The sequence below is a fragment of the Zea mays genome, chromosome 3 (assembly GCF_902167145.1).
Source record: "Zea mays cultivar B73 chromosome 3, Zm-B73-REFERENCE-NAM-5.0, whole genome shotgun sequence".
Taxonomy (NCBI): Eukaryota; Viridiplantae; Streptophyta; class Magnoliopsida; order Poales; family Poaceae; genus Zea; species Zea mays.
The window spans coordinates 12,404,629-12,544,208 of record NC_050098.1 but is presented as its reverse complement, the minus strand read 5'-3'; the positions used below and the strand labels follow the sequence as shown (position 1 = coordinate 12,544,208).

At 47.1% G+C, this 139,580-nt stretch overlaps 7 protein-coding genes, 3 long non-coding RNA genes and 1 pseudogene across 22 annotated transcripts; 4 read left to right on the top strand and 7 right to left on the bottom strand.

The window, feature by feature from the left end:
* The first annotated feature begins 9,241 nt into the window (after positions 1-9,241).
* LOC103649698 (uncharacterized) lies at positions 9,242-9,657 on the top strand. Its single transcript, XR_563661.1, has 3 exons — positions 9,242-9,333; positions 9,435-9,527; positions 9,630-9,657. It is a non-coding gene; the product is annotated as an uncharacterized lncRNA (long non-coding RNA).
* An 8,296-nt stretch (positions 9,658-17,953) lies between these two features.
* On the bottom strand, positions 17,954-22,056 carry LOC100272723 (uncharacterized). The gene is made up of 3 exons (NM_001147176.1): positions 21,644-22,056; positions 20,114-20,392; positions 17,954-19,354 (listed from the first exon to the last, which is right to left on the bottom strand). The coding sequence occupies exons 1-3, from the start codon at positions 21,980-21,982 to the stop codon at positions 18,266-18,268; spliced, it is 1,707 nt and encodes a 568-aa protein (NP_001140648.1). The 5' UTR covers positions 21,983-22,056; the 3' UTR covers positions 17,954-18,265.
* Positions 22,057-23,795: 1,739 nt separating this feature from the next.
* LOC100281190 (uncharacterized) lies at positions 23,796-27,555 on the bottom strand. Its single transcript, NM_001367876.1, has 2 exons — positions 26,173-27,555; positions 23,796-25,069 (listed from the first exon to the last, which is right to left on the bottom strand). Exons 1-2 carry the CDS (start codon positions 27,415-27,417, stop codon positions 23,942-23,944), a joined length of 2,373 nt encoding a protein of 790 aa, NP_001354805.1. The 5' UTR covers positions 27,418-27,555; the 3' UTR covers positions 23,796-23,941.
* A 974-nt stretch (positions 27,556-28,529) lies between these two features.
* LOC100278291 (ADP,ATP carrier protein pseudogene) lies at positions 28,530-31,746 on the bottom strand (annotated as a pseudogene). The gene is made up of 7 exons (NR_157141.1): positions 31,448-31,746; positions 30,923-31,010; positions 30,348-30,390; positions 29,787-30,256; positions 29,369-29,722; positions 29,028-29,098; positions 28,530-28,926 (listed from the first exon to the last, which is right to left on the bottom strand). The product of NR_157141.1 is annotated as an ADP,ATP carrier protein pseudogene (transcript).
* An 8,013-nt stretch (positions 31,747-39,759) lies between these two features.
* Positions 39,760-54,626, top strand: LOC100383231 (uncharacterized). 12 transcript variants are annotated; one of them, XM_020549893.2, is made up of 11 exons: positions 39,760-39,913; positions 45,866-45,971; positions 46,055-46,118; positions 46,318-46,378; positions 46,471-46,562; positions 46,654-46,803; positions 47,081-47,335; positions 52,083-52,276; positions 53,085-53,312; positions 53,776-53,920; positions 54,047-54,626. In XM_020549893.2, the coding sequence occupies exons 1-10, from the start codon at positions 39,831-39,833 to the stop codon at positions 53,872-53,874; spliced, it is 1,332 nt and encodes a 443-aa protein (XP_020405482.1). In that variant the 5' UTR covers positions 39,760-39,830; the 3' UTR covers positions 53,875-53,920; positions 54,047-54,626. The 12 variants fall into 12 exon arrangements, 10 of the variants coding, with proteins under 10 accessions (XP_020405482.1, XP_020405478.1, XP_035821868.1 ...); XR_004856977.1 differs by having other exon boundaries at positions 39,780-39,913; positions 52,083-52,280; XM_020549889.2 differs by having other exon boundaries at positions 39,780-39,913; positions 52,071-52,276.
* A 2,767-nt stretch (positions 54,627-57,393) lies between these two features.
* Positions 57,394-62,386, bottom strand: LOC100281702 (uncharacterized). The gene is made up of 6 exons (NM_001371791.1): positions 61,843-62,386; positions 61,522-61,608; positions 61,139-61,381; positions 60,506-60,670; positions 58,520-58,573; positions 57,394-58,421 (listed from the first exon to the last, which is right to left on the bottom strand). Exons 1-6 carry the CDS (start codon positions 62,182-62,184, stop codon positions 57,894-57,896), a joined length of 1,419 nt encoding a protein of 472 aa, NP_001358720.1. The 5' UTR covers positions 62,185-62,386; the 3' UTR covers positions 57,394-57,893.
* An 11,919-nt stretch (positions 62,387-74,305) lies between these two features.
* Positions 74,306-76,818, bottom strand: LOC100276973 (uncharacterized). The gene is given in 8 exon segments (NM_001150656.1): positions 74,306-74,489; positions 74,604-74,655; positions 74,778-74,873; positions 75,150-75,196; positions 75,344-75,397; positions 75,492-75,614; positions 76,376-76,508; positions 76,595-76,818. Coding segments are annotated over 8 exon segments (627 nt in total). The 5' UTR covers positions 76,697-76,818; the 3' UTR covers positions 74,306-74,469.
* Positions 76,819-86,494: 9,676 nt separating this feature from the next.
* On the bottom strand, positions 86,495-89,687 carry LOC103654645 (uncharacterized). Its single transcript, XR_002268305.3, has 4 exons — positions 89,487-89,687; positions 87,915-89,298; positions 87,054-87,841; positions 86,495-86,969 (listed from the first exon to the last, which is right to left on the bottom strand). It is a non-coding gene; the product is annotated as an uncharacterized lncRNA (long non-coding RNA).
* Positions 89,688-90,003: 316 nt separating this feature from the next.
* LOC103649696 (pentatricopeptide repeat-containing protein At1g66345, mitochondrial) lies at positions 90,004-92,205 on the top strand. Its single transcript, XM_020550096.3, has one exon. It carries the CDS (start codon positions 90,090-90,092, stop codon positions 91,830-91,832), a length of 1,743 nt encoding a protein of 580 aa, XP_020405685.1. The 5' UTR covers positions 90,004-90,089; the 3' UTR covers positions 91,833-92,205.
* A 5,565-nt stretch (positions 92,206-97,770) lies between these two features.
* LOC109944922 (uncharacterized) lies at positions 97,771-100,963 on the bottom strand. The gene is made up of 4 exons (XR_002268303.3): positions 100,763-100,963; positions 99,191-100,574; positions 98,330-99,117; positions 97,771-98,245 (listed from the first exon to the last, which is right to left on the bottom strand). It is a non-coding gene; the product is annotated as an uncharacterized lncRNA (long non-coding RNA).
* A 431-nt stretch (positions 100,964-101,394) lies between these two features.
* On the top strand, positions 101,395-103,452 carry LOC100383260 (Pentatricopeptide repeat-containing protein mitochondrial). The gene has a single exon (NM_001175921.2). The coding sequence runs from the start codon at positions 101,549-101,551 to the stop codon at positions 103,106-103,108; it is 1,560 nt and encodes a 519-aa protein (NP_001169392.2). The 5' UTR covers positions 101,395-101,548; the 3' UTR covers positions 103,109-103,452.
* Positions 103,453-139,580: the final 36,128 nt, after the last annotated feature.

The window sequence follows — 139,580 nt, the reverse complement described above, 5'->3', positions numbered from 1 at the left end:
CCCTTATACATAAAAGCATAATTAGGGCCAGAGTGAGACTTCCTAGAATGAATTTTCTTAATCTTATTCTCAGGATACCCGGCAGGGTACAAAATGTAACCCTCGTTATCCTGAGGCATGGGAGCCTTGCCCTTAACAAAGTTAGACAAGTTCTTAGGTGGGGCATTAATTTTGACATTGTCTCCCCTTTGAAAGCCAATGCCGTCCTTAATGCCCGGGCGTCTCCCATTATAGAGCATGCTTCTAGCCAATTTAAATTTTTCATTTTCTAAGTCATGCTCTCTAATTTTAGCATTAAGTTGTGCTATGTGATCATTTTGTTTTTTAATTAAGGCAAGGTGGTCATGGATAGCATCAACATTAATATCTCTACATCTAGTGCAAATGGACACATGCTCAATAGTAGATGTAGAGGGTTTGCAAGACTTTAATTCAATAACCTTAGCATGCAACAAATCATTCTTAGTTCTAAGGTCAGAAATAGTAGTATTGCAAACATCAAAATCCTTAGCCTTAGCAATTAATTTCTCATTCTCATTTCTAAGGCTAGCGATGGAAGCATTCAATTCATCAATCCTAGCAAGCAAATCAACATCATCACTTCTAGGATCAATGCAAACATGAGAATCAACCTTAGCCAACAAATTAGCATTTTCATTTCTAAGGTTGTCTAAAATCTCATGGCAAGTGCTTAGCTCACTAGATAATTTTTCACATTTTTCTCTTTCTAGAGCATAAGCATTTTTAACCTTAACATGTTTCTTGTTTTCCTTGATTAGGAAGTCCTCTTGGGAGTCCAAGAGATCATCCTTTTCATGGATAGCACTAATTAGCTCATTTAATTTTTCTTTTTGTTCCATGTTAAGGTTGGCAAAAAGAATACGCAAGTTATCCTCCTTATTTTTATCATCCTCATCACTAGATGTTTCATATTTAGTGGAGGACTTTGATTTTACCTTCTTTTTGCCGTCCTTGGCCATGAGGCACTTGTGGCCGACGTTGGGGAAGAGAAGGCCTTTGGTGACGGCGATGTTGGCGGCGTCCTCGTCGTCGGAGGAGTCGCTTGAGCTTTCGTCGGAGTCCCACTCCCGACAAACATGGGCATCGCCGCCCTTCTTCTTGTAGTACTTCTTCTTCTCCTTCCTCTTGCTCTTCTTGTCGTTGTCCCTGTCACTATCACTTGATAATGGACATTTAGCAATAAAGTGACCGGGCTTACCACATTTGTAGCAAACCTTCTTGGAACGGGATTTGTAGTCCTTCCCCTTCCGTTGCTTGAGGATTTGCCGGAAGCTTTTGATGATTAGGGCCATCTCCTCGTTGTCGAGCTTGGAGGCGTCAATTGGTTGTCTACTTGGTGTAGACTCCTCCTTCTTCTCCTCCGTTGCCTTGAAGGCCACGGGTTGCGCCTCAGATGTGGAAGGCTCATCAAGCTCGTTGATCTTCTTGGAGCCCTTAATCATGCATTCAAAACTAACAAAATTCCCGATGACTTCCTCGGGGGTCATTTGTGTATATCTAGGATTGCCACGAATTAATTGTACTTGAGTAGGGTTAAGGAAAATAAGGGCTCTCAGAATAACCTTAACCACTTCGTGGTCATCCCATTTTGTGCTCCCGAGGTTGCGCACTTGGTTCACCAAGGTCTTGAGCCGGTTGTACATGTCTTGTGGCTCCTCCCCTTGGCGAAGACGGAAGCGACCGAGCTCCCCCTCGATCGTTTCTCGCTTGGTGATCTTGGTGAGTTCATCACCCTCATGCGCCGTCTTGAGTAGGTCCCAAATCTCCTTGGCGTTCTTCAACCCTTGTACTTTGTTGTATTCCTCCTTGCTTAAAGAGGCAAGGAGAATGGTTGTGGCTTGAGAGTTGAAGTGCTCGATTTGGGCCACTTCGTCCGTGTCGTAGTCCTCATCCCCTACGGATGGTACCTGTACACCATACTCAACAACATCCCATAATCTTTTGTGGAGAGAGGCTAGATGAAATCGCATCAAATTACTCCACATAGCATAATCTTCACCATTAAAAGTTGGTGGTTTGCCTAATGGGACGGAAAGTAAAGGTGTATGTTTAGGAACGCGAGGGTAGCGTAGGGGGATCTTACTATACTTCTTACGCTCTTGGCGTTTAGAAGTGACGGACGCCGCGTCGGAGCCGGAGGTGGAGGTCGATGAAGTGTCGGTCTCGTAGAAGACCACCTTCCTCATCCTTTTGTGCTTGTCCCCACTCCGATGCGGCTTGTGAGAAGATTTTTCCTTCTTCTCCTTATGGTGAGAAGAGGAAGATCTTTTCTCCTTCCGCTTGGAGGATTTCTTCTTCTTCTCTCTTCTCTTGGTGCGGGACTCTTCTGATGAAGATGAAGTGCTCCCTTTGCTTGTAGTGGGCTTGTCGTCGCCGGTCTCCATCTCCTTCTTGGCGTGATCTCCCGACATTACTTCGAGCGGTTAGGCTCTAATGAAGCACCGGGCTCTGATACCAATTGATAGTCGCCTAGAGGGGGGGTGAATAGGGCGAAACTGAAATTTACAAAAATAATCACAACTACAAGCCGGGGTTAGCGTTAGTAATAATAAATGAGTCCGCAAGAGAGGGCGCAAAACAAATCGCAAGCAAATAAGGAGAGTGACACGCGGATTTGTTTTACCGAGGTTCGGTTCTTGCAAACCTACTCCCCGTTGAGGAGGCCACAAAGGCCGGGTCTCTTTCAACCCTTCCCTCTCTCAAACGGTCCCTCGGACCGAGTGAGCTTTCCTTCTTCTCAATCAACCGGGAACAAAACTTCCCCGCAAGGGCCACCACACAATCGGTGCCTCTTGCCTTGGTTACAATTGAGTGTTGATCACAAGAGCAAAAGAGAAAGAAAGAGTGCGATCCAAGCGCAAGAGCTCAAATGAACACGGCAAATCACTCTCTCTAGTCACTAGGGTTTTGTGTGGAATTGGAGAGGATTTGATCTCTTTGAATGTGTCTAGAATTGAATGCCTAGCTCTTGTAAGTGGTTGAGAAGTGGAAAACTTGGATAGCAATGAATGTGGGGTGGTTGGGGTATTTATAGCCCCAACCACCAAATGTGGCCGTTGGTGGAGGCTGTCTGTTCGATGGCGCACCGGACAGTCCGGTGCACACCGGACAGTCCGGTGCCCCCTGCCACGTCATCGTTGCCGTTGGATTCTGACCGTTGGAGCTCTGACATGTGGCCCCGCCTGGATGTCCGGTGTACACCGGACATGAACTGTTCATTGTCCGGTGCGTCGGTATGGGCGCGCCTGCCGACTGCGCACGCAGAGCGCGCATTAAATGCGCTTGCAGGTGACCGTTGGCGCGGAAGTAGCCGTTGCTCCGTGGTTCACCGGACAGTCCGGTGCACACCGGACAGTTCGGTGAATTTTAGCGGAGCGGTTGCCGCGCGAACCCGAGGCTGGCGAGTTCCGGAGGCCGATCTTCCTTGGAGCACCGGACATGTCCGGTGCACACCGGACAGTCCGGTGAATTATAGCGCGCCGGCTTCCGAGAAATCCCGAGGGTGAAGAGTTTGAGTCTGGGTCCCCTGGTGCACCGGACAGGTACTGTTCACTGTCCGGTGGCACACCGGACAGTCCGGTGCGCCAGACCAGGGGTGCCCTCGGTTGCCCCTTTGCTCCTTTATTGAATCCAACACTTGATCTTTTTATTGGCTAGATGTGAACCTTTTGCACTTGTATAACTTATACACTAGAGCAAACTAGTCAGTCCAATATTTGTGTTGGGCAATTCAACCACCAAAATTATTTACGAACTAGGTGTAAGCCTAATTCCCTTTCAACTGGGCAGTTTAGAATCTGATTTTTGGGGTGTTGATGGAGGTGTACTCTGAACTTTGGACTTTGGACTGGGCAGAACTCTGAACTTTGGCTGGGCAGAGTTCTCAGATTGCTTGTGAGGACTGGGCAGAGTTCTCAGAACACCCAGCAATCTGAACTGGGCTTGAGAATTTATGACATCCTGCAGAAGGCTTGAGTTATATCTCATTACATGTTAGCAACATCGACTGGTTGTAGTTACATATTCATTAAAATAGATAACCAACAAATAAAAATGGTTTTGGCAGAGCTGGTTTTGTGGATTTGAATCTGAACTTTGAACTTTGGACTGAGCTATATATCTCAGAGAACTGAACTTTGAACAAATAGATAACCAACAAATCTGAGCTGGTTTTGTGGATTTGAATCTGAACTTTGAACAAATAGATAACCAACAAATCTGAGCTGGTTATATCTCAGAGAACTGAGCTAGTTTTGAATCTGAACTTTGAACTTTGGACTGGGCAACTTTGAACTTTGGACTGGGCAGAGTTTACAATCTGAACTGGGCAGCAATCTGAACTGGGCAGCAGAGTTTACTCTGAACTGAACAATCTGAAAATGCAGACTCTGAACTGGGCGCTCGGTTACATCCTGGACAGAGAACAGTTTATGCTTAAATATAACTGCGCTCTGTTACTAACGAACAAACGTGACTAGTCCAATGGTATCTCCTTGCTACTGTGAACCTTGGCGTCTTGTGTTCGAGCTTTGGGATAGGTAGAGTTTTTTTGTTTTGTTTACATTTTTCAATCATTTTTGAATTTTTCTTTTATTTTTTTACATGTATAGCACCAGTTTCTCCAAATCATTTCAACCTTTTTTTGGGGTGTTGATGGAGGTGTACCATGATGTTTTGTGCCGGTGCAATTTTTAGAACTACTTTAACTATTAATGTAAGTATTTGTTATTTTACTAAAGAATAAGTGCTAAAAAACCTTAGGTAGCTAGAAAAATCTAGAAACTTGCATGTACACTTCATTTTGGTGTACAATGTTGACAAAACAAATGCAATTTGTTCTGACAAAGTGGTGACATACATCCTACAAAAATGCATACAGCCCTCATATAAGGCTAATTACTAAGTGAGACATGTTCATGCTTGTGATGGATCTATACTACCACTTTCTCCAAATCATTTTAAACTTTAATGGCATGTTTATTGAACCAACCTATGATGTTGTGTGCAGTTATGCATTTTTCAGACCTAGTTTACTAATTACTGTAATTATTTGTTGTATTTCGTAAATATATTTGTTACAATACCATAACCTAGCTAGAAAAATCTAAAAACTTGCATGGACCATTCATTTTGGTGTACTATATTGATAAAATAGTTTCAACTCATTCGGACAAAGTGGTGACACACATCCTAAGAAAGGCACACATCTCTCATATAAGGCTAATTACTAAGTGAGAGATGTTCATGCTTGTGATGGATCTATACTACCACTTTCTCCAAACCATTTTAAACTTTAATGGCATGTTTATTGAACCAACCTATGATGTTGTGTGCAGTTATGCATTTTTCAGACCTAGTTTACTAATTACTGTAATTATTTGTTGTATTTCGTAAAGATATTTGTTACAATACCATAACCTAGCTAGAAAAATCTAAAAACTTGCATGGACCATTCATTTTGGTGTATGATGTTGACAAAATAGTTTCAACTCATTCGGACAAAGTGGTGACACACATCCTAAGAAAGACATACATCTCTCATATAAGGCTAATTACTAAGTGAGAGATGTTCATGCTTGTGATGGATCTATACTACCACTTTCTCCAAACCATTTTAAACTTTAATGGCATGTTTATTGAGCCAACCTATGATGTTGTGTGCAGTTATGCATTTTTCAGACCTAGTTTACTAATTACTGTAATTATTTGTTGTATTTCGTAAAGATATTTGTTACAATACCATAACCTAGCTAGAAAAATCTAAAAACTTGCATGGACCATTCATTTTGGTGTACAATGTTGACAAAATAGTTTCAACTCATTCGGACAAAGTGGTGACACACATCCTAAGAAAGGCATACATCTCTCATATAAGGCTAATTACTAAGTGAGAGATGTATAGTACCACTATGTCAAAAATATTTCAAAATATTATAACATGATCATAAACCAAACTAATGTGTCCATGAATAGATAATTGCAAAAAAACATAGAGATAAATAAAAAACAAAGAATTAATATAAAATGGTAGGCAAAACACAAAAAAGTCTCCTTGCAGGCGCTTGAACCTAGGAGCTCGGTCTTATAGTTAGCAGGTCAAACCATTGATCTATGCACGTGTTTTCAATATATACCCAGCGCTAGTATACTTAAACGCATTAGCCTCCGCATTGCCAAACACATTGGGCGCCAAAAACATTTTCGTCGTCGTCACTAAAACAGACTCCGCTCTCATCCTCTATCTCCCGCACTCCTCTTATTTCTCCCCCACTCTTCTTTCTCCCCCACTTCTCCAAACCTAATCGCCGCCGCCGGGACACGACGGCTGTCGACGACCTGCCCCCTCGACCAGGTACCTCACCGCCGCCGCTGGGACACATCCGCCGTCGACGACCTGCCCCCTCGACCAGGTACCTCACCGCCGCCCCCTTACCTCTCATCGCGTCGATGAGCTGCGTCGTCGCCGACTTCACTTGCCGCATCCCGCTCTATCTCATTGCCATCCGCATTTCTCTCGCCCCTTCCACATTGCTCTCGCTAACCCCTAAACCCTAACATCGCTGGATTTGGGTCATCGCAGACGACCTTGATGGTGAACAAAAGGAGGCACAGAAGTCAGAAAGGTCCAACCCCTAAACCCTAACCATCGCTAGATTTAGTTTAATTATTCATTCGTTGTTATCAGAGATATTGTAAATTGATTTATGTAATCATTGTGCACTGATACAGTTGTGTTTGGTTCCTTACATTGTGTTATATGCAGTCACATCCATGTTTTAGTAGAGAACTTATGTTTCTAGTACTGGTAGACAAGGTTCAAGAAAGCGCGATTAGGCGTGCGATTAGGCGCGGTTAAGCGCTGAGCAGAGGGTCAACGCATCGCTTACCTACTAAGCGGGCAATTAAGCGCTGGCCCTGCTTAATCGTGCCCATTCGGCATGTTTAAGGGAGAAGAGGAGGAACACCTCCGGGGTCAATCCAGCAGGCAGCAAATCGACGGATCGACGAGAGAGAGAGAGAGCGGACGGACCTACGATGGCTGCAGGCAGCAGATTGGTGAGAGAGAGGCAGAGCGGCTTCGCGGTAGAGGTGAAGATCGCACGAGGGAGGAGAGGCTTCGGGAGAGGGAGCCGGAGAGCATACGACACAGAGGAGGATAGGCTTCGGGAGAGGGAGGCGGAGAGCACAGGGCGGCGGCGTGGGGCGTGGAAGGAGGCAGCAGAGTAATAGGTCATCACGGGAGAGGGGTTTTGCGTTGAGCCTCCTGGCAGGTGGGCCTAGTGGGCTGCAGACTCATGAAGAGAGGAGGTGGGGGTTAAGGGCTGCTGCAGGGTGGCCCAATATCATGTATTTTTTCTCTTTTTAACAAAAATGATTAAGCACGATTAATCACGCTTAAGCATTTTCACCACCATACCGCTCGCTCAGCGCTTAGTGCTTTCTTGAACCTTGCTGGTAGAAAGAGATGAGAATATCTTCACTTTTTTGTTCATCAGCTTGTGTAAATCTACATCGCCTAATCAATGTACTAGCTAGTACTTTGAACATTGTTTAAGCCTGCATAAAGATTTCCACAACCAAACAGGGGAAAAACTACAGTTATAGTGCAACCACAATTATGAACTTGCACAATCATAACCAAGCTTCATAATGACTGAATCTACACATCTTATCTATTTGCTTTTAGTCAAATCCTTCCCTGCAAACAGTAGTACCTCTTAGCTTTTAGTAAAATCCTTTACATTATCTAATACACACAGTATGCTTGTTCTTATCTATCTTGCAAGTAGTTCAACATGAGATAACTGCTTATGAGAGAAGATGGGATAAACAAGTGGAGGAGAATATAAAGAAGATGCAAGATTTGGGTCTGAACATATATACTTCTGTTCTAAATAATTCTGTCTCACCATCTGCATCAACAAAGGGGAAACATGCAGCAAACAAGATAAATAATAGTTCAGATTCGGATTCATATGTCTCTTTGTATCTCCTTGACGATGATGATCAAGGAGATACTGATGATGACACTGAATATTATGAGCAGCCAAAACCCCTGGCAATGAAGGTGCTCCTTCTATCTTCAAAGTAGTGGATGCCAAATAGTTGCATTGCATTTCAATGTTTTTAATCTGGTGTTTAATATATGCTCATGCTTTTAGATTCATCTTCTTTATTTCATACCTCTTAATTAATATATGGTCTTGCTTTTAAATGCACATGACTATTTTTTGTGGACAGTATCCTAGAAGAGGTAGAAACACAACCCTTGCTTCAAAGAAGAAGATAGACCCCAACATGGCTCCAGGCATTAGGTTCAGCAAGAGAGTGAGGGCAGGTGCACAACCAGAGGAGCAATCTTCAAAAAGGCTTCACTCTACAGAGACAGATGGCCACAATGTACAGGAACCAACAGATGGAAATGATCACATACCAAACAGCCCTACTACACCTGGACTTGCTGATCATTTCAGCAGAGCTGCAGAGGAAGCCATGGCATCTGCTGCTCATGACAGTACAGGTGATGCTGAAGGCAACAGTCGTACTACACCTGGACTTGCTGATCATTTCAGCAGAGCTGAAGAGGAAGACATGGCATCTGCTGCTCATGACAGTACAGGTGATGCTCAAGCCAATGTAGCTAGAGATGAAGAAACTGAAGGCAAGTTCTATTTTTTCAGTCAAATAAGGCATCTCTTTTGCTGATTTGCATGAAACAAAACAATTTCATTATTCAATAAAAGTGAATTATATTTTGTAGCTCCTACACAGCGAGCACCAAGGAGACCCAGGGCAGCAACCAAGGGAAAACAACTGGACAGGATGACTAAAGTTATGCAAAGGAGACTGCCCATAGATGTTGAGGAAGGCAAAAAAAGGCCACATGAACCTGTTCAAGCTGCCAAGTTTGCATCAGAGGCTGGCATCATTATTCGGGAAACCATGCCTATCATAACTCGTTGGAAAGATTACAAGGACGACCAGAAATACTACAACAGCTTTGTGTCACAGCTAAATGTAAGTGCATTACTGATTCTATGGTTCACTTGTATACTGCTTAACCTGAATTGACTAACTATGGAATTGTCATATGCATAGGGGCGCTTGTCCGTTAACACTGAGGACAAGGCAACAAAGGAAGCTTGCACCGATATGCTACGCTCTGCGGTAAAAAACCAGCGTTATCGGCTCAAGCAGAAATACTTCAATGGTGTACCTACAAATGAGATTAGCACAACTTCTCCTGTATCTTACATGACTGATGAACAGTGGAGGGCATTAGTTGCAAAGTGGTCTGATCCAAAGAACATGGTATGGGTATCTTGTCATATATTGTTCTTTCACTATACGTTTGCAAAGGATCTTCACATATTGAACCTATGATCTAATCTGACATGTTCATTCTCTTGTAGGAAATAAGTGAAAAGAACAAGCAGAACCGCAGTCAAGTCAAGTTTCATCAGGCTACGGGTTCTCGCTGCTATGTGGCACACTTACATGCATATGTAAGTAATTATTACCTTGTACTACTACCTGCACTTTTGCACTCAACTTCTATTGCATTTGATCTGAGCAAACTTCGTTGTGATTGTTTATCCACGAAACAGAAGCAGAAGAGAAACCGAGAAGAACCCAACTTAGATCAGACTGAAGAACTAGATGCGGTGGACGCCTTCAAGACCTGTCATACCAGCTCCAAACGTGGCCTGAGTGATCCGGCAAGAGAAGCACTTGTAAGTTCATTTGTTTTCTTTATTTAGTGTAATTTTTATGAGATCATATGAGGGAGGCTGGTTGTGGGTCGATGGAACGAAGGGGAGTGAGATCGATGAGTGAGATCGCCTGTCCCATCCCAGGGGAGTTCAGATCATAGTCTATTTTGTCTGCCATTTGTCTGCCATCAAATTTCTGAAATGAAAGTAAATATCATAGTCTATTTTTTGTAGGACCCGTGCACTAGAAATGTATAGGTTTTAGAGTCTTTGTTAAGCAAATCTGCTATAATTTGTAACTGTTTTCACATTATTTTTCATAGTCTATTTATAGAGTCTTTCAAATGTATAGCTTTTAATTTGCCATCAAATGTATAGCTTTTAAGCAAATCTGCTATAATTTGCCATCAAATGTATAGCTTTTAGAGTCTATCAGTCTATTTTTCATAGTCTTTGTTAATGCCTTGTAGGACCCGTGCACTAGAAATGAAAGTCACTGTTTTCACATTATTGTCAGCATCTTGCTGTTGCTCATTAGCATTAACATGTAACTGTTTCTGTCCATGATATTTCAGTCTCATATGGAGGCTTTGAGGCTGAACCTGTTGCTGAAGGTGAGATGCCAGCATCCAGTGTGCACCTTGTGTCGAAGGTGCTGTCCCAGAGCAGCTCACACCAATTCCTGAAAAGCGTCGGCATCAAAACATCGGCAACCTCCAAGGCATCATCATCAAATCATAGTGAGCTTCGGGAACAACTTGCAGCTGAAGCGACGGCTGCTGTTCAAGGTGAACTCGACCAGCTCAGGAAGAAATGTGAAGAAGCTGAGGAACAACAGGCGAGGACACAAAGGGAGTTGGAGGAGTACAAGAAGATAACAGAGAAGAACAACAAGGAGATGGAGGAGACCAATGTGCTCATCAAGAAGCTCTTGTCCTTGCATGGTAACTCTTCTTCGACATGAGGGCTGCTAGTCAGAGCTGCTGTTTTTGGCCTGTTATTTGACATGAGGGTACCCAAAAACTCTAGTTGCTCGTGGGTGTCAACTTTTGATTATATGCTGTTATGTTTGTGCAAACTCAACTGAAATGTGAAGTCAAGTGGTGATGCTGTGAACTGAGTTTAGTGTTGTCCACTTAGTTTGTATGCGCACTGGAATACTAGTTGTATTCATCTATGGAATATGGAATTGTGTGCTCATTCCTCTGTTCTAGTATATTTTGCAATTTCCAATAAAATTATTCTCTGCACATCTGTGACCAAACTGGTGGCATATAATAAAACATATGCCACGTCAGCTGCCACTGTACTAGCCACGTCAACATTGACGTCAGCGCTGACGTCAGCTGCCACGTCACTAGCCACGTCAGCGCTGGCGTCATACGCATCAGCACCTTCCAAACGGCTGTTAATGACCAAACCAGGGCTCTATCTGTGACGATACCGTACCGTCACAGAAACCAAACGGCGTTAACAACGCCGTCAGTTTGCTCGGGCAGACGACGAATTATGACGGAAAAGTGCCTTCCTCTATGACCACAACTGATCGTCATAGAATGAATTCACTTCCATGACAACGCGGCTTTCGTCACAGAATGTATACACATCGATGACGAAACTGGGTAGTCCGTCACAACACAACAAATGTGACGCGACCCCTATGACCAAATCGAACTCGTCACAAATTTGTCACAAACCTTTATCTGTGACGATATATACACATGCAGTGACGCAATACGAACGTCATCGATGATAAGATCTCTACTAGTGAGTTTTCTGGCACCCAAACTAGCCCTTAGAGGGACAAACTTAGACACAATAGAGGCGAGGCCACTTCACCACAGCCACAACCACCTATTCGAAAGAGGGACAAGTTTGAGGCGGAGCAGGTGCAGGATGGCCCCTGACTATTGGTCCATCATAGAGCTACAATGGGCCAGATTCATCGGTTTGGGCATGTTCCTATTACTCAATGTCTACCAAAGTAGAGGGACCTAAGAGCTAGAGTTATTTTCAGTAATACCATACTAGAGTCTTATAGAGCTCACTTACTCAAGAGGATAGCACTAATGGACTACAAGACCATCAACTTCTGCATCTTGATTGAGTTAGTTGGTCCAGAGATAGAGGAAAACTTGTCATATATACTAGGACTTGCTCGACTGTTTATTGGTTCTGCTCTGTACATGGATTAGTGGGTCAGATTTTTCTTTGCCACCGTCTGGATTGACATCGACCATGAGTGGTTTCAGTTTGTTTTGAGGCTCAGATTACATGTTATACTAGAGATATCCAAGAGCTATTTAGATTTCTAGTGTCGCAGACATGTATACAAAGTCTTTACTTTGGGATATCCGACCCACAAATGCCCTCACCACACTGATGTGCCTTCTACTGGAGATGTTGCACCTTTGTTTAGGCTATTTTTGGTGAAGGATCCCATCAAGCTACAACAGACTTCAAGCCAGTTTCATGGGTCCTCCATGTAGTTATGAGGAGGGCACTACTATCGAGGATGGGATACAATGGGCACTCACTAACATATAGCAATTGCTTATCGGTGCCCTCATCTCCCATATATAGTTTTATAGAGTTGACTTTATGATCTGCGAGATTAAGAACATAGTGTTGGATAGTATCAAGGCAAGCCATCAACTTATGTTTGCTCTCTCCTTGATAGTTTGTTTCCATGTTTGGTGTAATGTTATTTGTATCCATTATTTGCTTATTTGTATGTATTGCTATGAGTAGAAGTGAGGTTACGAGGAACATGGAGCCCAACTTTCAGAGAAGCATCTGATCAACATATTATCACAAGAAAAATGCAAGTTGTGTCTTTGATCATATTTTTTGACCTAATAATATTTATGATTCTTTTAATCACCATGGCACAGTTAGGTTAACTTGATGTGACCTAATAGGTTACCTAGTTTTGTTTACCCTACACCTTGCATATAAATGAATTATTGGTAGTCTTGCTATTGCTCTACCTAGTTTTGAGATTTATATTATATATGAATCATGATCATGCCTTATTACCACGGTTGTCTGTTTAATTGTCAATGAATTATTTATTGTTCATGATAAGATCATTAAGATTATTTTATTAATTGGAACATGGTGAACCACCCGAGAAAATAATGCTACCACAAGAGTGGAATGTGATACCCTTGGCCAATTAATTATAAAAACTAGTGAGAGATTACCTTACTCGAATGGGGCAAGCGGGGAGAAGTCACTGCATACTATAGGGATGTTCTCGAGTCAAACTGTCTATGATAGCCTTCTGACGGGGGATTCCTATGCTCCCTTCTTACTGAAATCATAGCGGGCTTTTTTAAGCTAGTGCAACTTTGTAAAGGCCTCGTAGTGGATCCCTAGCCATTCAACTTGGAAACGTCTAAGGGCCTTCCAAACCCTGGCAAGACGGGAAACACGTCTTGTGGGTAAAGACGTGCAACCTCTTCAAAGGATAAAATTGGTATATCAGTCATGCTTACGGTCAAGAGCGGCTTAAACCCTCACAAGAATAATTTATGGAATTAAACTTAGCATGTCATGCATTGTGGGATTTCAATATTGATCAAGTATTTAATTGGGTTGGTATTTACTTATACTTAGTAGTTGTTAATAAAAATTTGACTAACATAATTAAAAGAAATGTTCAGCCTTAACCACATTCTTTGGTAAGTCTTACACTATAATTTTCCCCACACTTGTTGAGAAATGTTCGTATGAAAGCTCACTCTTACTATAATCACACCAGATTAAGAACAGGTACCGATGGAGCAAGATCATGAAGATGAGTTTGGAGATGTCTAGGTCGTCGTCTCCCAGTTACCTATGGTTGTGGAGGATCGTTGTCGTCATATGGTGTAATATATTTTGCTATTTTTGTATATAACTTCTATTATATAATAAAGATGTGACAATGATTTATGTACCCTAAGTCATCACATGTGTGAGACTTGATCCCAGCATACATTTGAGATGCTTATGGATTTGTTCTTAAATTTGGGTGTGACAGACGTGTTAGGTTGGTTCTAGTGGTGGGCTTATATCTATCGTCACATTAGCAATCGATTGACCTATATCAATCATTGTCAACTCTTATCTACCGTAACACCCCAATGTATAGCATTTATCATGAGTCTATCTAAAAGGGAAATGTGCCCTTGGATCATTTCTATTATGTTTTGGTGATTAGATGGCCAACACATAGAGTTATGACTTTATTGAGCTAAGGCTTAAAGAGATGCAAATGCAAAAGCAAGGTATGATTCTAGCCTTAGTAAATTGTTTTTGGTACTAACATTATTCTACTAAGTGCTAGGAACCTTCTCAAAGTAAAAGAAATCGAATTGGAGAAGTTTAGCTAAGGTAAGTCAGACTTGCACTAGCCTGTGGTGCACCGGACTGTCCGGTGCCTAGGCTGGCGCCCCGGTGAACAGGCCACTCTCGGGAAAATGCTAAGGGCTCTGCGGCTATAATTCACCGGACTGTCCGGTGTGCCAGCCGCGCGTCTGGCGAACGGTCGACCGCGCGATCAGTGGGCGACACATGGCTCAGCCAACGGTCAGAAGGTCGCACCGAACAGTCCAGTGTGCCACAAGTGCCGGTGGCTACAACGGTCGGCTCGCCAGAAAAGGAAGGGAATCACGCACTGTTCACTGTCCGGTGAGCCCACGGACAGAAGGCAACCAGTGCCTTCCAAATGGAGCTCAAACGACTCTTAGCTGTCTTGGGGCCATAAAAGGGACCCCTGGGTGCATGGAGCACACAACCAAGCACTCATTGAACATCCAACAACGCCGAGACATCGAATTCACGCCTTTGCTTTCGTTGATTGAGATTGGGGCACTTGTGTTGGGTTGTAACTCCATTGTGTTGTCTTTGTGCTCCTCTCTCTCTCTCTCTCGTTTTGTGTGCGTTAGTCGCTGCAAGTTTGTCTCGTGTGTGTGGTTTCATTCCCTCTCTTACTATTGTGGTTTAATTGTAATCAATCTTGTAAGGGTGAAAGACTCCAACTTGTGGAGATTCCTCACAAAGGGAATACTTGAGAAAAGGAAGAAAGTCGTGGTACTTAAGTTTGATCTTTGGATCACTTGAGAAGGATTAAGTGCAATCCTTGACTGAAGGAGGTCACCACAACGTGGAGTAGACATTGGTCGAACCACGGGATAAAATCATCTTGTCTCTTGTGCATCTTTCTATTGTGATTGCTTTCTTCCATAGAGTTCTCACTTGCTCACTTGCTCTATTGTTCCTAAGTTCAATACATATTCTAAAGAAACAATCAAGTCAAGAGTTGTCTTCTCTCTATTCATATCACCTTAGTTTTAATCTCACTAACATTTATTATATACCAAGTTTGTGTTGTTTAGACTTGATTTTCACAGGATCACCTATTCACCCCCCTCTAGGTGCTCTCACTATCCACCATATAAAATTTAATTCTACAGACTTTTACTTGATATGAAACACTAGGCTTTATTAAAATTTAAACACATCTGATTAAATAATTAAGTTAATGAAATTACATAATTCATAACTATAATTAAAAGTTACATAACTCAAGTATAATAATATAATTAAAATTACATAACTTAAACATAAAAAGAAAGGTAAATAATTCATAAATAAAATATGATTTATAGACTAAATTTTAGAATTTTTACTTTAAATGGTTAAAAACAACTAACCGGTGTGGTACACGTGTGGGCCAATCAAAACACGTCACATCATAAAAGTTAGTAGGGTTCGACTTTAACGTGGTTGGTATCAACCAATTCGGTCGGTCGCTAGATCCATCAAACTACCGACTATCGGTCCAACTGACCTGCATTGGAACCAAGATAGGCGATACCAACCAGAGCACAGTGGTCGGTTTGTTGCTAGCATCAGCCTTAGGGGTTAGGGCGTTGGTGTGTGTTGCCTTGGTCTTTGGACTGCTGACTACGGGATGGGGTCGGGGAGATAAGGTGCAGGTGTAGGTATACCTACACCCATAAAAACAAGCTATTCATCAAGTTATCCATATTCACTCGCGAGTATGGAATCTTACGCATACCCAAACACAAGCAGATAATGTTATTCGTCAGGTAACCTATAATCGCTTGGAAAGTCTTAATTCTAACATGTTAATAAATTATAGTGTCAAACAAATACATAAAAATAAGTTCAACTTTAAATATAACAAATTATATGATTACATAAACTTGATAGTTAAACAAACAAAAGCTAGAGAAAGATTTCCTTTTAGTTAAGATGAGCTTTATTAGATAATAATAGTGGTATGATGCGGATATATTTTACCTACGGGTATGGGTAGTACTTACTCGTACTCATACCCATCTATCCAATAGGTAGAGGTTTGTGCCATTAACATGGACACGGATAAAGTATTCGAGTTTTGGATACTTCGGTTATTCCGGTTTGGTTTGAACAGAAAACTGAATTTGATAAATACATAACTCAACCAACAACTGAAAACTAAATAAATCGATAATGCTCGGTTGAGTTCTGTTTGCGGCAAGGTTTACAAAACTGGTCAAAACTGGCAGTAAACCGTCCGGTTTGTCGGAACCGTCGGTGGGCGGTACCGCTTAACCACCGGTTTTTTAAAAATCACTCTAAGTTTTTTAAAAAAGAAAAATTTTATAAAAATGAAAACCACCGGTAAACTGTCCTATTCTCGATAAACCACCATTTTTTTACCGAGAAACCGGATTTAATGCCAAGATTGATCCAGTTAGGCATTTAGTGGCGAGTTTAGCCATATTAGTCTTGTTTACTATTATATGCTATATGTGAAGATGATTTACTGTTAGATGTTATTTTTTTGCCTAGTTTAAGTGCTAGTTTAATGCCTAGACATTGTTAGTGTTTAACTGTTTATATGTAGCGTGTTTTATATTTAATTACATGTTTTATGTCAACTATGTATTGTTCTTGTAAGAGACATGTCGGATATAGTTTGAGAGCATATAGAAAAGGTTGGCATGAGTTTCTAGTGTAATTATTGTAGAAAAACGAAGAGCGAATGGGGTGGTACCCGTTTGAAGGAGCATCTCGCACATAGAAGTGCACGTATTCCATATGCATGCACATATAACTACAATTAGACTAGTGTGTTATTTTTGCTTTGTCGATAAGTATTTATTTGTCTTTCATGTTTTTCTCGCTAATGTATCACATACCTTTTGTATAAGATTATGTATACGGAATGGGCCTATATACCGATCCTTCCACGCATGCCTGAGTACTACCACTGTGACTCGAGCTGAATACGTGAATATTGTAAAACATGTTAAGCTATGTGTCGTGTGAGACCTATAAAAGAACTTGTATTTGAGTATTGCCAAGTTCGATGGTTGTTTATTACATGAGAATTGAAATTTGTGGTTGCATATGTATGTTGCATGTCATTTTGGTGAACAATTGATTAATTAATATTCATTGTGCAACGTGAATAAAGAAAAATACAAATACACCGTGTCATTTTTTTCATTTTTCTATAGTAAACATAAAAAATAAGTTATTTTAGGCGGAAAAAAACGTCAGTTTTGACTGGTTTATTAGCGGTTTTTTATCGTTAAACCGGTAAAAAGTGTTTAATTTGGATTGATCAAGTCGGTCGGTTTTATAGGTAAAATAGCCGGCTTATTTCGCCAGTGAAACGGTTCGGTGAACTCTGGTTTGCGGTGCAAGAGTGTAGCCTGACCGACATCGATGGAGCTTCTCTTATGCTCGTTCGTGGCCTCAAAGGTCGGACACGTGGCCACTTAAATACACAGAGACAGGACCGAGACTGACCCCCTCCCCCTCTGGCTGCTGCCATTCGTTCTGGATTCTGCTGCGTGCCACTCACTGTTAGGGATGACAGATGGTGGATACATAGAGGAGTTCAAGGATTTTATTTCAGCTGAAACGTTAAATACAGCTCATAATATAAACTACAGTATGTGTAAAAGTTTAAATCTGTTTGGTTAAAGAAAACTGAACTGAACACCCCCTTTATGTCTCCCCGTCAAAACAACTATAAAAACATATTTATATTTCCACCTATTTATAGAACTAACATAAGCCGAAAGCACTCCGCTCCACCCAATTAAAATAACATAAGCCGAAAATAGATTCAAGGTGCTATGAAAATTATACGACACGAAAACTTGTTTGGTTGGGCTTGGTTGACGTTCCGTTTTTCTGTAGCGCAGCCTAAAAAACACAGTAAAGGCTTCTTATTAACATATCACAAGAAACCACGGTATATGTTTTAAAATATCATCAGCACCACATATACATCAAATGAATAACGTATTCAGATTGCAATAATACTATAGTTCACTGACAGGCACACTGGGCTGTTTCCATTTCAGGTGGAGCAACCATGACCGGCAATCAGGATGAGCGGCTGTTCGGTCATCAGAGTTCTCCAGGTTTACAAAGTTGCAGACAGAAAATCGGTTCAGCTGACACTTCCCAAGTCTCCATACTATACACATACTGTTGAAATGGCACTACTGCTCAACTTATCTGCCGTTCATCAGCTTGTCGAGAACCACGTTCAGGTCCACATTCTGCCCATTTTCCGTCAGCCTCCGCACGGTTGCTCTCACCTGCTCTCTCGAGAATCCCATCGTGGCAACCTTCTCAACTACATCGTCAAGTGGCACTCTATTGCCTGAAGCACCGCTGGTGCTGGAGGAGCTTACCGGCACTGCTTGTGGTAGTATCTGAGCCGTGGGGAGCCTGCCACTGCCATAGCCGCCACTTCCCCCAGAGGATTGAGCAAAAGGTGTAGACGGCTTCATTCCAGCATTGCCGCGGTGGGAAGGAGATCCAGCGTAACCATATGAGTCAGAGAAACCACTCCCACCCTGTGGTCCATAGCCACCAGAACCGTATGATGATGGCGGCCCAGGGTTAGCCCGGCCTGCGGGAGGTTCATACATGGTAGGGTTTTGTTGTCCATAGTAAGGAGGAGCAGGTCCACTAGGCGGTTGCATATAAGGTGAAGGAGGACGTGCATTAGGTGCATAGCTCTGAGGCGGTGGGTAAGGCATAGTTTCCTCTGGTTGCTGGGGTGCAGGAGGCACATGTGGAGTTGGAGGGTTAACGTTTGAAGGCTGAGATGGCTGTGAATATTGAGGGAACTGGGATGGGGATTGGTATTGCTGAGGTGCAGGAGGGGCCTGAGGCTGTGGAACTGGCGGAGCTTGATACTGCTGGTGCATGGTTTCGGTCGGCTGAGAAGATGGAGCATAGTAAGCATCCCTTGGTAAAGCCGGAACTGAGGGAACCGGTGCAACAGAAGGCACAGATGGTACCTGTGAATGTTGTAAATGACTTGGAAACTGTGATGGTGGTTGGCTTTGAAGCGTTGGAAGTGGTGCATTTGGAGCAGGAAGGGCAGGAAGTGCAGGTGGTTGCAAAGGGGTTAAGACTTGCTGTGGCTGAATGGCTGCTTGTGGAGGAGGCACCGGCTGAGAGCCAGCATGTCCAGACCCACTATTTTCTGATGAGTGGGCATCAGTTTTGGTTGTCTGGAGCTTTGCAAGGTGGAGTTGCGCCTCGACAATTTCCTGCTTGTCTCGTAAAATCTGCACACCTGCTTGGACCTGCAAGTTATGAAGCACTCAGTTTGGTGCATTTTTCTTTTACAACAATCGTATATTCATAGGACTAGTATACAGGATAATATATCCCATGAGTGTCCTTAGCCATGCAACAATACTTAAACAAGTAAGAAGAAAAGCAATGGTAGAGAAGGTTCGCATGTTAATGAGATCTAACATGAGGAAGCAACCTAATCATCTTATTTGTGTATGACTGCATCCATGTTCTAAGCTAAGCCCCTAAAATACAAACAGATAAATATGCAGTTACATACTGAGAGAGAGAAACCAGTAAATATGATTAATTTGCATCTAGCAAGTCAACTTCAAAAAAATAACTCTAATAAGTACAGCATGAAAAATCTGTTGAACAACAAAGACCAACAGTGGGTGAGCACATCCAGGTCTATGTACTACCAAAAATGAACAAGAGACTGAGAACATCTACCAAAATAGCAAATCAAACATATATGAACTATCTTGTTTTATCCTATGTGCTGCTACAATCAATAAATGATGATATAACATTTTGTGGCAAGCCGGCAATAAACATGAAACGTTGTAAATCCTCCATTTGAATGGAAAACATTATCTATAAAATATGGTATGAATAAAAACAGTAAGTCAGTAACATGAAATAGGTCTATAAAATGTGGTCACTCAGAAGTGCATAAATGTTTGCTACTGCATTACAGAGTCTTTTCCACCACATATGGAGCAAAGACTAGCAAACTAAAGAAGGGAGAGTCACATGTAACCTACCTCTCTGAGCATGTTCTCAAGGTGCCTGAGTTTTCCATCAGTGCTACCATTATAGTTACCAATTGTTAACTTCAACTCATCAACAGAGTTTTCTAGTTGGTGTGTTCTGCCCTCCATCTGTGAAAGCCTTGAGCTTACACCTTCCAGTGCATGCAAAAGGTTATCAGAGTACTTCTTCATGGTTCGATCAATATCTGCGATAGTAACTGTAGGGAAGTTACTCCTGTCTTCCTCATGACTAACTTTCTTCAGCACATGTGGCTCCAATATACCAGCACTCTATTCAGAACAAGGAAGATTGTAAGTATATAATAAAGGAGATGCTATTGATGTGATGATGTCATCACTTTGAAGTTTTGAACCCTCAATGATGAACAGTTAAGTTGGTCTTTCAAAGAAACACAGTGCACACACATGCTTCAATTATATAAATAGATCCTCACTTTACAAGCCAACAAACCTGAAACGGATGTCTGTTTTGCACATATCAATAGATAGCTGATACTCACAAAGTTAAATCACAGTAGTAACTAATTAAGCATTATACAATGCAATCAAACTTGGCTGACAGAGGGGTGAAGAGTATAGCTAACTATGTAAATGAACTTGGCTGAAAAAAGAGTGAAGAGTATAGGTAACTTGTTAGATGGGAGAAAAGGTGAAACATATACAGCTCGGGTAGGCTCAGTTCAAATAGGGAACAGTGGGTGATGCTATCAGCTGTCCGTGTACAATATCTTATAGTGGTCTATCCACAAAAATGTGTAGTTTCTGGCAGAAACAAACTCTGAGCACAATTTGGCAGCGCTGATTTACCAGACAATCAATATAAGAACATTTGAATTCCCATATGGGTCTGTAGATTCTTTATCTAACAGGCTAGCACAGAGTCATCGACACATTAGTGTGTAGCAAAAGATAAACATTCTAGTGGCCTACTCCGGACATTAAAGTGGTCCTAGTGGCTGTGGAAACACCTGTGTCTTTGATGGGGCTACTCTGAACATCTCTAGGAGTATCCAAGACAAACAGTCTCTTGCAACCTAGGTTACCACCTATGGTTGGTGGTTTTTTGTACAGGTCTATTTTGCCCTTTTATCTTCTTAATTTAGTTATGCGCAGTACTCCTGGACATTCGAGGAAAAAAAGATAAACATTCAAACAATACTTCACAAGAGTCTTTTGGTGTGGGCTGCATGCAATAAAGCTTATCAGTTGACTATGCTCATTCAATTGAAACCAGCTACAAAAAATGGCCCGTCTTCTCTGCCCATCCATCCCATTTCGATTACGAACACATCAACATATGGGAGAAAACAGTAACTAACTGAAATTTGCAAATCTCAACAGTGATTACGAGTTAAAAGTTCTCTGACTAAACTAGTCGCATGATGAAGTGATGACCTACAAGGATAAAAAAAAAAGTTCGGAGACGCATTCGACTCAGAAAATAGGCAGAGGCGCAGAGCACTACGAGATTGGGACTCGGCAGATCTAGCGGGAGTACCACCACAGGGTGGAAGGTCATACCTTGAGGTTGTATGAGGCGGCGGCGGAGGCAGAGGCAGAGGCGGAGGGTGCCTTGGAGTCGAGCGATCCCCACGAGGCCTGAGACACGGGGGCGGCGGCGGTGGCGCCGCCGGTGCGGATCGGCTGGAAATCGTAGCTGGGTAGCATGTCGTCTGATGTGCCGTTGACGCTGCTACTGCTACGCCGGCGACGGAGACGGTCCTCGCCGTCCTCCTGGGGGATCGGGATCATCAGATCGCTGAGATCCACACCCCCACCGCCCCCCGCGCCGCCGCCGGACGGGGAGGCGGAGGCGGCGAGGCCGAGGATCTGCTTGTCCATGAACTGCGACGCGTTCATCTCCTCGCCGTGTCGGTTGGTGGAGATGTTGGTGCGGATGGAGCTGGAGATGGTGGTGAGGTGAGGAGGGGAAGGGAGCGGAAGAGTAATCCGGATGGGGACAAGCAAGCGAGGCGAGACGGGACGGGACGGCGAGTCGGTTCGCGTTGCTCCGGGCCTCCAGCTCTGCAATTCGCATATTGCTTGGGCCTAGTTTGGGCTAACACCTGGGCTCTCATTTTTACTGGTCCAGACTTTACCAGGTCGGGTTCCCCTTCTCCTGCCTCTATCCATTCTTTTCTTTTCTTGTTGTTTTGCTAGGTAATGGAGAAAAGTTCTCGCTTCTCCCTTTTTTCAGTGCAAGAAAAATAATTACAAATGATTGCCTCATATCTATGTACATTTGGGTCGGTCCGAAGCACGAAAAAAAAAACACAGCCCAGACACAGCATGACCCGAAATATTTTAGGTCGAGGTCGCGGCCCATGGGTGGGCACGAGCACGGCCCATTTAAGGCAGGCACGAAATAACTCATATAAAGACACGAAAAGGCTCATATATTTATTAAAACCACACTTCATTTCACACTTTCTTGTATTTGATAAAGAACACAAATCTAGAGATAATGCTAGCTAGATGTTTTTTGTAGCTTTGAATTAGAGTATGTGATGTAATTTTACTTTTGTTATGAACATTAGATAATAAACTGAACTTACGAATTTTGTATAGAGCTGATTATACTCGTTTTCCTTCTAATAAAATGATTTGTAAACGAGGTAGTCATTACATAGCTCTGGTAACTTTAATACAAATGTTAAGTTTGCTTTTGTTCAAATTTATTTGTCTTATCTTTTATTTGTTTTATTAAATTTGTTTTGAATTTAGGGCTCTGATGTGAATTCCGGACCCTGACGTGAATTTCGGGCAAAAAACTGAATTTCGGACCAGAAATTGAATTTCGTGCCGCCCGAAATGAGCCCGGCACGTTTAAGCAATTACGTGTCGGGCCGAGGGCTAGGTCTGTGGGCCGGCCCAGATCGACCCGAAATTCAAACAATACAGGCTTTTTCGGGCTTGGATCGGGCCGGGCTGGACGGCCCGAATGTACACTTATATATCTCACTATACTTTCACCATTTTATGGCGAAAAACAAATCATAATAAAAAGGAGTTTAACATTATTGAGCAAAATTAAGATAGAAGCTACGGAGGAGAGGGAGTAGATTGTTTGAAATATATGGTGGATATTTGAAATATATGCAAGTTATTTCAAGTTTTGTTTTCGCTAATTTTGAGACTACAATTTTGATGTGCGGTTTTGACACCTAATTTGCAGCCTTTTAAGATTTACACCCCTACACAATGACATTGTGAATTATTGACATGCAGGTTAATCTTGATAGGCTTGCGAATTGGATGTTAATTTTCAATTTTTCTCATTTGCCAGTGTTGCTACTTCGCGCTAGGAACCAGAAGTTTCAGGAATTCCTCCTGTTTTGCCATCTTATATCCGCAGAAGTTTTGATGCTAACGCATATACGGGTACTACCCTCTACACCACGTATATATATTAAGACTAGTTTGGAAAGAGAATTAGAAAAGAAATTAGTTTATTTCCACGTCAATTTCTTTCAATTCCCAAAAGAATTTGAGTTCCAAACTAATCCTAATAGTTTGTTTGGCAAGGACACGAGAGGGATTTGAGAGACTAAAATTCTTTGATGTTAATTTTAAATAGCAAAGGATTTTATCCCCTCATTTGCTCCCAAAAGAGTGTTCACGCAGAGTGCTCGAATAGGAGTAATCAGAAAACTAGAAGGAAAGCACTCATTAATTCACACAATAGAAATAATTCTTAAAAAACGAAGAGCAGACAAACAAAAGTAAACTGATAGAGCTGTAAAACTTGGTAAGCTCTAAACATTAGATTATTGCGTCCTGAGCAGGCCAGCAGGGAGCAGAGTCATCGGCCCGTCCGGCTCAGTAGACGTACTGGACGCGACACAGCTTCGACGACGACCCCGACCACGGCACGTCGACGGTGACCACGCCGTCCTTGTACGTGAACTCGGCCTCGTCGCCGTTCACCTTGCAGAGCCTGGGCGTCGCCGACGAGTACGCCACCAGCTCCCCTGCGCCCTTCACGAACACCTCTGCCGTGACGCCGCTAGCATCTTTCTTGGCCTCGAACGCCTGCACGGCGCCGGCGGTGTTGAGCATGTTGGCGAGTCCGATGGGCGCGAACTTGATGGCCCGCTCGTGCGAGATGACGCGCACGGGGGCGACGACGAAGAGCTCGTAGGTGAAGGGCTGCAGCGTGAGGTCGACGCCCTCGTCGGGGCGCAGCAGCTGCAGCGTCCTGGCCTCGACCGCGTACACGGCGAACTGGGAGACGCCCTTGACGCTGACGCCTGGTCCCGCTTTGCCGCTCTTCCATTCGACGTCGGACGGCGAGGCGCGCGCGGCCAGGGGCACGGAGAACTCCGAGAAGCACTTGTTCCGCCGCGCCTCGGGGCTCCACCCGCCGCCCTGGCAGTTGAAGGCGCCGACGACGCCGGCGAAGCGGTTCACGTTCCAGATCTTGAGCACGGTCCGGCCGTCGTGGAGCGGGTCGGCGAAGAGGCAGTCGCGCGTGGGCAGCGCGTGGCCCTCGCACCGGAGGACGGTGCCGTCGGGGAGCGCCAGGCGGCGGAGCAGCGCGAAGTCGTGCTGCCCCACCGAGTCGCTGACGTAGATGGGCCCGCCGGAGATGGCGCGGGACGCGGCGTGGAAGGCGGCGCAGGGGTGCGTGGACTGGAACATGTCCCAGTCCGGGTGGATGAAGTTGCCCATCCACAGCGAGTTGTAGGCGCAGTGCACCATGTGGCACCCCTGCAGCCAGAAGGTGCCGTTGGGGTCGCCGGAGGGGTCCGTGCACCAGAAGTCGTCGCCCACGCGGCCCAGCGCCACCGCCTCCGTGCCCAGCAGCATGAAGTCGTTGCAGTGCTCCATGCTCGCGATCACGCCGTTGCCGCCGAAGTGCCGCCGCACCGACGCCGTCAGCCCGGCGAAGTAGGCCTTGGCCAGCTCGACACGGCCGCCGTACTCCTCGCACAGCATCTCCAGCAACTGCTCCGCCAAGCACACACATGCTACCGTCGTTAATGTTTTACTGAAGAAGAACTCCGTCAAAATCACTTTTTTCTAATGAAACCCCTTATTTAAGCCCGAATAAATGACCCATTTGCAAATCTCTCCCTTGGTTTAGGTACAGTAACGTCAGGTATGAGAAAAACGATTATACTAGTAACTACTGCTGATGGCGTCCGAAACTGTCTACTGTCAATTGGATTATCACGTCGATTCGCGTACGGTTTTAACATCATGCACAATTAATCAGTAAGAAGAAACTGACTACTGTCAATAGTATCAATTCCATGGACAATTTCAAATGCAGTTTTCAATGTCATGTTGTCAGTCAGTTGGATTACCACCGACGATTTCAAATGCAGTTTTCATGTACTAAACCGGCTGCATGAAAACGAAATAACCAATCATCTCTATCACGTCCTATTCAGAAATTGTAGCCCAGGACGCGGCAGCACAAGCACCACAAGCTTAAAAAAACGCAAGCACCACACATGTTACTACAATATTTGAGAATATTATAATATTTTTCTAAAACCGTGAAAATACTTCAATCCTAAAAAAACCCTGAATAAAATACCAAGTGGCGTGAGAAAAGCCAAAACTTGGCAAAGAAAAAGGTTATAACCAAATAGTGGGTTAAAAAGATTTGGTTAATCAATGAATTTCTCCATCACATTAGTATAAACTAATTAGTAATTTGTAAAGTTAAAACAATTTGTATGGCACGCAATAATATACTAGTAAGGACATTACCAGAACTCGAATGGACAGGAGCACAGGGCCCACAAAGACAAAATGAGGCATAGATTTATCCGAATACTTTTTAAAAAAAAATTGTACTGTCAGTACTACAGGCTACAGCGTGTGTGTCCCATTCGGCCACTCGTTGGATTCTGGCCTGCCGGACAGGGCACATCCGGATTCCGGAGACCTCTCGAATGCGCCCAGTCACGTGCACTGATTAAATTAAATGGAAATCGCGCAATCTAGTTAGACTAAAAGGAAGGTTTCTTAGGATAATCTTCTGCTAATCTAGTTAGCATAAATTGACAAAAAAAATGAATAGGCAAGAGATGACTTACGTGAATGACGTCGACCTTGACGCCGTCGATGCCGGAGGCCTGGAGGTGGGAGTGCAAACCATCGTAGAGCTCGTGCGCGCGCTTGGGGTCGACGAGGCCGACACCGTTGTTGACGATCTTGTCGACGGCGAGGTCCTCCATGGTGCGCTGCAGGCCGGGGGAGAGCTTGGGCGCCACCACCTTGGCGGGCGGCAGGCCGGGCGCGCCGGGGCGGAGGCCGCCCCAGTACCCGCACAGCGCGTGCCACACGTACACCTGCTCCACGGTGGGGAACGCCGCCTTCATCTCCCGCACGAACGCGCCCATCCCGCCCTGCTTGTACTCCCTGAACTTGTGGTTCTCCTGGAACTTGATGAGGCGGCAGGGCATCTGCTCGCCGGCGGAGGTGCGGTTCATGCCCTCCTCGCCGCTGTTCGGGTCGTCCTCGTCGTGGCAGATGGACTGCCAGCCGTCGTCGATGAGCACCAGCCCCGGCGGGCAGCCGCCCTCCGCCAGGCGGCGCACGCCCTCCCACACGCCCTCCGGGTGCACCTTGAGGTAGAAGGCGTCCCACGTGCACCACCCGAACTTGTCCACGATCGGCGGCGGCGTCTTCTCCTCCATGGTCCGGAACGTGCCCAGGTGCGCACGGACCACCCTGACGGCGTCCGCGACGAGCTCGAACGGGTCGTCGCCCGCGTGCAGGTACAGCGAGCTCCGGAACGCGGCGCCGCGCACCGCCGACGACCCGCTCTCCACGCACAGGTCCACGTAGTCTTCCACCTTCCCGGCCTCGAGGCAGGCCCGGAACGAGCCCTCGATGATGGGGAGCAGCAGCACGTAGGGTCGGCCGCCGCCGCCGGGCTCGCCGGCGGAGCGGTCGAGCACCATCATCTGCGTCTCGTTCTCCACGTCCCTGCCGCTGTCCCCCACCCAGTGCGTCGTCCACCACACCTTGAAACGGAAGATGCTCATGAACCGAATGTCACGGAGCTTTCCGACGGGCACCACGTGCCGGCTCTCGGCCGCCGCCGCGTCGAAGCCGAGGAAGCTGCCGCCGCCCGCTGCGGGGACGTCCGCGGCGGGCACGAGCGTCGACGCCGGGGTGAGACGGATGTTGGCCGGCACGTCCAGCAGGACCGGGTGCCCGTCCACGGCCAGGTCCTTGCCCTTAAGGGTGAACCGCGACGGCTTGAGTCCCTCCACCGGGGCCACCTCGTCGCCGAGGAGGCCAGCAGGCGTCTTCTTGCTGAGGTTGGGAGCCATGGCGAGGGCACTGGCTGTGGCCTTGGCTTGTGGTTGTGGCGGGCCTCTGGAGAACTAGAGCCTACAGTGCTCTAGAGAATTGCGTTGGCCTAGTGTTTGGTTTGCCTGGTGCTAAAGGTTGGTGTTTTGTTTTGCGGAAACCTTGGCTGCCTCTTGGCACTCCTTTTATAGAGGTTTCGTGTGAGGAGTCCAGAGGCGACCGACCTATTGCGTGTGGCGAAGCTTCGGCCCCTAATTAATCCGTGCCTTTTTTTTATTCACGCTATTGTTTGGGAAACATTTGAAGGAATAGGTGTTTCCGTGTGCCACGTGGCCTTGCTCCATATACTCACTCCGTCAAAATGAACCGGTACCAATTCTGACTATATATATAATTATATTAATATTTGTGAAATATAATAAATGTATTACACTAAATATAGAATGTTTTTCGTAATAAATATATTTTAAATAAAAAGTATTTTGTTTATAAACTTGATTAAACTGATGATTCTTTAACATTTGGAGAAACGAGAATTATATTATTTCCCGAGGAAGCAGCATATCTTCTGGAAATGAAAATTTGTGCCATCAATAGCAGATACCATTGCCATGTGATGGCCAGAGATTTTGTTTCCGCTCCTCCTGATCCACGCCCACGGTAAATGGCAGCTAAAAATCTGATTTGAGACCTTGTTGTGTAAATTTGGCGAGATCCACATATCATGGGTATTAGCTAATGCAAGATGCCGCTCCATAACTTTGTTTTTACATTTATACATTAACTAGGTATGTGCCCGTGCTTCGCTACGTAAGTTAAAAATTAGTCCACTTATTTGGTGCTGGTTTAAGGACTGTAGCAGCTGCAAATGCTACAATATTTACTTTTTATATAACGTGACGTAGCAGCAAGAGAAACAAACACACATTTAAAATACTCTTATGCGCTCACTCCATCAGCTGGAGCCTGGAGGGAATAGGAGCTCCGTCGCCGATGATTAGGGATTTTAGCCATGGGACCGTAGCATAATTTATGAATACCCTTAGTCATTGGTAATCGATTGTTCCTTTACCTGTGTACAACCTAGAACCGTTGAAGCAAATGGCGTTTATTTACTGCTAATAATTACAAATGACCAAACGAACATAATATTGCGAGGAAAAATCTCTGTACAAAGAACAAATGCATATTGCTATCCATAATAGACCCCAAAAAATATTGGTAACAGGACAGTTGAAGATCACGCTAGTAAATTTTAGTAGTCCAGTTTTTTGTTGCTCTTACCAAAAGTTGGTCTCTATGATGTCTAGTTCTTATTCTGATTGGTGGAATCTGAAGAAGTGAAAACTCACTCCTTTTGTCTTTGGATATTTTCCCTCCAATTGTGTTTGTCTCCATTTCGATTACCATCAAAGTGGGAATGAGTACACCAGTTGTTGTCTGCATCATGATCCGGACACCTTCAGCAAAGTGGTTGTGCTGATGAAGTTACACCACATTGTTCCCCTTGAAGAAATCTACCTTCTGGTCTGAAATTCACCGCATACCAATGTACAGTAAGCAGATATAATTGGTCAACCACATGTCACTACGTCAGATCAAAAGTGATAAATGGTAGATACACATATACCTCACAGACAGGGTTGTGTGCAGGTTCAATGTACGTTAGGTAAATACCTGGCATGGAAATGGATTGGAGGCCTGGAAAAAAGCAAGATTATTATATACCTCCAGAATACGAAAGACCAATTATATTGCTCTAGAAGCACCATGAGCAATTATATATCTGAAAAAAGAATGGGGCACAATACATTATGGGATTCCAATCCATAAATGTGCACAACTTGGATTGCACCGTAGTCTCGGTTCGATTTCTCCCCATGAATTCGAACACTTTCTGTTCTTGGGCTCAAGGCGTCGGCAGCTCGCCAGATCATAGAGACTGGAGAAGCTAAGGTGGGGGGCACTTACTGACTCATGGAGACCGGAGACGAGAGCGTTGTCGCTTCTCCAGCGGAGGCTGTGCGCGCGGGGGTCAGGGGGGCATCGTCGCGTCGTGCTGGCGAGCAGGCAGAACCGGAGGAGATGGGGGAGCGTTGTGCCTTCCCACCGCTGTGATATTAGGCGGCGACGACCATCTCCGGATGGCGAGGAAGCAGCGACGAGGAGAAAGATCTCTGCTGCACCTTGTTCTTGACGGGTGGATCGACATCAGCATGTCGTGACTAAGAACGACTCAGTGACGAGGCGTGAGGCATGTAGCGGTGGGGGACTCATGGATGTGTGCCCATGCGTTTCAGTTAACCAGAAATCATTATGAAGTTCCTGGTTTGTTAGCATATTATTTTGAGTAAGGGGGAAAAAGGAAGCATGATAAACAACTACTGACCTTTTTCTTCTTACGATAAGACTTTGGCAATGAAGGATCATTCAAAACAAACTTGCTCACTCCCCAATAGATGCAAGTTCAAGAAGTACCACTATGCTCATCATTCCAGGACCCAATGTCTTGCGCAAATTTGAGAAATACTTCATTGTACGGCCAGAAAAGATAATGGCAACATTAGCCCCAAGGCCAAATAACAGGTATAATTTCTTTGCTTCATCAACTGGGGTAATCTAGAAAAAACATGAACCAGATCAAGCTGGAGCCTGAAGGTTCAACATTTGATAAGAATTTCACTCAAATGAAAATATAATGATCCAGTTTTAGACACCATAATGCCATATAGAGACATAGAGCTACTGCAAGGTACATATTTCAGTTAACCAGAAATCCAATGATAGCCCAAAAACCAGAAATCCAATTGAGGTAATGGTAGTTTTCCCTTTGTCTTGATTGATGGTGGCTATGTGTTCCTGGAGAAAAAGAAAAATAAAACTGATTTTTGTTATATACTTACTTTGTTTACTGAATATGACTTGTATAAAGAGGAGGAAGAATTATTACTTTTGTAGTTTCTTCATCAGTATCAGACTGGAGATCTTGTTGCCTGCAGATGAAAAGTAATTGTTCGTTCAACACGTTTTGATTGGATACATGGGTGTGTTTTGTAGTGAAGTGCAATTAATAATTAGTTCATCACGTTTTGATTGGATACTGACAATTAATATTTATAATGGACATTTGTAGTTGATTACAAACTTTAAATCAATAATACATCTATTTTCATGAGTTATTCGTAAAAATATTTGCCACCCACCCCTAACCAAACTAAAACCAATACTACATTTATTTTCATCAATTACTTGAGGGCATATGCAATTACAATTCCCACTAACAGTCCATATCGTAGTTGTGCACTATGGCTCAACTGTTCTGCTTCGTATCTTTCAACCTATAAGCTTATATATATTAAAAGTAGTGATACAAAGAAAGGAAAAATAGAACAACTAACCACTAACCAACAATGGTGATTCCATAGAAGGGGAAAATACAACTGGAGATAGATCATGTTCTATGGTTCAGAATAATGACCAAGGAGGCATAACAAAATATAAGTAGCATTCACAGATATTTCCTACATGCATTCTTTCATAGATCATATAACAGTCCGCTGCAAAGTTCCTTCAATGTGAGGCAGTCAAAAAGACGATGAAGTGGTTGAACAGCCTGCAAAATTACATGTATGCATTGTTAATTTCCTATAACATTGTACAATACAATCTAAATATACTGCAGTAGTATTTGCAGCGAGCAAGCAATGGTAGCCTTGAAATCTCTTGAGCAATTTGTTCAATCGACCTGCACGATCGATCGGCCATTCATGTTTCTCATACTCGTCAATTGAAATCCCCCACGCGTCTAGTCGCATGGTTCGCAACCACGTATATGTGTTGAGCAGAACAAGACCAGACGGTGGATGATGATACAGACGAATTTATTACGGAAAAAGGATGTGCACGCGTCTAGCTGCATGTTCGCAACGGTGCATCCAAGCGAAGCGGACGACAGTGATGCTGACGATCGGCAAAAACGGCGACGACACCGTCGAAGGGGATACACAGGAACATAAAGAATGGGAAATTGCACACGAAGTGAAGACGGACCTCAGGCGTTCTTAAAATGTCGCCGACGGCCGAGGAAGAACGGCGGCGGCGCCGTCGGAGAGGCTACAGAGGAAGGGAAACATTGGGGAAATCACATGGAGAGGCTACACGCAACTGCGTGGGAGTGGCAGCGGTAGATCTCGGGGGTGCTCGCGGAGCCGTCCTCCTCCTCGTTGCCATCATCAACATCGGTGCTGCCGAGCGAGGACATGGTGGTCTATGCTGCAGCGGCAGATGTCTCCGGGACGGAGGTGCTTGCCGCCCGCAAGGACCCCGAAGGCGTGCCAGGGGAGCGGGAGACGGCGGCGCCGAGGACGGGGGACGGAGTGGCGGTGCGGAGGACGGAGGCAGGGTCAGGACCGGGCGCGGATCGGCCGCGAGATTAGCGGATGGGGGTGGGGAAGGGCGAGGGCGGAGCGTGGATCCCGTGGCGCCGGGATGGGGCGGTCGCGGATCTCGCGAGGGGGAGGGTTACGGTGCCGCTGCTTCGGATCAGCGGCGATCTCAGGCGGGATTTGCGCGAGCGCAGAGGGTCGCTCGCGGACACTGACGGGGGCGGGGGCACGTATTGCGGACTTGCGGGAGCAGGCGGGGGCACGGTGGACGCCCTCGTTATGCTCTTAAGGAATAGTAAAGATTAGTTTGAGATATACTAGGTGCAGGATCTTGTCCCTATAAAGAAAAGGCGATGCTAGTGTTGGAATGCCATTTTGTTGTTTTGCGTCGCACATCATGCCGGTCGACGGGAGGCGAATGGTGGACGTGTGCCATAAAAGGAAACGCTATCACTTCTAAAATATTTTTTTTGTTTCTTTCTTCAAATGCAGATTTCCACAGCAGACATCAGCTTGGAGACTGGCCGGGTCCATGTCCATTGGCAGCTGATCATCTGCAGCTTGCAGCTGCAGGTGTTCGACTAATAGAACTATAATCTATAGAGATAAAATACTATAGAAGCTACCGCTATAATCAGATTAAAACCGTAGCAAGCCGCAGCGAACAAATCGATGAGAACTGTGAATAGTCAGCAGCGGAAACAGTCATGTGCGACACGTGGTGGATTTAGAGGCGCGATGTTGCAGACCTCATGTCCTCTCATAGAGCTAAAATGAGGGGTGAAAACAAAATGGACGGATACCGGTGGATAATAAGTTATTTTGTATTTTTAATCAGATTAAGGGATTAAATACATATAGTTAGAAACGTTTCAAATACAGATACGTGGACCAGATATTTATTCGGATGGATAAATGACAGATGCACATATTATTTTGCCGAATATATGCGGATAATGGATACTTGTCAAATAATGCATAAATTGCTTATTATTCACTAGATTCAATTCCCGCGTAAGACAGTTATACTATGAGCATTGCATAGACCATAGATCAATATAACAATATAGCAATAAGTTAAAATCATACAATAGTCCAACACAATAGTTTGAATGTAATGACAAAATTCGAACCACACAATAGTCTAATAAAACGCAGGATAGTTTTTAAATGACATAGGATAGTCTAATACAACATAAGATAGTCCAACACATGTGATATATAGTGTGTTGATAAGCTATGGAGTATTGGAGTTACACATGTGATGTATAGTCTGTTACTTTGATATAGATTTGGTCATTATTTCAATAATTTCAATGCAAATATGTGTTCAAACAAAAAATTTGATGTACTACAAAGTTGTATCTTTTCGAGTTATATGATTTTCAAATAAGCTTTATCTTAATCTGAGTTTATACGTAAAAGTTATGATTTTATAAAAATATCGTACAAGAAAGAAAGAAAAACAAATACCTGAAACCTGGGTCTCTGTATCAGTATCCGACCCGAATATCCGAGTATTTACCGGGTAGTTCTCACTCTGAATCTGACCCTGAATCCGAAGTTGTATTATTCGGGTACTACCCGTATCTATCAAGAATATAAAAATATCTGCATCTATATAAGAATGGATATTTGTGCTATTTGTATTTGGTGCCTGATAGGTATACCTAACCCGTTTTCACCCCTGGTTAAAACGACATCAACTTGGAGCATGTATAAACAGTTTTTTCTGAAGAGATTTTATAGGAATTTGGATTCCTGCATAATATAGTTGTCACGAGAATATAAATACCGTAGGGCTTGCGTGTGGAGGAAGATGAAGAGGTCTACACGGTTTAGGCTTATAAAACGATAGACTCCTCCCATCGTGACAATTATGCATTTACATTGATTTGGACGATTTTCATATAGACAATCCTCAGAAGAGGGCTAAGAGACAAAGTGTTTGCGTGCGAGAAGCCAAAACAAACAGAGCTCATATTCCACATCAAGACTCCTTTAAGTGCAATGTAATATACAAAAGATTTATCCTCTATAGACTATAATCTTGTTTTGTAAGGACTTATCTAAATATAGGTCATAGACCTCAACATTCATCCAACAAGTTTAATGTTTAATGGATATGACAACCCTTAGCCGGTTCACTTCTAAGTTAAGAGAGTGGGCACTCCCACTATTCATGATCCTTCTAAATGTCAAGGCATTTGAATTGACCTGCGAGACAGAGCAATCCCTACACAGAGCGTTAAAAAAATGTCTCACTGATCCCTCTATAATAGTTACCCTAGAGCAAAGCGACCCCTCCTATATATATTGCCACAATCCTCAATGTAATAAGCATGGTCCTCGTTGTAAAGCGCTCGAAGCCTTTTTCTGAGCCAAGTACCTATTGTCTGCACTCGAGGGTCCTTGAGTCATCCGAGGCCCATTCAAGGGCCTCCGGCCAAGGAGTCTTAGGTACGGGGAGCTGCTGGGCTGCCAAGCAAGTCCCCAAAAATAAGTGTTGGGGAGCCTAGTGACATGAATGATAGGCCCATGACCCTAGAATTTATAGGTCTTGACATTCCTCCCTCGAATGCACAATGCCCTTTCATACAAAATCTAGTGTCTTGTGAACTTTTTAGTAAAATCATTCGTAACGCAAACTTTAGGTACCCCCAAGGTACAGAGACACAATACTAGTAAGCTTATACAATACTTTTAGGCACACCCACTATCGGTAGTTACATCCTTCACTCTAAAGGACATGTTGCATAACCATCACACAATTGGACACGTTGCCAAATGGGCTACCAAGCTGGTGGAGTTTGATGTTCAGTTCATTCTTAGGCACTCGTAACTTCATGGTGGAGTGGACCCTATATGACGCGAAAGAGTCTCTAGTCGAGTTGGTTAGCTGATCTGAGTAGCACTCCTCAGGTCCTGAGTTTGATTTCTCGTGGGAGCGATTTTTAGGTTGTGGTTAACAAAAACCCTCGTCTGTCCAACACCAAAGCACAGATATAAGGCTCGGTCCTAGTCGCAGGGTGAGGCAGAGGTTCGACACTTTTATCGACCTGCGTGAGAAGGTCTTCTTAGTATAATGTCCGGGGGTTGTCTTACCCTTGCAGGCCGAGTGGACCCTATATGACACACCAACCCCAAAGCTAGGGCACTCTAGATATATCTAAGCTGACATCAGAGAAGAAACATTGGACATGTTTCGACAGCTGTCGTTGCTATAAAAGTGTGGCGCAGGATTTCTCTTGGTCTCTCCATAGGATAACAAATTCATTATGTGTGTAGGCTCCTGTTTTGGGTCACCAACAACATGGCCAAGTATGAAGCTTCTATAACCAATATGTAGATCGATATGGCACTCGGGTCCGCCATCTATTAGTAAAAAGATGCTTTCTCGATCAGTGATTAACCAAGTGTGGAGGCTTTGCACACGCTACAACCTCTAGTTGGTAGCATATGCCCTCAAAGTTAAAATGTTAAATCTCTCGTTCGATATTGTATAGTATAAACAACAACAGGCAGATATATGATTTGTGGGTAGGGATGTCCCTATGAATTGTGGGTCCATGGCCAAAATTTAGACAAACAAGGACTTGTTCGGTTATTTAAATTTCATGTGAATTGAAATGAATTTTGACTTGTTGTGAATTTAAATCGTCTCAATACCATCCAATCTACAACCGCCAGTGATAGAGGCAAGTAGAAATAATTTTTTGTACATGTGGATAACTGACAACCGTCAGTGGAAGGGTCAAGAAAACCGTCAGTGAAAAACTTTTTTAGGAAACATAGAAAGGGTTTAAAATAGTTAAAAATTATTTCTTTTATAGGGGAGTCCACCTATCTCCATGGAAGTTGCAAGTCACGACATTTTTCGTGGCTATGCGGTAGTGGGAAATGAACCAACAACCGTACCCTTGCATGTAGCCCACTCTACCACTCCGCCTATCACTTACTTTGTGTATTATTGCACTTTTTGAGGGTTTAAACGAATTCAAATGAAAAGGTTGTCAACTACAAAGTTTTATAACTCTTGAAGTTCTACAACTTTTATTTTTGTATTTTTCCCATCCGAGTTCATTTGCAAAATTTATATTTTAAGATGTAGTTTTTGAAAGCCAAGATGATTTCAAATAAAAAAAGTTACCAACAAATTTCATAACTTTTAGATATCTATAATGTTTATGTTGGTGGTTTTTTCATACGATGTCATTTGGAAGGAAAAAAACTAAAAAAAATCAGGATAGAAATAATTCCTAGTGACAGTTTCCTAAGAAATCGCCACTAGAAATAGCACCGATACTTGATAAATAAAATCGTCCGTAAAAATTAAACCTCGTCATAGTCTTTGAGCTATTTTGTACTGGTGACATGTGTCAACTGCACAGAAATCTCTCCAATTGCTTGAAGGTTTCAGATCTCATCTGAGTGTTTGGTCGAAATAATCTCATTTTGAGACGAAGAGATGTCCGCCTCCTTGGAGCGCTGCAAATTTCTCTTTCGAGAATCGAGAAGCTTTAGGCTTATTTATTATTCTTGACGGGAAGAAAAAATAAAGATGTCTTCCACTCATTCCGTTGTGGCTACAGTAGCTCGTGTAGTCTACCTCATGTTTTCCCTTTCCGTTCCTGTTTCATGTTTCCTCCTTGCTAGCTTGTAACTTTGTACTGTAAAAACCTTTGTAACAACCCTGTTTCCTCGATCCCTACTGACCTAGTTATATATATATATATATATATATATATATATATATATATATATATATATATATATATATATATATATATATATATATATATATATATATATATATATAAGGCACATTGTATACTTTATAAGAGCTATAAAAGACCGGCCGGGTTTTAACCAATGTAAGTAAAACGTGTTACTTTTATGATTTAGATCCAACGTACTACTCAATTATCACAAGTTTTTAGTTATACATACATAATGTAATATATAAATAGTTGTTAAAGTGTAGTTTAGGAGTTTTGTGTAGTACATATATATAAAAAAATGGCCGATGTAGTGTAGAGATGGCAATGGGTACCCGCTACCCGAAACTCGGTGGGTTTTTGCTCTATTAGGGTATGGGTTTGGGTCAATTTCTGTACTCATGGGTTTGTTAATGGGTTCAAATGGAAACCCAACGGGTACGTGGGCATGAGTTTGTTCTTCCACTACTCATACCCGCAGACCCATGGGTTTTTAAAACCCGCCTTAAAATCAACATTCCTTATAAATATATCTCATAATATTATTAATTGAATATGTTCTAACTGAAATAAACTTCATGTAACAAATTTTAGGCTAAAATTAGTTATCACTTGTTCCTTTTATGCTAGCTTATTAATGTATTGATTGTCATTTATATGATGAATTATTTTTTATGTTGATGTTAGTGGGTATGGGAAACCCGTTGGGTACCCGAAACCCGCATGGGTATAAGTTTGGGCAAAATTTCATACTCGTCATGGGTATGAGTTTTTTAGCGGGCGTATTTTTTCTTCGCGGATATGAGTTTGAGGTAATACCCAGCGGGTTTTTACCATTGCCATCTCTAAGTGTAGCCACGCCGGCCGGGGAGCTTTCCAGCGACCCACATGCATCGTGGCAAGGAGCGGAGCGGCCGGCCCGCAGGGGCAGCAAGCAAGCCAGCAAGTCGATCGGTAGGTGACGCGTCGCAGATTTGTAGACAACTAACACAACCACACGGCGCACGGCCGAGACTTGACACGCACGGCACGGTCGACTTGAGCTGCCCACATATCGGCACGGCAGGGGTATAACAGGGAAGCTTGGTGGGTCGTCGTCGTCGGTCGGTGCAAGTCACATTTGGGAGACACGAACGAACGAAGAGGTGACGGAGATACAGATTACAGGCACGTAGCCTCTGCGACAGTTGGGCCAACCAGCATCGTCATGTAGTAGTGTACGTGCAGGTGCAGCTAGCGTTTGCCGACAAAATAAAAAAAAAAAAACGTACGTACTTACCTGTTCATGCATTGATGCATGTCACCGACCTCCCTCTTTCTCCCAATGCAAGTCTGCCAACGCATGCGGTGCTGATCCGGCGCCCCTCGTGGTGGTCGGTGATCGACGTGAGCGGCCGGCGACGTGTGGCATGCCTCGTGGACGAGACGAAGGAAGCGGCGCACTCGGCAGGACGCGTCTGGTGTGGGCGTCCGATCAGGCGCTTGTTGGCAAGCGAGCGTGACGATCGGCGCCACTTGCCACGCCGAGCTGTGTCGTCCGGTGACTCCGGTCCCGGGAGCTAACGAACGACCAACGGCCGAGAGAGCGCGTCCGGTACGGTAGGTGGGCGCTGGGCGGCGCGGCTGGACGCGCCGCTGCTGGCCGGTGCTAGGTGGCGACGACCGGTAGAGCCGGATCCGTTGAGCGTGACATATGCAGTGTGCATGCGTGGCACACCCTCACACGCCCTGAAAACAGGAACCGAGACACGGCACCTGCACAGTGGCCAGTGGGGTCTGGGGAGGGGGGCAAAATCGTCGTTCAGGATAAAGCTACGACTCGGATGCCGATTAGGAAGCAATAACGACCGTCGACTGTTCCCTTTGTTGAAATCGGAGTAGCTGTTCGCCTGATCAGGTAATCGTACTACTATAATCAATTGCTTAAAGAAACCGAGGGCACGGAAAGAATTGACCGGTGCGCGCGACGTGCAGTATAGTGATCGCGAAGGCCATGACATGTACTACTAGTAGTATAGTACGCGCCCATACGATGACCCGTCGTTCGCTTGGGCGGTGGCACCGACAGGCGACAGCGACACGTAGCGCGGGTCGGAGTCTCGCTCAACTCCCAACTGTTCCTGCGCCGTGCATGCATGCCACCGTACACACTACCCGTCACTTTCCTGGAATTGAAAGGGCAAACGCGCATTTTTTTTTTCTGGTCTAGTTAAAACGCTACAGCACACAATAATAGCTAGTCACACTTCACCGGCTGCTCCTCCGATCCACAAGTCTCTGCTCTTTTATTGAGAAGAAGAGGGACACCCATTTTTTGTAGAAAAAAAGGTCACACCATTATTATTGGAAACTAACTCAGCTTGCTTGTTGAGAGAGAGAGAGAGAGAGAGAGAATCCGTTCAATATCCATTTTGTTTTGATTATTCCAAATAGCACAAGTAAAACCTGTAAAGATGAACATGCGAAGACATTTTGAGGACTTGGATTTTTTTTTATTATCCAGACACTCCATAAATCCATATTTGGGCATCCATTCCGGAGACCTACCTAGGTGTATTTGGTTTCCAACGGAGGAGAGCAGAGTGGTTTCTGGAGTCTATATATGATAAATATTTAGGATGCTCTCGCTTCACCAAAATGACGGGATGGGAGCGCTCGGCCGCTCACGCGTACTGGAGCACTCTCCTCATGGGGGTTTGAGTTGAGTGGGTGCAGCTAGCAGCTTCCGGCCCACGAGTCCGCATCTCGATTCTTTTCTCCTTTTCCCCCTTTCGCGTAGATTCCTGTACACGCACGAAGCATCTGGATTCCGCAAGCAGCAGCTGCAACTGCAAACCGTCATCGCGTTCCGCCTTCCGTTGCATTGCACACCAGTAGAACAGGACGCGCACTACACTCGAATAAGAATGTACTGTAAAAAATCCTGCAGGATTTCAAGCATCCGCCGTATCTAGTACAGAGCATGCTGTACTCGATGGAGTATTTCCAAAGAAACTGACCCCTTTAATTTTGCAGCTTAATAAATGCACCTAAAAAATTGTTTTGTCTCTCAGAATTCTAGCAGAAAATTACAGAAGTTTGTACAGAATCGACCCCGGGCATTACCAACATCCAACCAACTAGTGAGGTGAAAAAAGGCCTGCCTAACAACTGGGCCTTTTTTTTTTGATGAGGCCGACGACCACCTAGGCCCTCACGCCACGAGAAACCCCGAGCCCCCGACGATTTTCCGGCCCATTATAGGCCGCTACGACGGATCTCAATAAAAAAAAAACCGCCCATAGCGCGCAGGACAGGCCGTACGGCGTACGGTGTCGGCGGACGGCCGCGATGGGCGGGGGCGACGACGCGGCGGCGGGCGTTGGAGACGGGTTCGCGTGGGATGCCGACTCCCAGCTCTACTACCACGCCAGGTAGCTGCTTCCTTTCTCGCTACGTGCTCTAGCGTCCCGGCCGCTGATTGGGCGCCGCAGACGGCCGGTTCCTGTGGCTGCCTGGCTGGGATTTCCAGCGACCCTTCTCCGCTTTTCTGTTGTCCTCACGGTCCGAGCTCGCATAGCTGATGCATGACCATCATCATTTTGGCAGAAAGCTGGTAGAAAAACTCTTGATGAACTAATGAAACGAAGCTTTGCCGCTTGCGTGCGGGCCTGTTATTTATTTATTTATTTTTGTTCAATTGATTGACGGTTGGTTCTTTCTGTATTTGTTATTTTCACTTGAATATATGCTTCTATCTGTATCCATCTAAGGCTCATCTGTCTCAGTTGTGGATATCATTTGTGCTGCTATTGGCTCCAAAACACTGGCTCCTATGGCCTATGCGCTATATGTTAGCCTTGAACACCTGTACATGCTTACTGGAGAAATCTGTGAGATATAATGGATGTTGGGCTCTGTGTATCGAGCAGTTTGACAATCATATGGGTTACTGTACTGACCCTTGGCCACCGGCGCACCCCAAACGCCGAGACGTGAGACAGCAGAAGAACCGGAAGGGAATCACGGTGGGGAAATAGAAACTGACGCAAGGTGTGATTCTGTTTTTCCTTCTGTTATTTCTCTGATCCCCTGATTCTGTTACAGACACGGCTTATAAGCCACTATGACAGCTAATGACAGCTAATGACAGCTAATGACTATGGCCCACCATATGGCCTAAAAGTAGTTAATCATCCAACAAAGCTACTCAGACCTTCGAAGTCGTCACACTCGCCCCCTCTTCAGTTGGTACTTGACCCCAAGTACTTAATTCAGGAAAGAGCTGAATAAGCACATTCCAATCCTCCCAGGAAGTAGCTTCATCCTTCTTGTTAGTCCACTGGATCTGCACTTGAGGAACAGCCTGATTCCCTTTACGGACCAAACGACGATCCAAAATACGAACTGGTTTCAGAACGCCCTGATCTAAAGACAGAGTAGTGGGCAACTCAGAAAACACTGGACAATGATTTGGGGTGAAACTCTTGAGCTGAGACACATGAAAGACAGGATGGATCTTAGAATCCGGGGGTAAATCCAACTTGTAAGCCACCTGCCCAATACGCTGCAACACCTTATAAGGCCCAAAGTAACGAAAAGCCAGCTTCGGACAGGAACGAAAAACCACAGAATGTTGCACATATGGCTGCAGTTTAAGCAGCACCAATTCACCAACTTGAAACTCCCTCTCAGTACGGGAACGATCAGCCTTCTGTTTCATACGATTCTGGGCTCGAGCCAACTGCACCTTAAGCAATTCCAGATGTCGTTCGCGAGACAACAGCAGATCCTGGACAGCCATATCAATCGCAGGCACAACCCCATTCCTACCAGATTCAGGTAACAAAAGACTAGGAGCAGCAGCCACAGGGGGATCATAGCCATAGACGACTTTAAAAGGAGAGCAACCCAGAGAGGTGTGATGTGTAGTATTGTACCAAAATTCAGCCAAAGGTAACCACATCTTCCACTTAGTAGGAGAATCATGAGTAGCACATCTGAGATACATCTCAAGACATTGATTGACACGTTCAGTTTGACCATCACTCTGTGGGTGGTAGGCAGTAGACAATAAGAGCTTGGTCTGCATCAGAGTAAACAACTGCTTCCAGAAAGTGCTAGTGAACACTTTATCGCGATCTGAGACAATCGATTTAGGCAATCCATGTAACTTGCAGATGTTGTCAAACACAACTTGAGCCACTTGACCAGCTGTAAATGGGTGCTTGAGAGGGAAAAAATGGGCATATTTGGATAGCCTATCCACCACCACTAAAATAACAGAATAGCCATCCGATTTAGGTAACCCTTCTATAAAATCCATAGAGATATCTTGCCAAATACCAGTGGGAATAGGTAAAGGTTGAAGAAGACCAGCAGGGTGGACATGCTCAGATTTGGCTTTCTGACAAATGCAGCACTGTTTCACAAAGTCCTCCACATCCCTCTTAAGACCTTGCCAATAAAATGCTTTCTTCACCCTTTGATATGTAGCCATGATACCAGAATGACCTCCCAAAGCACTATCATGTAAAACAGAAATAAGTTTGGTCCTGAGAGCTGAATTGTGACCCACCCAAAGCTGATTCCCTTTTTTTATCAGACCTTGGTGTATGGAAAAACCTTCTTCATTAGGACTACTGACAGCCAACTGAGCCAAAAGTTGTTGGGCCACCGGGTCTGTCATATAAGAATTAAGGATTTCTTGCAACCACATTGGTTGAACTTCAGACACAGTCTGCAAAGACAGGACAGATCCCATCCTGGATAATGCATCAGCAGCTAAGTTCTCCCTTCCTTTTCGATATACAATTCTGAACTGCAAACCCATGAGTTTAGACATAGCCTTCCTCTGGAGATCAGATTGCAGTTGCTGACTTTCCAGATAACACAAACTTTGATGATCAGTAAGAATAACAAACTCTTGGTACTGCAAATAAGATCTCCATCTTTCTACTGCCATAATCAAGGCCAGAAACTCTTTGTCATAGATGGACAAATGTTTGTTCTTCTCAGATAAAGCCTTGCTCAAGTATGCTAGAGGCTGTCCTTTTTGCATAAGCACTGCACCCAACCCAACATCACTAGCATCAGTCTCAACTGTAAAAACTTCAGCGAAATTAGGCAATGCAAGGACAGGGGTACTGGCCATGGCCTGTTTCAGAGCAGTAAAAGCCACAGTCGCAGCCTCACTCCAAAGGAATTGTTTCTTCTTCAACAAAGTAGTCAAAGGCTTGGCAATGAGACCATAATGTTTAACAAAACGTCGATAATAACCAGTAAGTCCCAAAAAAGCTCGAAGTTCAGTCACAGTAGAAGGAGTAGGCCACTTTAACATGACTTCAGTCTTGCTAGGATCGGTAGAGACTCCTTCCACAGAAATAATATGGCCCAGATACATGAGTTTCTGCTGTGCAAACTGGCACTTAGACTGCTTCAAATAAAACTGATGTTGCCTGAGGGTGTCTAACACCAGTTGCAAATGTTGCAAATGCAAGTCGAAGGTAGGGCTGTAGATGAGTATATCATCAATAAAAACCAAGGCAAATTTACGCAGAAAAGGAGTCAAAATAGAATTCATTGCGCACTGAAAAGTGGCAGGGGCATTGGTCAATCCAAATGGCATTACTTTAAACTGAAAATGACCACTGTGTGTTTTAAAAGCTGTTTTAAATTCCTCGCCCTCCTTCATGCGAACTTGATGATAACCCGCCCTCAAGTCCAGACTTGTAAAATATTCGGTGCCATGCAATTCATCTAAGATTTCATCCACCACTGGCATAGGAAATCGATTCTTCACTGTAAGCTCATTAAGCTTGCGATAATCCACACAGAAACGCCATGACCCATCCTTTTTCTGCACAAGCAACACCGGAGAGGCAAATGGACTGACACTAGGTTCAATCAAACCGGCTGTCAGCAATTCTTCCACCTGACGTTCTATTTCAGTCTTATGAAATGGAGAATAACGATAAGGTCTTGAATTCACTGGAACAGCACCAGGAATGAGGGGAATGGCATGATCGAATACTCTCGCTGGTGGTAAAGTTTTAGGATCATCAAAAACATCCTTATACTGAAGAAGAAGATTATGAACTGCTAGACTGGTAGCAGCAGACTGAGAAGAAGAGGTGCCATCCGGATAGAAATCCAACAAAGCCAAAGCCCACACCTCATTGCCAGAAAACCACTTGCTCAACTGGACCACCGACAATTCAGTCACCGTCTGCTGGACCGTAGGTAACAGACCTTGCAACTGCACCCAGGAGCCTTGATAAGAAAATCCCAGAGACTTTTGATTCCAATTACAAGTAATGGGACTGTTTTGTTTCAACCAATCACACCCTAAAATAGCATCATAAGGCCCCAAATCCAATACCCTCATGTCAGTGGTGAAAGTGTGTCCACCACACCACCACTCAACTGCCTTCACCATAGTAGTGCTCACCAGTTCTTGCCCACTAGCAGTCTTGACTCGAATAGTGGAAACAGGTTGAGGAAACAACCCTGCTTGTTGGACAAACGTGGAATTGATGAAAGTTGCTGAACTGCCTGAATCGACCAACAATAGAAACACCTGATTTTTAACCAAAGCACGCAAGCGAATGCTATCCACTCCTTCCGTCCCAGAAACTGCATGAACCGACAAACTGCACAAGTCCACCACAGAGTGATCCTCCTGATCCAACTGCTGTAAAACTTCATCTGATAATTCCAAAGCCATGTCATCCACAGTCAAAACATTAAGCACCGCCGGTACTCGTTTTCCACATTTAGCAGCATGTCCAGCATCAAACTTGTCACCACAAGTAAAACATAAACCATGAGCCCGGCGATAATCCCGCAATTGTCGTTCCTTGGACAACCCCACACCTTCCTGAGAGTCAGCCGGTAGCCCTGGAATACCTCTTTTCCCCCCAACAGTGGACTGAAACTTAGGCCGACTCTTGTCCAAAACATCCTGCTGTAAGGTGGCCAACAGAACAGCACGATTCACCGTAGTTGGTACTTGACAACGCACAGGACCTTGAATCTCGCGCTTCAAGCCTTTAACAAACTGAGCGACAAAGAAAATCTCATCCAGCTGAGGATTATGGACAGCAGTACTGTAACGCAAATCATCAAATACTGAAACATATTCCTCAAGAGAGCCAGTCTGTCTCAAATTCAACAGATCATCCATAGCTTTAGGATATTCATACAATCCAAATTGATCCAACACAGCAGAAGAAAAGTGCTCCCAATTCCCCAAAGCATGATGAAGTTTAAAGACCTGAAGCCACTTGGCTGCCTTCCCTTCCATATGCATGGAAGCAGCCATTACCCAGATAGAGCGGGATACCTGATACATCTGAAAATAATCATGGCACTTGTCCAGCCAAATCGAAGGAGATTCACCACCAAACTTGGGAAAGGAAAACTTCATGAACGGAGGAGGTGCCTCGCCAAATTCCTGATGCCCATCCGGTTCATGACGGCCACCGCGCTCCCCATGCCGACGACGATGACCACCACGATCGTGTGGAGCACGATGTCCCCCAGGAGGAACATCACGCCTCAGATCAGAAGCAAACACAGGTGAATTCGAAGGCGACGCAGGAGATCCATCCCCAAACTGTTCCATGCCAGCCGCCATCTGCTCCAATGTCAACGAAGCCACCCGCTTGCCTGTCTCGGCAATCTGGCGTGCCATCTCATCACGAGCGCGCGCCGCTTGCTCAGCCACCGAATTCGCCAACGACTGTTGTCCCGCCAACTGCTGTTGAGCGCGCTCCACCGATTCGATCCTCTGCACGATTGTATCCAGGGTGCTCAACACTTGATCCCACTTCACTGCTCCAGCCTTCTCAGCAGCCGCCATCGCCTCCAGCACAAATGAGGTCTGGACCGATGGACGCGGTGGTGGAGCCGTGATGATGATCAGTCCACAGTCGACGCAGCGCACAACAAGTCGACGTTGGAGAAGCACGTGAGAAGAAGAAGCGCGGCCGAAGAAAACTGAATCTGATACCATGACGTTTGGGGTGCGCCGGTGGCCAAGGGTCAGTACAGTTACACTTTAAGATATCATCATAACCTCATGCATGTCCATTTAAGATGCAATTATCCTTCTCTCTGCGCGCTCCTCGAGGTATATAGATGTTTGATGAAATCGATGTGAAGTGATGCTCACTTTGTTCTTACTTGTGTGGCTGTTGACTTCGTGCAGATTACTGTTCAACCCAACATATCTAAAATACTATAATAATTAAAGATATGGTCAGGCTCTCGTTGCAGCATATTTTCCTCCTAACTAATCCTATCCATTTGGTTTCAATTTTGACCCGTACCATTGTTCCGTTTCAAATACGCTTCTGACATTTGCTTGAATTTATCATTTTCAGTACTGCTTTTTACCATGACCCTGTTGCTGGATGGTACTACAGCAGCAGAGATAGCCAATATTACGTCTACAAAAATGGAAATTACATGCCATTGACAACAGATCTGGTAATTAGGACTTGCTAGCCCCTCCAATTTCCTCGGCTTGCTGTTATCTCATGTCCCTTTTGCAATGTTACATCCATAAACAGGAAAATGAACCCACAGCCAATCATCCATATGATGAGGCCAACCAAGATGTCTTGGAACACTCTTGTATGTGTCTTAACTCAGATTATCTGCATTTTGAGGGCATATTGAATTACTGCATCTAGTTTCTCATTCTGGTTGTGTCTATTTCTCGTAATATGAACATTTGTTTCTTTAAATTCAGACACCAGTGACTAACAACAATGAAATTTTGCAATAAAGGGTAAAAGTGAAGAATAACATGGTCTGTTTCCATGTTTAACAGCAGGCTTGGAAACAACTATACTTGACAATGAGAATGAAATACCAGGACCTCCATCAGAATGGTTCTTTCTTAAACCAATTACCTCGCTTATAGTCTATTACTAATTAGTAATTTTACGTGTTCATTCTTGGATTTTTTTTTGTTTTCCCATAGGATGGAGGAAACACTGATAAACTTGTATTTGTCAGGCTACTCAAACAATGAAGTCAATGCTGAAAGTTCACTAGTAATCGCACATTCAAATGGTTAGTATGTGCTTATTAGCTTATACCTTACTTTCTTATGTCAAAAGGTGCTGAACTTTATACAATCAGCCTAATGAATTTAAATCACCAGAGGAAGACAGAATTGAAACAACCGGGAACAAACTAGATAGCTTGACCTCGGACAGTGCTTCAGCCTCTCTGCATGATGCTACATCACAGCAAACTGAAGTTGAAACAGAAACAAAGAATTCCGCTTATGTGTATGAATCTTTGGGGGAAGGTGAGGTCGTGAGGAACCCTTCTATTAATGCCTTGATTTTCTCAATTCATAACAAAAATAACAGTAGTAGAAACAATAGCAATAATAAAGCTTTTTAATCCCAAGCAAGTTGGGTATGTTAATACTTGTGCTCTATCATCTGAAAACTGAGTACCATGAGGCCCATAACAAATGTGAAGCAGTAACAGATATCAGCATCTTGATTATCTTGTCTTTTTATTCCATGTTAATCGTGCCAAGTCTGACTAGTATTTGGTTTTATTTAATGTTTCCCCAGAGGAAGAGAAATGGCACGCTCAGTATGGTCAGGTCGAGAGGTCAAATGATGATCAACATTTACCTCCAACAATTGATATATGGGATTGGGATGTGGTCCAAGACCATGTTAACAAAGGTCAGCCCGTGGTTAGGCTTGTGGGATGTTTATCTAGGGGTTCAAATAAGCTTCATCCTTCTCTTCCTACTCGTGGTGGCCTTGTAAGGACTGCTCCTGTGCGTGAAGTTCATCTTGACCTCGTGCAAGTTTCAACAGGTAATATTGGCTATGGCTAGGTTCTATGAAGACTGAGCATGTGCCATTTGGGAGAAAAAGTAGGTTTTACTTCCTAGTATGCAAGTCTTATTTTGTTGAAACTGATGTCAATTGTCCTTCTGCTACACATATCATCATTTAGGTTATGTCTGTAGTCTGTACTTGTGTCTGTATCTGGCCTCATATATAACATCCTTGTTAGATGTCTATACATGTGTCCTTGTTGTATTCAATCCGATAGAGTTCTTGTTCTACATGGTTTCTATCCTATATCGGTGTATATATTTGGGCTTAGTGCCCTCATATTGAATATAGTGCAATTCATTATATGGTATTAGAGCCAATTTTTAGGGTTAGGGTTCTTCACTTCTCTACAAATTTTTTCTCATGTGTCGCATTTGCACGTGTTACGTGTTAGAATAAAAATGAATTGCCCACCTCTCTCCATCAATTTAAACTTTAGGTTGAATTGTTTCGTGCATGCAACTTAATATGGTAGCAAAGCTAGAGGTCTCGAGTTCGAATAATGCGTAGCACAATTAAATGAAATAATTGTTGCTCACTCCTATTCCATGTCTCAGGCGTGAGAGAGCCTCGACGTGTGTGTGTGTGGGGGGGGGGAGTGTTAGAATACAAGTGAATTGTCCATCTCTCTCTATCAGCTTAACCTTTTAGCTTGAACTGGTTAGTGCATGCAACTTAAAATTGTAGTCTCACACAAGGATGCCTGACGCTCTGCTCCTGCCTGAGGTCGAGTTCCGTTCACGCTTGTTGTCCATGTGCTATTGTGTTCCGCCCGCGCCTGCATCACCCCTTCTAGATCCGGTTTCGATCGAATCTAGGTTTGCATATATAATTTTAACCGTTTTTGTTAGGTTTCGGTAAACAAAGCTGTTGCTCGTGCTGATTTTCTTTTGCGCTCTTGTCGCCCGCCGCTGCTCCACTCTGCACTCATCGTTGACTGCTGCTATGGCCCTGTATTTGGCCTCTTCGTCTGGTGTTGTTCCAGTTCTATGGTGCCTTTTAATGCCACCAATTACCATGACTGGGTTTCACACATGCGTCTGCACATGCATGATTTGCGCCTTTGGATGTTCCTCACTGGTGATCTGGTGTGTCCTACTTGTCCTACTGCTCCTACATCTCCTGTGATTCCAGAGAAGGCTACTGATGAGGAGTTGCTTGCAAACTATGATGATTAGATGTCCTCTTATCACCCTCAATTCAGTGCTTACATGACTTGGTTGGATGAGGGTGTGCGTGTGGGTGCTATTCTTGCCTCTAGTATGGAGGACTGCCTCGTTGCTGATGTTGTTGAGTTGTTTGCACATCAGCTGTGAGCTTTTATGCGTGATCGTTATGGGCCTACTAGTCACTCTATCTATCTTGCTGCTTTTTGTCAGAAATAACTCTTACGATAGGGAGTGTCGGTGTTTAGAGTCCGACCGCACACCCAGGGTTACCCCTTGCGGTGCTTTTGGGTAGGACGGTGCTGTCGACTGTAGCTCAATGGTTCGTGCTAGATGCACGAGAGAAGGACAATCAATTTTCAACAGGTTCGGGCCGCTTGGAGAGGCGTAATACCCTACTTCCTGGTGTGGATCTTTATGTGGTGGGTTACAAGTGAAGTCTCCTGAATGGAGAAAAGCTAATGAGATAGGTAGATGGTCGATGGAAATGATGGGGTACCCCCTGGGCCTTATATACTCGACCGTGGGGCACTCCATGTGTATACGAGGATCACATGTCTCCTAAATAATAGTGAACCGACTTCCTACAATCTTGCCGACTTATCCCTAACCCACCTCGATATTCAAGGGTGCCATACGCGGGAAAGTCGGGCGGTTGCTGCGGATAGCGCACGAGTCTGACGGGTTGCCTGGGCCTGAGTCTGCTTCTTTCTCGGGTCGGCCCACTCCGCCAGTAGTTCTAGCCCAGCCCATGAAGGGATGGCTTTGCGAGGTAATTGGCCCAAGGCCCCACGCAAGGCCTTCTTGCCTTCTAGTGGACCCGGGGGATATCTGTCCCCCACAGGGAGATTCTACAATTGATGAGTACCCTCAAATGTCTGCTATTTGGTGTCAGCTTGGTACTCTTGGTCCCTAGTTGTCACCAGATATTTACTAGTCTTGCCAGGGTCAAAAGGCTGCACGTGAGCTTCGATGTACCTATGCCTTATTGACCTAGATTCGTAAAAGTATGAGCCTCTTCGCGATTAGTTGCTTGCTCGTCACCCTTGTGTATTTTTTTACGGATTTTGTAATGAGGAGACTCTTCCGCGTGCTGCTGGCTTGTTACAGTCTTCTTAAGTCTTGGCTACACGTTCTTCGTCTTCTCGATCGCCTGCTACTCCAGCGACGATGTCGTCTTTAGTTGCGTCTCCTTTTGTGCATGGGGGAGTGGTGTTATTCATTCTGCTTATTGTGATCAGTGATGAGCATGTGGAAGCCTACTGTTTCATGAAGAAGCAGCCTCAGGCTTGCCATTCTTCATAGGGTACTAGTGGTCCTAGTGCTAGAGGATCTCAGGGGAGTAGAGTTTGACTACGACTATGGAGGCCCAATTGCTCATCCTACTTTATATAGAAAATGCTCAATCTGCGGGGGTAAGACAACCTCGTGTATTGTATTAATAAGAAGACCTTACACAGGTCGATAAAACCCCGAACCCCTGCCCCCATACACAGCGACACCGTAGCCCATGTGAGAACGATCGCGACCGGGATCAAACCTTAAACCTGTGCTTTGGCGTGGGACAAACGAGGTGATTTCTTAACCCCAACTTGAAATTAGCGAGGACTCGAACTTAGAACTTGAGGAGCCCTATTTAGACCACCTAATCAACTTAGCTAGAAGCCCCTTCGCCTTGTGACTATATAGGTTACTTTGCCTACAATGTTTTTTTTGAGAATTTTGGTGTTTCAATTTCTACGCTGACTCTTCTTTTGTCTGACAGTACATGTGCTACGAGTATTGTTTTGATTCGGTCAAGCATGAGCTTAGTAACCAGGTTCCCGGATCGAGGAACGGGAACATGGTACGCGGAACGCTACAAAAACTAGGATTTAACACTATTGGAACGAGATTGTTCCAACGTTCCCGGAACGAGGAACGTGGCCAAGTTCCCAGTTCCCGGTTACTAAGAGCATGAGCTTACTAAGCATATAAGTGTTGATGCCTATTACACTCGTGCACAAGTTCAAGATGATATGATTGATCTTCGGTATGTGCCTTTAGAGCTTCAGTTGGCTGATTCTTTACGAAGGCGCATACCAGAGCTCAACTTAGGTTTTATCTTTCCAAACCCAATGTGTTTGATCCACATTGAGTTTGAGGGGGGTGTTAGATGTCTATGCATGTGTCCTTGTATTCGGCCTCATCATAGTTGTTAAAGCAGTAAGGCGAGTGACCCCCTTTTTAACTTTTAAGCGATAAGCGTAAGGCGAGGCAACACCTTAAATATATTTAAAAATAGGAAAAATATTAATATTTGACAAAGTATTTAGTAGTTTAGCACAATACTAATAATAAAGAGAAAAGGATAAATATAAGGAAAAGACTAGCCCAATCAGCCCAAACCAGCCCAACTAGCCTATTAGGTCAAGCCCATTTCTTCACTCTCCCCCTCTCCCTCTATCTCCCAGTCCCAGTCGACTCCCTCCCGCTCCTAGCCGCCTCTCTCACCCCTCTCTCCCTCTCTCACCGATGGAGACGCCGTGCGTGCCCGCGCCGCCACGTTGCCAGCCTCCGGTAACCTCTCTTCCACACGCCTTAGGTCCGCGAGTAGGACGCCTTATGTCGCCGACGCGCCTTACCGCCTACATGAGGCCTTAACAACTATGGGTCTCATAAATAGATCCGTATTAGATGTCTATACATATGTCGTTGTTGTATTCGATCTCATCTATAGAGTCCCTATTCAATATGGCCTCTGTCCTACACACACACCCACACGCACGCGCACACATATACGTGGCCAATGGGTCGTTCCGATTTAATCGGGCCAAGACACGACACTGATAAATAGCGGGTCGTGTCGTGCCCGTCCGTGGGCCAAAGTCTGAGCCCAAGCACAACCCGACTAGTTTTAAAGGCCGTGCCGAGCTATCGTGTCGTGTGCCCGTGTCGGGCGGTACAAGGCCCGCCTTGTAACAGAGCTCGAAAATAACTTATTTTTTCCTATTTTTGTTGCTTATTTTCTCCATTTTTTGTAACAGAACTCAAAAATAGCTTGAAAGTGGGGGTCGAGTTGGTCATATTTATATATATAGTGGGCTATATTAGGACAAGGTTGGGCCACAAACGAGTCGTGCTGGGTCGTGCTCGGCTTGATGGGCTATCCGTGCCTAACATCATGCTAAATGGACCGACAGTAAATGGGTCGTGCTCGTGCCGCCTGATGGGCTTGTACCTAAGCCCAAGCACGGTCCATGACGGGCCTTGTGCCGACCCGGCACGGTTACTGTCGTGTCGTGCCCGTGCCGTGCCAAAATGGTCGTGCCTCGTGCCGGCCCATATAGCCCGGCCCATCTGGTCATCTATACGCACACATATAAAAATGCTATTCGTCACCCTAGGTGATAATCACCCATCTTGGAATGACTTAACAAATTTAATTTATTCGTGATCTTTGCAAGCAGAATAGACTAGTGGGAAATCCCCTTTTCCCCTGAACCTTAGAAAAACTATACTTTTAAGAGTTATAATTACTTTGTTGCTTACAAGTACTCACTCAGTCTTATTGTCAGGGAAGCTGTACAGGCTAAGGAACCCTAGCAGAAAGTACTTAGCCACTTTATCCGCATATGACTCCTCCAACCCAACAAAGGATTGGGGGTTTCCTGATATTAATTTGAATAAGCAATCCACTGCAAAGTGCCAATCTGAAGTTCTTGCTGATAAATCTTGTGGCGGAGGAAGTGTCTCAGCTGCTAATACCATGGCAAGTTAAGCTGAAATGATTTTGCATTACGATTTGCTAAAGGAAGTACTGTTAAACTGTTAGCAGATGTTTACTTGCCAGACAATAAATTCATCATTGAACTTTATGTATCATCTGTGTTTGAATCAAAATCCAATTATGCAATGTATTGTTTATGGTGTCTCATGATGAATTGATATAATCTAAATAATAGTTGAAGGCCCAGACACAACCTCAAGGTGGGTTATCTTCACAAGAAATTTCCCTATGAATTGAAATGATACTATTAGGTTTCTCAACTTTTGTCCTGCAACACTTCCTGTTGATGTCTCGGTGAAGTAGCATAGAGCATGCAGTCTGATTCAGTTTTGCAATCACTGTGTAGGCAGTATTAGTTTGAAAATATGCACACAGCTAGCATCTTAAGGCACTCTGTTGGAGCTATATTTGCGCCTTTTTTATGCACATGGCTATAAAACCCAAACTGCCTTTTGTGTTGGGCATATGTAGTTGTGCCTTATTGATCTTTTTGGCTATAAAGCCCAAATTTCCTTTATAGGTACCCAGTTGATTATAAGTTACCTGACAAGTGCTTTCCATACTATTTGGTATCAGAAGTCAACACGTCAATATACTTCTTAATGTTGCATCTAAATGCACATGAATGATGTTAGATTGTTCCATGTTATTTTCAGAAAAAAAAGTAATGAAACATTTGTCGATTTATTCCACTGTATGTCTAATTCTCCCATAAATGGTAAAAGATTAAAAATCAGTGTTAGTGCCTCTGCTATCAGCTGTAGTTTTGAGATCTATATTATATTGCCAGGAGCCGAACACAAAAGTTTACAGGGACAGAGCTGCTGAGAGAAGGATCCTACATCGTGGCTTAGGGGTTGGGCCTGGACAGAAGCAGAGTAACACCAACAATTTCGATGAATACGAGGAATCAATCGAGGACATGGATTCAATGGGAGTTGCGTCAGCTGATTTGAATTTCCAATCCAGCGGTTTGCTTTCGGCTAAGAGAATAATGGAGAACATGGGCTGGAAGCAGGCATGTGTTTGCCACTTTCTTTATCGTTTATGCTGTTTTTTTTTTTTGCATTCTATAACCCTGGTGAATGATATCCTAGGCATACGCAGGATAGTGAGGATATTTATTTGTAGTTTTTGTTTCATGCTAATTTTGCCTAAACACCTAGTGTCTAATATTTTGTATTATGGAAAAGGTCTGTCTAATCTCAATTCATATTGAGATCTGATAGATACATCTGAGCACAAGGGCTAACTATATTGCATGCAGTGGATTTTTATGACTTTGTAACAGGGAATTTTCATGGTGCTAATTTATTTATAATTACTAAACAAGTGGCAATAAAAAATTAAGAACCAATCTTTTGGTGAGCAATTATTCTAATTGACCATTTGTTTTCATAAATACATGATCTTTTATCAGGTTATGGTCTTCTAAATAGGTGCAGGAGTTCCCATTGATTTATTTTATCTCAAATTTTTAGGGAGAAGCCCTTGGAAAAAGCAGAAAGGGCATTGTAGAACCTATACAGCCTTCCATCAACAAACATGGTGCCGGTTTGGGATGGAGGCAAACCCGCTAAGATGTTCCTTTGAAGATTCCAGTCTTTGTATTTGTATCCTCTGAAGGTAAGTTCCAATTGTATCGAATAAACCGGAGGGAACTGAATTGAACTTGATTCTAAATTTTGCTGCTTCTCTCACACAGTTTTAAAAAGTTGCAACTTGTACTTAAATGTGGTCTATGTGTATTAGCCTGTCAGATTTGGTGTTCTTAATTCAAGTGCAACTACAACGGAAGAATTGAGGCAACTGACTTGTGCTTGCTGCTTAAATCTGGCGTTTTTTTGGACAGCAGTATATTCACAGGCTTTCCCTTCTCATTTTTCTTCTCATGGGCACGAGAGTAATCAGCTGGGGCTTTGTTCTTGTTCTTGTCACCACCTTGTCTGCTCCTCTTCTTATAGATGGGCTTTTTTATCTTGTATGAGCTAGCATTTACTTCGATGCTTTGCCATTTGGATGAGCATTGAAGTTTGTCTTCACAACCTCATCTTGTGCCTCAGCGACTTGCATGACATCGATCAGTTCGTTGTATGGATTGTAAGCATCTTGTAAGTAGTTGCGAGTACTTTAGATAGCGCTCGGGTGGAAAGTAGATAAGTCTTTTTCCTATCTTTTCCTGATCTGTGATAACTTTATCACAAAGTGACAAGTTGGTACAAATTTGATGTAAGGTTGAATTATATTCATCCACGGTTTTGTAACCAACAAACATAAGGCATGCCTAATCTTGTTATGCTTTGGGTTAGATCATGTACTTAAACTTCTCGAACCAGTTTTTCAATGTGGCCCAGAGGCCGCTTGCCTTCTTTTCTGCCATGCATTCATTTTTTAGTGTTGGCAAGAGATGGTGCTATAAAAAATAAATGTGTGTTTGGTCATTTTGCTCATCGATGGTCATTTCATCTTTTGGCAATTTTGAGTTTTCGCTCTTACGTACTGTCTAAACATCCGATGCTCATTTGAAGTAATTTTGGTCAAGCGGGCTAATTATTGAAACTCATGGTTCACAATGTCAGCCATCTAAAAAAATCCTAAACGATAGAACTAAAATAGGGATTAAACCGTTTTAAAGAGACTAAATCATATAAATTCTACTTTTTACCCCTCTTTTATTTTAGTTATACTAATGGCGGAAGAATGCTAAGAGTTATTTTGGTCCTCTTATAATTTATTTAATAGGTTTTGAATATTTTTAATCTCTAAAAATAAAAGAGTAGGGACTAAACTTTAGTCTTCTAACTAAACTTTATGTAATCCATTTTTAGAGTATAAAATATTGCATGAGAAAGTTAAAACAACGTAAAGATGGGTTCTGAACGTTTAATATGCTATGGGTATTTCCTGCAAAAATTTTTTTTTTGTATTTTCTCACGATATGTTTGTAATCAGGGAGCAGCGGCGAGCCGGCGAGGGCAGCCCAACGCGTACCTTTGTGCGCGGCGGCCCGGCACGCGCCCATGGCCTCGTTGAGGCCCTAATCACCAGATACATAGATAAACAGAGCGGAATATTATTAGACTGTGATCAACGGTTCCCCTTAAATTTCTCTCCCTATATCCTACTCATGTGTCACGTCAGTGTTCCCTTCACCCTATATCTCCACCCTATACAGCGGTTTCCCCTAAATCCTTCCCCTATACCCCACTATAATTATAAAATACCATTTTTCATACCTATTCACCATCTATCATCAATTTTTCCCAACTAATAAATACTTCTGTGCACAGAAACTGAGCCAAAGGGGCAAGTGCACACAGCCCTTGATCTAGTGTATTGATGTTGCCTCCTCTACCACTGTATGGCGAAGAGAAGCAGTTAGCGTGCACCGTTGAATGTGGTAGGGGGACTCTATATCCTCTAAAATGTGAACAGTTATGGGGGAGAGTGAAGCGGTGAAGAGAGTCTTAGACTGTGTTCAACGGTTCCCCCTAAATTTCTCTCCCTATATCTCACTCACGTGTCACGTCAGCGTTCTATTTCCCCCTATTTTTTATCTCCCGCAGCGGTCCCCCTAAATACTCCCCCTATACCCCACTATAACATAAAATATTGTTTTACCTACTTATACATCATCTTTATCAATATATTTTGTACTGAAAACACACTGTTGCGCACGATGCTCGAGGGTAGGGGGCCGACTCGCTCCCCCCACATCTGGCGAGTCACTGTAGCATGCGCTACCACTGTAGCTGCTTTAGCGGTCACCGTTGCATGACATAGCGTGGTACTGTGGCCGCTAAATCAAGGGGAGGGGGAGGTCGCGGGAACCATTGAAAGCAGTCTTAGGCTGAGTCCAGTGCACAGCCTCCCTTTCGCCCCTGCCACGTCAGCTCTCGCCTCCACTCTCGCCTCTGCTGCTCCAGTGCACAGGCTGCAGCAGGCTACAGCCTCAGGCTATAGCCACATCAGCTTTTCTATTTCAGAATTAAGTAATTCACGCGGATTTATTTCAACGCTCAGAAAACACACAACATAATATTTTTATTGAATTAAAAATTACAAATTGCGTAATAATTAAAAAAAAATTACATGACGATTTAAAAATACATAATAATTAATAGAAAATTACATAAATCTAATGATTATTATGTCCCCATACATGTTCAACCAAATCATTTAGTAGTTGTGTACACATCGATATCGCCCGGGTAGGGATATATATAGAGGGATACCTGCGATAATACTCAAAAAAAGTTGTCGCCTCATGCGATACCTGCGTCGAAAGTAATTTGGAGGATACACACAGTCATCGGCGAAGTAGTCTTGATGAAGCCGATCATGGGCAGACTCACGATCACGATTGATGTAGCGTCGACGACGCTTGGGCCTGCTCGACGACTCTTCATTGAGGTTGAGCATAGCCTCCTCCATGGCTGCTTGCAATGCATTGCACGTTGCCCCTTCGGCTCCTTCACTTGAGTTTGTGCTCGAGGAAGACATGACGTGAAGATGAGTAGAAAAGGCGAGTTTGGAAGAGAGAAATGAGATGAAATGGTGTGTGAAATGAGCTCCACCCGGGTAGGGATATATATAGAGGGATTGGGGATGAAATTTGTAATTTTTTGCAATTTTTTTCGAATTTTTTGGACTCCAAACGGTCAAAAACGACTAGTTGCAACGGCTAGCACACGTGGACCAATCAGATCGCGACACGTGGATCAGTCAGATCGCGCCACGTCGCTCTCGCCCCGCCAGTGCCTCGCCTCCCTCTCGCCTCCCTCTCGCCCGCCTCTCGCCCGGGCGGGCGCTCCAGCGCGGGCGAGAGCGAGGCGATATCGCCCGCTCTCGCCGGGCGCCAGCGCCATCGCCCGGCGCCGGCCTCTCGCCCGCCTATCGCCCGCGCGCGGGCGGCAGCGGCCTCTTCTCGCCCGCGCTGCCGCCCGCACTGGCACCAGCCTTAGGGTTGGATGAGCTCGTCATTCGGGCAGTTGTTCTTCCCGGACAACAGCAAAACACAGTAGAAGCCTCACACGGGTGTTGTGAATAGGATAGAACGGATCGGATATGTTCGAAATCAGTAGCAAATGCAAAGGAATAGTTATTAAACACAGTGTGGATGCATGGTTCGTACTATATATACGCATGTTGATCAAAATACTCTGTGGATTTCTTCATGTATACAGAACTCAAGACAAAAAAAAATCAGACCGATGCAAACGAAAGAAGCCTCACATACATCAAATCGAAACCTTTTGCCTGTGCTACTACCGGCCCGGCCGGCGGCGCGCGTGTACGCAGCTGGGCTGGGCGACTAAAAACTCATTACTCATTAGCATGCGCAGTAACCAAACGAGGGACTATGGCTAAGCTATAACGACTAGCACCGCTCCTATATATATAGGATCCATGTCCGGTTGATGAGCGGCGACGACGATCCCACTAGAGATCAATCCTCCGGCACGGCCGCATACTGTGATCCGTCTCTGAATCTCTGTAGTAGTATATATATATATATGTATCTGTGCACGTATCTGCTTCTTCGTTCATTCAGTTCATGCCATCGCCATGCATGCATGGTCGCCGGCCGGATCATGTATCACGGGCAGTGCACGTTCCTGCCAGGCCCTCCGTAGTAGAAGTAGTTTCCCCAGGCGCGGTTGTAGCCGCCCTGGATGTCGTAGCAGGCCGGGTGGTCGGCGACGAGGCGGAGCGCGGCGGCGGGGACGAGGCTGTTGTCGCCGTCCACCACCTGCACGTTGCGGAAGTAGGCGGCGCGGTTGGAGCCCTCGCGGGGGAAGTGCCCACTCCCCATCTGCGTGGGCGTGTGCGACCCCGACGGCCGCGAGTTCACCACCTCGCCGCCGAACTGCACCATGTTGGCGTGCCCGCCCAGGTGCGTGAACAGGAACGACGGCCAGTACCCCACCAGCTGACCCGTCGACCCCAGCTGCAGCCACCAGTTCCCCCGGTGTGGGTCCTTCCATATGAGCAGGCTGATGTCGAACTGCCGGCCGTTGTAGACCGAGGTCGGCGAGATAGCGGCTCCAATGGCGATCCGGTTGTTCGTCTGGACGAAGCCGGAGCAGTGCAGGTTGTAGCACCCGGTCTCCTGGTATGCGTCGGTCTGCCAGGCAAAGACACGATGATGCCGCCGCAGCATCCGTCAGCTCAGCTGTGCCTGTACATGTGCTCTGCCTAATAAGAGTAGATTTCAGGAATTACCGTCCAATATGTGAAGAACCTGGGGCTGCTATCTCCGTACAGTTCAGGGCTCACCTGAGTAAACAATGCAGGCAGAAGTTAGCACCACTGCCTCCCGAAAGAATCTGTTTGACTGACACAAGCATGCTGTATTACGGGAATTAATACGGGTCAATGGGCGCACATTTCCAATCGGGGTCACAGTGATGGAATCTAATTAATGAGCACCAGTTCTACACCACACCACCTCCGGCCGGGAGCCCAAGCGGTTTGCTGTAGATCTTAAACTAAATTCCACGTCAAACCACCAACACACATGCATGTGGCTTAAAGATGAGTATATTTACGTCTAAACAATCCCTCAATTAGTGTTCTACCAAGTCAGCGTACAGCCACATGTATGCATGCATATGCGTGCTGCGGAGAATGGATCCAGCTATCGTTCCATGTCTTAGAGCTCTCAGTTGTCAGCTCAAAAATACATGTACTACTTTTGGTGGTAACTAGAAGCAAGGTCAAAATAGTCTATGGGGGGTGTTTGGCATGACCATGGACAGAGGCGGACCCAGAACAAAATAAGAGTGGGAGCATACTTGTAAAGATGGGCACCAAAATACTAGAGCAATAATATCTAAACGAGTAGGGGTTTCATGGTAAAAATATAGACTCTATTACTTGTAAATGATACATACGGGAACGACTGCTATGCAAACAATCATTCTTTGCAAGCGTGCAAGCAAACCATCTGATCCATTAGATTACGATCCAACCGTAGGTCATATTTAACACTTAAACCCTTCCACCACCAGCTTAATAATCTTTATAAAAAAACTCCTAACAAACCATGGATGTATATGTGGTTGGATCGTAATCTATACAAGAAGAGGAGCTGATCAAAGAGTCAAACGCTCTAATTCCAGAGTTGCAACTCTAGAGTTTTGTGAGCTGCGTGCAGTGGAAATTTTTAGAATACATCGAGCTAGAAAAAACTTAGGAGAGACTGAATTAAACCGCTACATAAATCACTCACAATAGACATATATAATAATGTAAAATAGTATTATACTAAAACATCGAAGTAGTATTATATTAAAACATCGAATGAACAATAAAAACCATACGTAATAAGATTATATTATGTAAATTTTAAATTTTAGAAGGGACTCTAGTAGGGCTCCATGGATTTAGGAGATGTAGCAGGGGCTTGAGCGCTGTATCCGTGCTTGTGCTTCTTATGCTTCTTAGCGATTTATCAGAGCTACTCTAAAAGTGAAGCAGAGCCATGTTAAATACACCCATCTATCTACCTGTAGGATCCTTGAGATCCTAAGTTCTAGGCTTCTAGCACAAGACTAGTTGTCACTCCTCACCTAGATACCATGCCGCCCAGAAGTTCTGGTGAAAAGCAAGCACGCGCGCAAGCAAAGAGGCCTGCAAAGTTCATTCACGCACATCTTCATGCCAGAGGCACCCACATTTACTGGTGTCACCAACCGGGCAGCCCGAACAGCTGCTGCTGCGACTGCGAGCGAGTCAGGTTCCCATTACTCGCAAGACAGACGCGCGCAGGGCCTTTGCTATAGCTGGAGTAGCTTAGCTCTCTCACTCGTTCGTTCGCTCTGGTACGTGAAGACAATCCGGACGCAGCAATGGCCCCTGGCCCGTCTAAAAATCAATGAACACCGACAGCAGCTGCCTCGTCGGCACTAATTTCTTCCCTCGACCATGCAATGCATACACGTACTACTACTATCTACTGCCAGGTTTAAAAGTTTGGAGAAATACTGAAAGCTGGTCGAAGAAACACAATGTTCATGCACACACGTACCGACGTACGTACATGGATTTGCTGGTACGTAAACGTAGGTAGCTATGCACATGGCGCATCTGTACTTGGAAGAAGGTGTTAAAAAAAAAGTGACGTTGAGTTAAGTACATGATGAATGAAATGAATGCATATGCACATACTACGGCGCGCGGCAGAAATGGCGGTTGCGGTTTGGTTACCTGCCATCCGGCCTCGACGGTGTTGAGGTCGTTGCCGAAGGAGCCGGAGATGACCCAGATCTGGGAGAGGCTGAACTCCGCCGCCGACGCCACCTTGGCGGACCACACGTTCAGGCTGGCCTTGGCGCCGTAGAACTGGTCCCCCGTCACGTACCCCACCGCGTGCTGCGCCCGTCCGTCCGATCCGCCATGCAAAGCAGCAAGCAAAATCTTGTCAGGGTCAGGGCCGATCGATCGGTAGCTAGAGTACGTGGTATATAGTGTGCGTCGTTGTGCGTAGCTAGACCTAGACGTTGCCTCCACACTGTTCTGCCATGGCAAAAGCAATTACACTGTTGCCATTGCCATGGCGCTGCACCATCCAGTACAATCAATGTACTGTGCACCAGCTGGTTTTGGAGGAGCAGGGAGCGAGCGTGGTCGACAAAGCCTGAGGCAGGCATGCACTGCGCACCATTTGGTTGCGTAGTAAAATCGCCGCAGTTACTCCCCACCAGTCACCACGTACTAATTAATCCCTGCGTGCTCTCCTCCCCCAACTAATCCAGCTTTAATGGAGCAGCAGTAGTGCAGTACTAATGGCGAGCGAGGCGAAGGCGAGAAGAAGGTTAGTGGCTGATGAGAGAGACTGACCTCGTGGCCGCTGCTGGTCGAGTCGCGGCGGGCGTGGTGGCTGGCCCGGGCCTTCATCCCGAACCGCCGGGCGGAGCTGGCGCGCAGCACGTCGCGCGCCGTCGTCCGCCGTATCGGCACCGTCCCCTCCGGGCACCGCTTGCCGCCGTCGCTCCACGCCTGCGGGAACACGTCGTCGTCCTCCTCCTCCTCGGCAGCGCCGCCGACGCGCTTCGGCGGCATGGGCCTCTCCACGGGCTCGTCCTGGGGCACGGCAGCGACACGCATGCATGCCGTTTAGTACTAGTAAGTACAGGAGAGGACTCCGAAATGGCGACGATGACGGGTGAGCTAGCAGGTAGTAGAAGTAGAGCAACTGAGCAAGAGCTGCATGCGTGCCTCACCTCGGGCTTCTGGCCTCTGAGCACGGGGTGGTCGAAGGCCGGCTGGAGGTGCGACGGCACGCAGCGGATGACGTCTCCGTCGGGGCTCTGCACACACACGCACGGGTCACGACACGGCGGCCCGAGATCCGATCATTCCTTCCTCCCGCAGGCCGCAGCTCGACGAATAAACGACAGAGAGGTGGATTCGCTTGCGTGCGTGCGTGCGTGCTTGGCGGCCGGAGCCGGCAGCTAGCGCGCGCACACGGGGACAAATGGAGTAGGTAGTAGGTTGGTAGGGAATGGAGTACTATACAAGACGGCCGGGAAGGGAAATATAACCTGGATTGTCATGTTGGAGTCCCTGTCCATCCTGGCCATGCGAGCCATGACCCTCCTGTACGCCTCCTCGCGCTCGTCCCCCGCGGCACGGAAGAGCGTCTGCTGCGCATGCGCATGCGCCCGCGCGGCGGCGGCGGCGTGCTTCCTGCCGCCGCCGCCACCGCCGCCGTGCGCCGCGGAGACCAGGGCGGGCTGGCACGAGGCGACGACGAGGAGGAGCAGCAGGAAGCAGGGGACAAGGGAGGCGACGGTTGGGAGGGCTCGTCGGGCGGGCGCCTGCTTCCTGCCGCGGATACGGCAACTGCAACTGCAGCTGCTACAAGGAGGAGGAGCGGCAGCCATGGACGGACCGACGACCTCGGATTGTTAATGCTTCGTAGCAGGAGCACGAGGAGGAGGGAGCGGCGGCGGCGGCGTCGTCGCGGTCGGCGCCCGTTGTCTGTATCCCACTCCCACTCCCACCACCTCTTCTTCCTCCTCTGGAGCTGTCGGCACGCTCGCGCATTGGCGTAGTAGTGCCTGCTTGTCCTCTTCTTCCCTCCCCAGGAGCGAGCAGGGGAACAGAGGCCTCAGGACGCTCGCTATAAATACAGCCGCGTAGCGTGGGGGATGGTCGGATGATGGAGGTGGAGGTGGAGCTGTCTCCGACTCCGAGGTCAAGACTATCTTCTCTCCGTGCTGTGTGCGTGCTATAGACGTACCTATAGTTGGTTGGTAGGCTGTGGGGAGGGAGCAGGGGGAAGAAATGCCGAATTGATGACGATGGATTCAAACGCGGAAAACTGGGTTCACTCTCTCTGCCGCTTGCTTGGCTGTTTGAGCGACCTCACAGGCACAGGCACAGCTGAGCTGAGACTGTCCGAAGCTGAGCTGAGCTGGATTCGAATGGAATAAAATTCATAAATATTTATTTATATACCAGTTTAAAACATCAAGTATAATCTAATTATAAAACTAATCAATTCATGTTTCTTCCATGTGATGTAACAGTAAATATTTGCTAGTTATAAATTAATTAGGCTTAAAAGATTTGTCTTGTCGTTTAGTTTTTAATTTCATAATGAGACTACATTTAGTTTAATACTTATAATAGAGATTGAAATATCCGATATAATATAATACGGGCTAAACTTTAAATTTTAAATCTAAGAAGCAAACTTAGTCATTAATGGCCAACGGCGGCTCGGCTCTGACACTATTCAGCACGATGCTATATATCCGTGCAGTGTCGGGTTCCGTCGAGCCGCCGTGCTTTATATGGTCTCACTCGCCGCCACCTAGCTAGAGTCTTGGCGCCTCCGTCCGTGCTGAGCACGGCACGCCGCCACACCCTCGCCGAGGCCGCCGTGCACGAGGCAGCCGGCAGGCTCCCCGCGCACATGGCGCCGCGCCGCCATGCGATGCGAGAGAGGGTTATGTGGTGTGCGTACTTGGTCATTTCGTTCCGTTTTATGTCCAGCCAGCCAGCTGTCTCCCCCTGCACTTTCCGGGGCTCCGCTTATGATAGCGAGAGAGCACAGAAGGGAGGAGCTGGGTTACTGTGTGTGGGTGCCACCACTTCGTCGTCATCAAAAGGAGGGCCGGGAGGCGGGGGCGGGGATGGGCCTGCCGGTGAGCTGAGGAGAGGAGAGGAGACAGTGGGGCTGGCCTGGAGCAACCAGAAGCAGTCGCACAATTCTGCTTCATCATGGCGCGAGCGAATATAAAAAAGAGAGAGGGAGAGAGAGAAAGGAACCAGATGAGTGAGAAAGAGAGTGCGCAACTGGCAGCTGCATTGCATTTGCATTGCACCGAGGGAGGGAGAGAGAGAAGGTGGCCGCGGCTGTGGCTGCCTTTTTCCTTTGCGTTTGCTTTGCTTTCGGTGCAGAAATAGGACGGCAGGGCGTGGTGGCGGGCGGGCATGTGTCACTTGTCAGGGAAGAGAATTTTTTTAAAGCCACGCACACGGCAGTGGATCGGAGCTCCTTCGCTCGTTCGATCGACGCGACGACCATGTGGTGCTCGCGCAGCATGTGCAGTGGCACTGACTGGCATCAGCTTCTCCTCCGATCCCTGTTGGCCTAGCTCGCGCCCTCTCTCCTGGGCCCTGGCTCTCCGGTCCGCGCTCTATTTGACAGACAGTTCACACTCGAGATCGCACCTGAATGTCTCGTCGACCTCCCTCCTGGATGGCCGTATGAGAATGAGGATGAGATCCATGCTTGGCTCGCCACGTACGTCACTCGCGTGCTTTATTTCCTGCATGCACAAATCGAAAGGGATCCATCGATCTTCCTGTCGCTGTATCGACCAGCCTTTTTCTTTAGTTTTGGTCAGACCAACAGTGCCAACTTGCCAAGCACTGAATCCCAAAAAAAAATCGCTACTGTAAAATTCGATACAGAAATGTTCTCTTAAACATACATACAAATTAACTTTGTACGCCATCATCAAAACACACAAACTAAACTAGAGTAAACATTAAATTAATCCGCACCACACCCAAGTTACGTACCCTGCTACACGCTAGCTCACCATCGTTTCAGATAAAGCTAAATTATCGATCCCTTGAACTTGCATATAAAATTTGCTACAACGGCGACTACTATATATTCCTACGTACTGTGTATCAAGAAATCCTAAGAATCACCAGCGCGTATATATATGCCAGGCTCTTAACTAGGTAGAATGAAGCAGCTTAGACAACAACGCTATCCTGCCTGCAAGGCGCAGCTAGTACGATATATATGCACATGCATGCATTCTCTTTCCATGGGCATACTTTACAGTCGTCGACCAGTAGTCGTCCCACCCCCCGGCCGGCCTGGTCCTGTTGCTTCACTCACTTCCCATGCCTCTCACTCTCACAAGTCACAACGCAACCAAGAGACCATCGATCTGCAGTACTACTACCATGGCCTACGTTTTACGATGATCCTCCGTTGAATGAGCATGACCGATCTCACTACTGCATGCACGCCACGCAAAGATCAGAGGCTGGCCGGTGCTGCGTTATGCACACTACAGCACTAGTATGAGTTGAAGCGGGCGGCTGCGCAGGGGTCAGGCCCACTGCAACTGGGCTATAGTGTAGAGCAAGCGCCATATAGGCAGCTGTCAAGCTTGCCTTGAGTTCTCTTCAGTATACTTATCTATCTCTCCCTGTCTCCCTCAGGCCCCAGAGCCCTTCGTTCATGCATGTCGCTGCTTGCTATGCTAGTTGCTAGCAATATATGCCGAGCAGGAAAGCATCATCGAGCATCCTAATCTTTTGGCATCTCTCTTGCACCTACCAAACAACAACACCCCCACACAACACACGGCGCCACTGCAGCAGCGCATTGCAGCGCGTTCGTTCATAAAGGTGCGTGGCCTGGTTGAGCTAGCTAGGGCCACAGCCCACAGGCCACAGCCGCAGGAGTGGTGTGAGGGGCCACCGGCGTGGTGCCTTTTGCGCCGCACACATGGCCGGCCGGGCCACACTACTCCACAGAGGTGTGGGGGAAAGAGTAAGATAGTACTAGTAGTATCTCAGTCGACAGCCATCGCCCATCGGCTATGGCGCCGTGGCCGCTGTGGGGCTCTCTCTCTCTCTCTCTGCCTGCTCCAGCTGATGCGGATGCTTTGCTTGCCCGCACTGCGAGCTAGCTGCACACAAGGGATGCATGGTCATGGGAAATTGGGAAATGCATGGGATGGAATGAGATCTCGGGGGAAGGGAACCGATCGATTGTTTCGGCACCAGCACCAGCAGTGCCATCCTACTGTCCTCCATTCCATTCCATTCCATGTTCTTCTTTTAAGGGAGACTGCGACACTGCTTTTCATGAGCCTCAGATGCGGGCACACTTTGATGGCGCATCATCGGCAAGCATGCATGCTCGCTCGCTCTTCGCCTTTTTCTCTGATGGAGGGACGGCATGCGTGTCCCCTCGACCCTCGCTATCCTATCCTGCTTGTTGCCGTCGACCCTGGTTTAAGTGTAACCTAGCTGACTGCTGGTAGTAATCGTCGCTGACTAGCTAGGACTGCGAAAATTGATCATTTTTTGTTCACCTTTTAGCTTCACTTCTCTCTCTCTCTCTCTCCCTTTATGGAGTATCAGAGTATATATATGTTTATGTTTGACTGCAAGTGCAAACGTTTGCATAATTGAGGCTTTGTCAGTGGAGAGGCTGCGGGCTGCGGCCAGATCAGATGATATGAAGGTGGTAGATAGGCGCATATATAGCACGGCTCCTCGGTATGGCGTAGTACCAGCTGAGTGGAGCGGCAACTAGCTAGGTGGGCAGCACATGCACATTCTCTAGTCGCTGCTGCAACGATGGGAGCAGGGATATATTATATATATATATATATATATATATATATAATATATCCCTGAACGGGGGTGAAGTGTGTAATTATCTGCAGACTGGTAGTTCAAGTTTTCAGTAATGATCCAATGGCAGCACAGCCGACGGGCGACGGCGACTGCATTTGTTGTTCCACGGCCTGTGCTGTGCAAGATCGGGGAGTTAAACCGGAGTATCTCGTCGCAGTCCAGTACATCGTCTAGCTGTCCTTGTGTTCACTCCGACGCCTGCTTACATAAATCTCTACGAGGACCACGAAAGGAAGGTGAATGCGCAAGAGTAGGGATGCCAATCGGGCGAGTAGTACACGAATATATAGTTCATGAATCTATATCCGTGAGACAAAACGCAACCCATATCTGTACCCATAAACGTTCGTGGGTATGGATCTGTATCCATATCCGTACCCGCCGGGTATCCGCTATCCAGTGGATACCCGTTACCCGCCCGCCCACTACAATTTTAGCATTACACACCAAACAACAATTTTATTACATTTCAAAATAATTATCATTCTAATAGCATTAAATGATAATTTCAGCACCAAACAACATGTTATGGATAAAAATTGAAAACAAAGAATTTATGATAATATATAAATCCGGATAGCCCACATGTTAGATATTCATTGGGTAATGGGTATGGATACTGGATATCCATACCCGCGAAAAAAATATCCGCGGATATCTTATTATATCCATAACCGTACCCACAGATATCAAATTACACCATACCCATATCCAATGGATAATTATCCGCAGTTATTTACCCATGCCCGTACCCATTGCCATCTCTACGCAAGATTAGAGATGGCCAAACGGGCCGCCCGGTCCGGCCCGGGCCCGGTGAAGCCTGGTCCGTTTTGGGCCCGGTTCGTCAGATACGGTTAGAAAACCGGGCCGGGCCGTATAAGCACACGAGCCCGATTTCCTGTCCGAGCCCGGCCCGTAGCGGGCCTAAACGGGCCGGGCCGGCCCATTTAGCATGAAAAAAGTGAGCTAAACGGGACGGTAAGCACATTTTAGTGTAAAAAAACGGGTTTAACAGGTTTAGGGGTAAACGGGCCGTGCCGGGCTAGTCCACCGTGCCTACTTTTTTATACGAGCCCCGGCCCGCTTATTCGTGCTGGGCCAGTCCGGGCCCACATAGAACCGGACCGTGCCGGGCTCGGACTGGGCCCAAACAACAGGTTTCGTGCCGGAATCGCGTGACTCGTGCTTATTGGCCATCTATAAGCAAGAGCAGCCTGCCACAGCTATCCACTTTCCACTCATGTCATGGCTGCCCTGCCCTGCCGCCCAGAGGCGGCGGCCCGGGAGAAAACAAAAGCGAGAAAAGAAGCACAGCGAAGGCTCGACGGCCGGGCAGTGAGGGATCCTAGTAGTACTGAGCAGTCTCTCTTATCTCTGTAGTAAGACCAACTCCAGCAGCACTCCGCATGCGTCTCCGTATCCCTATTTTGCGGAGTCTAGCACACTATTCATCAGTCCAGCAGGCTCCGCATCCGGCTCCGTAAAACGCACGGCCTGTACCCTGACTCCCCATTTCCACGCTTTCTCTCTCCTCTCCGCAGCTCTCTGCGTGCGCGCGCGGCTGCTCGCGGGCCCTAGGTGTCATAGACTGCATGCGGAGTGGGATGGAGAGTGTTGCTGGAAACGGAGACGGATACGGAGAGGAGAGAGAAACTGTTGGCCGCGCGTTTTAGGGATACTGAGAAGGAGTCTGCTGGAGTTGGTCTAAGTATGACTGTATCATACACCCATGGCTAGCCTATAGGCACTTCAATCAATGTGACTGTCGGTGGGCAAGGGCAACCCGATCCGATCCGTTCCGTTCCGTTCGTCAGGCTCTCCTGCTAACTCTGTCGCCGCCGTACGTTGCCCATACTCTCGTTGCTAATGAACCATCGATCGATCCTAGCTGAGCTGTCGCAGACCAGCTTCGCCATGCACAGCGGCTGAACAGCGACGTCTCACCCGATCGGAGAGGACAGGAAACTATCGGCATGGCAAACCAGGCGAAGAGCTAGCTAGCAGCAGGCGCGGCAGGTATAGATGGCCAACCGGGCCGCACGGCACGGCACTGGCACTAGCACGGCCAGGCACGGCACGTCAGGGCACGGCACGGCTAGGCACGGTAGAAGATCCGTGCCGTGCCTGTTAGTGCCAGCGTGCTGGGTCCTCGGCCCAGGCACGGCACTACCAGTGCTTAACCGTGCCGTGCCGTGCCAACAGGCACGCCAGCACGCCAGTGCTAGTGCCAGCACGGGCACTACGTGTAGAAATACACGCAGCAGCATTCAAACAGCATAAGTGAATAACATATTTCATAGTTAATAACAGATTCAAACAGCATTCAAACAGCATTCACAAAGAGAGTAAGAGACTAATCAAACAAAAATTATATGAGCTGAAGTGCAATGGCTGCCTCGTTAAAAACCTGTCTAGGTAAAACTCACCCTTGTGAGAAACCCTAGACAGGAAAAAAGAGTACAGCCCAGCTCATTAAAATGTTTTTCAAATGTTTACAGTCGAGTCCAGTCCAGTGTCCAGGTGCATAATATTACAGTCCCATTACAGAAATGGTCACAAAGAGAGTAAGACTAATCAAGATAAAGATTTTCAAATGTTTCTTCAAGCTCTTTGTCATCCACCATGTGTTGCATCCTTGCTTCAGCATCCTCCCAATCTTTAATGCATGTCAACATCTCAACCACATCAGACTTCAATCTCCTCCTCCGCTCGTCGATGATCCTGCCAGTTAAACTAAAAGTGGATTCTGAAGAGATGGTAGACAAAGGAACAGTTAAAATATCTTTAGCCATAATTGACAGTACTGGATAAGTGAGTTTGTGCTGATGCCACGAGTGCAAGATGTTGAAATCATCAGTTAACTGGTTGACAGTGTCACAATCTAAGTAAGAAATGAGTTCAGAAGCAGTAGAAGCTGAAGAGCTTGCAGCATGCAGTAGAGCAGTTGCAGAGGTATCTCTAGCAATGTTTAGAGTAGAAGAAAAAGAATGCATACCAACAGAAGTACCCACATCATCAGCATCATCATAAATTTCATCCCAAGCTAGGAGAGGGAGACGAGAGCTAGGAGAGAGGAGAGGGAGACCGGAGCTAGGAGAGAGGAGAGTACCAGTGCCAGTGCCAGTGCCGCCGTACCGGACCCCGGAGTCCCGGTTCCTCAACGGAGTAAGCCGGAGCACCGGGATCTACGCAGAAGCGCAGATCACACCGGAGGCCGGAGGGGGAGAAGAAGATAGGAGAGGGAGACCAGAGCTAGAAGAGAGGAGAGTACCAGTGCCAGTGCCAGTGCCGCCGTACCGGACCCCGGAGTCCCCAGTCCCGGTTCCTCAACGGAGTAAGCCGGAGCACCGGGATCTCCGCAGAAGCGCAGATCACACCGGAGGCCGGAGGGGGAGAAGAAGACAGGAGAGAGTAGAGAGGAGAGGGAGAACGGAGCACCGGGATCTCCGCACAAGCGCAGATCGCGCCGGTTCTAAAATGCGCGTGTAAACTGTAAACCCTAATAAGCCGGAGCACCAGAATCTCCGCAGATCACACCGGAGGAGGAGAAGAAGACAGCAGATCCGAGCGGGGGTTATGGATCTGAGTTACCCGGTTCACAAATGCGCAGATCCGAGCGGGGGAGAGCCGGAGAGGATCTCCGACGGCGACGAGCGACGATTGATCCGAGCGGAGGCGCCGAGGCGGAGAGCCGGAGACCGGAGGCGGAGATGGAGACCGGAGCGCTTAGCGGAGGCGGAGGGAACGAGGGAGAGGAGAGCTCGCCGGTCGCCGCCGAATCGCCCGCGGCTGAGAGAGAGCGCGTTAGGGTTTGAGCGAGAGCGAGAGTGAGTGAGGAGTGACGCCCGCGGCCGCGGCTGGGGCGGGTTAGGCCTTAGGGTTGTTTACAGCGCTTGCTTTTGGGCCGTGCCGACGCCGTGCCGGCCCAGTTAGCCGTGCCGTGCCTGGGCCGACCCTACGGGCCCAAGTGGTGGCCCAGGCACGGCACTATGTACGGGCCGTGCCCGGCACTGGCACTAAAAGGACCGTGTCGTGCCGTGCCAGTGCCGTGCTTTTTAGTGCCGTGTCAGTGCCGGCCCATCGTGTTAGTGCCATTTGGCCAACTATAGCGGCAGGTCAGGTGCATGAAGCTGCTCCGGGGAGGACCAGACATGCGCGTGCGGTCTGTCTGGCGGCCATGCGGCAGTCGAGCACTGCAACAGAGAAGCTACGGACCGGACGGAGCGTTTCGCTTTCAGAGGCAGACAACAAGACAACCCAGCTTCTTTCTTTGCATGGAAGGAGTTTGAGGTCGAGGCTGGCGCTGGCCCAAGTCTGCAGATCCAGCCGCTTCGGTGGCTGTCAGTCTGATGAGTGATTGTGACAAATTTGCCGGTGTCGACGCCGCCATGTACTGCATCTCGCTACCGACTGCACATAAGCATATGCAGGGCTCGTACCTGGTACACGCTACGATGGAGCCGGGGCGGCGCGGGGCCGTGTACACCATACACCGTACACGCAGCACTAAGACTATCCGCAACGGTTGACTCTAAATTTTCCCCCCTATATCACTTTTTACATCACATTATAAACATTCCATCCCCTATTTTTTCATCTCCCGCAGCGGTTCCCTTTAAATTCTCCCCTATACCCCACAACAACTATAAAATATCATTTTCTATACCTATTTTTCATCCACTATCAATTTTTTTCCAACTATTAAACTCATATGTGTTATAAAGCGCGCATGGAAGGAGGAGAACAGTGCCCCCTCAATCTGACGTAGTGCGCTATTTTACTCTTGTATTGTGCATGGTAGAGAAGGCTGTAGAGTCATACGATGCACCATTTTATCGGCTCCTGTAGCCACTAAAGCCGACGGAGGGGGCGCGCAGCGGAAGCGCTACGGGCAGGATCAGGGGTGCACGCATCTGCAGTGGATCAAGTGGGGGACATCATCATCATCGCCGTCAGCGTTAACATTCGTTGGGCTGCATCATCGTTCGTGGCCGCCCCTCCCACCGGGCCACCCACAGCCCACAGCAGACAGCACTAATCGTGTCCTTTCCTGTAAAAGCGACCGACGGTCAAATCCGCAAATTCTGAATTTCTTATTTTTACAGGAACGCGGGCCAGGGCCACAGCACTAATCATTTTTTCCCCCACTCTCGACCTGTTCGTTTTCTTCTCTTATTTTTTCCTCTCCGGAAAAGATGGGCAGACCTTTATCATAATGATAGTATGATACACACACGACGCTGCACATAAGCATTTTTTTTCGTACAAGGTTAAAACGGAACCACTAGGGATAGAGACGGAGCTTGAGTGGTTGACCAAGAATTTTGTAACTGCGCTGCAAACAATCATAAACAGTGCCATATTTACTACAATATTTACTTAAATACTTATAGTACACAATATAATTGACAGAAGGACCATATATGGTCACACTAACTAAGCTCCGCCTCTGTCTTTGAGTCTCAACAACAAGTTATAAATCATGTCAAGCTCTTTAATTTTAAGTTTATATTTATATGACTCATATGAAAAAAAAGTTATGACTATTGATACTACCTCCGTTTCTTTTTAGTTGTCGCTAGATAGTTTAATTTTGCACTATCCAGCGACAACTAAAACGAAACGGAGGGAGTATAAGACAAAAGGAGACCACATGATATGCGTCTAGGGGTGAATATCACCAGTATCACGTGGCGTTTGCAAATCTCCAACCGTCGGAATTTGCTGAAGATATTTCGTCTAGTAGGGGTCAGAGCTCAAATATCACCACCGTAGAGTTTCGCCTCGCCCGACCCTTTGACCCCAGCCATGAGGGGTCAGGGCTCGAATATCACCACCGCAGAGTTTCCCCTCGCCGACCCCCATAAGCCGAGGTGTCCAATATTTCATCCAACCATCTAGGCGCAGGATCCTCGGGTTCCTACTGCTTAACGTGGGAACATGCAAATCAGACCCAAACACAGTGTGAGGCTCGAGAGCAGGTAGGTATGCCAGAGCATGTACATTATCCACTATGGTGTGGAGGAGAATAATGACTCAACTACTATGTAACTGGAAAGTCAACAAAGGACACCAGACAATCCGCTGCAGCACATGACAAAGTGTAATGGTAGGATCCAAGTGGCCCATGTATGGCTAGTGCTGGGAACATGGGCCGGGCTTTTCGGGCCAGCACGAGCACGGCCCGGCACGAAATAATATGGGCCGGGCCTCAATTTCCGGCCCGTCGGGCCCCCAACACGGCACGCATAGATGGGCCGGACTTGGGCCGGCACGGCCCAATTAAGCCCAATTTATTTAATTTCTTTAATTTAGTAAGATATCGACCTTATATTGTTGTTATATTTGGAGTTTACATGGTAAAAAAAATGTTAGAATTGTTTAATATCTTTAATTTAGTAAGCTATGAACTTTATATGTTTGTAATATTTTAATTTTATGTGGTCAAATATACGGGTCGGGCTTGGGCCGGCACGGCCCAAAGAAGGTACGACGTGGTTTAGGGCCGAGCTGGGCCACTGTTTTACACTTTGGGCTGGCACGGCACGACCCAAAAATCTTTTAGGCTTTGCTGGCCCGAACCCGTTTGGCACGAAGCACGATGGGCTTGGGCCGGGCCGGCCCGGCCCGGCCCAATTCCCAGCACTATGTATGGCTACAATATCCTAATGAAGGGAGGAGCCATCATCCACGGCGTCCCTCGACGGACAGAACTCCTAGAGCACAACAAACTACACGACAACACTCAACTTCTATTTGCTTCGCCCAATCCACAGACATGTATGGTCGACTTCAGCAGATTATCCAAAGTTTACTCATATACACTGTTTTTGCACTATAAAGTGCACTATTCACATAGTAGAGTTTAAATATAGGTATACAAATGAGTAAGCTGCTGAAGATAGTCTAACGTGTCTTTCTCGCATCTTAGCATGTAAAAGGAAGGGTTTACCAACAGCTGAGGGCAGGATCAATGGTATGCACACACCGCTAGCATAGCCAATATAACAAAACTCTAGAGCACTTGTAATCGTTCACACGTGAGAGATTTAGAAGCTCGATCCCTATCTCTCTTATTTGTAACCCCTACTATAAACCAATGTAAGGTAACACAAGCAGCTCAACTAGACATAGGAACATTCTGTCTGAATCAGTATAAATTATTGTGTCCTTTTTACACGTCATCCACTCTGAAACACGCAAAGCACAATATTTACTGGTCAGTGATTCCAAAACACCGACAATTAACATGCTGAACAGTGGACAGTGTCGTCTCTCAGGTACCTTAAAAATATCAATGTTTTCATAACACTTCTATTTTGAGAATTTACTTTTGGATAATTATTTTTTGTCTTTACATTATTAAAATTGCTAATCTAGAATATGATTGAAATTTATGGTGCAAAACTCGATGCTAAGTATGTAATAGATAGCTCGTTAGACATAAGTAGGGATGACAATGGGTAAGATACCCAATAGACACATAAAGTTATATCTATACTCACTAGAGAAAAAAGCATACATGTAAGTATAAAATTACACCATACTCATACCCAGCACGGGTAGTGGGTACCCATAATCACTAACATTATACTGAACATGATCATTTGAATTAAAAAAATACTAAAATACAAGATGTTAAAACCTCATACTTCATTAATATTTTATATGAAACACCTTAATTAAGACCCATATATCATATGTTAGTGGATTTCCTATCAGTTACGAGTATGAGGCAGACATACTCATACTCACCATACTCGATAGGTACAACAAATGATCCAATAAAATACCAATGAGTTTTAAATTTTTTGCCATACCGGGAACCTAATAGCCTAATAGGGTTTTTAATCATCAGGTATTAGGTACCCATTGCCATCCTAAACATAAGATATAAAAAATAGGCTATTCGAAAGATTTATATGTTCAAAAGATATTTAGAGTAAACTAATTCACCATCTTAATCCTTTTAATATATTTTTATGTCAAACTTAAAATTGGTTAATTATTTAAAAGACAAGATGTGCACTCTGTTTTGACGAGGAAGCACACTCCATATTAGTGGCTGTCTGAAGTCATGCGTAGTAATGCAAGTTAGCAACGTCGTCTTTCACTGTTCTGATATTCCTGAGTTTCTAACAAAGCACGTGACCATCGTGACTAGAAATACCAGAATAAAGATTGCTCTCTAATAATTTTGCTGGGTGAAGTCACAAGTGAAAAGGAGAGGAAAAAAGGAGAAAAAATATGCTCATCCATAATTAATCGTAGAAGTCTTCCTCTGCCAAAGAAAACAATATTTTTTTCAGAAAGTATATAAACGTGCATGCTTTTGATTTTGACAAAGAAAACGTTAAAAAAAGTCATACGAATAGAAGTTCAAATGGAAACTTACGTGCTTCATCCTCTTGGTTCCAGTCATCATCATCGTCATCAAACTCGATATTCTACAGGGTAAAGGTCGAGGCACCAGAGTGAGATACATATAATAATCACTTAAGCTAAAAACAGATCCCTTTTACTACATCACAGAAACCCGAGAAAACAAATTCAGTTCAGTGGTATGTACTTGATTATAGTCATCGTCTGAATTTTCCTCCTCCTCTTGTACTTCCTCTTCTTGCTCATCCTCGTCATCACCTTCCTTCTCCACCTTGCTTCCATCCTACAACCAAAGAGAAGTTAATATGGTAGAAGATGATAAGAGCCTACAAAAAACAGTAGAAGATGATAAGAGCCTACAAAAAACAGTAGAAGAATATAGCCGCACGCTTCTGGTATTAACATTTCGGCACAAGCTCGATAGTATGGTGATGAGAAACATAGCTCAAACTTTAAACCAACAATAATATGAGCTAAATTCAAACATGCTCACCGGGTTAACCCTATATACAAACCTAAACTAGAATTTCAAAATACAAGGGCAAGGTGAGGCTCTTGCCTTGTGCTTTTGTTCAAGCTTCTCAAATGCTTCAAATGCCTGCTCATCTGTCAAACACAAAAGTACAATCTAAGTAAAAAGGTTGAAGTACAGCTAAGTAACAACTAGCAGTAGCAAGTGTTCCCTTCAGTTCTTCGTGCTACCCAACAGGAATAGAGTCGTGAAAAGCAGATAATTTTATAAAGAAGTAAAACCTGACTCCTTATCCCACCGGAGTTTCTTGTTGGTTGCTTGCCCTCTTCTAGATCCTAAAAGGAACAAAATATAATGGTAGTTATGCGGAAAACATAGAGTTGAAAACAAATAATACTGCATACAAATGAGTTCAAGAGTCAAGACTACCTTGCACCAGTTCAGAAGGGAAATTTGAAGGAGCTAGTTTGAGATATGACGCAAGACCTTCACGTTTGCTTTGTGTCTTACGTTTCCTATCAGAAAATCTTTCAATCTCTTTGTCTTCATTCTCTGACAACATATGAAATCATAAGATAATTAAGGTAACAACACAAATTATATCAAAATAAAGCTAGAAAATACCATTGCAAAAAAAAGTACGACAAAAAAAAAGAATGCTTAAAGATGATACAGTAAAAATTGATTAACAGAACAAAGTCACGGCACTAGTAATGAACAAAGTTGCTTTTTATGATTTTGTAAAATCGTTTCTACAAGTTTCTCATTCTATAACAATATAATCCAAAGAGTACCAGCTAGTACAGTAAGATAACAAAACTGGCAATGCATATGAACCTTTTGAAACAATGGATAAAAAACCAAATAAAAGGACGCTCAATAATATAGGAATTCTTTTCAACAGATAGCAGTACAAAATTACTTTCCATACAACACTGTTTGTAGTTAATTATTTGATCATTTACTTACTCGAACAAAACATAACGTGCTTTCACCAAAGACTGAATTGACTGATCTATGAACAATTTTCGAGAGTTGTTGCCTACTGCATAGGTAAACCAAGTTTGACAACTTCACGGCAATTTATTTGAGGCTTCCTCCAAATTTATGGACCAACTAATTGAAAAAACTAAGTTGATGCCTGCAGATGATTCACAGGGTTGATTGCCTACCCAACAGGTTTAAAGAAAATCTTGACTTCCGAGCAAGCAAGCAAGCAGAACCGAAGATGAGGAGCACTACGCCACTATACCATTACGAAGAATCAGCATGATGAACAAAAAGAGAAGCCGTGATAAGTTCAGCCCTAGTACTTTTCTTGGGAGCATCCTCCTCCAGGTAGTAGCAGGAACTCCTCCAGAACTCCTCGAGTTTCAAGGTGGACACAATCAGCGCTTTCTCCTCGTTGCTCGCCTTGGCGCACTTCATCTCAGGCAGAGCGATGTCCTGCTCATTATGCAAGCACATCAGTTCTACTTATACCGCACCACGCAATGCAGCGTCGGGGCGGAGCCAGTGGAGCAGAGACTTACCGGAAAGTCCTCGTGTGGCACGTGCTTGGCCGGGTGGTCGTACCCGAAGCCCCCACCTCTCCCTCGCCCTCGGCCCCCTCTTCCACGACCTCGGAACGACATCGGGAAGCAACGCCGCGAGGCAGTAGATGGAGGTCGAAGGGGCGGGCGGGAACGCGCGTGGCGATAGGTGAGAGGACGGCGCGGCGCCGGCGGTGAGGTATGAGGGACGCGCAGCGGCCCGCAAATGAATCGAAACGGCCGGCGGCGGCGGTCACCCGGCCGGTGCTTCTGCTTCACCCGCAGTCGGCAATCGAGATGCACCGTTGGGCTGGTAACCCAACAAAGGACCAAAGTTTACAAGTGGGCCCAGAAAATCCAAGAACTAGCTAGACGGTTCGGTACACCCGACCCTGATCTCTCTTTACGAACGATAACGAGACGTAAGCCCAACGCGGCCCAACAACCTCTCGGCCACCGGCTCCGCCTCCGCCCCGTCTCCGGCCCAACTTTGCCCCTTCTGATCCGCGCACGGGGAGAAATTTGTGATTTTGCCACTCTCAATTTTGGTTGTCTGTTATTATATCATCCCATATCAAAACATTCACAGGGACTGGTCCTTTATTCTGTTTAATCGGTCAAGGACTTCAATCCCTAACTCTTAAAATCAGTTTATTCATGTTGACTGGTTCTTTAATCTGGTTTATTTATATTGTACAGACTTATCCCTAGCTAGCTGTTGATAACTAGTTTTAATTCAGACCTGTAGAGCCTTTTCTGTTAAACATTGATATACAAAACTAGATGCTAATGTTCTTGATTTTTGATTTTTTTTTCTGGGTTTCCCTAATGAATGGTGTTTCTTTTTCTAAATGGTTTCGCAGAGCAACCATCAAAAGCCATAGGTGGACCGCCCCCAGGATCTTTGAAAGTGAGCTTAGTTCATTTTGGCCTTTGGTCAGGGAACTTCAGCTGCCAGTTGGATTGATTTTTCTGAATATGTCTGGGTTACACAGCCCGTTACGTCTCGCCCTAAATATTTTGCATCTCATCTACTACTTGAGACCAAGCCGTTATTCAATATTTTTGTTTCTTGAGGAGGTTAGTCAAATGTCTATGTTATGTTATGAGTAAAAATGTTTGCAATGACCAATTTATGTTGCTCAACAAGGTATGATGTTTCAGATTTCATCATGCCATGCAAAAGTTGACTCACAGGAGGCCAGCCAATTTTTCTTTCTTCTAAACTAATGTACTGTTAATTATTTCAGCTTCATCATAGGGAGATGCGCTATGTTGTGTTGAAGGAGGAGATGAGTTTCGTGCCTATTTGTTTTTTCTCCTTTAGCTCTTAGGGTTGTAGTGGATGCTTGCTATTTAAATTGGACTAGTGTATCTTGCGCGCCCTACGCGCGATGTAAAATTTAGTATGAAACACAAAGAAAATATTTGGTAAGTAAAAGTATGCACATAAAAAGTTTTTTATGTGATTAATAATGCAATATATAGGGTTGTAGAAGTTTGTGAAAAGATGAATAAATATGTGGAAAATTTATAGGTACACATTTACACCGAAACAAAAATAATGCACAATTTCATATCTAAGCTTTTGAGGGAGAAGTTTAGGAAATTAATGCATTCTAAATTTAAAATGACTACACAAAGAAATAGACGTATTTCTAAAAGGTTGAAGTACATACCTATCTTACAGTGAGGTTCTTTTTTCTTTGAGAGCGAATATGATGGTCATTGGAGTAATGGAATAGTTATTGACAGAGAGGAAAGAGAAACAGTAGTTGTGTAATTCCTCGCAGTGAAGAAAAAACAATAATATAAGTGTCTGCTCTAAAAATGAAGAGAAAACTGCACAACCTAACCCAGTTTATATGAAACTATAACTCTTCAATATGTCGCTTCGATCCTTAGATATCCTTTAAGTTGGGAACAAATAGTTTTGAAGAAGTTAGTGGTAATTAGCTATTGTATGAAAAGATGATATTTTCATTAGTCACTCCATTAGCTGCATACTAAAATTCCATTCTAAGTAATAAAAATATAGAGCACTACGTGGCAAAAACAAACGGCGCAAATTGTTAATCGTATATAGGAATGTGGCCATGTGTACACAAATGATCGATAAAAATGAATAATCAAAATATAAGAGTAGATGTGTACACAAATGATCGATAAAATGAATAGTCAAAATATAAGAGTAGATGAATATATATGTGAAAAAATGTATAGGTACACATATTTGCACCGAAACAAAAAAAAGAACATTTCATTTAAAACATATCTAATGTTTATGACAAGGAATTATAAAACTAATGCAATTTTAATAAACAAAAGACTACATAAAGAAAGAGACGTAATTCTAGAAGGTTCAAATACATACCTATCTTCCAGCAAGGTGCTTTTTCTTCCAGAGTGAATAGTATGGTCATTCCTTGCACCCAGATCAGGTCTAAGTAAGTGATAATTACCTCGTGAGTCAAGAACAGGTCTAAGTAAGTGATAATTACCTCGTTAGGAAAATCTTTAAGGACCGGATAAATTATTCCTTGTGCCCAGATCAAATTCTGCCTGAATGTCTTATAAAAAAAACTTAGAACATAAATTTAGCCCTTTTTACGCAGTCGTAGTAATAATGCAATAAATTTGTAAACTCATGTATCAATAGATGTTGACCTCGACGTGCCTTGGCTGCATCGGCTAATCTTAGGAAACTTACACATTAAACAATGAGATACAAGGAAATTTACGTAACCAGCGGCAATCGAAAATTATATTTGGTTAAAGCAGGGAAAATGAAGACAAAGATCTATGGACAAGATACAAAATGAGAAGCATTTTGAGTAACACCGAGGATGTAGAAATCGTGAAGGAATAGAATCGAATCTAGATTTTACAAAGGTGAAACGGGTTACTATTTTCGTTGTACAACAACTAGGCGACAAAGTTGATATGTCCCAAAAAAGAGTTCCTGCAACAATCTATGAGCACGAAAAATGTTTTGTGGGCGAAATGAAGCGCAAGCAATACACACATCCTAAAATGGAGGAAACAAATCATGGATTAGACCGAGAAGCCAAAATCAGAGAAAAGCTTAAACCCTAAAATTTTTGGGGCAAATTGAGGAGTAGAGACGTTCATTCAATGCACAAAGTAAAACATTGTCCTTTCGAACCGTAATGGAGCACACAAACCAGAAACCCTAAACTTTGGGAGCAATGACTGAAAAAGAGATGCTTAGTTAATGAGCTAAGTAAAACAGTGGCCTTTTCGAACCTCAATGTATTAAAAAAAGCATGAGGTTCTCAGGTACAAGAAAATCTCGGTAAAAGGATGCCGAGCATGATTGAAAGCACAAATCTAGAAACAGACAGATGTCCACCGAATCGAAACGGACGACGAATGATAAAAATCCTATATGAGCAAACAACCGGAGCCGAGGAGGAAGCCGACCGAGAGGAAACTTCTATACGGAGGCGGAGTCAACGAGGAACCTAATGCCGATGAAACAAATGAACGCATAGAGGAAGGGATAAGCAAAACCTATTTCTCACTAAAACAAACGGAGCCGAGTAGGAACCCAACAGCAGATGAGGCGCCTGTGTTGATCCAGAAAGGAGCAAAAGGAAGAAAGCAATGTAAAGTGCCACAATTGGGAGAACAAGCGAGAAGCCAGAGAAGTGGCCGGCGGATTTCTCTGGAAAGCAGCTACCATTCTTTTTTGCCAGACCTTTTTTTTTTACCAAACAACGAGCTGCTGCAGCAGGAGCAACAGGAGCCCTTGCTTTGTAATCCAACGGTGCACAATTTATTGATGACGTGGATAGCCTCACATATGCCGTTTTGAACCGGCTTTGTTACAAGGAAATTTACAGTAGCCTCACATCGGTCTCATCTCATTCAGATTCTGAAATGCTTTCAATATGGTAGAGACTTTCACTCGCATAACCTTTTTTACTGTTCACATGATTCTGGAATGTTCCGTGAGCCCCCAAGGTCAAAGAAGCTTGACATCTTTTTATTTTGTTTCGAACCAATTAAGGGACTGTTTGTATATTAGGAGCTAAAACAAAAGTGGCTCACTAGAGTTTAGTCACTTAGGAGTTAAAGATCCAAAGAACTAAAAGTGATTAAATTGAAACATATTTTATCATTTTAGTCACTTTTAGTTTTTCCTGTTTGGATCTTTGGCTCCTAAGACTGTTTCCAGCAGCTATCATATTTCATTTCGCATTTTAAATTTTACTCTGGAAACAGTGTAATCTACAGTACAAATCTCTATTTTACACGATCCGTTGCGGATAGACTAAGTGACTAAACTTTAGTCACTTTTATTTTAGCTCCTGGGATCCAAACAGCCCATAATAAAATCATCATATCATGTTTGTCAAGGTCGCTATCTGTATGGATGTGCTTCTATCCTATAACCTTTTGAAAAAAATGATTTTGATTGGCGATCCTACCATTAGGATTTTGAGTTCCTAACTTATGCAAAAAAAAAAAAATACTAAGGATTAAAAAAAAGATCACATTCCTGACAGCTTCGTGTCTGTTTTAGATTATTTATTAGTATCCTAGATCCCCAACCAATGGTATGCTGACCTTGGTTAAACAAAGTTTGGGCCTTTGGAGATTCAGTGTTTTATTCTCATCAGTTATGGGCGCTATTTTATTTTCTTGGTCAAAGTTTCCCCAGCTCTGTAAGCATTTATGGTAGTTTCTTACTGTATTTTAGGCATAAGACGATCTCCAACCACTCCCACCATATTTCTCCCCCTATCTGTACTTCCTATTATATTTTACTACATCACCCTGAAAGATACTTCCCCCACATACATGACGTCTCCAATAATTCACCCTATCCAGTTCCCTCTATATAATATAACTCAGTTATTTAACCTTTTTCATTAGTTTTTGAAGTTTTAAAAAATCATAGATTATTTGTACTACTATAAATACATATTATTATCATATTACATAACCTAGAAAGGATTAATAACGCAAAGAAATGTCGTAATTAACCACGGTTAGAGCTCCCCCCATATGTGGCCATGTGGAGGAGTTTCCTCTCTCTTCTCCCATGTGGAGAGAGCTTAGCTTTTGGGGGGAGCTGTTTTGGGGGGGGGGGGGGGTGGATTTCACCTCAAAGCCTTCCCTATGTGGGGTGGGGGGCATTGGAGGAGGCCTAAATATTGAAACCTTGAAGGACTTATTAGTGCCTCATGAAGAGTCGCAAAGTTCTGGTGTCCTTTTTTTCAAACAGCACATGCGAGTTGTGCCATTTCATTAAGAAGAGAATAAAAACAACGGAGGAGAGGCAGACTGGCAGAGCCTGCTCCCCCAAGAACCAATTACAGGACTCTTAGCGCCACACACTAAAAACAGACGACAACTGCCCAAGAAACACCTAAACAGCGACTGACACTCTTCAGAAACTACTAAAAGGTGTTGCGGAGCCTTAGCACCAGCCCAACACCACAACAAACACTCTTCAGAAACTACAGATAAAACTCTTTGAACCAGGGACTGGCACTCTCAAAGACACAAGCATTCCTATTCTTCCACAACTCCCAGGCAACGAGAATGAATGAATTCTGTCCTGTTCTTATCTCTTTTGAAGCAGCCTTGATTGTTTTGCACCACCAGCTAGAAAAACGAGAATCCTCTAGCATTGGTGCAAGGGGAAGCAAGCCCAATACATGAAAGAGAGCTATCAAACCTGCCTTGCAAAAACACAAGCAACCAAGGTATGCTGTATTGTTTCATCAGCTTGGTCAGATAGGGGACAAACAGATGGGTGAGGAAGTCCTCTTTTTGCAAGGCGGTCAGCTGTTCAACAGTGCCTCCCTTAATTGCCAACCAAATAAAGAATTTGCAACGGAGAGGGGCCCAGATTTCCAAACCTGCTTCCAATGTGCAAAAATGATGGTCCCAGTAAAAAACGACTAGTAGGCTGATTTGCTTGAATAAGAACCATACCCTGTAAGCCACCACTGATGATGATCGAGGATGTCCTGATAGAGGTTAAAATCATCAACCAAGTCCAAGATTTGCAGGTACTCTACTAGAACCTGCACTGTTAGAGCCCCCTTGAACATTGATGTCCGACACCCATCTTCTATTATGCCAAGCTTGAACCACCGTTCGTTGTTCCACCGCTCTTAGGAATTTTCTGAATGAGGTTGGGAGCATATTCAGCTAATGTCTTTCCATGGAACCAACTATCTGACCGGAACTTGGTGGAAGCACCATTGCCCACTGTGGTCTGCACAGCAGCTTTAAATAAGACCTGAGCATTGCGTGGAACCTGAACTTGAAGTCTAGCCCAATGACATTCCTCATCAATCTTCTGTGCCCACAGCCACTTTATACAAAGAAAAGTCTTAATGTCTGGGAGATTATTTATGTTACCTCCGCGTATCATGTATCTTTCCTTTTCTTTTTTAAATTGGATTAGATATTTTGAATGATTTCCCCCTTGTTTTTGGTATTTTGTATTGAGATCATTTTCCTGTTTAGTGCTTATAAGCTGACATACTGTTTTTGTGCAAAAATCATTGCAAGTGATATATCAACGAGCAGACCCTATAGTCCGACATAACCATTAGACTATGTTTGCTGTTCTTTCCATGCGTTCGTCCCGGGGCTGTCTTACCTCCTATAGGTCGAGATTTCTTCTTCCTTTATTTCCATGCGGTCCACTGCAGCACACTTGTGAAATGGGAACTCAAAGTTATCTTTTATTCAGTTAGAGGTAGGTGTAGTAATTGACTCTAAATTTTACACTATAAAAATCAGATCATATTAGGATCAGTCTCTGTTCCTATTCATTTTTGAACTAAAGTTAATTAAGAACTCAAACGAATTGTAAAGAAACATACCACCCTAGTTAGAGGTAGTACTTGAATACTTGATTGAGTTCTACTTACATTATAGTGAGTCCATTTTTTTTGACGTTTGCTTGAATTATGACTTAAAAATTGCAAATATGGATTTGATTGAAGTAAGTATCTATTATACCAATAGTGACACACATCAATATTCAGAATTCTATTTTCTTTCCTCTTTTACTATGCTCCTTTATGTTCTTAGTTATTTGATTTGGTTCAAATATTCAGAATTCTATTTTCTTTAAGGCCTAGTATTTTTTTCTGCAGTACATGCGTACAAGAAACGTTAAACCTGAAGATTGCAAGTTCTTTTTACCTCGAACCGTTGAATTAGTAGACCGGAAAGTGGTGCATCTCATTGCAATGCTGGGCAGGTGGATCTACCGTGTGTCGTTCTGGTGGGAAGAGCTGGTGTAGAGTATATTTTAGTTCTGAAGAGCAGGTTAACCATCTGGTGCTCAATAGCAAATATTTCGAATTATTTCTGACTGACGGTAGGTACTTAGAAAATTGACGTTTCAGCAGGTGGCCTAATAAATCAGTTTGGTACTAAGGCTGTCTCCGGCAACGTCCTTTATATCCATCTTCTATATCCGTCTTTTATAGTTTCATCTAAGCCTTTGTTCGGTTATTCCAATTCCATGTGGATGGGAGTGTATTGGAATGTATTGGGATAGATTTTGACTTGCTATAGATTTAAACCGACTCAATACCACTCGATCCATATGTATTAACGGTGAAACGAACAAGCCCTAAAAATTTCATCCTTTATATCTCCTTCCTCTCCAACAACGTCTTCTAAATCACGTCTTTTATACGCAAATACATATATTAGAAATATTTTTTATTTTTTATACATACTTATTTTTCATACTCTTAAATGTATTGCATGTATTTTAATTTTGCTAAACAGGTTATTTAAAGTATTCAAATGGATAGAAGACCGTTTAGAGAAACTCTATATATAGAGAATACAACAGCATCCTCTAAATTTAGTGGCTCGTTTAGAGGATTGCTGGAGAGTGTAGAGAACCGTTTTGTCCTCTATATTTAGAGTATAGGAGGCTTTAGGGGCTCTTGCTGGAGCCAGCCTAAACGTACCGAAGAGATGAAAAACCTTACAAGGCCCATAATTTGATTTTGGTGATTAATAAAGACATGATGGAGAACGATATTAAAATTATCTAGGCCATAGTTTGATTTGGTAATTAATAAAAATGTAGATAAGTTGGGTCACAATAATGAGTTTGTGTGGTATTTATGTACTTATCTATACCATTATATAATCCGTCTGTTTAAATTTTATAAAACTCATGACCAAATTATCTCCATACTTATAACATCCACTAAATCTACCAAATAAATAACAGACTTAAAACACCACCTAAACCAACGGTTCATATTGGTGGATAATCCTATCTTCCTTGCTTAAATCCAATAGATAATATTATTTAGATCATCTCTTTCCTTCTCTTATGACCTCACTGCCTCTAGCCTCCCCTCCCTCCTCACTTGCACTGTCTCGCGTCACTGCCGTCGAGCTCTACTCTCCTCGGAAACCGGAATCGTAGAGTTAGCACGAGCTATATACTATTTTTTAAAATTGATGGTTGGTTTTTAAAGGAATTTCCGAATCTTAGAGTTAGGTATTTAGGTGATATGACCTTTTTTGGTTGTAGTGTAAAGGGGTTATAAAATGGGTAGCTTAACTTAACTAAGTCTAATTAGGTGTGGTGATGCATACTTATGAAAACTAGTGCTAGATAAATCCATGAGAGCCAATGAGAAGTTTTAAACAAAATTCAGCTTGAAAAACAATCAAAACAAGTGAGTTGGTGGTGCTGTATTAGCATTGTATATATTCAATGTGCACTAGGTATAGGACATCACACGGGAGAATGCCTTGTTATGTTTGAGCGCAATACTAATGTGTTCAATGTGCATTAGACAGAGCATTTAGAGAGCTTGTAGGAGTGGCCTCAACACTTGTCGTATTTACCTGACATGTTTAGTGTATCAATGGGCAAGGCACTCTCAAAGAGGATATGAACTGTGTGAGGGCCGAATACTGACCGATACACCATCTTGCATTGCAGTGAACAAGGCTGAGAGATAACTAGTTTTATGATGAACTCGTTTATTTTTTTAATTGTTAGGGATAAAGATTTTGATAAAAATAATGGTATGTGTTACCTGTGTTAGTGTCATTATCTACAATTAGTTTTATCTGGTGAGGCAGCACGACAAAGCACACAAAGCTACATGCAATGAATCCCTCTATCACATCAACTACTGCAGTTAAGCTGGTTACAATATCTATTTTCGAACCAAAACAATACTAGGAGAGGGCTGCTAGCTCATCTGAAGAAAACGTTGCAAACGGTTAGGAGACTTACGTTGAGAAGGCCAAGCTGCGAGCTGATGTTGAGGATCCTGCTGGTCGCCGACGGCTGCCGGACAGAACAGCGGCAGGAGCGCTTCGGTGAGCATCTTGGCCCCGTAGAAGTTGGTCCTAAGGCAATGGCGTGGGAGATCTCTGGTGAGCTTGGCAATTGCGGAGGAGAGGAGAGGGAGGGATCTCTGGCGAGTGGCGAGGGAGAGAAGGAGGGAGCGAGCTCGGCAATGGCGGGGGAGAGCGAGCTCAGCAAGCCGAAGCCGTGGAGTAACAGATGCAATAATCACAGTCTAGTGTGAGCGAGTGCCAAACAAGCGACGAACGTGTGATTTGGTTTTAAATTGGCGAAGCCATGACTTCAGGTATCATTTCAGCGAATTCTATGGGCGTGTTTGGTTCGGCTTTTTTCTGAATAGCTTTTCTGAAAAGCTGGCTGTGGGGAAAAGCTGGCTGTTGAGAAAAGCTGGTGGTTAGAATTTAGGTATTTGGTTCGCCAGCTGCGCAGAAAAGCTGTTCGTTAGAATCTACGTGTTTGGATAATCAGAATCTCATATTGCAGATTCTGTTCGAACAAACGATAAACTTGAACCCAGAACTAACAAAAGGTCATTACACAATAATTAGTGGAGTTGATTACATCATAAGTATCGTTACATTGACATAGTTAACTACGACACTAATGCATTAGCAATTGCATCTTGAAAATCACTCATGTCTAACTCATCAGATGTGCTACTACTACTCTCACCTGAAGGTACATCATGACTGAGGGTATTAGGTCCTAGTTCATCAAAGTCTCTATCGTGTAGAGCACTATCTCTAATGAAGTTATGCAATGTCATACAAGCAATAATTATCTTGGATTGTTTGGTAAGCGAAAAAGAAGGGAGACTTAATAGCACTCTCCACTTCATTTTAAGCACCCCAAACGATCGCTCTATAACATTGCGTAGCGAAGAGTGTGCATAGTTGAATACTTCTTTGCTCCCAATAGGTTGTCTCGCATTTTGCCATTCCGAAATGTGGTACTTCTGACCCTTATAAGGTGCAAGGTACCCCTTTCTATTTGGATAGCCTGAATCGACAAGATAGTATTTACCTGCACAAACATGAAATACAAAAGTTAAATACTTAAGACATATACTAATACCGTATGATAAAAAAATACAACAAATTTATATACCTTCCGGTGGATGGGGGAACCTGTCCGCATAAGTTATCAAAGTATCTTGTAATACTCTAGTGTCATGTACGGATCCTGGCCATCCTGTGACAACAAATGTAAACCTCATATCGAAGTCACAAACGGCCATTACATTCTGCGATGCGTAACCGTGCCGGCCAATATATTTGGCTTGCTCTGAGGCCGGGACTGACGCCAGAAAGTGACTACCATCAATTGCTCCTATGCAATCCTTGAAGTGTGGCCAAAATCTCGCCTCGCGCAAACGAGGATGAGTCTCGATGAAATTTGGGTCTTTGGGCTTGATTATGTCAGATGACATCTTATACAGTGCATTAAGGACTTCACTATACTTGCGACTAATTGTTTCCAAGGAGTGACCAAACTTATTCCTTATCATCGATAACTTGTTGCAACTGCGCAATAACCTCAACACGAACTGGGTCCGTGTCAGCAGAGGTAATGGACTTGTTAGTGGTCATTGAACGCGACTCAAAAGCCTCCACTAGGCGTTTCATGTACTCTTCCCTCGAATCTTTTTTCTTCTTTGGTTTAGGAGAATCATGCCGCATCTTACGCTTCCCAGTCGCATTTGTGCATGGGTCAGGTGTGCTGTTTTCACCCCCACCTAAAGTGGCTTCCAAATGATCATCAGATGATGAATTAGCATCCTCAACGCTAGGAACAAGGGTTCTTTCATTTATGCAGACAATGGGTCCAAACATAACCTTTAGCTCGTCCTCGTTCTCTAGGGGGACTGTTTTGAACATAATACAACCTGGCATTGCCTGCAGCAACATGGTAGTTCCTAGTTTCAGAAGGCCAATACTATTGTTAGTCTACTAAAAAATATCTACTTACTTCATTTTGCTTAGCCCACCACTCATCTGGCGCACTGATTGAACCAGTATGAGGGTCTCGACCAAGACCTGTAGCCCTTTCATTAAGAGTTTTCCACTGTGTGAACATTCTCTTTAAGGAGTCCCACCTATTCTTCATTTGATCCCTGGTGTAAGTGCGACCAGTGCGTTCCTTAAACTTCCTTATGAGGTTAGCATACCCTTCTGCATTAAGAAAGTGTTGTGGCCTGTTCCGGACATTGACCTCTTCTACACAAATTTCTATGTAAGTTTTTGTTGCTCTACTATCCCACTTTGCAATCACTTTGCCAGACTTGTCCATCTAGTGCAAAACAAGTGTAGAGTTTTGAAAATACGTAGTGGTCTCGAGTTAAGAAGAAAACAAAAACAACACTGAACTGACCATAATAACATAAGGTAGTACCATAAGTTGTAAAATTCGGATTTCCTAAATTACACAAAGACAACGTTAATTAAACAGGTACTGGACACAAAATGACAGGGAAGACATTTACACCAGCCCATTAAGCAAAAGCCTGATCATATCCCTGTTTCACTAAGACCTTACTACAAGTTGAACGAAGTTCTAACTTAAACCTCATTGTCACTAAAGGAAGGCATCTGATCGGAGTCATATTCAATTCCCCAAAACCTTTCGAAGTGCTCGGCAAAGTCCCAGTCTGGACTAAGGTTGTCTTCACCGGGGGGTGGTGAGGACAACTCTGAGGGTTCGTAGTTGCTCTCAGGCTGGTGGGTTACGTTGTTGACCTTGTCCAAATACTCTTGGAAAACCAGAGAATCTTGCTCCATCATGCAAGCAATGTCCTCCAATGCTACACGAAGTTTGGTAGCGTCAAAGGAGGTCAACCCGCGTCCTGGACGGATTGTTTCCCGAGCTACGGAATAAATCTTGTCCGCAATCTCTTGCATCCTTCCAATTGCCTTGTCGGCTATGGAGTCTGCTGAATCCATCTGATGTGGATTTAGGTGGTTAGTGAACTAGACAAGGGGACAATCTACTAACTTCCATTTATTCACATGAATTGCGTGCTAAGATGGACAAACTTTGGTTGAAGGTACTAACATACAGGTAGTAACTAACAAAGTATGAACTCAACCCTGAACAAACAAAAGGTTGTGATAAACAAAGTAATAAAGACCCCGAGTAAACCATACAAACTACAGGTAGTAACTAACAAAGTATGAACTAATCCGTCAATAAATAATAGTGACACAACAGATGAATGGTATCCCAAGTAAACCATAAACAAAAATTGGGTCAGCACCTGTTGACAGTATAGTGCGCAACAAATTGAGTATCACATTACCTTGGTTGCACTGGATCTTGGAACCAAAGACGAAGACCTCCGAGTTGATACGGATATCTGAAGGCGACAATGCACAAAAAATTAGTTTAGTACGTCGATCCATAACAGTAATGATGTACTGAATAAACTGGAGATCAGTCGGCAGTGGTTCAAGCCTAAACAAATAGCAAACGGGGCAGGACGAACCCTAGCAACACGAGAGGAGGGGGCGGCGAGGGTCGGGATCGAGGCGAGGTACACCGTACCTGGGAAGATGACGACACGACATGGGGGAGCAGAGGAACCTTCACGACGAAGTAGCGGCGCCAGTGTGGGTGCGGTAACCCTTGCGACAGTAAAGGGTCAACGAACGTCCGAGACGGCGGCGGTGAATGAGAGGGTCTGGATGGAGGAGAGAGCCCCTACCTGCGAAGACGAAGACGGGGGGAGAGGATCCTTCGCGACGGGGCTGCGGCGCCGATGTGGGTGCGCGAACCCTAGAAAAGACGAGAATGAGACGCGGCGTAGGGGAACAGACGATTGGGATGGAGGAGTTCGCGGATGGAGGTCGGTCGTACCTGCGAAGACGACGACGGCGGCACGTTGGGTGCGCGGCGGCGGCGCGTGCTTGGGCGAGTACCCTAGCGAAATGGACACACTTCTATCCGAAGCCAAGTGAAAGCCGCTTCCAGCGGACCGTGCGCGGGGAGCTTCTTACCGAAGCGCGTCGGGGAGAAGCCGCGCCAAAAGCTTAGCGTTTGGTTCCAGCTTTTGCTTCTGGGCCAGAAGTCGAGCAGAAGCTGAACCAAACAGGGGCTATTAGCCCGGCGGCTGATCGGTGCGGTCGCCCAGCTTGCCGCGCTATTTCCATGGCCGTAAACGCCGGCGGCCGCGTGGTCGCGCGGCGCGGGGGCGGTCTCCTCGGTCGCCGGCCCGCTTCAGCGCTGTCTACGGCCACCACACCCGCGACGCCTCAACACATCTCCCACTACCTGGCGCACCAGCCGCGGGCGACATGGGAGGCGCTCTCCGCCGCCTTCCCCGCCGGCGAGATGTCCCACGGCCACGTAGATGCTGTTCTCCTCTCCCTCGCTAGGCACCCCCACGCCTCCCCCGAGCCCGTCGCCAGGAACGCCCTCGCCTTCTTCCATTGGTCCACTGCCGCAGCCGCTTCGTCCTCTTCCCCGCCGCCGCCGCCGTCCTCGCACTCGCTACGGTCCTACTGCCTCCTCGTCCACCTCCTCTCCCGCGCCGCGCTCTTCCGCGATGCCTCCGTCCTCCTCGAATCAGCCATTTCCAAGCACCAATCGTCTTTGTTCTCCGCTTCGTGCTTCCTCGACGCCTTCTTCGCTGCCTACGAGGACAGCGGCACGGCCGCCACGACCCGCGGCCTACACCTCCTGGTTCACGCCTACGCGCGGCTGCGCCTCCCGGGGGAGGCCCTCGAGGCCTGCCGCTACCTCGCGCGGCGTGGCGTGCTGCCCTCCCTTTCTGCTTTCAACGCCGCGCTGCACGCGGCGCAGCGCGCTGGGTCGTTCGATGTCGCATGGGATGTGTTCGAGCTTATGACGCAGAAGCGGATGTATGCCAACCAGAGCACAATCGAGCTTGTCATCGGCGTCCTGAGCCGGGAAGGCAAGCTCGCCAAGACCGTGGCCCTCGTGGAGAGGATCCACGGTAAGAAGTGTGCGCCTGGCATTGTGGCGCACGTGGCACTCACGTTGAGGATGATCGAGGAAAACAGGGTGGAACAGGTGATATTGCTGCTGAAGAGGATGCTGCAGAGGAACATTCTCCTCGACGACATTGCTTACTCACTGATCGTGCATGCCTACTGCCACATTGGTGATGCCAAGTCGGCACTCGAGCAATGTGATGACATGGTTTGTCGTGGTCGTCGCCTGAACGCATTCGTGTACACTTGCCTCATCAGAGCGCATTGCTGTGAAGGCAGTATGGACAAGGCTGCCCGGTGTCTCCAAGAAATGTTATCCATGGGAACAAAGCCGTATGATGAGACGTACAACCATCTCATTGCTGGTTGTTTCAGACAAGGGATGATAAAGGAAGGCTTGGCCTATTTTGACAACATGCACGAGGAAGGTTTTGTGCTGGACATTGGCAGCTGCAATAAGATGCTAGAGGGACTCTGCAGTTCAGGAGAGGTTCGCAAGGCGAACAACCTGCTGACGGCAATGATGGACAAAGGACTTCTTCCTGATAAGGATACATACTTGAGCCTTATTAATGGATATGGTAAGGTTGGTGATGCCCAATGTATTGTCAACATCTACCATGAGATGGAACACAGAAGGCTTGATCCCGGTGTTGAGGTTTTTACTGCCTTGATCAAGGGTCTTTGCCGGTGTGGGAATCTGAAGGAAGCTGAGAAACTCTTTGCGGCGATGAAGAAGAAAACGTTGGCTTCGACTAGTGACTTGTATGATATGCTTATCAGCGGTTACTGTGAGAAGCGCAATGCTAAGAGGGCACTTTGGTTGTATGATAAGATGATGACAGAGAACGAGAAGCTTGTTCCTTCCCCTGAAACTTTCATGATGCTCGTAAGGAGAGTCATCAAAGTCAAGAATACATATTCCCCTGATAGCTGACCATATAATTAGATACTGGAGGCTGGGGGGAACTGACAGGCTTGAACGCCTTGAAGGTCAAAACTTAAAAGGGATAGAAGAAAAAGGTTATTGTTCAATATATTTTCTCTTCTGACATGAATGGTTTTGGAGCCAAAGTTCACGCAGCACGTGCCTATATTATAGTTGATTTTTTTTGGGCTTGTAAAGTTGCAGTTTTAGGCGGGTGCATTTTGTGTGCAGAGTTCGCATCGGTCCATTTGTTCGGATTGGGAGCGGCATAGGAATTGACCAAGAAAAATACTTTGGCCAAATGATGAAAGTTGTAAAATTCAGAAAAAAATGCATTTCACCTAAATTAAGCGAAATGAATTTCGTTTGTTTTCTAAGTTAATGCATTGTGCATTTGTGCTCTATACGGTTCAAATCAATATTTACACAATGCAAATTTATTTTTAACATCGTCTAGCGGTTGTCTTCCACAGATTTTAAAGCTCAAGACACAGATTTGCTACCTGGAAGGCTGGGACACCATCTTCACTACAATCGCGCTATCATGAGCCTATCTATTGCACTGTATGTAGTCTATGCCATGCACAAGATTGGATCTCATCTCTTTAGATCACCAAATATTGTTCAAGGCAGCAATTTGTTATGGGGTAGCTAAAAATAACCTTCATTTACTTGCATGCTAAGCGAAAGAGATAACGTTGAGATTTTTTTTTTAAAAAAGATTTTTTTAGCATTATGTGGTTACTTGGTCACATGCATGTCTACGGATGTAATCGGATCGAAGATAGGAGGATGTGTCAAAAAATTTTCATAACTCTGCTAACAGTGGGAATTTTGTGTTCACGGTTAAAAAGTCACCGCAAATTTCCATGTCTTTTTTTTTCGTTTTGTTACATTGGCCACAGTGCTGAACTCCAAAACCCAAGCTGGACATGACGGGAACACCGGAGGCACAGACGGTGAAGTCTTGCCTGTCAAGCTGCGATTCAGCCGTATCTATATTATTGTGGATTTGTGGTGGTGATGACTGTTCAGGTTCGGGCGTGCAGCGCGCTCCGCTCACTGCAGCCTCAATTCAGAGGCCCGGACCGGACGCAATCATGCAACTGCGTGCTCCGTGGACCGTGGCTATCCTTGTCAAAACCAAAACACCTCTGGCACTGGGGAGTGGGGACCATAGCACCCTCTCCAGGCTCCCGCACAGTCAACAGTGCAAGATGACCGTCGAGAACGAGATGGCGACATTTCGGTTTCAGGCGTCCGGACCAGATGGCCACTGAGACCGACGACGGTCATCAATTCGTGCCGCCGCTGCATGATCACGTACTGTGTGTCCTGCTCCTTGTGTCGTCTCGCTCTCCATCATATTTCACATATAGGTGCTGTCGGAGAGGAAATTTCCGGCTGGGTGGTGGAATGCACTCGCCCTAAATCCTAAGATGAGGAGGGACCTAAGTTTTTTGCCTGTTACGAGATTGGAGGATGAACACACAAGGATTTAGAGTGGTTAGGGCCGCCGGAGCGTAATACCCTACTCCACTGTGTGATATATTAAGCTTGAGAGCTTGTATGAACTTGTGAGCCTGAGGTAGGTTTGTGTGTGTCTGGTCCTCCCCATGTGTCGTTGCATGCCTCCCCTTTTATAGCTCAAGGGAGCACGTACAAGGGTGCTGAGCCCCGATATATGGGCTCAGAAACATAACAAATGTAATTCTTGGAGCAACTAATGCTCATCGTTGGAGCAATCTCCTTGTTCCCTCGTATCCGCGATCTACGTAGTATTGGCGTGCAGGGGAAGCTTCCCTCGCAACGTACGAGTAATGATGGATGTGCACAGTGTACTTCGCAGCACGGGCGTACTGTTTGGCAATGGAATGGACAGGCACGCCGCCTGTAGGATGGCCTGGGCGCCGCCTGCCAGCTGAGTGGACAGGACACATTAAATGCTGAAGGGGCACATCACCTGTCAGCGGGATAGTCAGGCGGCGCGTCTTCTCCGCAATAAATGCATAGACAGCGCCGCCTAGAGGCCTTACGTCAGGCTCCGCCCGCTGGCTTACGTCACGCGCGGTAGGCCACGTGGCAGCATTGGGCCTCCGTCTGGGCGGGGAGCAGTAGCGTTATGCGGACAGGTCCGCACCAGGCTAGGCCTGGACATATGTCGGCACCGGACCCCTGCCTGAGCAAGGCCTGGGTATTCTCTGCCCCAGAGTCCTGGGACCCAGCTGTGGGTAGTCCGGACCCCACGCAGAGGGGTCCGGGACCCAACCTGGAGGTCCGGGTTGCACTCGCGGGGGTCTTGGGCCTTGCTCCAGAGGTCCGGTCTACATGTACAGGGGTCCGGCATTTTCCCATGAGGGTCCGAACCTACTGTTGGCATCTTGGAGTGTATCGTTTTCTCTGGTCACATGGTGACCCTAGCCACGTGGCGACCCCGGAGCCGTCCACGTGGTGGAGTCGGGTGTTGTTCACCACGTGACTAGAGGTAGTCGCGTGGGTTTTGAATGATTTCCCCCTTGTTTTTGGTATTTTGTATTGAGATCATTTTCCTGTTTAGTGCTTATAAGCTGACATACTGTTTTTGTGCAAAAATCATTGCAAGTGATATATCAACGAGCAGACCCTATAGTCCGACATAACCATTAGACTATGTTTGCTGTTCTTTCCATGCGTTCGTCCCGGGGCTGTCTTACCTCCTATAGGTCGAGATTTCTTCTTCCTTTATTTCCATGCGGTCCACTGCAGCACACTTGTGAAATGGGAACTCAAAGTTATCTTTTATTCAGTTAGAGGTAGGTGTAGTAATTGACTCTAAATTTTACACTATAAAAATCAGATCATATTAGGATCAGTCTCTGTTCCTATTCATTTTTGAACTAAAGTTAATTAAGAACTCAAACGAATTGTAAAGAAACATACCACCCTAGTTAGAGGTAGTACTTGAATACTTGATTGAGTTCTACTTACATTATAGTGAGTCCATTTTTTTTGACGTTTGCTTGAATTATGACTTAAAAATTGCAAATATGGATTTGATTGAAGTAAGTATCTATTATACCAATAGTGACACACATCAATATTCAGAATTCTATTTTCTTTCCTCTTTTACTATGCTCCTTTATGTTCTTAGTTATTTGATTTGGTTCAAATATTCAGAATTCTATTTTCTTTAAGGCCTAGTATTTTTTTCTGCAGTACATGCGTACAAGAAACGTTAAACCTGAAGATTGCAAGTTCTTTTTACCTCGAACCGTTGAATTAGTAGACCGGAAAGTGGTGCATCTCATTGCAATGCTGGGCAGGTGGATCTACCGTGTGTCGTTCTGGTGGGAAGAGCTGGTGTAGAGTATATTTTAGTTCTGAAGAGCAGGTTAACCATCTGGTGCTCAATAGCAAATATTTCGAATTATTTCTGACTGACGGTAGGTACTTAGAAAATTGACGTTTCAGCAGGTGGCCTAATAAATCAGTTTGGTACTAAGGCTGTCTCCGGCAACGTCCTTTATATCCATCTTCTATATCCGTCTTTTATAGTTTCATCTAAGCCTTTGTTCGGTTATTCCAATTCCATGTGGATGGGAGTGTATTGGAATGTATTGGGATAGATTTTGACTTGCTATAGATTTAAACCGACTCAATACCACTCGATCCATATGTATTAACGGTGAAACGAACAAGCCCTAAAAATTTCATCCTTTATATCTCCTTCCTCTCCAACAACGTCTTCTAAATCACGTCTTTTATACGCAAATACATATATTAGAAATATTTTTTATTTTTTATACATACTTATTTTTCATACTCTTAAATGTATTGCATGTATTTTAATTTTGCTAAACAGGTTATTTAAAGTATTCAAATGGATAGAAGACCGTTTAGAGAAACTCTATATATAGAGAATACAACAGCATCCTCTAAATTTAGTGGCTCGTTTAGAGGATTGCTGGAGAGTGTAGAGAACCGTTTTGTCCTCTATATTTAGAGTATAGGAGGCTTTAGGGGCTCTTGCTGGAGCCAGCCTAAACGTACCGAAGAGATGAAAAACCTTACAAGGCCCATAATTTGATTTTGGTGATTAATAAAGACATGATGGAGAACGATATTAAAATTATCTAGGCCATAGTTTGATTTGGTAATTAATAAAAATGTAGATAAGTTGGGTCACAATAATGAGTTTGTGTGGTATTTATGTACTTATCTATACCATTATATAATCCGTCTGTTTAAATTTTATAAAACTCATGACCAAATTATCTCCATACTTATAACATCCACTAAATCTACCAAATAAATAACAGACTTAAAACACCACCTAAACCAACGGTTCATATTGGTGGATAATCCTATCTTCCTTGCTTAAATCCAATAGATAATATTATTTAGATCATCTCTTTCCTTCTCTTATGACCTCACTGCCTCTAGCCTCCCCTCCCTCCTCACTTGCACTGTCTCGCGTCACTGCCGTCGAGCTCTACTCTCCTCGGAAACCGGAATCGTAGAGTTAGCACGAGCTATATACTATTTTTTAAAATTGATGGTTGGTTTTTAAAGGAATTTCCGAATCTTAGAGTTAGGTATTTAGGTGATATGACCTTTTTTGGTTGTAGTGTAAAGGGGTTATAAAATGGGTAGCTTAACTTAACTAAGTCTAATTAGGTGTGGTGATGCATACTTATGAAAACTAGTGCTAGATAAATCCATGAGAGCCAATGAGAAGTTTTAAACAAAATTCAGCTTGAAAAACAATCAAAACAAGTGAGTTGGTGGTGCTGTATTAGCATTGTATATATTCAATGTGCACTAGGTATAGGACATCACACGGGAGAATGCCTTGTTATGTTTGAGCGCAATACTAATGTGTTCAATGTGCATTAGACAGAGCATTTAGAGAGCTTGTAGGAGTGGCCTCAACACTTGTCGTATTTACCTGACATGTTTAGTGTATCAATGGGCAAGGCACTCTCAAAGAGGATATGAACTGTGTGAGGGCCGAATACTGACCGATACACCATCTTGCATTGCAGTGAACAAGGCTGAGAGATAACTAGTTTTATGATGAACTCGTTTATTTTTTTAATTGTTAGGGATAAAGATTTTGATAAAAATAATGGTATGTGTTACCTGTGTTAGTGTCATTATCTACAATTAGTTTTATCTGGTGAGGCAGCACGACAAAGCACACAAAGCTACATGCAATGAATCCCTCTATCACATCAACTACTGCAGTTAAGCTGGTTACAATATCTATTTTCGAACCAAAACAATACTAGGAGAGGGCTGCTAGCTCATCTGAAGAAAACGTTGCAAACGGTTAGGAGACTTACGTTGAGAAGGCCAAGCTGCGAGCTGATGTTGAGGATCCTGCTGGTCGCCGACGGCTGCCGGACAGAACAGCGGCAGGAGCGCTTCGGTGAGCATCTTGGCCCCGTAGAAGTTGGTCCTAAGGCAATGGCGTGGGAGATCTCTGGTGAGCTTGGCAATTGCGGAGGAGAGGAGAGGGAGGGATCTCTGGCGAGTGGCGAGGGAGAGAAGGAGGGAGCGAGCTCGGCAATGGCGGGGGAGAGCGAGCTCAGCAAGCCGAAGCCGTGGAGTAACAGATGCAATAATCACAGTCTAGTGTGAGCGAGTGCCAAACAAGCGACGAACGTGTGATTTGGTTTTAAATTGGCGAAGCCATGACTTCAGGTATCATTTCAGCGAATTCTATGGGCGTGTTTGGTTCGGCTTTTTTCTGAATAGCTTTTCTGAAAAGCTGGCTGTGGGGAAAAGCTGGCTGTTGAGAAAAGCTGGTGGTTAGAATTTAGGTATTTGGTTCGCCAGCTGCGCAGAAAAGCTGTTCGTTAGAATCTACGTGTTTGGATAATCAGAATCTCATATTGCAGATTCTGTTCGAACAAACGATAAACTTGAACCCAGAACTAACAAAAGGTCATTACACAATAATTAGTGGAGTTGATTACATCATAAGTATCGTTACATTGACATAGTTAACTACGACACTAATGCATTAGCAATTGCATCTTGAAAATCACTCATGTCTAACTCATCAGATGTGCTACTACTACTCTCACCTGAAGGTACATCATGACTGAGGGTATTAGGTCCTAGTTCATCAAAGTCTCTATCGTGTAGAGCACTATCTCTAATGAAGTTATGCAATGTCATACAAGCAATAATTATCTTGGATTGTTTGGTAAGCGAAAAAGAAGGGAGACTTAATAGCACTCTCCACTTCATTTTAAGCACCCCAAACGATCGCTCTATAACATTGCGTAGCGAAGAGTGTGCATAGTTGAATACTTCTTTGCTCCCAATAGGTTGTCTCGCATTTTGCCATTCCGAAATGTGGTACTTCTGACCCTTATAAGGTGCAAGGTACCCCTTTCTATTTGGATAGCCTGAATCGACAAGATAGTATTTACCTGCACAAACATGAAATACAAAAGTTAAATACTTAAGACATATACTAATACCGTATGATAAAAAAATACAACAAATTTATATACCTTCCGGTGGATGGGGGAACCTGTCCGCATAAGTTATCAAAGTATCTTGTAATACTCTAGTGTCATGTACGGATCCTGGCCATCCTGTGACAACAAATGTAAACCTCATATCGAAGTCACAAACGGCCATTACATTCTGCGATGCGTAACCGTGCCGGCCAATATATTTGGCTTGCTCTGAGGCCGGGACTGACGCCAGAAAGTGACTACCATCAATTGCTCCTATGCAATCCTTGAAGTGTGGCCAAAATCTCGCCTCGCGCAAACGAGGATGAGTCTCGATGAAATTTGGGTCTTTGGGCTTGATTATGTCAGATGACATCTTATACAGTGCATTAAGGACTTCACTATACTTGCGACTAATTGTTTCCAAGGAGTGACCAAACTTATTCCTTATCATCGATAACTTGTTGCAACTGCGCAATAACCTCAACACGAACTGGGTCCGTGTCAGCAGAGGTAATGGACTTGTTAGTGGTCATTGAACGCGACTCAAAAGCCTCCACTAGGCGTTTCATGTACTCTTCCCTCGAATCTTTTTTCTTCTTTGGTTTAGGAGAATCATGCCGCATCTTACGCTTCCCAGTCGCATTTGTGCATGGGTCAGGTGTGCTGTTTTCACCCCCACCTAAAGTGGCTTCCAAATGATCATCAGATGATGAATTAGCATCCTCAACGCTAGGAACAAGGGTTCTTTCATTTATGCAGACAATGGGTCCAAACATAACCTTTAGCTCGTCCTCGTTCTCTAGGGGGACTGTTTTGAACATAATACAACCTGGCATTGCCTGCAGCAACATGGTAGTTCCTAGTTTCAGAAGGCCAATACTATTGTTAGTCTACTAAAAAATATCTACTTACTTCATTTTGCTTAGCCCACCACTCATCTGGCGCACTGATTGAACCAGTATGAGGGTCTCGACCAAGACCTGTAGCCCTTTCATTAAGAGTTTTCCACTGTGTGAACATTCTCTTTAAGGAGTCCCACCTATTCTTCATTTGATCCCTGGTGTAAGTGCGACCAGTGCGTTCCTTAAACTTCCTTATGAGGTTAGCATACCCTTCTGCATTAAGAAAGTGTTGTGGCCTGTTCCGGACATTGACCTCTTCTACACAAATTTCTATGTAAGTTTTTGTTGCTCTACTATCCCACTTTGCAATCACTTTGCCAGACTTGTCCATCTAGTGCAAAACAAGTGTAGAGTTTTGAAAATACGTAGTGGTCTCGAGTTAAGAAGAAAACAAAAACAACACTGAACTGACCATAATAACATAAGGTAGTACCATAAGTTGTAAAATTCGGATTTCCTAAATTACACAAAGACAACGTTAATTAAACAGGTACTGGACACAAAATGACAGGGAAGACATTTACACCAGCCCATTAAGCAAAAGCCTGATCATATCCCTGTTTCACTAAGACCTTACTACAAGTTGAACGAAGTTCTAACTTAAACCTCATTGTCACTAAAGGAAGGCATCTGATCGGAGTCATATTCAATTCCCCAAAACCTTTCGAAGTGCTCGGCAAAGTCCCAGTCTGGACTAAGGTTGTCTTCACCGGGGGGTGGTGAGGACAACTCTGAGGGTTCGTAGTTGCTCTCAGGCTGGTGGGTTACGTTGTTGACCTTGTCCAAATACTCTTGGAAAACCAGAGAATCTTGCTCCATCATGCAAGCAATGTCCTCCAATGCTACACGAAGTTTGGTAGCGTCAAAGGAGGTCAACCCGCGTCCTGGACGGATTGTTTCCCGAGCTACGGAATAAATCTTGTCCGCAATCTCTTGCATCCTTCCAATTGCCTTGTCGGCTATGGAGTCTGCTGAATCCATCTGATGTGGATTTAGGTGGTTAGTGAACTAGACAAGGGGACAATCTACTAACTTCCATTTATTCACATGAATTGCGTGCTAAGATGGACAAACTTTGGTTGAAGGTACTAACATACAGGTAGTAACTAACAAAGTATGAACTCAACCCTGAACAAACAAAAGGTTGTGATAAACAAAGTAATAAAGACCCCGAGTAAACCATACAAACTACAGGTAGTAACTAACAAAGTATGAACTAATCCGTCAATAAATAATAGTGACACAACAGATGAATGGTATCCCAAGTAAACCATAAACAAAAATTGGGTCAGCACCTGTTGACAGTATAGTGCGCAACAAATTGAGTATCACATTACCTTGGTTGCACTGGATCTTGGAACCAAAGACGAAGACCTCCGAGTTGATACGGATATCTGAAGGCGACAATGCACAAAAAATTAGTTTAGTACGTCGATCCATAACAGTAATGATGTACTGAATAAACTGGAGATCAGTCGGCAGTGGTTCAAGCCTAAACAAATAGCAAACGGGGCAGGACGAACCCTAGCAACACGAGAGGAGGGGGCGGCGAGGGTCGGGATCGAGGCGAGGTACACCGTACCTGGGAAGATGACGACACGACATGGGGGAGCAGAGGAACCTTCACGACGAAGTAGCGGCGCCAGTGTGGGTGCGGTAACCCTTGCGACAGTAAAGGGTCAACGAACGTCCGAGACGGCGGCGGTGAATGAGAGGGTCTGGATGGAGGAGAGAGCCCCTACCTGCGAAGACGAAGACGGGGGGAGAGGATCCTTCGCGACGGGGCTGCGGCGCCGATGTGGGTGCGCGAACCCTAGAAAAGACGAGAATGAGACGCGGCGTAGGGGAACAGACGATTGGGATGGAGGAGTTCGCGGATGGAGGTCGGTCGTACCTGCGAAGACGACGACGGCGGCACGTTGGGTGCGCGGCGGCGGCGCGTGCTTGGGCGAGTACCCTAGCGAAATGGACACACTTCTATCCGAAGCCAAGTGAAAGCCGCTTCCAGCGGACCGTGCGCGGGGAGCTTCTTACCGAAGCGCGTCGGGGAGAAGCCGCGCCAAAAGCTTAGCGTTTGGTTCCAGCTTTTGCTTCTGGGCCAGAAGTCGAGCAGAAGCTGAACCAAACAGGGGCTATTAGCCCGGCGGCTGATCGGTGCGGTCGCCCAGCTTGCCGCGCTATTTCCATGGCCGTAAACGCCGGCGGCCGCGTGGTCGCGCGGCGCGGGGGCGGTCTCCTCGGTCGCCGGCCCGCTTCAGCGCTGTCTACGGCCACCACACCCGCGACGCCTCAACACATCTCCCACTACCTGGCGCACCAGCCGCGGGCGACATGGGAGGCGCTCTCCGCCGCCTTCCCCGCCGGCGAGATGTCCCACGGCCACGTAGATGCTGTTCTCCTCTCCCTCGCTAGGCACCCCCACGCCTCCCCCGAGCCCGTCGCCAGGAACGCCCTCGCCTTCTTCCATTGGTCCACTGCCGCAGCCGCTTCGTCCTCTTCCCCGCCGCCGCCGCCGTCCTCGCACTCGCTACGGTCCTACTGCCTCCTCGTCCACCTCCTCTCCCGCGCCGCGCTCTTCCGCGATGCCTCCGTCCTCCTCGAATCAGCCATTTCCAAGCACCAATCGTCTTTGTTCTCCGCTTCGTGCTTCCTCGACGCCTTCTTCGCTGCCTACGAGGACAGCGGCACGGCCGCCACGACCCGCGGCCTACACCTCCTGGTTCACGCCTACGCGCGGCTGCGCCTCCCGGGGGAGGCCCTCGAGGCCTGCCGCTACCTCGCGCGGCGTGGCGTGCTGCCCTCCCTTTCTGCTTTCAACGCCGCGCTGCACGCGGCGCAGCGCGCTGGGTCGTTCGATGTCGCATGGGATGTGTTCGAGCTTATGACGCAGAAGCGGATGTATGCCAACCAGAGCACAATCGAGCTTGTCATCGGCGTCCTGAGCCGGGAAGGCAAGCTCGCCAAGACCGTGGCCCTCGTGGAGAGGATCCACGGTAAGAAGTGTGCGCCTGGCATTGTGGCGCACGTGGCACTCACGTTGAGGATGATCGAGGAAAACAGGGTGGAACAGGTGATATTGCTGCTGAAGAGGATGCTGCAGAGGAACATTCTCCTCGACGACATTGCTTACTCACTGATCGTGCATGCCTACTGCCACATTGGTGATGCCAAGTCGGCACTCGAGCAATGTGATGACATGGTTTGTCGTGGTCGTCGCCTGAACGCATTCGTGTACACTTGCCTCATCAGAGCGCATTGCTGTGAAGGCAGTATGGACAAGGCTGCCCGGTGTCTCCAAGAAATGTTATCCATGGGAACAAAGCCGTATGATGAGACGTACAACCATCTCATTGCTGGTTGTTTCAGACAAGGGATGATAAAGGAAGGCTTGGCCTATTTTGACAACATGCACGAGGAAGGTTTTGTGCTGGACATTGGCAGCTGCAATAAGATGCTAGAGGGACTCTGCAGTTCAGGAGAGGTTCGCAAGGCGAACAACCTGCTGACGGCAATGATGGACAAAGGACTTCTTCCTGATAAGGATACATACTTGAGCCTTATTAATGGATATGGTAAGGTTGGTGATGCCCAATGTATTGTCAACATCTACCATGAGATGGAACACAGAAGGCTTGATCCCGGTGTTGAGGTTTTTACTGCCTTGATCAAGGGTCTTTGCCGGTGTGGGAATCTGAAGGAAGCTGAGAAACTCTTTGCGGCGATGAAGAAGAAAACGTTGGCTTCGACTAGTGACTTGTATGATATGCTTATCAGCGGTTACTGTGAGAAGCGCAATGCTAAGAGGGCACTTTGGTTGTATGATAAGATGATGACAGAGAACGAGAAGCTTGTTCCTTCCCCTGAAACTTTCATGATGCTCGTAAGGAGAGTCATCAAAGTCAAGAATACATATTCCCCTGATAGCTGACCATATAATTAGATACTGGAGGCTGGGGGGAACTGACAGGCTTGAACGCCTTGAAGGTCAAAACTTAAAAGGGATAGAAGAAAAAGGTTATTGTTCAATATATTTTCTCTTCTGACATGAATGGTTTTGGAGCCAAAGTTCACGCAGCACGTGCCTATATTATAGTTGATTTTTTTTGGGCTTGTAAAGTTGCAGTTTTAGGCGGGTGCATTTTGTGTGCAGAGTTCGCATCGGTCCATTTGTTCGGATTGGGAGCGGCATAGGAATTGACCAAGAAAAATACTTTGGCCAAATGATGAAAGTTGTAAAATTCAGAAAAAAATGCATTTCACCTAAATTAAGCGAAATGAATTTCGTTTGTTTTCTAAGTTAATGCATTGTGCATTTGTGCTCTATACGGTTCAAATCAATATTTACACAATGCAAATTTATTTTTAACATCGTCTAGCGGTTGTCTTCCACAGATTTTAAAGCTCAAGACACAGATTTGCTACCTGGAAGGCTGGGACACCATCTTCACTACAATCGCGCTATCATGAGCCTATCTATTGCACTGTATGTAGTCTATGCCATGCACAAGATTGGATCTCATCTCTTTAGATCACCAAATATTGTTCAAGGCAGCAATTTGTTATGGGGTAGCTAAAAATAACCTTCATTTACTTGCATGCTAAGCGAAAGAGATAACGTTGAGATTTTTTTTTTAAAAAAGATTTTTTTAGCATTATGTGGTTACTTGGTCACATGCATGTCTACGGATGTAATCGGATCGAAGATAGGAGGATGTGTCAAAAAATTTTCATAACTCTGCTAACAGTGGGAATTTTGTGTTCACGGTTAAAAAGTCACCGCAAATTTCCATGTCTTTTTTTTTCGTTTTGTTACATTGGCCACAGTGCTGAACTCCAAAACCCAAGCTGGACATGACGGGAACACCGGAGGCACAGACGGTGAAGTCTTGCCTGTCAAGCTGCGATTCAGCCGTATCTATATTATTGTGGATTTGTGGTGGTGATGACTGTTCAGGTTCGGGCGTGCAGCGCGCTCCGCTCACTGCAGCCTCAATTCAGAGGCCCGGACCGGACGCAATCATGCAACTGCGTGCTCCGTGGACCGTGGCTATCCTTGTCAAAACCAAAACACCTCTGGCACTGGGGAGTGGGGACCATAGCACCCTCTCCAGGCTCCCGCACAGTCAACAGTGCAAGATGACCGTCGAGAACGAGATGGCGACATTTCGGTTTCAGGCGTCCGGACCAGATGGCCACTGAGACCGACGACGGTCATCAATTCGTGCCGCCGCTGCATGATCACGTACTGTGTGTCCTGCTCCTTGTGTCGTCTCGCTCTCCATCATATTTCACATATAGGTGCTGTCGGAGAGGAAATTTCCGGCTGGGTGGTGGAATGCACTCGCCCTAAATCCTAAGATGAGGAGGGACCTAAGTTTTTTGCCTGTTACGAGATTGGAGGATGAACACACAAGGATTTAGAGTGGTTAGGGCCGCCGGAGCGTAATACCCTACTCCACTGTGTGATATATTAAGCTTGAGAGCTTGTATGAACTTGTGAGCCTGAGGTAGGTTTGTGTGTGTCTGGTCCTCCCCATGTGTCGTTGCATGCCTCCCCTTTTATAGCTCAAGGGAGCACGTACAAGGGTGCTGAGCCCCGATATATGGGCTCAGAAACATAACAAATGTAATTCTTGGAGCAACTAATGCTCATCGTTGGAGCAATCTCCTTGTTCCCTCGTATCCGCGATCTACGTAGTATTGGCGTGCAGGGGAAGCTTCCCTCGCAACGTACGAGTAATGATGGATGTGCACAGTGTACTTCGCAGCACGGGCGTACTGTTTGGCAATGGAATGGACAGGCACGCCGCCTGTAGGATGGCCTGGGCGCCGCCTGCCAGCTGAGTGGACAGGACACATTAAATGCTGAAGGGGCACATCACCTGTCAGCGGGATAGTCAGGCGGCGCGTCTTCTCCGCAATAAATGCATAGACAGCGCCGCCTAGAGGCCTTACGTCAGGCTCCGCCCGCTGGCTTACGTCACGCGCGGTAGGCCACGTGGCAGCATTGGGCCTCCGTCTGGGCGGGGAGCAGTAGCGTTATGCGGACAGGTCCGCACCAGGCTAGGCCTGGACATATGTCGGCACCGGACCCCTGCCTGAGCAAGGCCTGGGTATTCTCTGCCCCAGAGTCCTGGGACCCAGCTGTGGGTAGTCCGGACCCCACGCAGAGGGGTCCGGGACCCAACCTGGAGGTCCGGGTTGCACTCGCGGGGGTCTTGGGCCTTGCTCCAGAGGTCCGGTCTACATGTACAGGGGTCCGGCATTTTCCCATGAGGGTCCGAACCTACTGTTGGCATCTTGGAGTGTATCGTTTTCTCTGGTCACATGGTGACCCTAGCCACGTGGCGACCCCGGAGCCGTCCACGTGGTGGAGTCGGGTGTTGTTCACCACGTGACTAGAGGTAGTCGCGTGGGCACCGCATCATCATGCTGTAGCAAGGGGTACCCTGTTTTAGGGTACCGACAGTGGCCCCCGGGCCTACCTCAGGGGAGGATGCGAGCCTGCAGGTGGGGCCAAAACTTGTACCTTGCGTCAGCTTAGCATGACCGGTGACTGGGGCGCCACCTCTACGCGTGTCGCATTAACTCGGCGCGCTCGTGCTGCATTAACTCGGCGCGCTCGCGCTGTCAGTCTGTCATCGGTCACATCAAGTGCCACACCTGTCTCCGCGGCTGACTGACCCGTGGTCTCCGCACTTGATGGCTTTACTGGGCCATGTGCGGGGTGCCTCGATACCGCTGCATTGGTTTTGAAATTTCACCTTCTCTGTCTTCTGTGGTGGCCCCGAGGAGGCACGGTACTAGCACGAGCGGCGGTTCGACTTTTCTGCACACGGAGGCCGACGCCCGAAGGGTATGACTCGTGGGCCTGGGCCCCCGCGCCAGAGGCTGAGTCGCTGCTTTCAGCGAAAGCGAAGAGGCGTACTACCGCAGGCGGTTGCGTGCTCCTCACGCGGCGATTCGCCTTCTCCACACACGGAGGCCGACGCCCGAAGAGTATGACTCGTGGGCCTAGGCCCCCATGCCAGAGGCTGGGCCGCTGCTTTCGGCAGGGATGAAGAGGCGCACTACCGCAGGCGGTAGCATGCTCCTCACACGGTGGTTCGCCTTCTCCGCACATGGAGGCCGACGCCCGAAGAGTATGACTCGTGGGCCCAGGCCCTCGTGCCAGAGGCTGGGCCACTGCTTTCGGCGAGGATGAAGAGGCGCACTACTGCAGGCGGTAGCACGCTCCTCACGTGGCGGTTCACCTTCTTCGCACACGGAGGCCGACGCCCGAAGAGTATGACTCGTGGGTCTGGGCCCCCGTGCCAGAGGCTGGGTACACCGGAGTGCATCAGGGGAGACTTCTCGTGGCGTTTCGGGGCGCGAGCGGGGGAGTCTGCCTTTAAAAGGGGTTCATCCCTCGAATAGCACCCATGCCTTCGCTTCTCTCCCACTCGCAGTGCCCTTTCGCCTCCGAGCCCTCTGCACCCCTTTGCCTTCAAGGTCTCTGCTTTGCATCGCCGTAGTTTTCCATGGCCTTGTAAGTTCATCCCGAGTGTGTCCAGACTGAGTGGATGCTCGACATGGTGTGCTGCCTGCTTGGATGGAGTGCGCCAGCGTTTGGTGGAAGGATTCGTACCGACGGCATCTCCCTCGGCGATCTCACCATTGGGGAGTTTGTGCTCTTCCGCCGGTGCTTAGCTTCAAGGATGTTCATAAGCCTTGCGGGGGTGGAGAGCGAGCTGAGCTGTGGCTCCATCACCCGCATGAACTGATGGCCCGCCTCTGTGGGTTGGTCGCGCCCCGGTGATGCCACAACGCCTCGTTGTCACACCCGTAGGAAGACGGGGGCAAGGGCCTCTTTGCTATGGCGCACGCGTTGAGGTGGTCACCGTCGCCGGCAAGCTGCCCGTGGGGGGCAACGCTTCTTCTTGCTTCTTCCTCCAGCATTTGGAGGGAAGGATGTTCACTAGCCTTGCGAAGGTGGACAGCGGGTTGAGCTGCGGCTGCGCCCCATCTCTTTGGCTTTGATGGCTTCGGCGCCGCCTTCAATGGTGACCGCTGGCCTGGCTGCTGAAGACGCCCCCTAGGGGTCGTACAAGACGTCGTACACCGTGGAGATGGTGGCCGCGCGCTTCCAGCACGACCCTATTGATGTCGAGTAGGTCATACCTGTAGACATAAGGCTAGGGCCCCGCTTGAAGGCGGATGTAATAACTTTGCTTTTGTAAGGTACTTTTGAGTACTATTTATTGAGCAGTATTAGCACTTATCTGCATACTATTTGCCCTTGTTGTGTGTGGCGTTGCCGACTCCTCTCTGGTACCTGGCCCCCTGGGATGTAGGCTCGACGTGTCGAGGCTGGATACCAGCATACCTAAAAGAGTTGGCAACGGCCCCCAGGAGGCAGCCTCGACTGGGACCTGGACCTGAACACAGCCTTGGCTAGGGAGCATTAGTAGAGCACCCATAGGACAGACTGACATTAGCCATCCTTTGATACATGCACGGGACCTGCAGGTTTTAGTCTGGGAGGCCAAGTTGTGTGTCCGGACCCCCTAGACCGTGGCTCCAAATACTAGGACACCCGTCGCAGAGTGGTGGATCGTGCAGGCTTATGAAAGGGAAATGTGCCCTTGGGCCATTTCTAAAGTGTTTTGGTGATTAAGTGCCCAACACATATGCTATAAGTGTTAATATGTGCCAAAGATTGAAGAAATACAAATCAAGTAACAAGGTACGTTTCTAGACTTAGTACATTGATTTGGGTACTAATGTATTGTGTCTAAGTGCTAGAAATAGGAGAAATGCAATTGGAAAAGAGTTGGCTATGTACAGCCAACTCCTTCTCGTCTGGGTGCACCGGACTGTCCGGTGGTGCACCGGACAGTGTCCGGTGCGCCAGACCAGTCTCGGTGAACAGGCCACTCTCGGGACTCGATGGCGGCGTACGGCTATAAATCACCGGACTGTCCGGTGGTGCACCGGACTGTCCGGTGAGTCGTCTGCGGCGAAGTCGTCGCTCTCGGGAAACGTTCAACGGCGTACGGCTAAAATTCACTGGACTGTCCGATGGTGCACGAACTGTCCGGTGAGCCAACGGTCGACTGCGCCAACGGTCGGCCGTGCAATCTTTGCGCGACGCGTGGGCGCGCCAACGGTCGGTACGAGGCACCAGACTGTCCACTGTGCCAACTGCCACGAATCTGCAACGGTTGGATGCGCTAGAAAAGGAAGGAGATCACGCATCGGACAACTATAAGGACTGTCTGGACTCGCACCGGACTGTCCGGTGCGCCACCCGACAAAAGGCAAGATTAGCCTTCCAAGAATGCCTCCAACGGCTCCTAGCTGCCTTGGGGCTATAAAAGGGACCCCTAGGCACATGGAGGAGTGACCCAAACATACTTTGAGCATTCTAGGTCTTCCACACTCCGTCTCCGCGCACTTGATCGACCGTGTTAGTGATTTGAGCTCCGTTCTAGTGGTGAACTCGTTGCGCTTCATTTGAGCCCAAGTCTTGGCTTGTGTGTGTGCGTATTGCTGCGGATTTGTGTGTGTTGCTTCCCATTCTTACTCTTGTGCTTTCACTTTGATATTTTTTGTAAGGGCGAGAGACTCCAACTTGTGGAGATTCCTCGCAAACGGGAAAAGAGATAAACAAAGAAGAACACTGTGGTATTCAAGTTGATCATCGGATCACTTGAAACGGGTTGAGTGCAACCCTCATTCATTGGGACGCCACAACGTGGAGGTAGGCAAGTGTTATACTTGCCGAACCACGGGATAAACTCGCGTGTCTTTTGTGATTGTTTTTTTTCTGTGATACTTGTGTTCGCAAGAGCTCGCTACTTAGCCATACTAACACTTAACCAAGTTTTGTGGCTATTAGTTGTTGAATTTTACAGGATCACCTATTCACCCCCTCTCTAGGTGCTCTCAATTGGTATCGGAGCCATTCTCTTCACGTAAGGGACTAATCACCCGAAGAGATGGATCCTAAGGGAAAGGGGATGGTGGTCAACGATAAGGAGAAGGAGTCCATCTTCAACGAGCCAAGGGATGACAAGCCCACTGACTCTGGCTCGAGTCATAAGAAGAAGGATGGGAAGAAGAAGAGGCGCATCAAGAAGATCGTCTACTACAACAACAACGAGTCTTCTTCTTCCCCAAGAGACGACGACTACGATGAGAAAAAGAAACCGGTTAACTCAAATTTTTCATTTGATTATTCTCGTATTCCGTATAATTCCAATGCCCATTTGCTTTCTATTCCTCTTGGTAAACCTCCACACTTTGATGGAGAGGACTACACTTTTTGGAGTCACAAAATGCGTAGTCACCTTTTCTCTCTCCATCCTAGTATTTGGGAGATAGTTGAGAATGGAATGCAATTTGATAGTACGAATAACCCTGTATTCATTAACGAAAAAATTCATAAGAATGCACAAGCTACCACTGTTTTGTTAGCATCGTTGTGGAGGGATGAATATAACAAGGTGAGCGGCTTGGACAACGCCAAGCAAATATGAGACACCCTCAAGATATCGCATGAGGGGAACGATGCCACCATGATCACCAAAATGGAGTTTGTGGAAGGCGAGCTAGGAAGGTTTGCCATGATCAGGGGAGAGGAGCCAATGCAAACGTACAACAGGCTCAAGACCCTGGTCAACAAGATTAGGAGCTATGGAAGCACGAGATGGACGGACCACGACGTCGTCCGACTTATGCTCATGTCTTTCACTGTTATTGACCCTCATCTTGTGAACCTTATCCGTGAAAATCCTAGGAACACAAAGATGACGCCCGAGGAGATACTCGGAAAGTTTGTGAGCGGGCGAATGATGGTCAAGGAAGCAAGATATGTTGATGATGCATTGAATGGCCCAATGCCCATCTATGAGCCTCAGCCCGTTGCACCTAGCAACCTAGCAAGGTGGCACAAGTTGAGGCTACCGGGCTAAACGAAGATGAGATGGCCCTCATCATTAAGCGCTTCAAGACCGCGTTAAAAGGACGCAAGGAGCATCCCAACAAGAGCAAAGAAAAGGGAAAGCGCTCCTATTTTAAATGCGGTAAGACTGGTCATTTCATAGCAAATTGTCCCGATAATGCTAATAACCAGGAACAAGAAAAGAGCGGGAAGAGGGAGAAGAAGAAGGCCTACAAGAAAGTGAAGGGCGAGGCGCACCTCGACAAAGAATGGGATTCAGATTGCTCTTCTTCCGACTCCGACGATGAAGGACTCGCCGCCTCAGCCTTCAACAAGTCGTCTCTCTTCCCCAACGAGCGCCATACTTGCCTCATGGTAAAGGAGAAAAAGGTAAGCGCTCGAGATACTCCTAAGTATACTACTTCAAGTGATGATGACTCTAGTGATGATAAAGTAGATTACTCAAGCTTGTTCAAAGGTTTAGATAGAACTAAAATAGATAAAATCAATGAATTGATTGATGCTTTAAATGAAAAGAATAGACTCTTAGAAAAGCAAGAGGATATTTTGTATGAAGAGCATGATAAGTTTGTTAGTGTACAAAAATCTCTTGCTTTAGAGATTAAAAGAAATGAAATGTTGTCTTCTGAATTATCTGCTTGTCATGAAACTGTGTCTAGTTTAAAGAGTATTAATGATGATTTAAATGCTAAGCTAGAAGTAGTTAATAAATCTAGTTCTTGTGTAGAGCATGTTGTCATTTGTAATAGGTGTAAGGATTTTGATGTTGATGCATGTGTTGAACACCTTACTTCTATTACAAAATTAAATGGTGAAGTGGCAAGTCTTAATGCCCAACTTAAGACTTGCAAAAATGACTTTGATAAGTTAAAATTTGCTAGGGATGCCTACACCGTTGGTAGACATCCCTCAATTAAGGATGGACTTGGCTTTCGAAAGGAAGCCAAGAACTTAACAAGTCAAAGGGCTCCCATTTCCAACAAGGAGAAAGGGAAGGCTCCTATGGCTAGTAGTAGTCAAAAGAATCATGCTTTCATGTACCATGATAGAAAATCTTCTAGAAATTCTCATTATAATAGGAGTTATAATGCTTTTGACTCACATGCTATGATTGCTTCAAGTTCTAATTTTAATGATAGGCCTAGGAGAAATTTTGTGTCTCATGCTCCTAGGAAAGTGTATAATAAACCTACCACTGTCTTTCATGCTTGCAACACTAAGTATGTACTTTCATGTAAAAATGAAAAAGTGGTTGCTAGAAAGATGGGGTCCAAATGCAAGTTGGGTCCCAAAGACTATTGTAACTAACCTTGTAGGACCCAACAAGAGTTGGGTACCTAAAACCCAAGCCTAATTTGCCTTGCAGGTTTATGCATCCGGGGGCTCAAGCTGGATTATCGACAGCGGATGCACAAACCACATGACGGGGGAGAAGAAGATGTTCACCTCCTACGTCAAGAACAAAGATTCCCAAGATTTGATTATCTTTGGAGATGGGAACCAAGGCAAGGTTAAAGGACTAGGCAAGATAGCCATTTCATCCGAGCATTCTATTTCAAATGTGTTCTTAGTTGAATCGCTCGGGTACAACTTATTGTCTGTAAGTCAATTATGTAACATGGGTTATAATTGTCTATTTACCAATGTAGATGTGTCTGTCTTTAGAAGGAGTGATGGTTCATTAGCTTTTAAGGGTGTACTAGACGGCAAACTCTACTTAGTTGATTTTTCGAAAGAGGAGGCCAATCTAGATGCATGCTTAATTGCTAAGACTAGCATGGATTGGCTGTGGCATCGCCGTTTAGCACATGTTGGGATGAACAACCTTCATAAACTTCTAAAGGGAGAACATGTGTTAGGTCTAACCAATGTATTTTTCGAAAAAGATAGACCTTGTGCAGCTTGTCAAGCAGGCAAACAGGTGGGAAGTACTCATCACAGTAAGAATGTGATGACCACATCAAGACCTCTGGAGCTACTTCATATGGACATCTTCGGACCCGTCGCCTACCTCAGCATCGGGGGAAGTAAGTATGGTCTTGTTATTGTTGATGATTTTTCCCGCTTCACTTGGGTATTCTTTTTGCAGGATAAATCAGAAACCCAAGGGACCCTAAAGCGCTTTCTAAGGAGAGCTCAAAACGAATTTGAGCTCAAGGTGAAAAAGATAAGAAGCGACAACGGGTCTGAGTTCAAGAACTTACAAGTGGAGGAATACCTTGAGGAGGAAGGAATCAAGCACGAGTTCTCCGCTCCCTACACACCACAGCAAAACGGTGTGGTAGAGAGGATGAACATGACACTTATAGACATGGCGAGGACGATGCTTGGAGAATTCAAGATGCCCGAGCGGTTTTGGTCGGAAGCTGTGAACACAGCTTGCCATGCCATAAACCGGGTCTACCTTCATCGCCTCCTCAAGAAGACCTCGTATGAACTTCTAACCGGTAACAAACCCAACGTTTCATACTTTCGTGTATTTGGGAGTAAATGTTATATTCTAGTAAAGAAAGGTAGAAATTCCAAATTTGCTCCCAAAACTGTAGAAGGGTTTTTGTTAGGTTATGACTCAAATACAAAGGCGTATAGAGTCTTCAACAAATCATCGGGTTTGGTTGAAGTCTCTAGCGACGTTGTATTTGATGAAACTAATAGCTCTCCAAGAGAGCAAGTTGATCTTGATGATGTAGATGAAGATGATATTCCAACGGACGCAATTCGCACCATGGCAATTGGAGATGTGCGACCACAGGAACAACAAGAGCAAGATCAACCCTCTTCCTCAACGATGGTGCATCCCCCAACTCAAGATGATGAACAGGTTCCTCAAGTGGAGGTGTGTGATCAAGGGGGAGCACAAGAAGACCCATCTATGGAGGAAGAAGCACCACGGGCCCCTCCAACTCAAGTCCGAGCGACGGTTCAAAGGAACCATCCCGTCGACCAGATTCTGGGTGATATAAGCAAGGGAGTAACCACTCGCTCAAGATTAGCTAACTTTTGTGAGCATTACTCGTTTGTCTCTTCTATTGAGCCTTTTAGGGTAGAAGAGGCCTTGCTAGATCCGGACTGGGTGTTGGCCATGCAGGAAGAGCTCAACAACTTCAAGCGAAATGAAGTTTGGACCCTGGTGCCACGTCCCAAGCAAAACGTTGTGGGAACCAAGTGGGTGTTCCGCAACAAGCAAGACGAGCACGGGGTGGTGACACGAAACAAGGCTCGACTTGTGGCAAAAGGTTATGCCCAAGTCACAGGTTTGGATTTCAAGGAGACTTTCACTCCTGTGGCTAGGCTAGAGTCTATTCGCATTCTATTAGCCTATGCCGCTCACCACTCTTTCAGGTTGTTCCAAATGGATGTGAAGAGCGCTTTCCTCAACGGGCCAATCAAGGAGGAGGTGTATGTGGAACAACCCCCTAGCTTTGAGGATGAACGGTACCCCGACCATGTGTGTAAGCTCTCTAAGGTGCTCTATGGACTTAAGCAAGCCCCAAGAGCATGGTATGAATGCCTTAGAGATTTTCTAATTGCTAACGCTTTCAAGGTTGGGAAAGCCGATCCAACTCTTTTCACTAAGACTTGTGATGGTGACCTATTTGTGTGCCAAATTTATGTCGATGACATAATATTTGGTTCTACTAACCAAAAGTCTTGTGAAGAGTTTAGTAGGGTGATGACACATAAATTTGAGATGTCAATGATGGGCGAGTTGAACTACTTCCTTGGATTCCAAGTGAAGCAACTCAAGGATGGCACCTTCATCTCACAAATGAAGTACACGTAAGACCTTCTCAAGCGGTTTGGGATTAAGGACGCCAAGCCCGCAAAGACACCAATGGGAACCGACGGACATGTTGACCTCAATAAAGGAGGTAAGTCTGTTGATCAAAAGACATACCGGTCTATGATAGGTTCCTTACTTTATTTGTGTGCAAGTAGACCAGATATTATGCTTAGCGTATGCATGTGTGCTAGATATCAATCCGACCCAAGGGAATGTCACCTTGTGGCCATTAAGCGGATTCTTAGATATTTAGTTGCTACGCCTTGCTTCGGGATCTGGTATCCAAAGGGGTCTACCTTTGACTTGATTGGATATTCAGACTCCAATTATGTCGGGTGCAAGGTTGATAGGAAGAGTACATCAGGGACGTGCCAATTCCTAGGAAGGTCCCTGGTGTCATGGAGTTCAAAGAAACAAACTTCCGTTGCCCTATCCACCGTTGAGGCCGAGTATGTTGTCGCAGGACAGTATTGCGCGCAACTACTTTGGATGAGGCAAACCCTCCGGACTTTGGCTACAATCTGAGCAAAGTCCCACTCATATGTGATAATGAGAGTGCAATCCGCATGGCGGATAATCCTGTTGAACACAGCCGCACTAAGCACATAGACATCCGGCATCATTTCCTGAGAGACCACCAGCAAAAGGGGGATATCGAGGTGTACCATATTAACACCGAAAACTAGCTAGCCGATATCTTCACCAAGCCTTTAGATGAGAAAAGGTTTTGTAGGTTGCGTAGTGAGCTAAATGTCTTAGATTCGTGTAACTTGGATTTATCTATAGCATACATGTGTTTTAGGCCTTTGATCATGTAATTTATGCACTGCAATCTATGTTTATGGTGCTCAAGTTGTACACATGATCCCCAGACCTCACAAGTCCATGTGCAAGTGATGCACTTATTTAGGGAGAGGCATGCTACAACTTGACCCTTTGAGACTAACCTTTGTGTTTGAGTTCTTGATTTAGTCTCAAAAGTGAATTGAAAGGGAAAGGTGAACTTGGTCCATGCAAAGACTTCCACTGCACTCCGGTAATAACTCCAAGTTCATATCTATGCTCTATTGCCTTTTTGCTCGTAATTGACAATTTTGGTGAGGCAATGGGGTTAAAGGGCCAAAAATGATCCCGTTTTGGTGCTTAATGCCAAAGGGGGAGAAATTAAGGCCAAAGCAAATGGATCAGCTACCACTTGAGAAATTTGAAAATAGTAGAGTTAGCACTTTTTGATTTGTCAAAATACTCTTATTTGCAAAATTTGGTCTCTTGTGGGGAGAATCTATGATTATGGGAAAAAGGGGGAGTTTTTGGATCTTTGATCAATTTCTCTTGGAATACCTCTCTTTATGCCTAAACAAGTGTGTTTGACTTAGAGATAGGAAATTGAATTTGATTTGCAAAAACAAACCAAGTGGTGGCAAAGAATGATCCAAATATGCCAATTTTGAATCAAAAACAATTCTTGTTCTCTTTTGCATTGATATTGCACTTCTTTTGGTTGCTTTTGGATGTGTTGGCATTAATCACCAAAAAGGGGGAGATTGAAAGGGAAATGTGCCCTTGGGCCATTTCTAAAGTGTTTTGGTGATTAAGTGCCCAACACATATGCTCTAAGTGTTAATATGTGCCAAAGATTGAAGAAATGCAAATCAAGTAACAAGGTACGTTTCTAGACTTAGTACATTGATTTGGGTACTAATGTATTGTGTCTAAGTGCTAGAAACAGGAGAAATGCAATTGGAAAAGAGTTGGCTATGTACAGCCAACTCCTGCTTGTCTGGGTGCACCGGACTGTCCGGTGGTGCACCGGACAGTGTCCGGTGCGCTAGACCAGTCTCAGTGAACAGGCCACTCTCGGGACTCGACGGCGGCGTACGGCTATAAATCACCGGATTGCCGGTGGTGCACCGGACTGTCCGGTGAGTCGTCTGCGGCGAAGTCGTCGCTCTCGGAAAACGTTCAACGGCGTACGACTAAAATTCACCGGACTGTCCGGTGAGCCAACGGTCGACTGCGCAAATGGTCGGCCGTGCAATCTTCGCGCGACACGTGGGCGCGCCAACAGTCGGCAGGGGGCACCGGACTGTCCGGTGTGCACCGGACAGTGTTCGGTGTGCCAACTGCCACGAATCTGCAACGGTCGGATGCGCTAGAAAAGGAAGGAGATCACGCACCGGACAACTACAGGGACTATCCGGTGGCGCACCGGATTGTCCGGTGCGCCACCCGACAGAAGGCAAGATTAGCCTTCCAAAAATGCCTCCAACGACTCCTAGCTGCCTTGGGGCTATAAAAGGGACCCCTAGGCGCATGGAGGAGTGACCCAAGCATACTTTGAGCATTCTAAGTCTTCCACACTCCGTCTCCGCGCACTTGATCGACTGTGTTAGTGATTTGAGCTCCGTTCTAGTGGTGAACTCGTTGCGCTTCATTTGAGCTCAAGTCTTGGCTTGTGTGTGTGTGCGTATTGCTGCGGATTTGTGTGTGTTGCTTCCCATCCTTACTCTTGTGCTTTCACTTTGATATTTGTTGTAAGGGCGAGAGACTCCAACTTGTGGAGATTCCTCGCAAACGGGAAAAGAGATAAGCAAAGAACTTCGTGGTATTCAAGTTGATCATCAGATCACTTGAAAGCGGTTGAGTGCAACCCTCGTCCATTGGAACGCCACAACGTGGAGGTAGGCAAGTGTTATACTTGCCGAACCACGGGATAAACTCGCGTGTCTTTTGTGATTGTTTTTTCTCTGTGATACTTGTGTTCGCAAGAGCTCGCTACTTAGCCATACTAACACTTAACCAAGTTTTATGGCTATTAGTTGTTGAATTTTATAGGATCACCTATTCACCCCCCTCTAGGTGCTCTCAGCTTACGGTATGGAACCAGGCTAAGCAGCTACACGCCTCCGGACCACCCCAGGAGACAAGTATCCATTCTCTAGTACCGGACCCTAGGTTACCGAACCCACAGGACTATAGCTCCAAATACTAGGGTACCCGTCACAGAGTGGTGGAGTGTGCAGGCTTTGGGGTACGGAACCAGGCTAAGCGGCCACACAGCTCCGGACCACCCCATGGAACGGGCCCCCGTTCTTTAGAACTGGCCCCCAGGCTGTCGGACCCTCCTGCTTTCGCAGAGGGGTCCTAAACTGCGAGCCTGGCTATTCAATTCGGATGTCATCATGTCAGACGGGATGGGAACTGTATGGGTGGGTTAGGTAAAAAATAATAGCATATGTAATCTGTAGCAGAATAAAGCCATCACAGGAGCACATCTGAGGGGGTAAATTCTTTCTTCATAGCTTGACATGCATTTAGTGTTGAAAGTCGCCTAGAGGGGGGTGAATAGGCAGAATCTGAAATTTATAAACTTTAAGAACAACTACAAGCCGGGGTTAGCATTAGAAATAAAATCGAGTCCAAACGAGAGGGCGAAAACAAATCACAAGCAAATGAAGAGAGTGACACGGTGATATGTTTTACCGAGGTTCGGTTCTTGCAAACCTACTCCTCGTTGAGGTGGTCACAAAGACCGGGTCTCTTTCAACCCTTTCCCTCTCTCAAACGGTCACCTAGACCGAGTAAGCTTTTCTCCTTAATCAACGGGTCACTTAGACTCCTCACAAGGACCACCACAACTTGGTGTCTCTTGCGTTGATTACAAGTTGCTTGAGAACAAGAAAGAGGAAGAAGAAAAGCGATCCAAGCGCAAGAGCTCAAAAGAACACGACAAAACTCTCTCTTCTAGTCACTAATTGCTTTGAGTGGAATTGGGACTTGGAGAGATTTTGATTCAATCTTTTTGTGTCTTGTATTGAATGCACTAGCTCTTGTATTGAATTTGTTGGCTGAAAACTTGGATGCCTTGAAGTGTGGTGGTTGGAGGTATTTATAGCCCCAACCACAAAAGTGTCTGTTGGGGATGGCTGCTGTCGACGGGTGCATCGGACAGTCCGGTGCGCCACTAGACACTGTCCGGTGCGCCAGCCACGTCACCCAACCGTTAGGGTTCGACCGCTGGAGCTTCTGACAGTTGGGCCACCGGACAGTCCGGTGGTGCACCAGACAGTCACTGTTCACTGTCCGGTGTGCCTTCTGGCGCCTGCTCTGACTCTGCGCGCGCAGTCCGCACTGTTCACTGTTCATTTTGCAGTCGACCGTTGGCGCTGTAGCCGTTGCTCCCGCTGGTACACCGGACAGTTCGGTGCTACACCAGACAGTCCAGTGAATTATAGCAGGGAGCAATTTCCAGAAACCTGAAGGTGGCAAGTTTGGAGTTGATCTCCCTGGTGCACCGAACATTGTCCGGTGGCACACCGGACAGTCCGGTGCGCCAAACCAGGGTAGCCTTCGGTTGTCTTTGCTCCTTTCTATTTGAACCCTTTCTTGGACTTTTTATTGGTTTGTGTTGAACCTTTGGCACCTGTAGAACTTATAATCTAGAGCAAACTAGTTAGTCCAATTATTTGTGTCGGGCAATTCAACCACCAAAATCATTTAGGAAAATGTTTGACCCTATTTCCCTTTCAATCTCTCCCTTTTTGGTGATTGATGCCAACACAAACCAGAGCAAATATATAAGTGCAGAGTTGAACTAGTTTGCATAAGGTAAGTGCAAAGGTTGCTTGGAATTAAACCAATATAATTATTTCAATAGACATGCATGGATTGCTTTCTTCAATTTTAACATTTTGGACCACATTTGCACCACATGTTTTGTTTTTGCAAATTCTTTTAGAAATTATTTTCAAAGTCTTTTTGCAAATAGTCAAAGGTATATAAATAAGATTTCGAGAAGCATTTTCAAGATTTTGAAATTTTCTCCCCTTGTTTCAAATGCTTTTCCTTTGACTAAACGAAACTCCCCCTTAATAAAATTCTCCTCTTAGTGTTCAAGAGGGTTTTACCAATGGTGATAGAATTTCTTAGAGGAAAACTAATTTCAAAGATACTAATTGAAAAACATTTAAAAACTTAAACTTCGAAAGTTTTTGAAATTGGCGTGGTGGTGCGGTCCATTCGCTTTGGGCTAATACTTTCTCCCCCTTTGGCATGAATCGCCAAAAACGGATACTTTGAGTGAAATGTGAGCCTTTTTACTTTCTCCCCAATGGCAAACAAATAAATATGAGTGAAGATTATACCAATGGAGAGATGGCGGAATACCGGTAAAGAGTAGAAAATACCGATGGAGTTGAGTGGAAGCGTCGTCTTTGCCGAATACTCCATTTCTCTTTCAACTCTATGACTAGGCATGAGAATATACTTAAAAACATATTAGTCATATACATAAAAGAGACATGATCAAAGGTATATAAATGAGCTATGTGTGCAAAGTATCAATCAAAGTTCTGAGAATCAAGAATATTTAGCTCATTCCTAAGTTTGGTAAAGGTTTTCTCATCTAGTGGTTTGGTAAAGATATCGGCTAATTGTTCTTTGGTGTTAATATAGGCTATCTCGATATCCCCCCTTTGTTGGTGATCTCTCAAAAAGTGATACCGAATGGCTATGTGCTTAGTGCGGCTGTGTTCAACGGGATTATCCGCCATGCGGATTGCACTCTCATTATCACATAGGAGAGGGACTTTGCTAAATTTGTAGCCATAGTCCCTGAGGGTTTGCCTCATCCAAAGCAATTGCACGCAACAATGGCCTGCAGCAATGTACTTGGCTTCGGCGGTAGAAAGAGCTACTGAGTTTTGTTTCTTTGAAGCCCAAGACACTAGGGATCTCCCCAGAAACTGACAAGTCCCTGATGTGCTCTTCCTATCAATTTTACACCCTGCCCAATCAGCATATGAATATCCTAATAAATCAAAAGAGGATCCCTTGGGGTACCAAAGACCAAACTTAGGTGTATAAACTAAATATCTCAGGATTCTTTTCACGGCCCTAAGGTGAACTTCCTTAGGATCGGCTTGGAACCTTGCACACATGTATACGGAAAGCATAATATCCGGTCAAGATGCACATAAATAGAGTAAAGATCCTATCATCGACCAGTATACCTTTTGATCTACGGATTTACCTCCCGTGTCGAGGTCGAGATGCCCATTGGTTCCCATGGGTGTCTTGATGGGCTTGGCATCCTTCATTCCAAACTTGGTGAGTATGTCTTGTATGTACTTTGTTTGGCTGATGAAGGTGCCCTCTTTGAGTTACTTGACTTGAAATCCTGGAAAATACTTCAACTCCCCCATCATAGACATCTCGAATTTTTGAACCATGATCCTACTGAACTCTTCACAAGTAGATTTGTTAGTAGACCCAAATATGATATCATCTACATAAATTTGGCATACAAACAAATCTTTTGCAATAGTTTTAGTAAAGAGAGTAGGATCGGCCTTGTCGACTTTGAAGCCATTAGTGTCGGCGTTTCGAGACAGGGGGTCCCTAAGCCGACGAGTGAGTGTGCTGCGTGCCCCAGCCCAGATGGGTCGAGCGCGTGGGCGAGCACGAAGGGGGGAGAGGCGAGGTGGCCGGAGTCGAGCGTGAGAGAGGTGGAAGTCCCGCGGCCTTCGTGTTCGTCCCGCGCCCAGGTCGGGTGCGCTTGCAGTAGGGGGGTTACAAGCGTCCACGCGGGTGAGGGAAGCGAGTGGCCCCAAGAGAGCGCCTGTCCCGTCCTTGGTCCCGCGCGGCCAACCTCTTTTGAGAAGGCCCTGGTCCTTCCTTTTATAGTCGTAAGGAGAGGATCCAGGTGTACAATGGGGATGTAGCAGAGTGCTACGTGTCTAGCGGAGGGAAAGCTAGCGCCCTAGGTACATGCCAATGTGGCAGCCGGAGAGATCTGGGCATCCTGCTGGCGTGATGTCGTGGCCGTCGGAGGTGCGGCGGAGCCTGATGGAGGGACAGCTGTTGGAGCGGTCGAGTCCCTGCTGACGTCGTCCTGCTTCCGTAAGAGAGCTGGGGGCCGCCGTCGTCATAGAGCTTGTGGAGCGCCATCATTGCCCCTCTGGCGGAGCTGGCCGGATGAGACGCCGGTCTTGTTCTCCGTGACCCGAGTCGGTTCGGGGTGGGATGATGATGGCGCCTCCTGTCGACGTGGCGGTCTGTGCCCTAAGCAGGGCGACGTGGGGGTTCCTCCGAAGCCGAGGTTGAGTCTGCCTTCTGTTGCCGTGGCCGAGCCCGAGCCAAGGGGTCGGGCGATGCGGAAGTCGTTCGGCCGAGGCCAGGGCGGAGTCCGAGCCCTGGGGTCGGGCGAGGCGGAGTTTCGTCGTCTTCCGGGTTTTAGCCCGAGTCCGAGCCCTGGGGTCGGGCGGAGCGGAGTTCGCCGTCTTCCGGGTCTTAGCCCGAGTCCGAGCCCTGGGGTCGGGCGGAGCGGAGTTCGCCGTCTTCCGGGTCTTAGCCCGAGTCCGAGCCCTGGGGTCGGGCGGAGCGGAGTTCGCCGTCTTCCGGGTCTTAGCCCGAGTCCGAGCCCTGGGGTCGGGCGGAGCGGAGTTCGCCGTCTTCCGGGTCTTGGCCCGAGTCCGAGCCCTGGGGTCGGGCGGAGCGGAGTTCGCCGTGGCGCCTTTGGCAAGGCCTGATTGCCCGTCAGACTTCACTCTGTCGAGTGGCACTGCAGTCGGAGTGGCGTAGGCGGCGCTGCCCTTCTGTCAGACTGGCCAGTGGAGTGGTGGAGTGACGGCGGTCACTTCGGCTCTGTCGGGGGCGCGTGTCAGGATAGAGGTGTCAGGCCACCTTTGCGTTAAATGCCCCTGCAATTTGGTCAGTCGGTGTGGCGATTTAGTCAAGGTTGCTTCTGAGCGAAGCCAAGGCCTCGGGCGAGCCGGTGATGTGTCCGCCATAAAAGGGGGGCCTCGGGCGAGACGGAAGTCTCTCGAGGTCGGCTGCCTTTGGCCGAGGCTAGGCTCGGGTGAAGCGTGATCGAGTCACTCGTGTGGACTGACCCCTGACTTAATCGTACCCATCAGGCCTTTGCAGCTTTATGCTGATGGGGGTTACCAGCTGAGAATTAGGCGTCTTGAGGGTACCCCTAATTATGGTCCCCGACAGTAGCCCCCGAGCCTCGAAGGGAGTGTTAGCACTCGCTTGGAGGCTTTTGTCGCACTTTTTTGCAAGGGGACCAGCCTTTCTCGGTTGCATTTCGTTCCGGTGGGTGCGCGCGAGCGCACCCACCGGGTGTAGCCCCCGAGGCCTCGGAGGAGTGGTTACACTCCTTCGAGGTCTTAATGCTTCGCTTAACGCTTCGGCTGGTCTGGTCGTTCCCTCATGCGAACTGGCCGTAGCCCGGGTGCACGGTCGGGGCCCAAGTTCTCGGGCTGGTATGTTGACGCTGTCAACGATTTGGCCGGAGCCGGTTTTTGCGAGAGCAGCCCCCGAGCCTCTGCACAGGGCGAGAGGACGATCAGGGACAGACCCGACTTTTTACATACGCCCCTACGTCGCCTTTCCGCAAGGAGGAGGGGGGGAGTGTGCCATGTTACCCTCGATGGGCACCGAACATGGTGTCTCCGGTGAGCTGCAGGCGGGTAATCCGAGTGGACGTCCGTGCCCCGTTCGTTGGGGGTCGGCTAGGGGCCCAGAGGCACGCCCAAAAGTACCTGCGGGTGATTTGCCGGACCCGGTCCCCTGGCGACGGGGTCCGAGGGCTCGATGCCTCCCTCCGATGGGATTCCGTTACAAGATCGTTCCCGCTGGTCTCGGAAATGTCCTAGGGTACCTCGGGAGCGCAGCCCGAGCCTCGGTTATGTATCGAACGTACCCCTGGTCATCCCTCGCTCGGTGTCTGAGGCGACTGTGAACCCTTCGGGGGCCAGCCTTCGAACCCCTGATCAGTAATGGGCGCGGAGCCCGAGTAGCCTGAGGCGGCCATGGAGCCCTTCGGGGGGGGCCGGCCTTCGAACCCCTGACCAGTAGTGGGTGTCGGGCCCACGCGACCTGAGGCGACTGTTGAACCCTTGGGGGGCCAGCCTTCGAACCCCTGATCAGTAATGGGGGGCTCGGAGCCCGGTTCCTTCGCGGAGAAGGATCCCTTTCGGGGTGTCCCCCTTTCCCGGTCCCTGTTGCAAGAGATAGAGAAAGAGGAAAACGGAAAAGGATACGAAATCGGACGACGTGGCGTACCTTTTCTGACGCGGTTATTACGGCGAAGGTGAAGCGTCGCGCGCTCCTCCCTTCAGGGGCGCCGCGTGTTCCGCCGCGGAGTTAATGCGACGGGGCGAGTGGTTGGCGGGGCGGCCGTTGCACGCGTGCGATCCGTTCGAGGAACGGGTCACGGGTGCACCGTCTTCACGCCGTGAGAGGAGGCTCTCTTGCTGTCTCAGGATGGGACGTGAGCCTGGCTGACGACGTGACCGCTGCGCCCGCCCGCCTGCCACCGCCATTACTGCCGGCCCACTTTCGGTCGCTTTGACCGACGCGCCAGTCTGGCGCTGTTGGGTCGCCTCGAGTCGTGGCATAGGCTTCGCAACCGAAGAGGCGCGATGGTGGCACAAGTGGCGGTGCGGTTGCTTGCATGCAGCAACTGGCGCGCCGGTTGCTCGACGCGTGGGCCTGGGTTCCCAAGCTGGCGTGTCAGAAGTCGGAGAAGCGCGTCCATCTGGCGCGGTTGCATGCCGCCTGCGTGGCTGCCCGCCCCTTCTGCCCGTTGGTCTGGGCGAAAATGGGGGGTCGCCTGTAACCGCTGGACGGTCGTGCGCACCACGCGCGGCGGTTTGGCTTCTTCTGCCCTGAGCCGGTTTGCATGACATGCGGGACCCAGCCCCCGAGTCGCAGGGGAGGGCCTTGGAGCGTGCTGGAGAAGTCTCAGCCTGCGGCGCCTGGGGGCGCACGTAGGGAGAGTTGCCTTTAAAAGGAGGGAGACTCCTTTCGTAAGGCAACCATGTCTTCTTCCTCCCTTAAGCGTCGTGTCTTCCCATCTTCCAAGCCCCCGGATGGGGGGTATCCGCTGCCTTTCCGCCTCCTCGTTGGAGGAACGCAACTCCATGGGAGTTGGTACCTCTCAGCCATCGTTCGGCTTCAAGGATTTTCATCGCGCAGCCTGGCCACACCCCGCCACCGGCGGTCACCCAAGATGGTGACTTCTAGTTCGACGGTGGGGAAAACGGGCCAGGTCGCGGCCTCTACTCCTCCCTCGGCCTCAAGGATTTTCGTCATCCAGGCCAAGATGGAAGATGAGGCGAGTCGGGGGGCCGCCCCCGCGTGGGTCGGCTGCCCCTTTCTTCCCCCTGCGCCCGGGGGTGAAGGGCATCCTTGAGCCCTACGGAGACTTCCTCCAGCCATGCCAGGATGTGCAGGGCGCTAGGGGCCTTGGGTCCCCGTCCTCCTGCCTGAATGGCTGGTTCTCGTCCTTAGCGGGGGGGAGCCCTTCTGCCGTGACACCTCCCCCAAAGCTGCTGCCTTGTCCTTTCACTGTCTAGGGCAGGGGCGGTTGCCGTCGCGGTTGGAACGGGCGGCAGCGAGCCGCCCATCGTTCTTCCGTTACTCCGCAGGCCTTTCCCTTCGGAGGGTTGTTCGCGCCTGCGGAGGAGGGAACCGGAGTTCCGTCTGTAATGGCACTTCGAATGCCAGTGTTCTTCGCTCATTGCGGCTGTCGAGGCCTGAGCGTGTATGTAATTTTGGCACAGAGCCGTGTTTTTTCCTCATTCTCGAGCACTAAGTCTCGCCTGTTGATTATCTGAACCGCTTTACCAAGCATGAGTTGCCCCGTGTCAAGGTGACGGGTGAGGTATCCGTATCCCGGAGGCGTAGGAATCCCTCGGCCCGTTCGGCCTTGTTGTCTGGGGCTCCTCTAGCTTAGTTAAAGAGACCCCTCGGCTGCCCTTCGGTGGACCGAGGCCAGGGGTAGTGATACCAGTATGAACAGAGGCGGAGTTGGCTCGAGAATGGGAACCTGGTTGGCCGGAGCCTAGCCACATTGTCCGTCAGCGGAGCCGACGCCAAAGTCGATCAGCCGAGGCCTCGGGTCGGGCTGGCGCCCTTGGAAGCCGGTTGACCGAGGCCCCAGGGGTAACCGGTTGAGCCGCCTGCTCGGGCCGGATTCCCGGAGGAGTCCCTGGACCGCGGCGCCGCCCGAGGCTGGGTCGGGCTTTGCTGAAGACGTCGTCGATGCCGAGGGTGCTACGGCTTCCTTCGGCGTGAAGACTCGAGCCTGCAGGACCCGATCATCTTGTAGCGTGTGCTTTCTGCGGCCGCCGAGGCCAGAAGAACACACCCTCGCTGCGCTTGCGAAGCTGCGTCTTTTTTCCTCCTGTCTCGAGCATCTGGACTCTGTCGGTAACAGGGATGTTTGTGTGAGCGAGAGTTGCTTTTCGCGGAAGGGACGAGTGAGGTATCCGTATCCCAGAGGCGTGGGAGTCCCTCGGCTCGGTCGGCCTTGCCGCTTATGCGTACTTTCACCCGTCCATGAGGCCCTGTCCCCGACTTAGTCGAGAGAGCTTGAAGGACTGCTTCGGCAGGAGAGCTTCCGAACGTGATGACTCGTTCGGTCCACGGAGTCGCTTTATCCGAGCGCAAGTTACTTATCGCAGAAAGGGACGAGTGAGGTATCCGTATCCCGGAGGCGTAGGAGTCCCTCGGCTCGGTCAGCCTTGGCTGCTTACGTATACCTCGTCATTTCCAGGATCCGCTTTCCGAAGTAGTCAAGAAGCACGAAAGAAATCCCGCTAAAAAGAGATCCTTTTTCGAGGAAAAATTTGACGCAGAGGGGGTCTCCCCCCTTTTAGCCCCCGAGGGAGGGTCGGGCTTTGCCGAGGCTAGGCCGACCCTTCCTTGACGACTAAACTTTGCGTAGGTGCGAGGTATATGAACAACTTGAAAACATCTTAAGGGTAGAAGCGACGTAGCTGTTTAATGTTCCAAGCGTTGCCGTAGATCTCGCCTTGATTATTGGCCAGCTTGTATGTTCCGGGCTTCAGAACTTTGGCGATGACGAATGGGCCTTCCCAGGGGGGCGTGAGCTTGTGCCTCCCTCGAGCGTCTTGTCGCAGCCGAAGCACCAGGTCGCCCACCTGGAGTTCTCGGGACCGGACCCCTCGGGCGTGGTAGCGTCGCAGGGACTGTTGGTACCGCGCCGAGTGTAGCAAGGCCCTGTCCCGAGCTTCTTCCAGCTGGTCCAGCGATTCCTCTCGGCTAGCTTGGTTGCTTTGTTCGTTGTAGGCCCTCGCCCTCGGGGAGCCGTATTCCAGGTCAGTGGGCAAGATAGCTTCAGCCCCGTAGACCAGGAAAAACGGCGTGAAGCCCGTGGCACGACTCGGCGTCGTCCTTAGGCTCCAGACCACCGAGGGGAGTTCCTTCATCCATCGCTTGCCGAACTTGTTGAGGTCGTGGTAGATCCGAGGCTTGAGCCCTTGTAGAATCATGCCATTGGCACGCTCTACTTGCCCATTCGACATGGGATGAGCCACGGCGGCCCAGTCCACCCGGATATGGTGATCCTCGCAAAAATCCAAGAATTTTTTGCCGGTGAACTGGGTGCCGTTGTCGGTGATGATGGAGTTCGGGACCCCGAAGCGATGGATGATGTTGGTGACGAATGCCACCGCCTGTTCGGACCTGATGCTGTTCAGAGGTCGGACCTCGATCCACTTGGAGAATTTGTCGATGGCGACCAGCAGGTGCGTGTAGCCCCCGGGCGCCTTCTGCAAGGGACCGACGAGGTCTAGACCCCATACAGCGAAGGGCCAAGTGATGGGTATTGTCTGCAGAGCCTGAGCGGGCAGGTGTGTCCGCTTCGCATAGAATTGGCACCCTTCGCAGGTGCGGACAATTCTAGTGGCGTCAGCCACCGCCGTTGGCCAGTAGAAGCCTTGCCGGAAAGCATTTCCGACAAGGGCTCGGGGTGCCGCGTGGTGGCCGCAAGCCCCCGAGTGTACTTCTTGCAGCAGTTCCCGACCTTCGGCGATGGAGACGCATCGCTGGAGGATGCCCGAGGGGCTGCGATGGTAGAGCTCCTCTTCGTCGCCCAGCAAGACGAATGACTTGGCGCGTCGCGCTACCCGCCGAGCCTCGACCTGGTCGAGGGGTAGCTCTCCTCGACGGAGATATTGCAGGTACGGGGCATGCCAATCTTGGTCTGGCGTGGCCCCGCTCTGCCCTTCCTCGACGTTCAGTGCCCCGCCCTCGAGGGCCGAGGGTGCCTCGGGCTGAGCCGAGGGTACCTCGGGCTGAGCCGAGGGTACCTCGGGCTGAGCCGAGGGTACCTCGGGCTGAGCCGAGGGTTCCTCGGGCTCGGGCGCGTCGTCGAGCTTGACGGAGGGTTGATGCAGATCCCGAGAGAAGACGTCCGGAGGGACTGTCGTTCGCCCCGAGGCTATCTTAGCCAGCTCGTCTGCGGTTTCGTTGTAGCGCCGAGCGATGTGGTTGAGCTCGAGCCCGAAGAACTTGTCTTCCAGGCGCCGAACCTCGTCGCAGTAGGCCTTCATCTTCGGGTCGCGGCGCTGACCACCTGAGTGGTCGCGGCGACGTAGACCAAGAGGGCTTCTCCGTCCGCCGGCGGCACCAAGACGGGCGCCTTTGTAAGGAGCGCCTTCAGGTTGCCGAGGGCTTCTTCGGCCTCGGGGGTCCAAACGAAACATTCGGCCTTCCTTAAGAGGCGGTACAGAGGCAGACCTCTTTCGCCGAGGCGTGAGATGAAGCGGCTCAGGGCCGCGAGGCATCCCATGACCCTCTGTACCCCTTTTAAGTCCTTGATGGGTCCCATGCTGGTGATGGCCGCAATCTTCTCCGGGTTGGCTTCGATGCCTCGCTCGGAGACGATGAACCCTAGGAGCATGCCTCGGGGCACCCCGAAGACACACTTCTCAGGGTTAAGCTTGACTCCTTTCGCCTTGAGACACCGGAATGTCACTTCAAGGTCGGAGAGGAGGTCGGAAGCCTTCCGTGTCTTGACTACGATGTCATCGACGTAGGCCTCGACTGTGCGACCGATGTGTTCGCCGAACACATGGTTCATGCACCGCTGGTACGTCGCGCCTGCATTCCTCAAGCCGAACGGCATGGTGACATAGCAGTACATGCCGAACGGCGTGATGAAAGAAGTCGCGAGCTGGTCGGACTCTTTCATCCGGATCTGGTGATACCCTGAGTAGGCATCGAGGAAGGACAGGGTTTCGCACCCAGCAGTGGAATCCACGATTTGGTCGATGCGAGGCAGAGGGTAGGGAACCTTCGGACATGCTTTATTGAGACCAGTGTAGTCTACACACATCCGCCATTTCCCCCCTTTCTTCCTCACAAGCACAGGGTTGGCAAGCCATTCGGGATGGAATACCTCTTTGATGAACCCTGCCGCCATTAGCTTGTGGATCTCTTCGCCGATCGCTCTGCGCTTCTCCTCGTCGAATCGGCGCAGGGGCTGCCTGACGGGTCGGGCTCCAGCCCGAATATCCAGCGAGTGCTCGGCGACATCCCTCGGTATGCCGGGCATGTCCGAGGGACTCCACGCAAAGACGTCGGCGTTTGCGCGGAGAAAGTCGACGAGCACTGCTTCCTATTTGGGGTCGAGCCCGGAACCGATCCGGATCTGCTTGGTGGTGTCGCCACTGGGGTCGAGGGGGACGGCCTTGACCGTCTCCGCTGGCTCGAAGTTGCCGGCATGGCGCTTCATGTCTGGAACCTCCCTGGAGAGGTTCTCCAGGTCGGCGATGAGGGCCTCGGACTCGGCGAGGGCCTCGGCGTACTCCACGCACTCCACGTCGCATTCGAACGCGTGTTTGTACGTGGGGCCGACGGTGATGACCCCGTTGGGGCCCGGCATCTTGAGCTTCAGGTAGGTGTAGTTGGGGACGGCCATGAACTTCGCGTAGCATGGCCTCCCTAGCACGGCGTGGTAGGTTCCTCGGAACCCGACCACTTCGAACGTCAGGGTCTCCCTTCGGAAGTTGGAGGGCGTCCCGAAGCAGACTGGGAGGTCGAGTCGCCCGAGGGGCTGGACGCGCTTCCCAGGGACGATCCCGTGGAAGGGCGCAGCGTCTGCTCGGACGGAGGACGGATCGACGCGCAGGAGCTTGAGGGTCTCGGCGTAGATGATGTTGAGGCAGCTGCCCCCGTCCATCAGGACCTTGGTGAGCCTGACATCGCCGACAACGGGGTCGACGACGAGCGGGTATTTCCCCGGGCTCGGCACATGGTCGGGGTGGTCGGCCCGGTCGAAAGTGATGGGCTTGTCGGACCAGTCTAGGTAGACTGGCGCCGCCACCTTCACTGAGCAGACCTCCCGGCGCTCTTGCTTGCGGTGCCGAGCCGAGGTATTCGCCGCATGCCCTCCATAGATCATGAAGCAGTCGCGGACCTCGGGGAACTCCCCTGCTGGGTGATCTTCGTTCTTGTCGTCGTCGCGGGCCCTGCCACCCTCGGCGGGTGGCCCGGCCCTGTGGAAATGACGCCGAAGCATAACGCACTCCTCGAGGGTGTGCTTGACGGGCCCCTGATGGTAGGGGCACGACTCCTTGAGCATCTTGTCGAAGAGGTTTGCACCTCCGGGGGGCTTCCGAGGGTTCTTATACTCGGCGGCGGCGACAAGGTCCGCGTCGGCGGCGTCGCGTTTCGATTGCGACTTCTTCTTGCCTTTCTTCTTGGCGCCGTGCGGAGCAGACGCCTCGGGAGCCTCTTCCGATGGGCGGCCCTGGGGCTGCTTGTCCTTTCGGAAGATAGCCTCGACCGCCTCCTGGCCAGAGGCGAACTTGGTGGCGATGTCCATCAGCTCGCTCGCCCTGGTGGGGGTTTTGCGACCCAGCTTGCTCACCAGGTCGCGGCAAGTGGTGCCGGCGAGGAACGCGCCGATGACATCCGAGTCGGTGATGTTGGGCAGCTCGGTGCGCTGCTTCGAGAATCGCCGGATGTAGTCCCGGAGCGACTCCCTCGGCTGTTGCCGGCAGCTTCGAAGGTCCCAAGAATTCCCGGGGCGCACGTATGTGCCCTGGAAATTGCCAGCGAAGGCTTGGACCAAGTCGTCCCAGTTGGAAATCTGCCCCGGAGGCAGGTGCTCCAACCAGGCGCGAGCAGTGTCGGAGAGGAACAGGGGGAGGTTGCGGATGATGAGGTTGTCGTCGTCCGTTCCACCCAGTTGGCAGGCAAGGCGGTAGTCCGCGAGCCACAGTTCCGGTCTCGTTTCCCCCGAGTACTTCGTGATAGTAGTCGGGGGTCGAAACCGGGTCGGGAATGGCGCCCGTCGGATGGCCCGACTGAAGGCCTGCGGACCGGGTGGTTCGGGCGAGGGACCCCGATCCTCCCCACTGTCGTAGCGCCCCCCACGCCTGGGGTGGTAGCCTCGGCGCACCCTTTCGTCGAGGTGAGCCCGACGGTCGCGTCGATGGTGCTCGTTGCCGAGGTGGCCCGGGGCCGCAGGCGCGGTGTTGCGCGTGCGCCCGGTGTAGACCGAGGCTTCCCGCATGAATCGGGAAGTCGCGGCATGAGGTTCCGAGGGATATCCTTGCCTCCGGGATGCAGTGCTCTCGGCCCGCCGGGCCGCAGCGCCTTCCAGGAGATTCTTGAGTTCTCCCTGGATTCGCCGACCCTCGGTGGTTGACGGCTCCGGCATCGCGCGGATGAGCATTGCTGCGGTTGCCAGGTTCTGACCGACCCCGCTGGATGTGGGCGGCGGCCTGATCCTGACATCATTGGCGACGCGGTGCTGGAGACCTTGGGGCAGATGACGTATTTCTCCGGCCAGGGGTTGGCCCACCCATGCCTGTCCGACGTCCCGACGGATCGGCTCAAGCGCTCCTGTTCCCTCGTTGAGCCTGGCCTGCGCCTCGCGGACTTGCTCGAGTTGTGGGTCGTAACCCCCCGCCGGAGCGGGGACCATAGCTAGCTCCCGTGGGATGTCGGCGCGAGGCACCGGCCTAGGGAGATCACCATCTTCCGGCATGCCAAGATGGTTGCCTTCGGTGGGATCCCCTAGCTCGATGTGGAAACATTCGCGGCTTGGGCCGCAGCTCTCGTCGCCAAGGCTGCGGCTTCCATCGGAACAGTCGGATAGGCAGTAGTCACATGCGGTCATGAAGTCCCGCACGGCACTGGGGTTGCCAAGTCCGGAGAAATCCCAACCGATGCTGGGATCGTCATCTTCCTCGGACCCAGAGGGCCCGTAGGTCGAGACGTCCGTCAGTCGGTCCCAAGGCGACCGCATACAGAACCTCAGTGGGGTTGCACTCGCCTCAATGAGAGCGCCCGCCAAAACGAGGTCGTTTGGCGGGTTGAGGCCGAGTCGAAATGACGCAAGATGGGAGTTAGTCGTTACCTTTTGGTCGACGAGGAGCGACGTAGTCACATCGGGGACTGGTTGCGCCGCCATCTCTGGTTCGAGGGCGACGTCCTGCAGGCTTTCCGCGAGCGCGCCGGCGTCGTCTTCTTGCTCAAGGTCAGCGTGCCGCGGGGGGACGGCGCTTGCCTCCGTCTCGAACGCGAGGTCGACGTTCGGCGTGCCTTCCGTCGGGGCGTCGGGGGCGTCGATTCGCTCGACGGCCGACAAAGCGCGGCCTCCCGCCTGGCCTTGACGGCTCCGCCCCCTCCTCCGTTGGCGGGGGAGAAAACGGAGCGAGCCCGAATGTTGCTCTTCCACCACGCGGGGAAGATGTCGTCGATTCCGCCGCCGGCGGGCAGGTTGTCGGCCGCCATTGTCGTAGTCGCGCAGCGGTGGAAGAAGTGTCATGTCGTAGCTGCCGTCGAAGGACATGAACTCGAGAGTCCCGAAACGAAGCACAGTCCCGGGCCGGAGAGGTTGCTGGAGACTGCCCATCTGGAGCTTGACGGGGAGCTGTTCGTCAGCACGCAGCAGGCCCCTACCTGGCGCGCCAACTGTCGGCGTTTCGAGACAGGGGGGTCCCTAAGCCGACGAGTGAGTGTGCTGCGTGCCCCAGCCCAGATGGGTCGAGCGCGTGGGCGAGCGCGAAGGGGGGAGAGGCGAGGTGGCCGGAGTCGAGCGTGAGAGAGGTGGAAGTCCCGCGGCCTTCATGTTCGTCCCGCGCCCAGGTCGGGTGCGCTTGCAGTAGGGGGGTTACAAGCGTCCACGCGGGTGAGGGAAGCGAGTGGCCCCAAGAGAGCGCCTGTCCCGTCCTTGGTCCCGCGCGGCCAACCTCTTTTGAGAAGGCCCTGGTCCTTCCTTTTATAGTCGTAAGGAGAGGATCCAAGTGTACAATGGGGATGTAGCAGAGTGCTACGTGTCTAGCGGAGGGAAAGCTAGCGCCCTAGGTACATGCCAATGTGGCAGCCGGAGAGATCTGGGCATCCTGCTGGCGTGATGTCGTGGCCGTCGGAGGTGCGGCGGAGCCTGATGGAGGGACAGCTGTTGGAGCGGTCGAGTCCCTACTGACGTCGTCCTGCTTCCGTAAGAGAGCTGGGGGCCGCCGTCGTCATAGAGCTTGTGGAGCGCCATCATTGCCCCTCTGGCGGAGCTGGCCGGATGAGACGCCGGTCTTGTTCTCCGTGACCCGAGTCGGTTCGGGGTGGGATGATGATGGCGCCTCCTGTCGACGTGGCGGTCTGTGCCCTAAGCAGGGCGACGTGGGGGTTCCTCCGAAGCCGAGGTTGAGTCTGCCTTCTGTTGCCGTGGCCGAGCCCGAGCCAAGGGGTCGGGCAAGGCGGAAGTCGTTCGGCCGAGGCCAGGGCGGAGTCCGAGCCCTGGGGTCGGGCGAGGCGGAGTTTCGTCGTCTTCCGGGTTTTAGCCCGAGTCCGAGCCCTGGGGTCGGGCGGAGCGGAGTTCGCCGTCTTCCGGGTCTTAGCCCGAGTCCGAGCCCTGGGGTCGGGCGGAGCGGAGTTCGCCGTCTTCCGGGTCTTAGCCCGAGTCCGAGCCCTGGGGTCGGGCGGAGCGGAGTTCGCCGTCTTCCGGGTCTTAGCCCGAGTCCGAGCCCTGGGGTCGGGCGGAGCGGAGTTCGCCGTCTTCCGGGTCTTGGCCCGAGTCCGAGCCCTGGGGTCGGGCGGAGCGGAGTTCGCCGTGGCGCCTTTGGCAAGGCCTGATTGCCCGTCAGACTTCACTCTGTCGAGTGGCACTGCAGTCGGAGTGGCGCAGGCGGCGCTGCCCTTCTGTCAGACTGGCCAGTGGAGTGGTGGAGTGACGGCGGTCACTTCGGCTCTGCCGGGGGCGCGTGTCAGGATAGAGGTGTCAGGCCACCTTTGCGTTAAATGCCCCTGCAATTTGGTCAGTCGGTGTGGCGATTTAGTCAAGGTTGCTTCTGAGCGAAGCCAAGGCCTCGGGCGAGCCGGTGATGTGTCCGCCATAAAAGGGGGGCCTCGGGCGAGACGGAAGTCTCTCGAGGTCGGCTGCCTTTGGCCGAGGCTAGGCTCGGGTGAAGCGTGATCGAGTCACTCGTGTGGACTGACCCCTGACTTAATCGTACCCATCAGGCCTTTGCAGCTTTATGCTGATGGGGGTTACCAGCTGAGAATTAGGCGTCTTGAGGGTACCCCTAATTATGGTCCCCGACAATTAGTGATAAGAAAATCTCTTAGGCATTCATACCATGCTCGTGGGGCTTGCTTGAGCTCATAAAGCGCCTTAGAGAGTTTATACACATGGTTAGGATACTCATGAGAGCACCTAGAGGGGGGGGTGAATAGGTGATCCTGTAAATCTTGAAAACTTAAGCCACAAAAACTTGGTTAAGCGTTAGCACAGTAAATGCCAAGTGGCTGGAGAGGAATCTCAACAAAACACAATAACCACAAGAAAACAATCACAGAGATGGCACGGTGGTTATCCCGTGGTTCGGCCAAGACCAACGCTTGCCTACTCCACGTTGTGGCGTCCCAACGGACGAGGGTTGCAATCAACCCCTCTCAAGCGGTCCAAAGACCCACTTGAATACCACGGTGTTTTGCTTTGCTTTACTCAATCCCGTTTGCGAGGAATCTCCACAACTTGGAGCCTCTCGCCCTTACACTTGAAATTCACAAAGAAGCACAGAGCAAGGGAGGGATTAGCAACGCACTCAAGACAAGAAATCACAGCAACACCATGCACACAAATCACAACGAGAGCTCACAACACAACTTAATGAGTTCACCACTCAACTAGAGCTCTAATTGCTATCGCAAAGAATCAAAGGCGCGGAATCGATGTCTTGGTGCTTAGGAATGTTGTAGGAATGCTTGGTTGTCTCCTCCATACCCCTAGGGGTCTCTTTTATAGCCCCAAGGCAGCTAGGAGCCGTTGAGAGCAATCTAGGAAGGCTGATCTTGCCTTCTGTCGACTGGCGCACCAGACAGTCCGGTGCACACCGGACATGTCCGGTGCCCGATTTCTTTCCATAAATGGCACAGTTGACTGTTGGCAACCAGAGAGCCGTTGGCGCACCGGACATGTCCGGTGCACACCGGACAGTCCGGTGCCCCCTTCTAGCCGTTGGCTTGACCACGTGTCCCGCGTAGATCGCGCGGCCGACCGTTGGCCCGGCCGAGCGTTGGCTCACCGGACAGTCCGGTGCACACCGGACAGTCCGGTGAATTATAGTTGTACGTCGCCGATGAATTCCCGAGAGCGGCCTGTTCGCCAGAGCCAGCTTGGCGCACCGGACACTGTCCGGTGCACCACCGGACAGTCCGGTGCTCCCAGACTGAGCAGACTTTGGCTGAACAAAGCCATCTCATTTCCAATTCGATTTTTCCTGTTTCCAACACTTAGACACAATACATTAGTCACTAAAACAATGTACTAAGTCTGAGAAACATACCTTTATCCTTGATTTGTACTTTGTCCACATTTTACACTTAGGCACTTGTGTTGGACACTAAATCACCAAAATACTTAGAAATGGCCCAAGGGCACATTTCCCTTTCAATCTCCCCCTTTTTGGTGATTTATGCCAATACAACATAAAGCAAGTAGAACAAGTACAAAATCAATTCAACTAAGAACTCAAAATTGTTTTGATTCAAATTTGACATATATGGATCACTCTATGCCACCACTTGGTTTGTTTTTGCAAATCAAACTCAAATTCCTATCTCTAAGTCAAATCCACTTGTAGAGACACAAAGAGAGGTTTTCCAAAGAAATTTGATCAAGGATTTCAAAAACTCCCCCTTTTTCCCATAATCGACACTTCTCCCCACAAGCCTTTTTCCCATAATCGACACTTCTCCCCACAAGAGGCCAACTTTTGACACAAGAGACAATAATAGAGTTTTGACAAACCAAAAGCTCTAATATACCATTTTCAAAATTACTCAAGTGGTAGCTGATCCATTTATCGCTTTGGCCTTTATTTTCTCCCCCTTTGGCATCAAGCACCAAAACGGGATCAATCTTGGCCCTTTAACCCCATTGCCTCACCAAAATCTTCAAATGAGAACACAAAGGCAATAAGAGTACATGAGATGAACTTGGAATAAGTTACCCTCTCATCGAAGTGCAGTGGAAGTCTTTCATGGTCCAAGTCCACCTTTTACCTTTCAAACCTCCTTTGAGACTAAAGCAAGCAAACTGTTAGTCTCAAAGGGTCAAGTTGTAGCACAACTCCCCCTAAATATGTGCATCACTTGCACAAGGACTTGTGAGGTCCGGGGAGTGATTGTACAACTTGAGCACCATAGTAAGCAACAAAATGCATAAGGAACATGATCAAAGGCATAAATACATGTATGCTACAATTCAATCCAAGTTCCGCGAATCTAAGACATTTAGCTCACTACGCAGCCTGCAAAAGGTCTTTTCATCTAAAGGCTTAGTGAAGATATCGGTTGCTGGTTCTCGGAGCTAACATGAAACACTTCGATATCTCCCTTTTGCTGGTGGTCTCTCAAAAAGTGATGCCGGATGTCAATGTGCTTTGTGCGGCTGTGCTCAACAGGATTTTCCGCTATTCGGATAGCACTCTCATTGTCACATAGGAGTGGGACCTTGCTCAGATTGTAGCCAAAGTCCCGGAGGGTTTGCCTCATCCAGAGTAGTTGCGCGCAACACTGTCCTGCGGCAACATACTCGGCCTCAGCGGTGGATAGGGCAACAGAAGTTTGTTTCTTAGAGTTCCACGACACCAGGGACCTTCCTAAGAATTGGCACGTCCCCGATGTACTCTTCCTATCGACCTTACATCCAGCATAGTCGGAATCTAAATATCCAATTAAGTCAAAGTTAGACCCCTTTGGATACCAGATCCCGAAGCAAGGCGTAGCGACTAAATATCTAAGAATTCGCTTCACAGCCACTAAGTGACACTCCTTAGGATCAGATTGAAATCTAGCACACATGCATACGCTAAGCATAATATCCGGTCTACTAGCACATAAATAAAGCAAAGAACCTATCATGGACCGGTATGCTTTTTGATCAACGGACTTACCTCCTTTGTTGAGGTCGGTGTGTCCGTAAGTTCCCATCGACGTCTTTGCGGGCTTGGCGTCCTTCATCCCAAACCGCTTTAGCAAATCTTGCGTATACTTCGTTTGGGAGATGAAGGTGCCGTCCTTGAGTTGCTTCACTTGGAACCCAAGGAAGTAGTTCAACTCACCCATCATCGACATCTCGAATTTCTGCGTCATCACCCTGCTAAACTATTCACAAGACTTTTGGTTAGTAGAACCAAATATTATGTCATCGACATAAATTTGGCACACAAAAAGATCACCATCGCATGTCTTAGTGAAAAGAGTTGGATCGGCTTTCCCAACCTTGAAAGCATTAGCAATTAAAAAGTCTCTAAGGCATTCATACCATGCTCTTGGGGCTTGCTTAAGTCCATAGAGCGCCTTAGAGAGCTTACACACGTGGTCGGGGAACCGTTCATCCTCGAAGCCAGGGGGTTGCTCCACGTACACCTCCTCCTTGATCAGCCCGTTGAGGAAAGCGCTCTTCACATCCATTTGGTACAACCTGAAGGAATGGTGAGCGGCATATGCTAGCAAAATACGAATTGATTCTAGCCTAGCCACAGGAGCGAATGTCTCCTCAAAGTCCAAACCTACGACTTGGGCATAACCTTTTGCCACAAGTCGAGCCTTGTTCCTTGTCACCACTCCGTGCTCGTCCTGTTTGTTGCGGAACACCCACTTGGTTCCCACAACATTTTGCTTGGGGCGAGGCACCAGTGTCCAAACTTCATTGTGCTTGAAGTTGTTGAGTTCCTCCTGCATGGCCAACATCCAGTCCGGATCTAGCAAGGCCTCTTCTACCCTGAAAGGCTCAATAGAAGAGACAAAGGAGTAATGCTCACCAAAATTAACTAATCTTGAACGAGTAGTTACTCCCTTGTTGATATCACCCAAAATTTGATCGACGGGATGATCCCTTTGGATCGTCGCTCGAACTTGGGTTGGAGGTGCCTGAGGTGCTTCTTCCTCTTCAATTTGAACATCCTGTGCTCCCCCTTGATCATGCGCCTCCACTTGAGGTACCTGTTCGTCATCTTGAGTTGGGGGATGCACCATAGTTGAGGAAGACGGTTGATCTTGCTCCAATTGTTCCTGAGGCCATACATCTCCAATCGCCATGGTGCGTATCGCGACCGTTGGAACGTCTTCTTCATCTACATCATCAAGATCAACAACTTGCTCTCTTGGAGAGTCATTAGTCTCATCAAATACAACGTCGCTAGAGACTTCAACCAAACCCAATGATTTGTTGAAGACCCTATACGCCTTTGTATTTGAATCATAACCTAATAAAAACCCTTCTACAGCTTTGGGAGCAAATTTGGAATTCCTACCCTTCTTCACTAGAATGTAGCATTTACTCCCAAATACACGAAAGTACGATACATTGGGTTTGTTACCAGTTAGCAGCTCGTATGAAGTCTTCTTGAGGAGGCGGTGAAGATAGACCCTGTTGATGGCGTGGCAAGCCGTGTTCACGGCTTCCGACCAAAAACGCTCGGGGGTCTTGAACTCTCCAAGCATAGTCCTTGCCATATCAATGAGCGTCCTGTTCTTCCTCTCTACCACACCATTTTGCTGAGGTGTGTAGGGAGCGGAGAACTCGTGCTTGATCCCCTCCTCCTCAAGGAACTCCTCCACTTGGAGATTCTTGAATTCGGACCCGTTGTCGCTTCTTATCTTCTTTACCTTGAGCTCAAACTCATTTTGAGCTCTCCTTAGAAAGCGCTTGAGGGTCCCTTGGGTTTCAGACTTATCCTGCAAAAAGAATACCCAAGTGAAGCGGGAAAAGTCATCAACAATAACTAGACCACACTTACTTCCTCCTATGCTCAGATAGGCGACAGGTCCGAAGAGGTCCATATGCAGCAGCTCCAGAGGTCTTGAGGTGGTCATCACATTCTTGCTGTGATGTGCTCCTCCCACTTGTTTACCTACTTGACAAGCTGCACAAGGTCTATCTTTTTCGAATTGCACGTTAGTCAAACCTATCACGTGTTCTCCCTTTAGAAGCTTGTGAAGGTTCTTCATCCCCACATGTGCTAAGCGACGATGCCACAGCCAGCCCATGCTAGTCTTAGCGATTAAGCATGCATCTAGACCGGCCTCCTCTTTTGCAAAATCAACTAAATAAAGTTTGCCGTCTAGTACACCCTTAAAAGCTAGTGAACCATCACATCTTCTAAAGACAGACACATCTACATTTGTAAATAGACAATTATATCCCATATTACATAATTGACTGACAGATAGTAAATTATATCCAAGAGACTCAACTAAAAACACATTAGAGATAGAGTGCTCATTGGATATTGCAATCTTGCCTAAACCTTTCACCTTGCCTTGGTTCCCATCACCGAATATGATTGAATCTTGGGAATCCTTATTCTTGACGTATGAGGTGAACATCTTCTTCTCCCCCGTCATATGGTTTGTGCATCCGCTGTCGATAATCCAGCTTGAGCCCCCGGATGCATAAACCTGCAAGGCAAATTTAGGCTTGGGTCTTAGGTACCCAACTCTTGTTGGGTCCTACAAGGTTAGTCAAAATTGTCTTAGGGACCCAAATGCAAGTTTTATCACCCTTGCATTTTGCCCCTAACTTCCTAGCAACTATCTTCCTATCCTTTCTACAAATAGCAAAGGAAACATTTAAAGCATGATAAATTGTAGAGGGTCCATTCATAACTTTCCTAGGAGCATGAACAATATTCTTTCTAAGCACATGATGAATATTTTTCCTAGGCATATCTCTACCATGCATATAGGAAGAACTGGAAGCATACATAGCATAAGAATCAGAGGCATGTGAATCAAACGCATTACAACTCCTATGAGACTGTCTTCTATCATTGTACATAAAAGCATGATTCTTTTTAGTACTACTTGCCATAGGGGCCTTCCCTTTCTCCTTGGCGGAGATGGGAGCCTTATGGCTTGTTAAGTTCTTGGCTTCCCTTTTGAAGCCAAGCCCATCCTTAATTGAGGGGTGTCTACCAATCGTGTAGGCATCCCTAGCAAATTTTAGTTTATCAAAATCACTTTTGCTAGCCTTAAGTTGGGCATTAAGACTAGCCATTTCATCATTTAACTTTGCAATAGAAGCTATGTGTTCACTACAAGCATCAATATCAAAATCTTTACATCTATTGCAAATAACAACATTTTCTACACAAGTTGTTGATTTACTAGCTATTTCTAACTTAGCATTCAAATCATCATTAATGCTCCTTAAGCTAGAAATTGTCTCATGGCAAGAAGATAATTCACAAGAAAGCATTTCATTTCTCTTAACTTCTAAGGCATGAGATTTTTGTGCTTCTACAAATTTGTCATGTTCTTCATACAACAAGTCCTCTTGTTTTTCTAAAAGCCTATTCTTATCATTCAAGGCATCAATCAATTCATTAATTTTATCTA

What these genes read in the sequence shown, in the direction of transcription:
- LOC100272723 (NM_001147176.1), bottom strand. Translation starts at nt 21,982, where the DNA reads ATGAACGCGTCGCAGTTCATGGACAAGCAGATCCTCGGCCTCGCCGCC. An exon ending in CCGCCTCATACAACCTCAAG is followed by an intron (nt 20,393 to 21,643) that starts GTATGACCTTCC and finishes TGTTCTGAATAG; the next exon opens with AGTGCTGGTATATTGGAGCC. An exon ending in TTGAGAACATGCTCAGAGAG is followed by an intron (nt 19,355 to 20,113) that starts GTAGGTTACATG and finishes CATAACTTGCAG; the next exon opens with GTCCAAGCAGGTGTGCAGAT.
- LOC100281702 (NM_001371791.1), bottom strand. Translation starts at nt 62,184, where the DNA reads ATGGCTGCCGCTCCTCCTCCTTGTAGCAGCTGCAGTTGCAGTTGCCGT. An exon ending in ACTCCAACATGACAATCCAG is followed by an intron (nt 61,609 to 61,842) that starts GTTATATTTCCC and finishes GTGTGTGTGCAG; the next exon opens with AGCCCCGACGGAGACGTCAT. An exon ending in GGTTCTTCACATATTGGACG is followed by an intron (nt 58,422 to 58,519) that starts GTAATTCCTGAA and finishes TTTGCCTGGCAG; the next exon opens with ACCGACGCATACCAGGAGAC.
- LOC103649696 (XM_020550096.3), top strand. Translation starts at nt 90,090, where the DNA reads ATGGCCGTAAACGCCGGCGGCCGCGTGGTCGCGCGGCGCGGGGGCGGT.
- LOC100383231 (XM_020549889.2), top strand. Translation starts at nt 39,831, where the DNA reads ATGGGCGGGGGCGACGACGCGGCGGCGGGCGTTGGAGACGGGTTCGCG. An exon ending in CCTCGTGCAAGTTTCAACAG is followed by an intron (nt 47,336 to 52,070) that starts GTAATATTGGCT and finishes GTACTCACTCAG; the next exon opens with TCTTATTGTCAGGGAAGCTG. An exon ending in TCTCAGCTGCTAATACCATG is followed by an intron (nt 52,277 to 53,084) that starts GCAAGTTAAGCT and finishes TTATATTGCCAG; the next exon opens with GAGCCGAACACAAAAGTTTA.
- LOC100383260 (NM_001175921.2), top strand. Translation starts at nt 101,549, where the DNA reads ATGTCCCACGGCCACGTAGATGCTGTTCTCCTCTCCCTCGCTAGGCAC.
- LOC100281190 (NM_001367876.1), bottom strand. Translation starts at nt 27,417, where the DNA reads ATGGCTCCCAACCTCAGCAAGAAGACGCCTGCTGGCCTCCTCGGCGAC. An exon ending in TCAAGGTCGACGTCATTCAC is followed by an intron (nt 25,070 to 26,172) that starts GTAAGTCATCTC and finishes TTGGCGGAGCAG; the next exon opens with TTGCTGGAGATGCTGTGCGA.